The 128,878-nt window shown below is 45.2% G+C and overlaps 2 protein-coding genes across 5 annotated transcripts; both read right to left on the minus strand.

Annotated features, from left to right (window-relative positions):
* Nucleotides 1–14,398: 14,398 nt before the first annotated feature.
* On the minus strand, nt 14,399–80,165 carry RPS6KA1 (ribosomal protein S6 kinase A1). Of its 4 annotated transcripts, none has more exons than XM_054011935.1 (23): nt 79,982–80,165; nt 69,561–69,605; nt 36,794–36,847; nt 30,439–30,555; nt 27,556–27,637; nt 27,162–27,242; nt 25,993–26,072; nt 25,315–25,421; nt 24,305–24,342; nt 24,038–24,180; nt 23,398–23,468; nt 22,878–22,966; nt 22,576–22,640; nt 21,052–21,154; nt 20,585–20,712; nt 19,511–19,633; nt 18,910–18,999; nt 17,964–18,122; nt 17,563–17,724; nt 16,708–16,784; nt 16,416–16,533; nt 15,887–16,024; nt 14,399–15,483 (listed from the first exon to the last, which is right to left on the minus strand). In XM_054011935.1, exons 1-23 carry the CDS (start codon nt 80,042–80,044, stop codon nt 15,361–15,363), a joined length of 2,256 nt encoding a protein of 751 aa, XP_053867910.1. In that variant the 5' UTR covers nt 80,045–80,165; the 3' UTR covers nt 14,399–15,360. The 4 variants fall into 4 exon arrangements, with proteins under 4 accessions (XP_053867910.1, XP_053867909.1, XP_053867912.1 ...); XM_054011934.1 differs by having other exon boundaries at nt 19,511–19,636; XM_054011937.1 differs by lacking the exons at nt 69,561–69,605; nt 79,982–80,165 and adding an exon at nt 39,949–40,051 and having other exon boundaries at nt 19,511–19,636.
* Nucleotides 80,166–121,997: 41,832 nt separating this feature from the next.
* Nucleotides 121,998–126,764, minus strand: HMGN2 (high mobility group nucleosomal binding domain 2). The gene is made up of 6 exons (XM_054011916.1): nt 126,519–126,764; nt 125,183–125,227; nt 124,589–124,618; nt 124,197–124,247; nt 123,430–123,525; nt 121,998–122,904 (listed from the first exon to the last, which is right to left on the minus strand). The coding sequence occupies exons 1-6, from the start codon at nt 126,531–126,533 to the stop codon at nt 122,869–122,871; spliced, it is 273 nt and encodes a 90-aa protein (XP_053867891.1). The 5' UTR covers nt 126,534–126,764; the 3' UTR covers nt 121,998–122,868.
* Nucleotides 126,765–128,878: the final 2,114 nt, after the last annotated feature.

Here is a 128,878-nt window from a genome sequence, read left to right on the forward strand (position 1 = left end):
GGGATCGGCCGGACCTGCAGACGGGGCAGGTAAACAAACCGGCCCGGCCCACCAGGGGCTTTCCCTACACAAGTGGCGTCCCCAGTTTTGGAAACACTGTCAGAGAGAATGGTACTAACAGGGAATTGTGTCATACTCTACATCAAGTTCCAGCCATCCCATCTGCAGAGCCAGCTGAACTATCATTCCTCAACCATCATCATCATCAGCTATTTGGAGACACTTTACCTGGTCAGGCAGTCTGTGGAGAGCTGCATAGTGCCCTGTCTCCAGTTAGGATTCTATCTGAGGGGAGAATCAGGCCAATTAAATGAGGCAGCATTGAATCTCTAATTGACACAAATGAGACAGACAGTTGGAAGGGTTGGGGAGGGAAAGGGAGCAGGTGTCCTGGATGAGAGGGAGATGGAAATCTACTCTCATAGTGCTGCAGTCTCTTTATACTATAGATGTATGCTAGTTAGACACATTAAAACATATTGAAAAGTATCAAGGGCTTTCAACTGGAGATAAAAGTAATCAGTGAAGCTAATACATTTATGAGTGTTCTATGGCTGACTGGAAGATTACTAAAATAATCTTCCATCCCAGCATTTTCTTAGTTTCCTCTCTAATTTTTATGCATCCATATAAATAAAAACAACATTAAAATGTCTTTCCCCTCTGCACTTTGAAGTCAGGGAATTGCTGTTGAACAGTTACAGTTGAAAAAAGATTTGAGATGTGAATATCTTTGTTTCTTTTTCTTCATTTAACAGTAGCTGATTTAGAAACAATATTTTTTCTCCCCTTCTTTTGTTAGCAGAGGATATTTTTAGCTTAAATGCCTTTTAAACTTTAATTTCTAAATAAAATGTAATAGTTCTGTCAATTCATAGATCTCAAACTTCAAAGCACTTCAGAGAGGAAGTGACTTGCCAAAGGTTACAGAGAAAGTCAGCAAGAGAGCCAGTAATAGAAACTAGGTTGCTAGACTCCCAGTTGGTGCCTTGCTGTGAGTAGAGATTGCTGCCTCATCCTTAATGCTGCTTTTAAGGAAATAAACCCTCTCGCTAGCATTGTTGGAAAATAAAACACTTTGGGGTTGGTTGTGTTTCTGGAGCTTCTAAAAGGGCCTAGAAAAGCAAAGAATGTCTTAAGGTAAAAGTTCAATTTGGGCATAGAGTGAGCCAGCCAAATTCCACTTTGGTACACTAGTGTAAATGTTGAAGTAGCAACTGTGAAGTCAATAGTCACTGTTTTATACTGTTGTAACTGGGATGAGAACCTGAACCACTACGTGCATCTCCATTTGAAAAAAGGGCAGATTGGTGGGTTGTGGTGCAATTACACCAAGAAGATTTTTCTTTTCCACCCTCCAAAACTTCTGGAATCTCTTCCAGAATGTGTTGAACAAATTTCCTTCAACATTTTCCCTGCTGGGATCATTTCCTCCAGTACAGACAATTCTTTGCGGTATCCATGGGAATTGCTTTCGTAATTAGAAGTACACCCAGCACAGACCAGAGAGCGTTCAAGCCTGGGAGTTGGAACTAGGAGGCGGGTCTGATTAAATCTGCACTGCCACAAGGAGAGAAACCCAGTTATTGTTTAAACATCAGAAGAGCTCCTTGCCCCCTCCTTTAAATAGCATTTGGGAGTGGGGGAAAGAGAGAGAGAAGGGGGGGAGGGGACATTTTAATTTTATTTTACTTCATGAGTGAATTTTTTTTTATCTACCTTAAACTTTCATTGGACAGATAGAGTAGAAGCTTGGACCTTTAAATCAGTAATAAATCCAGTTCAGGATATCAAATATCCAGCAATGACAGCTACTACTGTTTAAACAAAGTAGCATTCAAAGTATTTCTTCAAAGTTGCAATAAAGATTAGGAACATCTAAGCAAAGGATGACTACAAGAGATAAGCCACAATTCTGCTCTTACTTGGACCCCTGCAAATCTGAACTGGCTCTAATGTTAACAGAGTTACATTGGTGTTCGTCCAGCCCGAATCTGATCTCACAGTGGTTTGTCATGTAACTCCCTTATAGGAGAACTGCTTGTGTGTGAGATTCTTACCTGGATTCAGGAGGAATTATTTGTATCCATCTAAGCATAGCCAGGAGAATATAGCCATTTTGGAGTCTAAAACTAGTCAACTTAACTTTACCTGGTTTTCTTGGTGCAAAATAAATAAACAGCTCAAAAATGGATCTACTGATGACTTAAGTCTACCAAATATTAGAAATATATACACAGTCCTGCACTATTATTAGTAAATATTTATATTATGGTAGCAAACACCTAAATCTGTTTACCCATCCCATCTCTGTGCTAACAAAGAATTACCTTAGCTGATTTCTTTCCATTATAATCAGAATGATTCAAGCCACAATTGCTTTCATTCATCCTAATATGTGTGGCTCAAAAGCTGTTTTCTGACTCTTTTCTTCTGTAGTAAACATTCAAGTAGATGACCAACCTGCTGTTTGCCTAATGAACGAACCTACCCTGGGGAAAAGAGAAATTTCTGTTACTTCTGATCTCTTATATTAAGCTGAAGAATTTCCACCTGTTGTAGGTTTGCAACACCATCTGCTGTTTAAAAGCAAGACAGCATTTGAGCTACACACCACACAAGCATTTGGGTTTGTTTAATAAGATATGAATGTGGAAGGGCTTTATGTAATTAGCACTCTCCCCCTCACTTCTTCTCTTTCAAGCTCTTGAGTATATTTCATCTTGGTCTTGTTTATAGCGAGTAGTGTTGTGCTTTCTCCATTGGGAAACCTAGAAGGCATGATGGCCAACTGGAGATGGTTAATAGAATCTGATGGCCACAGGCTTCAAAACAGGGATCTTAATCCACATCCAGGGTTTGGGTTTGTATTCTCAGATAATCTTTGGCCACCGTCAGAGGATGTGGATGGTTTGACTTTTCTTTTGCAGCCCTGTCTGCACCACCTTACCAGCATAGCAGATTTCTAAGTAGGACTGTTCTGTTCCTAAACAAACCAAGTCTAAAAGGACCTTGTTAAGAACTCATTCTTGGAGAAGAGTGATCTACTCCTTGGAGAACGATTGATTCATAAATGAACCCTCTTGCTCTTCAAATCAAGATGTTTCCCTGACCTCTGACACTGCCAGGGTAATGCAGAGTGAATACACTAACAGGTCCTCTGCTGTGAAGGTTTGATATTGACCTTGTAGTATAAACAAAAGGCCCCAGTCAGGATTGGGTGACAAACTTTCCTAGTCTCTACTGAGATTCTTTGACTCTTCACCCAAGAACCTTTCACTGACTTTTCCCCCCACTAGAAGCTAGTCTGACAAACAGGTATATTTTTGCAGTGTCATTCCGGGTGCTAACAGGTTGGTTCAATTTGTGAAGGACCTTTTGATGGAGGAGAGAGGCTGAGAAAGCCAGAAGGCTTGTGAGTGGAGGCAGTGCCAAGGAGCTGAACACCTTCCTTTGATTGGTGCATCGGACCTGAGCTGAAGGGATTTCTCCTTTAGTACATCTAGCCATCTCCTTACTTCTTGGAGCAGCTAGTCCTGTCTTCTGTAAAGATATTTGCTTAGAGGTGGGATGATTACAATTAGAGCTGTCAAGTGATTAAAAACATTAATCGCAATTGCACAATTAATCGCACTGTTGAACAATAATAGAATACCATTTATTTAAATATTTGTGGATGTTTTCCTCATTTTCAAATATATTGATTTCAATTACAACACAGAATACAAAGTGTACAGTGCTCACTTTATATTTATTTTTGATTACAAATATTTGCACTGTAAAAAACAAAAGAAATAGTATTTTCAATTCACCTAGTACAAGTACTGTAGCGCAATCTCTATCTTGAAAGTTTAACTTACAAATGTGGAATTATGTACAAAAAAATAACTTCATGCAAAAATAAAACATTGTAAAACTTTAGAGCCTACAAGTCCACTCAGTCCTACTTCAGCCAATTACTCCAACAAGTTTGTTTACATTTGCAGGAGAGAATGCTGCCCTCTTCTTGTTTACGATGTCACCTGAAAGTGAGAACAGGTGTTCGCATGGCACTGTTGTAACTGGCGTCGTAAGATATTTATGTGCCAGATGCACTAAAGATTCAGATGTCCCTTCATGCTTCAGCCACCATTCCAGAGGATATGCGTCCATGCTGATGACGGGTTCTGCTTGATAACGATCCAAAGCAGAGCGAACGATGCATGTTAATTTTCATCATCAGAGTCAGATGCCACCAGCAGAAGGTTGATTTTATTTTTTGGTTGTTCAGGTTCTGTAGTTTCCGCATCTGAGAGTTGCTCTTTTAAGACTTCTGAAAGCATGATCCACACCTCGTCCCTCTCAGATTTTGGATGGCAATTCAGATTCTTGAACCTTGGGTTGAGTGCTGTAACTATTTTTAGAAATCTCACATTGGCACCTTCTTTGCATTTTGTCTAATCTGCAATGAAAGTGTTCGTAAATCAAACAACATGTGCTGGGTCATCATCCAAGACTGCTATAACATGAAATATATGGCAGAATGCAGGTACAACAGAGCAGGGGACATACAATTCTCCCCCAAGGAGTTCAGACACAAATTTAATTAACACACTATTTTTTTTAATGAACATCATCAGTATGGAAGCATGTCCTCTGGAACGGTGGCTGAAGCATGAAGGGGCATACAAATGTTTAGCATATATGGCATGTAAATACCTTGCAACGCTGGCTACAAAAGTGCCATGTGAATGCCTGTTCTCACTTTCAGGTAACATTGTATATAAGAAGAGGGCAGCATTATCTCCCATAAATGTAAACAAACTTGTTTGTCTTAGCGATTGGCTGAACAAGAAGTAGGACTGAGTGGGCTTGTATGCGCTAAAGTTTTACATTGTTTTGTTTGGAGTGCAGTTATGTAACAAAAATATTTACATTTGTAAGTTACACTTTCAGTTAGAGATTGCACTACAGTACTTGTATGAGGTGAACTGAAAAATACTATTTCTTTTGTTTATAATTTTTACAGTGCAAATATTTGTAATAAAAATAATATAAAGTGATCACTGTACACTTTGTATTCTGTGTTATAATAGAAATCAATATATTTGAAAATGTAGAAAAACATCCAAAATATTTAATAAATTTCAATTGGTATTTTATTGTTTAACACTGCGATTAATCACGATAATTTTTTTTAATTGCAGTTAATTTTTTTGAGTTAATCACATGAGTTAACTGCAATTAAATCGACAGACCTACTTTTTTACATGACAATTTATTTTCAAATCACTTTTAGACCATTAGTAGAGGGAATCTCTTTGCAGAATGGAGTTAGCATTAATAGCTGTTGTTCCAATGTAATGAGAGGAGGAAGGCGACAAGTTAGCTAAGGTTAGCTAATCAAGACATCTTGGTATTTTAATAACCAGAGGCAAGAAATGGAAGCTCCAACTTTAGAAGGGCGAAGAAAGGTTTTATTCAGAGTTCACTGAAGCTAGAAATCATAGACCCATACAAATGTAGGAGTCATCTAGTTCCCACCCTCCCCCATGGAGAAATCTGTTAAAATTCTATTAAAATATTTGTTTTAAAAGGAAGAATCAAATTGCTGAATGTTACATCTAAGCAACACCGTAATCCACACACAAAATCAAACATATCCCTGAACTAAAAGCCACTCTATTCCCTGAAAAAGAGGGTAATAGACTGGATATTGTGGCCACTAGAGGATGCTGGTACACACAAGTCAGACAGTTGCTTACTCTTCTGATTTTATTTTGAAATACAAGTACCAGGTGAAAAAACTAGAAGGTTGTTGATAAATGTAAAATAGGTGAGAATGGTTTTGTGCAATTCACACTCTGTGACTGAGACTTGGAGGGGACACTCCAGTAAATCAAATTGTGGTAAATTTAGAACAACAACAACAAAAAATTGGAAAGTGTACAGCCTCTGAAATTCACTGAACTCAGGAGACTGCTGAAAAAATGATTTTAAAACTAATAATTTTGGCTGGATAATTATGAACATTAACTTTTGCCGGCATAGACAATTAAATACATTTCTAGTCTGGTTTCCAGTTGGACAAGGTGCAGTACCATATCCTTAAGAGGAAGGCATAAGGAATCCTATATATAGGGCAGTTATGAAATAATCTACCCCGTGGGGAAGTTTCTTCCCAATCGCAGACAGTTAGTGGCTGATTTATGCCATGAAATAGGAGGGTTTAATCTCTTTTCAAGGGCTTATCCTGGCTTTTGCTGCCAGAGCAAAGTGAGGTCTTATACTCGATGGCATCTGTTTGCCTGTAACGTGATAACTTTTGAACACTGCCTCCAGCAATTTCAAAATTTCAGGGTATGATCTACATGTGAATGAATGGGCAGAACCCTATTGATTTTGGTGAAATCTGGAAAACTGGCAGGTGGCAAATGAAGGACATATGGAGCTCCTAGTACCTGTTGTGTAGACCCAGCGACTTCAGCCACCTCTAATTGTCTCCAGATCAAAGATTATATCTGCCACCCTTCTTAGCTCTGCTGATCCTTCCAATAGTTTTAAGATGTTGATACCCTGAATAACTTATCTCCAAGAGAGAAAGAAAAGAAATGGAAGAGATGGGGGGAGGGGGAAGGGGGAAGGCAGAGCAACAGAGCCCCTGGTATAGGGGAAGGGGTGTTGCAGGGAGTCCTTGAAATAGAGGGGGATGGAAGACAGAGAGCTCGTGTGAAGAAAAACAAGGAGCCCCTGGTATGTGCAATGTGCTCAGCCAACAGCAGCAACAAATGGTGTGTCCTTGTAGTAACAGTAATGTTACCTGTTGAAGTGTCTAATCCTTTTTTTTTTTAGGTTAAGGTTAATCATGTTAAATGACTAAGAAAGCAACCGCCCACCTCCCTCATAAGTAAGCATTTGTCATCCATCACTATCAGAGCGCTTTACTAAAGGAAGGAAAGTAGCGCCAGCTCATATTTAAGGAGAGAGAAACTTGGCTGCAGTGGTTAAGTGACTTTTCCAAGGCCTCACGAAGCCAATGGCAGTCTGGAAGAAAACTCCTATCCCCCAGCTCCAAACCACTGGCTTTCTGCCTTTTCTGTGAAAGAGCAGGTGCCTAACCCCTGCCAGAGGCAGGATGCTGGACTAGATCGACCAACACCCTGATCCAGTACGATAGGTCTCATGTAAAAAAAAAAAAAAAAGCCCACTACCATTCTTTCCAGTTTAGTTGTTTATGGATTTGCACAATACGCTGCACAGGGTCATTCCAGCTGGACCCCGATATAAGAGACAAGAGGCTGCAACTTCTAAAGCTCTCCTCCTTCACACACTGACAACAGAAGCAAATTTTAAACACCACTGGGTTGCAACTAAGCATATAAAATCATAGAGCAAGAAGTCTCCAGGGAGACATTTCCTCATGTGTGAAGAAATTAAATGCACCATTTGATCATCTAGGAGATCAGCCCCAATCTCTCGTGGCATTGACACCCACGGAAGGATAGGTACAAGTGCAGTCACAGATCCTTGTAGGAACCTACAGCTGGATCTTCTACAAGTAAGCTCAGAACTCACCATGCTGAACTTAAGGGAGCCAGTAGAGACTTACATTTTCACCAGGAACCGTGTAATAAAGTGAAAAATCACTTCAACCTTTCTCAAAAATCCAGGCTGAACTAGCACCTGGCAGCAAAACTCTCTCTGGGGTTAGAAGGCTACTGGAGACTACCCCGCAGAAAAGAAAAGAAACCCTGAAATGTTTGTGCATGAATGGAGAACAATCAGTGGAATTTTATTGAGCACCGGAATAAAAGATGCTGCTGCAGAGATTTGATACATGAGTAAGTCTGAATTAGAACTAAAAATGAAACTAATTTGGAGTTATGGAGGAATCATTCACACTGCTTTTGGTAAAGATAATTAAGGCTTGATCAGCCTGTCCAATGTAAACTAAATGAAGGTTACTTACCTATAACCAAGATTCTTCGAGACAGACTATATATTTTCACTCTTGGGATACGCACCAACCAGTTCAGCCTTCTATTAGCAATGCCTAATCAGTTGCTCACTCATCCCTTTCTTCCCCAACCCTCAGGGTTGGAGCACATCCTGAAGGCACAGCTATAAAAGGGGGGCACAAAAGCGGTTGCTGCCTCAGTTCCTTCCCCGCTAATGCAGAGCCACGAGTAGAATGGACTCCACTGAAGAGGGGAAGGAGGATGAGGCGGGTGAATATGCAAAGTCCATTTTGAAGAACCTTGGTTACAGGTAAGTAACCTTTGTTTCTTCTTCAAGTGTCCTCTCCGTATTCCCACTCTTGGGATAGGTTAGTCAGAAGTACGTAAGGAGATTGGATGGCAGGTAAGGAGTCCTAACTGAGCAAAGACTGCTGAACCAATCTGCCAAACAGAGCAGCTGTCTTTGCTGCAGTATCTAACCCATAACAGTCAGGAAAAGTCTGACAGGCACTCTTTGTAGCAAAATGGGATTCCCTTTCCAGTTACCCACATATGAGAAACAATCTGTGTGATAATCTCAAATCCTTAGTTCTGTTTAAGCAGAATGATAACACGCTTTCAGCATCCAAACAATGTAATTTTGCGTCACCCCTTTTTGAATGCTGTTTGGGAAAAAATACACTGGCAGACTAACAGGTTGGTTAACATGAAATTTCAAAATTACATTTGGTATAAACGGTGAGTGAGGATGAAGAACTATTTTGTCTGTATGAAAAACTATAGATGGGGGGGGGGCAGCCATCAAGGCATGAAATTCACTAACCCTCCTTGCAGATATTATTATTATTATTATGATAAAAGTAGCCTTAATTGAAAGGTAAAACAGAAAACAATTAGATAATGGTTCAAATGGAGGTGATACACATTGTAAATGCACCAAGTTTAACTTCCAGGCAGGAACTGCATTGTTCAGCTGGAGGATACAGATTTACACCTTTCATAGATCTCTTAACAGGCTGATGGGAGGATACTGATTTACCATCTATAGTGTATGAACAGTTGCTATTGTGGCTAAATATGCCCTCCGTGACATCACAAATTTTTGTTCTTCAATAACAAGTACTCTAAAATGGATTGTACAAAAGCTAACAAAGCTACAATCCTTATAAACACCACCTAGAGAAAATCTTTTCCATTTCAACTCCTAACATTGTCTTCTTGGAGTTAGTAATACATGTTGTACATCCTCAGAGAAAGATTTCTCTATTTCCGGCAAAGACCTATTTCCCAGGCTCTAGGCGTAGTGAAGATGGATCTTGGTCATACATCCTCCTCTGCTGCTGTCAGAACAGGTCCGGTGGCAGTGGCAATACTTTGATGTTTCTCTTTGACAGAAGGAGTACGTCAGTGTACCACTGCTATCTCAACCATGCAGAAGCAATCAGAATCAGCCTGTCTGACCTTCCTTATATCCTTTAGTATTAAGGGACGAAGGTGGGAAGGCATACATCATATCCATACCCCATTGAGGAAGAAAGCGTCCATCAAAGTGTATAGGTCCCCCCCCCCCCCCGCCCTTGAATAAGAAAAAAAAAAAAAGAGGACATTTTGTGTTGAAGATTGTGGCAAAGAGATCTATATTTGGCGTGTCCAAGAGAGCAAAAATTTCTTTGAAGGATCATTTTCATAGATTCATAGATTCTAGGACTGGAAGGGACCTCAAGAGGTCATACATTTGTGCATTTGGTCTGCTGATTGAGGGATCCTGCTTTATGAAGAGCTATTGCATAAACTTGGTGAGTAAAACACCACTCCCAGAGTCTCATCGCCTCCTTGCAAAGCTAGGAAAAGCATGCTTCTTGTTTGTTTGTATAGTACATGGGTCGGCAACCTTTCAGAAGTGGTGTGCCAAGTCTTCATTTATTCACTCTAATTTAAGGCTTCACGTGCCAGTAATACATTTTAACATTTTTAGAAGGTCTCTTTCTATAATATAACTAAACTATTGTTGTATGTAAAGTAAATACGGTTTTAAAATGTTTAAGAAGCTTCATTTAAAATTAAATTAAAATGCAGAGCCCCCCGGACCGGTGGCCAGGACCCAGGGCAGTGTGAGTGCCACTGAAAATCAGCTTGTGTGCCACCTTTGGCACGCATGCCACAGGTTGCCTACTCCGATATAGTATATTGTTGTCAGATTGTCTGTTGCCACCTGCACCACCCATTCCTTGACTTGAGGTAGGAAAGATTTTAGTGCTAACCATATTGCTCTTAACTCCAGGATGTTGCTACACAGATGACACTCATGCTGATTCCACAATCTTTGTTACCAGATGTGCACCCCAGCTTGATCATGATCTGAAAGATCCAATGAGTCTCCTGAGTAAGAGACAATGCCAGGCCCAGAAAGATGCTTGGTCTTGTCTTTCTTCTTCTAAGAACTGAAGGCCTCAGTTCCATAGGGATTCAGACATAGTTCAAGAGTTGTCCATATGCCTTTCCTTCAACAACAGAACCCTTTTTGGAATAGAGTCAGATGTGTTTGTAATCAGATATCTCTTATCTCGACTTTGGTGTCAATGCTGAAGACTTTGACGAGGACGGCTTCTTGGAACCCAAAGGTTTCTGAGTCAAACCAGCTCTTTTGTTTTCCTTGTCTGGAGTCTTATAGCTCTTGGTTCTAGATTTTTTGCCAACAATGATTCATGTAAAAGGAGGGTCTGAAGTCTGTTCTGCCTCTCCTTCCTAGCTCTAAGTGTAAATGTCCCAGAGTGAGTGCATCGAGAAAGAGTGTCCCTCCCTAAACATCTTAAGCATGAGGCTGGAAAAACTGCAAGACACGATGCACATCACTTGAATCTGTGCTTCTTGCTCTTTAGATCTGCCATTCTCTTAACAGCGAAACCTAACACTATACTAATCTAATTATTTACAGACAGAAGCAAGGCACTTATGTAAATCAATAAGGATCTTGAATCCTGAAGGCACTCATCTGTCTGTGGTAGCTGTTGGAAAGAACTGAGGTGGCCACACCTGCTGTGCCGCCTTTATAACCACGCCCTCAGAACATGTTCAGATACTGAGAGTTGGGGGAAGAGAGGGGCATACAAGCAATGGATCAGTCACTACTAGTAGAAGGCTTCATTATTCAAGAACAATGGTCAGCACATGTCCCAAGAGTGGGAATATGCAGAGGAAACTCGAAGAAGAATCTAAGTTTCAAGGGGTATGGATATACAAAAAGTACTTTGGAATCAAGTTAGCAAGGCAGTTAAATAAATTCTGGGTTATTGTTGAGGAATTGCATATGCAAGTTAGGCAATGCATAGTAGGGTATCCTCAGCCACCTTAAGTGATACTCCTTGCACATACTGAATGCCCACTGCTGTATGAAGAAGAACAGGAGTACTTGTGGCACCTTAGAGACTAACAAATTTATTAGAGCATAAGCTTTCGTGGACTACAGCCCACTTCTTCGGATGCATATCCGAAGTGGGCTGTAGTCCACGAAAGCTTATGCTCTAATAAATTTGTTAGTCTCTAAGGTGCCACAAGTACTCCTGTTCTTCTTTTTGCGGATACAGACTAACACGGCTGCTACTCTGAAACCTGTCATTGCTGTATGTACCATTATCCCAAAATTGGTGGATTACCACTGCTTTTCAACTGTCAGGCCAGTAGTATTGACTCAAGTACTGTTGTGACAATTGGGCATACAAATTTTCCCTAATTGTAAGCTCAATTGTAAGACGTTTATAAGATGGTAGGATAACTTTAACAAGTGTTGATGGAAAGTAGGTCAAGTTGTTTTCATTAATGAATATTATAAACAGGTGCAAAAGAAACAGACAGGGACTAAATTACTGCAAACAAGAGAGGCCATGTTGATATAACTCCAGGCCAATGCTGAAATCATGCTGGGTTAAAACAAGATGTGGGGCTGGAAATTAATGAATGAAAAGTGGGGTGTTGGATATTAGGCTTATTTGATGGACAAAATGAGGGGATGGGCTATTCTACCCACCATTTCCTTTGTAGATCCTTATAGAAAGATTTTGGGGCAGAATACAGAACAACAGATGGAGGAAAGTGAAATGAGCTTCTCCATCATGCTGTCACTCCCCCCATCTTCTGGGACCCTGGACCTTCATCATCCTAATCCTGAGAGATGAGCTGTCCTGACCAGACCAGGCCAGAGAGCGGGACCCAGCTAACATTGCCAGCCCCACTAGGTCCAGCTAGATCTCAACCACCAGCTAGGAGAAAATGGGATTGGACTTCAAGAACCGCTCCAGCTCACCTGAGCTAACTTCCTCTCTTTTTTTCCCCAAAAGGATAGTTATTACCATCTTTAATAAATCTAAGAGACTGTCAGACAAAGGAGGTTTTCCTTCTAAATTTCTCTCCAGCTAAAGGGAAAAGGAATGGGAACAAGAAATGTTGTTAAAATGAAAACCTTACGTAATACTTCACATTTCAAATGCACTGTTTTTCCTTTTCTGTATCTTTCCATGTCTAAAGGTGGCTGATGTCTCTGTATACCAAACCCTGAACCTTGTTTCATGCTATTTAAATGTTGGACAGGGACTGGGTTATGTTAACACCTTTAGCCCCCATAGTCCATCTAAATTAATACAACAGCATCCCTGTGGAGAGGATTCTGTGAGGGCTTCGGTGCCCATCCTGCTTAAATAACTATTGTATCAGAGTACACATGTGATGACTTGCATGAAATTATGATTGTTAGACCACCATTCAAGCAGGACAAATATTGGTTTCTAGACCCTCCATGTTGTTCTGAGTCTCACTGCAAGTGGTCAACATAAGCAGCATTTCAAACACGTTCAAGCTGGTTAGAATGGAAAGTTTCAACCCCAAAGTTGGCTGAGAAGTATCTTCTTCATTCCAAGAACATTTATGTTTCAATCTCTTGTTTTCAATAAATTGATACCATCTACACCTAACAGTTTGGGCAACATACCAAAAATTCAAGGTGAGCGGCCCCATGCGCCAAACAGTTGATCTGATTCCTAACTCTGTACACATTTGTACTGATACAGTCACTGACACACAGAGGAGGAGGAGTAACATAAGGCAGCCTTGTTGGCATGGATACAAGAGACACCACACCAGGGTGTGCCAGACCTGAGACAAACCAGAAGGGAAAAGAATTTTTAAAGAAGCTGTTACATGCAAAGGACTCCAAACCACCCCCCACTAAACTATGGATCAAGGCCAAGTTCAGACCTGCAAGCAGGCACAACTCCATTGACCTCACTGCTTGAGTCTTCTCATGTCCCTGAGGAAAGTCAGTTTTGTTTACACAGGGAAATTGACCGGCTTAGCTGGAGCAGAATGACTATTTCACTGTAGTCATGCCATTGTGAAACAGCCCCATGCTTTGGAAGTTGGAAGCAGAGTAATTATTTTGGAGTAAGAGTCACTCAGCTTAACTACTCTGCTTCCAACTTCCAAAGTATGGGGGAGTTAAAATCACATAGCAATAGCAGAATAATTATTTTGCTATAACTATGCTGGTCAATTTCCCCAGGTAGACCTACCCTAATAGATGTACCTGTGTTGCTGGGAATAGCAAGTGAACAGCTCAAGAGCAAGGCTTCAGAACAGACGGTAAGTGTGAGGGGCTAGTCAGAGTAACTGAAAGGGGAAAGGTACTTGTGCTGTTGGATTGCTGCAAGGAAAAGGAAAATTAAATTGGAGGGCCCCCATTAGAGAGTCCACTGGGGCAAACCAAGGAAAGTTGGCACTTCTCTGTTCTCATAAGCAGTGAACACAGCTGAGATTGACACACTGAAGAGAGTTGCTCAGTTCAGTCCTGGAAGCCATCCTTGTTACATCCTTGTACAGTTATTTCAAGATTTCCCCAGCTTCTCTCACTGAAGATCCACACCCATCCACCCACAAAAGGGAGGGAGGCACCCAGAATATACAAGGCAGCTAGGAATCCATGTCTCAATACCACAATATCTAAGGGTTCAGAAGGACTCAAAAAGTTCAGATGAACAGGGCTAGAAGTAGTCTCTGAGGGCTGGTTTCTATTAAGATTGTGATATTTAGTTCCTGTAAATCTTATTTAAATCTTATTTACAGGAACTTATATTAAATCTTATTTACAGGAACTCTACAGGCCAGATTCTGCCACCCTTAATGTTGATTAGTGCCTTATTCTACAATTAATCTTGATTATTTCAGTTGCAGAGTGAGTTCTAAACTTGAATGAAGATGGCATAATATAGCTGTTAGCAGCACTGAGTTCCCCGATCACAGACACCTGGGGAGAAGAGATGCACTTATACACACAGCTTTTCATCTGTAGATGTCAAAACGCTTTACAAAAGGCAGGTAAGTACCATCATCCCCATTTTAAAGAGAGGAGCAGTGACTAGCTTAGCTTATTCTGTAGCTAAAGGGAGGGGTGAGCATTCAGTCAGTAAAATAACTTCAACTGAATGACATGTTTATTATAAAGTTCAGACAGAAACCCTGAGTTACCAGCCATATAACAAAATTAAATTAAAAAAGAAAAAGATTTTGCTTTGCATCATGGATTCCTGGATGGTGCTAAGTGAAACAGGACTAAAAAAAGAAAGAAACCAAAGCCAACCCAGAAAGACTTGACTTCACAACGGAGAATATTTCTTCCCTATCAGCATCTGTTCATCCGACAGAATCCCGAATGAATGCTGGGGGAAAGAGGAGGAATGGTCCAGACCCTGCAGGTATCTGGGACAGTTTAACCAAGTAGGTGCTTAAAATGGCTTATGCACTCGTACAGCAGCCATGTGGCTTCTGAGGGAAACCAAAACGTACAGGATGAAATTTAAGAACTGGTTTTACAAGCTGTACACAAAAAGGGGCAACTTCTCTAACAAGTGGTTCTGGAAAGAACAGCTGCTAGTTTGACATTGGGGAGGGTACAGAAAGTTTGAGGGGAAGAAAAAAAAAAAAAAAAAGGTCGGACTTCCAGCTGCACCAGCCCTGAACCCCAAATCAGTTGTGAAAGGTGATGTGTCTACAATCAAGGTCTGGCCCTTCACAGGAAAAGACAAATCAGATCTGCTCTTTAGTGACATCATTACACGGATTATACATTCTAGTTCTCATATACACAAATGGATCCCTTTAAAAATTGTATCAATTTACACTTTAAAAAAAAAAAAAAAAAAAAGGTTTTACAGTGAACTTCTATCAGGACAGGCGAGTCCACGAAGAGAAGAGCTAGTCTTTCAGAAGGAAAAAGGCACTTGGCCTTGCTGTGGTTTGGAGGAAGACAGTCTGCAAATGGGCGTCCTTTCACGCGTTGTTTTCCTGCCCGTTTCCCTGCTTCCCATCTTCAGCAGCTTGTGCAATGTCGCGAGTGTCAGCACTGCACAGCGGTGCCATGAGCTGCCCAGGTTTCCCACTACAGCGAGGTGGAGGGGAGCTTCTTCACCCGCCTCTGTGCCAGAATGGATGACTCAATGGGCTTCAGCTGGGGACTTGGCTTGGAGCTGTTTATTGCAGAGTATGTTGCAACCATGGCTCCCTGGGAGAAAAGAATGAAAAAACAAACAAAAAAAAAAGTCACTGGACTGTCATGGGACTGCATCCACCCAGAATAGCTGGGAGGCAGAAATATCTTTGTACCCTACTGAAAATTACTGGCCAGCATATAAGAAATTGGCTTCTTTTTAGAAGAGAGAGTTATCAGAAGTCTTTCTTTGGCCTGCAGGAGTTAGTTTCTGCCTTGTACTTACTAACCATTCCCCTCCCACTGCAATTTCCCCCGGATTATCCCTTTGCCCTGGCAGCAGATGTCCTGTCGTGATCACCCTACCCCCCCCCCCCCCCGCACCTTGAGACTGCTCTACCCACTACCCAGAGGTGATGATGGAGCAAAAGGGCACCGCTGAATGCACCACAGGCCAGGCACAGCCCCACATGCGTACCTTTACAAGCTGTACATCCTGGTGACTCAGCTGGCTTTGGGGTAACCTATCCTTCTGGGTTATCCAGGGATGCTGCAGGACTTGTTTGGCTGTCAGGCGCTGGTGAGGATCAATATGGAGCATCTTTGTTACCAGATCCTGGAGCAAGCATTCAGAGAATTAGACTTCAGAAAGGTGATGCAAACCCATCTGAGAGAGGTTCATCTCATTCAGACTTAGAAGTTCACTATCCTGGGGAATAGCAGCTATCAGCCTGGGCACAGAGGATGGGGCTGAGCGTCAATGGCCATGGATGGGCCACTATAGACTGGTATTGCATACCAGCACTAATTGCAAAATGGTGAAGCACCCTACATAGAGACTGCTGCCCAAGTTTTGGAGGAAAATGTGTATGTGAAATGGGAGCTACTGAACCCACAGGTGGGGGAGGAAAAAGTGAAAGCAGTAGAGAGGTTTATTTTAACAGGCTGCACAGCAGCTGTCTATACTTGACCTGAGCTACAGACTTAATTCAAGTACCAGACCCTACCTTGGCTACCTCAGAAACTGTGTCCCAATTTCCTCCTTTTAGAGTGAACTTCCCTACGCCTATTCGGCTCAGGATGTCCTCTGGAGTGTCACTGGGCCCATTTGCAAAAGGAGTGTATCTGAAAAACAGAAAATGTGCAGGTTCCTCTTCTAACAGAACAGAACTGAAATCTGAGTGAATGATAGTCAATAAGGGCAACATGGCCTCTGCAGCAGGGCACACCGACTAGCAATATACCCAGACAGCCATCGGTGCTAAACGCATCCCCACCATAAGAGCAGCAGATACCTACCCTGCCAGCATTGTATAGAGGAGTATCCCTAAACTCCAGATGTCACATCCCTCATCGTAGCCTTGACGTTTTAGTACCTGTACAGAATAAGCCAAGGGAAAGATGTCAGTTTTCCTAAGAGTTCCTGCTCTGTCAGACAACGAGCATTGGTTTGACCCCTTTGCCTGCATGCCGGACTTTTCTACAGCTCTGTCAGAGTCATGGACTGAAGGTTGGGACTCAATTTGGCTTTGGTTTCATGGATGAAGAGGAAACATCCCAGGCATGTCAAAATAGCCATGGAAAAGAATCACACTCTGCATATTAGTTCTACAGAGAAGCCAGTTCTCTGACACCTAGATATACTCATTGAATTAGGTGGCCAGTACACCGGCTTTTCAGCCCCCTAAAAGAGGGGCTTGTTTGCAAGCCAGTGACCCACCCTGTCCTGAGAATGGAGGGTCACTTTTTCTAAAGCCCCGCCAACAGAGCAAGTCTGTTAAGGAACCCAGAGAAGGGGTCAGATTGCAGGAGCGAGAAGTAAATCAGGGGATAACTTCCGGACTAGGAAAGGGAGCCGACAGAATCATTTGGTTTTGAATTGTGCCACCACTTCATGAGGAGGCAATAGATAGAGGGTAGGAAAGAAAAGAAGCAGAAGGTATGAAACCTAGTCCCAAAACTTGCCTCCGTTAGTTCAATACTGGGAGAGTATTTCCGCTTTTGCCCGCTCCCCAAAGTGGGCCTGCTGGCAGAGTGTGCCAGAGCTAGCCCTGGCCAACATTTCAGCTGGTAACTAATGTTGGCAGAAAACCACAGCCTGATGGAGGACAGCAAGAGCTACAGAGGGAGAGTTTCAGGTCACGAGCGGCTTACCTCAGGGGCCACGAAGTTCGCAGTGTAGCAAGGGGTCATGAGAAGGCCATTCTCAGCTCTCAACTGTTTGGCAAAGCCAAAGTCACAAATGCGAATGCTCTCTGGGTTTCCAGACTCATCCACATAGAGAATGTTGCTGGGTTTCAAGTCTCTATGAACTACCTGTGAAGTAAACAACAGCAGGTGCTGCTGTCACACTCCTCTAGCAGCTGCACTCAAGGCTGCAGGTGAAGCGAATGGCACAGACTTAGATTTCATGCCTGGCCTCCCTCAAGACTGAAACATATCCTAAGAGGCAGCTACTTCCTGGAGAAGGGGCAGGATAGTAGCCCTGTGCCTGCCTGCTTCCCACTTGATTGATTGTGAGGGGACCAGTCAGCATCTCAGCCTCCCATACTCACCCCTTGAGAATGCAGATACTCCACAGTTTTACAGATTGTGTGCAGCACAGAACTGGCCTCCCGCTCAGAGAAACACTTCTGTCTGAGGATCCTGTCCAGCAGCTCCCCTCCTCTCATCAGCTCAGTCACGAGGAAAACATGCTTCCCGTCGTCATACACCTGCCAAAGCAGATATGCAGGGTTTAGTCCCTAAAACAATAATGATCTCTCTCTCTTTCTCACGCACACGTCCGTCCGTCCATCCTAGGGGCAGAGTTGCCTACAGCCACGCACCCTATGGCCGTATTAAAGTCATTTCCTGCATGTGTTATGTGCGGTTTAGTCTCATGCAGATCTAGTTGGAGGGGACTTTCACAAGCTCTGTAAAAAGCTGAAGCAGAGCCAAGTTTTGATTCACACGTGGTGGGACTCCTCTACCCCAGCCTTTGTTACCAGGCAGTGCTGGGGGAACAGACTGGTTTAATGCTCTGTGCACTCTGCCTGGGATCAGGTAAGGAATGGAGCATGGACCAAAGAAGTGCTTCTCACTGCTGAAAGACCTTCTGGCACCACAGACGCTGGGTGCTCAGTCCCATAAGATTCCTGTGTACTAATAAATTCAGTGATACTTCAAGGGAAAAGTAGCTGTGTTATGGCGAACTATGTTATAGCTTTAGAGAGACAGCCGCTCTAAGCTAGGACTTGTAGCAAACAGGTGGTATCAGAAACCACAATGCACATCCAACGGGATGCTTCCAAAGCAGCCTTTTAGTAGTTCTATCACAAGCTCTACAGAAGTCCTCCATCTCCCCCAGCACGTTGCTGGGGAGCTCTGACACCTCCTCAGACCTGCCACCATTCTACTGGGCGGGTTCTCAGGAGCAACAGCGTCGGCCTCAGAAGGTAGGCCTGTGCTTTCAGAGACAACATCTCTGCTTAGGTGCAAGTTAAACACGGTTACACTCACATCTTTCAGGGTGATGATATTTGGGTGCTGCCCGTAGCGCAGGAGGATCTCCATCTCCTCAGAAGGGTCTCGTTTACACTTATCAATGATCTGCAGGAGAGCATAAGTAAGTGTTAACCAGGACTGGGGTCCTTCTGCCAGGCAGGTAGGACAGAGCTATGTGCACAGAGAAACAGGTGGAGCACTGCACAATTTATCCGGGGTTGAGATTCTAAACTTATTTCCACTCCCCACTTCCTGCTGTCTTGGTTTTCCAGAACAACTCATTTTACTGCCAGTTATACATCCCCATGATCACATGGCGCGCCACGTCAGCCTTTGTTCAGGCTGAGAAGCACTCGATGGAATCCCTAAAGCCCAGCACAGCAAGTGCAATGACTGAAAAGTAATGTGTGGTACCGAACTTCCCTCTCCCCAAAAGAGAATGTCGCTTCCCCAGCACCCCCAGCCCAGAAATCCAGCCTGGCTTCTTGCAGGATAGCGCAGAGTTGCAGGGACAACGACACTTAGCTCCGTTTTATTTTCAGAGGCTGTTACTAGAGAAAAAAGGAAACCTGAGTGTGGGAGTGCACATGAGAGAGAGAGATGGCAGACTGCAAACCTTGACGGCATATTCCATGTTGGTGGATTTATGAATGCAGCGTTTACACACTGAATAGGAGCCCACACCGATCGTCTCCCTCACTACGTAGCCTTCATTAAACTGGAGACTCTTGCCGTGCAGCTGCTACCGTGGGATGAATCGAGAAATGAAACAAGAAAAAAAACAGAGTTAGTTTAGGGAAATACCACAGTATCTGTACACCAACAAAATGGAGGACGGATTGACTGATTGCTACCCGCTGTATCACACAGCTTCTTATTCTCCCTGTCAGGGAGGGGGAGGGAAGGGCAAATGCCAGTCACATTTCTAGAGTGACTTTCAGCCCAGAGCTACCACCCGCTGAAGTGCAGCCACTTGGCACAGAGCTGGGGCCATGCCCTGGTGTTCTTGGCTGAACAGTTCACTGGCCAGGGGAAGTTCTGGAAAGAGTCACAGGATCTTCAGCATCCAAGCAAAGCCGAAAGGACTTTGGTCTTTAAGGCTGTAATTTTCAAAGATCCCTAAGGGAGCGAGGCATCTAAATCCTATTTATTGTCAATGAAATCTGGGCACATAACTGCCTTAGCCCCTTTGAAAATCATAGGCCATTTCATCCGAAAGCCCCACACATTGCAAGCTGCATCGACTCAACTGACTTGCTGCTGCAGGATGAAGGACTGAGCTGGCCCCAGCAGGATATGAACCCTCTGGTCCTATGCGTAAACATGCATGATTGGGTCAAACCGTCCAGGATCTTTAATCTTGTAGCATGGTGAAGTCGGATTTCTCCACAGGAGGTTATGTGGCCATTTTACCTTGGCCCATTATAGGCTGTGTCTCTTCTCCCCTGCCCTTCCCTCCTGTTCACCTCCACGGCCTGGCTAAGCCATTGAACAAATTCACACACTTCTCTGGAATCCACCAGGGAACTGGTCAGGGAGTTTGCAAGAGGAAATCCACCGGAAAAAGCCTTGCCCTCAGGCTTTCGCCAGGCTGCACTTATCAGCCCTCATGGTCTGGCCGACATGCGCTAGGCTTCTGGAATTATCATTGCAGTTTAAGAAAGGTCTTTCCTCGGTCCGGTCCCCTTACCTGTACCACAGAATGCAGAGGTGCCTGGGTAGGTTTGACCATGCCATCCTCCATCAATCCAGTTGCCACAAAACTGAACCCTCGGAAGAGCTGATGGGCCCCCGCACTCGGGGGAATTCCAGGGGAATCTGGAATAAGTCAGGAAAAAGAGTGGTCCTGCAGCAGCCTGCCAGTAGCTGACAATTTACCCCTCACGTACTAAGGGTTATGGTTACTCCCTATTCTAGACAGTAGCCACACCGCATGCTGAATAGACCATTTACCCAAGAGAGCCCCCTGCAGAGTTACTTCTGCACCATCCCTTGTCGAGAGCAGTAACCCTCTGAAGTCAGTGTTCCTCATTTTACAGTGATAGGCCTAGTCCTGCTGGAATAGGAGTCAGTGTAATACACCTCACCCCAGTACCATGTGTTGATATAGCCAGAGCATCCTGTACCAATTTCCTATTTGCTGGGGTGCACACAAACCTTTTGGCGTACGAGAGGTGAACTCTGTGTCAAAATAAAAGGTGTCATCTGGTCGGGCCACGGCAGGTTTGAAAGGTGGTTTGATCTCCCTGCGATATAGCTTCTGCAAAACACAACGCCAAGGATGCCATTCAACAAACCATCCCCCACAGGTAGCTGTCCCAATTGGCAGACATTCCCAAACGCTCCTAAGGGGATGGATTTACCAGGAAAGAGAAGCCATGAGGAGGAAACTTTACAAGCCAGAAATTGCTTGGTAGCATAGTGTAGAACTACAGCTCAGTCAGAGTTAGACTCTCATTGGAAGGCCCTTCCATGGAGCTGTTGATTCACTTCTGTGGCAGAAGCTTGCAGTATTTCTCCTCCCTAGGCAGCTGCTACCGAGAGCCAAAATAACTTTGTACCTCCAGGGTGCTAAAAAGCCAACTATCCAGGAACTAGTTTATGCCACCAGGGTCTGCTGTGTCTTCTCTGCTCACTCTGGCATCAGATGCTGGGCCTGAAAGCTACATCTAGGAAGAGCTAGAGGAATTCCTGGCAGGGAGTTTTTTCCTCCCCACAGCCTTTCTGAATTGCTACTTGAAGATACACCTCTACCCCGATATAACGCTGCCCTCAGGAGCCAAAAAATCTTACTGCGCTATAGGTGAAACTGCATTATATCGAACTTGCTTTGATCTGCCGGAGTGCGCAGCCCGCAGCCCCCCCCAAGCACTGCTTTACCGCGTTATATCCAAATTCATGTTATGTCGGGGTGGAGGTGTAGCTTGAGAGGAACCCTATGCCAGCATCACGGGAGGTCTGTTCTAAAACCTTTATAGGTCTTCTATAACCTCCATCACTACAGTATCAGAATGCCTCAAGCACTAACTGGCCAGCCCTCAGAAGACCTCGGCAAGGTACCGGAGTACAGATAGGGAACAGAGCTGCCAAGAGATTGTGTGACTCGCTCAGAAGTTACACAGGAAGCCTGTGGTAAAGCAAAAAATTGAACCCATATTTCCTGAGTTCCAGTCTTAGTCACCAAACCATCCTGGCCCAATCACTTCAGCCAGATATTGTTCTATTAGGACAATTTCTGTCTTTCAAACTGTAGATCCATTCCTTCCAAAAAGATTCCTGTCCCTCAAGTATATTTTCCAATACGTCCGAGGCCATCCCTCTCCTGCTAAATCCCAGATTAGCTTCCACGTCCTTCCACTGCAAGAGATGGTTGATGGTCTCATTTTGATGTGAATTCACACATGTAGGGTATTTGATATGACAAATGTGATTTTTGTTCAGTTTCCTACTTCAGCCGTCCAGGTGACTCCCGTTCCTTTTGTGTAAACACTGTTTTGGGGAAGGACTCTGACAGCTGATGAACAACAGGACGCAGCCTTTTGACTGCCGGTCACTCTATAAGCATCTGTTTTACTGCAGAGCTAAGACAGTCGAGTGACTCATGCCTCTCCCCTTCATTGGTATGCAAGTTTGAGAGCATGTAGAATCCAATATCTGAGCAAAGAAAGGTTCAATACTCACATTCCAGTCAATGGTGGAGTAAAAAGGGTGACGCTTTATCTCTTCTGCCCCATCTGTACCAGAACCTGGAAGACAGACACCACTCTGGATTTAGCGCTACTGTATATACCCACTCCACTGCTAATGACATAAGCAAGGCTATAATCCACTGTGCAATGTGACCGGGTATTACTGGGAGTCAAGCTGTGCTGAGATGTGTGGGAGAACCTAGCCAAAATCCAATGTATCTGACCCACTTGGACAAAGGAGCCAAGATGTTGCACCTGGAGCTCCCAGAAACAATGTAACACCGGATGTCTTACCTAATCTGTTGGCTGGATTCCTTTTGAAAAGAGCTCGCAGGAGACTCTGTGCTTCGGAGCTCAGGAACTGAGGCATGCCCAGCTTTGCTCTAGAAAGAAAAAAAAAAAAATTGTGCAATTAACTCTGAGTAAGTAAAACGAGCAAACAGGCACTGACTACAGCTCATCTGCCACCTAGCTTCCCACGTCTTTCCTTGCAGCATGTGAGATGGAGTCAGTTTTTCGCTCAGCATTTTAACACTGTGCCCTCCGTAAGTCTGTTTATAGAAATCCTCGCAAATTAATGCCATTAAACTGTTATAACCCCCAGGATGCAAAATTCCTGACGTCCTAGCGTAGGGTGACCAGATACCAAGTATGAAAAATCAGGATGGAGGTGAGAAGTAATAGGAGCCTATATAAGACAAAGCCCTGAATATCGGGACTGTCCCTATACAATTAGGACATCTAGTCACCCTGTCCTAGAAGCAGAGCAGCGAGCTTCGCCCCTGCAGAGACACTGAAGAATAACTCCTCTTACTTGAGAATGAACGTCATTGTCTCCTTACGGTCTTTTCCCTGGAACGGCAGGGAGCCAGTGAGCATCTCAAACTAGAAAGAAGAGCAAGAGAGAAGGTTAAATGATTGAGCGAGAGTTTCTAGGGGCAGCAGATCCTAATATGGTTTAGGCAGAGAGCCCTATAACACTGAACCTTGATATGGCTAATGGTAATTTATACAGTCTTTCAAAGAACACCTTAGAGCAGAAAGGCCATGGATTGAATGACCACCAGGTGGCAGCTCTAGATCCAAACAAGGAACACTAGCATCACTTCCAGTCTGAAATGAAAGCATCTTAACAGGAAACTTAAGCTGTCTTAATGAGACAAAATGTAACGGTCGTGAGAGACTGTCAGAAACCATCTAAATTCTACGTTCAACAGCTATGAATGTAACTGATCCCTGTGACATTCGTTACACTTCACTACTGATTGCTTTGGTCAGAGTAACTTATATGGGAGCTTGAAAACATTGGAGTGACTATTAGATCTTTCCCAGTTCAATAGTTCTCTGTTAGAGATGCATTATAATGCACAGAGATATTGCATCATCTCTCCAGAGCTACCATTTAAAGAGCCACCATAAAATTAGGCTTCAAACATGCTAGTTAGATACCATACCATTAATACACCATATGACCACCAGTCAGCGCTGTGGGTGTGGCCCTGACGATTCACAACTTCTGGTGCCATATATTCCACTGTCCCACAGAAGGAATACGCTTTCTTCTCATGGTCAATGGCTTCTTTACTCAAACCAAAATCTACACAAAAGAGAAAAACCATGAACATATGTCCACTTTCTACAAACAGAGCACAGGCATGGAAGAATGTCTGTATCTCAAGTTGCAAGTCTGCTGTAGTGCAAAATTTTTGGAGTCACCTTACCTGTGAGTTTGATGTGGCCTTCTTCATCCAAGAGGATGCTATGAGAGGGAGAAGAGAGACAGGCGTGTAAACATCAATGATTATTACCGTAACATAGAGATGCTAACAAGTGAACCAGCACTTATTTCTGCTCCTGAGAGACTAGTTAAAAAGCTTTCAGAACCCCAGAAACAGATCTTAGCACCACCACTTTCAGCCCCGATGGTTTAGCCCTTTCATCAAGATGTACGATGCAAAGAGAATGGCCCCATTTTCCTCCAGCCACTTACACTCTCCCTCCTAACAGCGATGCTTTGTGCAAGGACTCCATTATTTGCAACACTGTAGCACCTTGGAGCCCCAGTCCTGGATCAGGAACCCACTGTGCTAGGCATTGTACAAACACAGAACAAAAAGACATCCCTGCCCCGAAGAGCTTACAATTTAAGTATAAAGACAAGAGACAACAGGTGGACAGACCGAGGACTACAAGGAATCAATGAGACAACTCTGGTCAGCATGACAGGCAGCAGCCCCAGCACACCCGCAACTTAACTGTTAAGTTTTTTGTAAGCATTACAGCAGAGGAGATTTGAAGAACCCCTACTTTTCCTTTGATGGCTCTACGGGGTGGGTAGTGGCGGGGAGGGTTTGATGCCCGAGGCTTTATATAGTCTCTTTGGAGTATCCCTATTGTTTGCCAAGCAAGCCAGCATTTTCGTCAGCTAGAATACAGAATCTGAGTCCTTGGGTCAGCACGAAAAAGCTCAGGACAGGGCAAGCGTGCTGCCCAGTGTTCCCAGCCCGACTGCCTAGGAAGGGAAGGAGAAAGCTGGAGCATTTTTCTCCTCTCTTTCCCCACAAGAGTTTTAGGCTACTGCTACTCATTACTCCAGCCTACGTGCATTTCTCAGCTTAACAGGAGGACGCTTTGGCATTTAAAGACTACAGACATGAGACTGAGGTGCAGGAGAGGCGGCCCAGTGCTGTGTCATTAAATCGGAGGCAGCGTAAGGTTCTGCTATACATACTTCTCTGGTTTGAGGTCTCGGTATAGGATTCCCAGGCTGTGTAAATGATCAAGCCCCAGAGCCAGCTCAGCTAGGTAGAACTTCACATCTTCCTCAGTGAACATTACCTGAGGCACAGAGGAGAGACAGACACCTGGGTGATAAGAAATCAGCCTCCCAAGAACATACCATGAAGTTGTTCCCCATCACAAACATCCCCTCCCCAACATACCCAGCCACTCACCCCTTCAGACTTGTATTTCCTGCTAGCCTGAGATTAAACAGCACAATTAGAGGTTGCTAAACAGTGAGCTGATGTTAATTTAGGATTTTAATTTACATCAGCTATTGTTCTCCAATTATCTTTACCTGTCACTTCAATTTGCAGATTAACTTCCCCATCCCTAGCCTCCTTCCTTGCCCCCTCCTCGATAGGAGCAAATCAGGTTGATTAAGCCGCTACATTGCAGCAGGACAGAGAAAGGGAGTCACTGGTTCCCATCTCTGTCACTTTACACAGCAGTAGCTAGTCAGGGCTCACCTCATCTATGTAGCCACTGTTTTCTGTTCTGATGAGTTGGAGAACAGTGCTCCAAATACCAGTTGTCCTCTACAATAGGCACTCACTATTGCCTACGCTGGTAGAGCTGAACATGCCCGCACCATGAACAGCACAGCAAGATCCCAAGGCATGCTCACCTCTTTGGAAAGCCGAGTGAAGAGATCTCCTCCTCTCAGGAAATCCAAGATGAGATAGAGCTTGCCCTCTGTCTGGAATGCTGAAACATAGGCCAGAGCAGGAATCAGTGCCCTTCTACCCGGACTGCTTGGCAATGTCAGATACCCCTCAAAGCTGGGCGGCTTTAGGTTTCCAGATGCCCCACATTCCCACTAGGCTTAATACAGATATAGCTAGTGACTGGGTGTCAAAATGAGATCACCTGCAAAGTCAGCACTGGGATGGGAGATCACCAAGAACACTTAGGCGCTGCAGGAATTGGCATTGGTGATTGAGTAGGTGGCATTCTTCCCTTGAAATCAGTGCCTAATCAATGCATGCTGCTGGGAGGCAGTGACTTACTGGAAGAGCTGTTTTTGCAGAGAAGAAATAAGAGGTGCCGACCACTGTAGTGCATAAATCTCCTACGATATCTTTCCTGGGAGTAGGAGTTTTAACCCAGGGGACAAATTCTAGCACATGTAGTTATTCTGCCTTCTTAAATCCCCCCTGCTGTTTTGGTAACTGAAGCACCAGCTGCCTCTGGAGCCACCCACAATGGAGAGCTCAGAATTCTGAACTTAGGAGGGAGGGTGTGGAATGGAAGGGAGGGGAGATCGGGTCCAAGGGGCTGTGTGGAAAAGACAAAACTAAGCTTTAAAAAAGGGAACAAATTCAGGTGCATCTGCTACACCTGCTCTTCTGTGCTTAGATAGAACTGTACTGAACACACAAAGCCCAAGGGTTTAAAATTCATCCTCTTCTCCTGTGTTATTCTATTTTCCTATTCAATAACCAGGCAGGGCATGGGACCAAGATCCCATCAGAGGAAGAGTTCATTTTTAGGGGGATTGTGCTTAGAAAGACAACAGGACAATCTAGGCAGTAAGGGGAACAGGGGCTACTTGACAGATGAAGGCTCCTCCCATATTACTGCTATTGGCATAACCCTTCCAGACAGTATTTGAGAAAAATACACATTCAACAAGAATCTGTTGCTGGACACCTAGGGAACAGCTCCCCCAGGCAATGCACTGCACTTGCAGTAGCGCATAGTGGGTAGTGCTCATGGACAGTTAGAAACTATTCAGGGCTGTTGCCATCCACTGGCTCTGCCATTCCTCTGGCCTGAAGCTAGCTGTGTACTCACCATAGTGCAGTTTCACCACAAAGGGATGGTTCACATCAGCTAAGATGTCCCTTTCCATTTTTGTCCGTACGCGATCGCGCACTGTGGAGAGAGATGCACAGTTCAGACACTTCGGAACAGGACAATGACCCCGACACCAGCTACAGGGCTCTGCCTGCAGCCTCATGGCTTCACTAGCTCTCGCCAAACTGTGCCTAGCTCGACATTTCCCCATTCCCAGCTCTGAAGAGACTTTCCTTCGTGGAGCAGCATTGATTACTCTCTCCCACCTCAGTCAGTCAGTGGTGGGGAGATATGGGTGCATCACTACAGAATGGTGCAGTTTTCCCAGCACGACTTCTCATTCCATTTTGGGGATGCAGATGTGGATCAGCACATGGAAAGCCCTTCTCACCTTTCAAGGTTGCTTTCTTCAGGACCTTCATGGCATAGAGATGGCCATTGTCTGGTGGGGTGATTTTTCTTACTAAAAAGACCTGCATACACAGGAGGAGAGATCAACTTGTGACTAAAGTCATCTGGATAGAATTTTACTGCATACTAGCAAATAAACCCCCATGCGACTCCAGAACAGCAGCAAACTGCAGGGTCAGCAAGTTCAACGCTTTGAGCTCCACAAGCAAAAGCCGACAGGTTTCCAGAGTCTCCTGGGGAAGGTATTTTGATGCTTCGCCTTCCTGCTCCCCATCTCCAAAGCAGGCTTGCCCTTAGAGCATTCCTGCCTCTGCTCACCACACCGTTTTTCCTCCAATCGTCACAACTGAAAGCAAAGCCTATTAAGAAAAAAAAAAAAGCCTCTCCCCAATACCAAGGAACCAGTCACCACCCTTGGTACCGTGTCAGACTAGATCAGACTCAGGGAGTACCCAAGTGCCCCACTGTACTAGGAGACTTCCTTCTGACATGTGGCTTTGGCAGCAAGACTGACTCCCAGGCATTCATGATTAATGCCATCCCTGGCAGCTTCCCCTCCTTTCCAAGTCCTCATATACAACAGTGGCTGGATCCAGGCAGGGAAATGGGGCCTCATTATCAGAGAGTGGCCACTTCTCTTGGCAGCATGAGAAATGGAGCTCAGAATCCTAGTCAGATCCTCAGTGACCCATGGAGATATCTGTATGCAGCAGATTGTTTTTAGAGATGGATTATTCATGGGTTGAAAGAGAAGAGAGTTTAGGTGCCACTTCCCTCCCCCTCCATAAAGGGTAAAAAAGAACATGTGTACAAGTGAGTGGAAGCCTTGGATAGTCACCCATATACAGAGTAATCTGAGAGAGGAGGGTGGGGAGAGTAACAGAGAATCCCTAAATTCTCTTTATCCAGCCACATGGCTAGAGAGCCAATTGGAGAGCAGCTGGATGTTGCTTTTACATGGAATACCTACATTTTATGGCTGTCGATTAATCGCAGTTAACACACGCAATTAACTCAAAAACATTAATCAAGATTAATCGCAGTTTTAATCGCACTGTTAAACAATAGAATACCAATTGAAATTTATTAAATATTATGGATGCTTTTCTACATTTTCATATATGCTGTATTCTGCGTTGTGGTTGAAATCAAAGTGTATATTATTTTTTATTACAAATATTTGCACTATAAAAATGATAAACAAAAGAAATAGGATTTTTCAATTCACCTAAGTACTGTAGTGCAATCTCTTTGTCGTGAAAGTGCAACTTACAAATGTAGATTTTTGTTTTGCTACATAACTGCACTCCAAAAACAAACAATGTAAAACTTCAGAGCCTACAAGTTCACTCAGTCCTACTTCTTGTTCAGCCAATCGCTAAGACAAACAAGTTTGTTTACATTTACAGGAGATAATGCTGCCCTCTTCTTATATACAATGTCACCAGAAAGTGAGAACAGGCATTTGCATGGCACTTTTCTGGCTGGCATTGCAAGGTATTTACGTACCAGAAGCTAAACATTCATATGGCCCTTCATGCTTCAGCCACCATTCCAGAGGACATGCTTCCATACTGATGATGCTCATTAAAAAAAAATAATGCGTTAATTAAATTTGTGACTGAACTCCCTGGGGGAAAACTGTATGTCCCCTGCTCTGTTTTACCTGCACTCTGCCATATATTTCATGTTATAGCAGTCTTGGATGATGACCCAGCACATGTTGTTAATTTTAAGAACACTTTCACTGCAGATTTCACAAAACACAAAGAAGGTACCAATGTGAGATTTCTAAAAATAGCTACAGCACTCAACCCAAGGTTTAAGAATCTGAAGTGCCTTTCAAAATCTGAGAGGGACGAGGTATGGAGCATGCTTTCAGAAGTCTTAGAGCAACACTCCGATGCGGAAACTAAATAACTCAAAAAAAGAAAATCAACCTTCTGCTGGTGGCATCTGACTCAGATAATGAAAATGAACGTGCTTTGATCCGCACTGATGTGGAATGTTACAGAGCAGAATCTGTCATCAGCATGGACGCATGTCCCCTGGACTGGTGGCTGAAGAACGAAGGGAAATATGAATCTTTAGCACATCTGGCACGTAAATATCTTGCGACACCGGCTATAACAGTGCCATGCGAACGCCTGTTCTCACTTTCAGGTGACATTGTAAACAAGAAGCAGGCAGCATTATCTCCTGCAAATGTAAATGAACTTGTTTGTCTGAGCAATTGATGGAACAAGAAGCAGGACTGAGTGGACTTGCAGGTTCTAAAATTTTACATTGTTTTTATTTTGACTGCAGTTTTTTTGTACATAATTCTACGTTTGTAAGTTCAATTTTCATGATAAAGCAATTGCATACAGTACTTGTATTAGGTGAACTGAAAAATACTATTTTTTTTATAGTGCAAATACTTGTAATCAAAAATAACTATAAAGTGAGCACTGTACACTTTGTATTCTGTATTGTAATTGAAATCAATATATTTGAAAAATGTAGAAAATATGCAAAAATATTTAAATAAATGGTATTTTATTATTGTTTAACAGTGCGATTAATCCCGATTAATTTTTTTAATCGCTTGACTCTCTCAAGTCAAGATCTCTCCTTCCACCCTCTTCATTGTCAGAGCTCTCATTAGAGCTTATTGCAGCACTATACGCACAAGGACTGCAAGAGTGGACCTCTTGGAGCAGACTGCACCTGCAGCAGCATCCGGTCTCAGAAGAAACTCAGTCAAATTGTTATTCCGGCTGTGAGCTCGTGGGAATCGTGTAGCCAGTTGCTCTTCTCCCATCATCCTGGCCCCAAAATAGATTTAATTGGCATATAAAGATACAGTAGGAAGCAAACTCACTTTGCCAAAAGAGCCTTGGCCCAGAACTTTGAGAAGTTCAAACTGCGAAGGATCACCCTTCTCAGAGCCCTCCTTCACATGGTGTGTGATGTTAATTTCTTTCACGATACCTTCATCCTGAAATAAAAAACACATGGATGAGGAAGACTAACTTCCAGAGCAGAGGAAAAGCCTCATCTGTTCAAGTACGACTACAAGCTCTTGGGAACCAGAACTGATCCCACAACACAAGCATCTCCTGCTTGCAACTTCCAGGGCAAAATCACTAGAAGGACTTGCAAATAGCATAGCACCTTGCAAATATTTCACTCTCTTATCAAACGCCACACTCCTTTGCTTCTAGCCAAAGAACAGAGTTCAGTTTCTTTGAACTGCATTTCATAAGAGTTTTGAAAGCAATTTTTTTAAAGCAAGAGTGGCAATAATGTGTATACTACTAAAAATCCCAACACGCGGCATTGTTGTCATACAACAAGGACGTGGCTGGCAAGTCAGACACACAAAACCCCATCTGTTCAGCAATCTGAGTAGCTCTGTCACAGGAGTCTTAGTGCATCTTGAGCACATAAGGACGCTTTTTTACAGCCTCAGCTCTTCTGGGAGATAGAGAAGCCAAGGTCTGTATGTGATACATGGTTTGTTTAAATACATTCTTTTACCGAGCTCGAGAGCAGACATGATCAGAGAATAATGAAAGGTGGAGGGAAGGTAATTCACTACCTTCCATCTACCTTTTTTTTGAAAAGGCAGAACACAGGGCAACAAAGGACATTAAAAAGACAACATTTAACATGTCCCTCCCCACCTCACAAACAAAATGTCCGGTGGAACTCCCTGCCACAAGACTGAGGCCAAGAGTTTAGCTCAATTGAAAAAGCCCTAGACATTTACACAAATCGGAACATCTCCAAAGATTAAAAGAGGGGCATAAGCGTTCATGCTTCAAAGCAGCCAGTCATTAACTACCTCGAGAACAGGAAGGAGTTTTCCTTATAGTCAAATGACTTCATAATTGTCATTTTTTAAAATTAAACAAAGCACCCAATACTAGATCCAGGAAAAATTTGACTAAAAACATATTTTTTGGGGACCAAAAAAAAAAAAAAAAATGCAGATTTGGCAACACCAAAATATTTTATGATGATTTTTCAGAATTGTTCCAGTCAAAGAAGCCTTTAAAAATGTCAAAACCTGCCCTCCAAAACATTGTTTTGACATTTTCTAAAAAAAAAATTTCAATTTTATTTTGAAATGACTTTCAAAATTTCCATTAAATTTTACCGTAAAAAATGCTTTAAATTTCTCAAAATCTAAACAAAAAATATTGTTTGACTCCCCATTTTTTAAAATTTGTTTTTGATTTTTCAGAATTGCCAGTGAACCAGAAAATCTGTATTTGCATGGTTCCACCTGAGATTCGCCAGCATATGGAAACTCAACAAGCTGGACGTCTGGTCTGGGAATTACGTTCCGGAGCACACTGAAGACCCAATCTACAGCAGGGCTCAGAGACACTGGGTTTAAAAGTGGTCCTGACTTCCTAATGCTTTTTAGTTGACTGTTAACATCTTGACTAAGTCAGGTTTAGAAACAACAATTCTACCCTATGTAAAAACCCAGTTTTGTACAGTTTAGTCCCTACAGGTTTTAAATAGAACAGTATTTAAATCGAGTTTAACCACCACCCAAGAGGATGGAGCTGCCGTGTACTTTGGGCACTAGCTTCCTTTCTTTACCAGAACTGCCTCCACCCTCTCTGAAAAGGTTCTCCGGAAGCGGGGAGATGCATACAAGGATGTGGTTGCCTACCTGAAGTTGTGCACCCTTTTCTTTCTAGCTCATGAGCTTTGTTTTCTCTAGACTAGGAAGTGCCTTTGTTTTCATATTATTTGGCAGCTCTGTTCTCTCAAAACTGATAGTAAATACTGAATTCTGGTACCAACTGAAGCCTTTACCCACACAACAGGTCCAGCAAGAGCAGCAGCAGGACTAACTTCCCCAACATTCTCCTGCCTGTCTTATCCCTGTTCTGGAGGGACCAAACTAGAGGCAAGAAAGGTATTGTCTCCATAATGCAGTCCTAAGCTTCTATGCAGAGACTGTCCATAAGATGGTCAACAGAGTTTGTGGTTTTTACATTGCTGGCAGCTGTCCACTAGGGACTGAATCACCAACTCCTTTACCATGTCAATGAAAAACCATTCTCTAGGAACAGCTTTCCATCATTGTCAACCTGGTTTGGACTGAAGTGAGCAAGGGGCCCCATGACATTGTATCCCCCAGTTGCGAAAGCATGACACCCAACCAACCTGAGAAAGGACCCGGAAACACCAAGCTATTTGGGGAATGTCATGAAAGGTACTGGAGAAACTCCTAGACTGCAGGCTATAAGCCTCAGCATTAGGACTGAACACACACTGTTCTGACAAGTCAGACTGTAGAGTGTTTCATTTCCAGCACACTATTTTTATGGCCAGAGTCACTTTTCTGGACCTCAGCAGTACAATTTGCTGTTCATAATCAAAGGAAAAAGATATGGCCAACAGCGTTCCCATTAACACAAAAGAACGAAGAAATAGCCAGAACTCAGGACAGCTTAATGACCCAGTTCAACATCAAGGAAGTAGTATTAAAGTTAGGCTCAACTGTAGAATAGAGAAACAAAAACGGGGGTTTCATGAAAACAGCAAGGAGAAAAAAAATATTGACACTGATTGGGTTAGGTTAAGTTTAATACCAAGTTATATTGTGTGCCTAGTAGATCCATTTTAAATGAATATTTCCTTTACACACAGACATTTATGCTCCTCTATATTCCTTCATTATAACTGAGGGACTCAGTATGGTAGGAACAATTCCATGTACACCCAATAGCTGCTGTTCCAAGTTCTTCCAATGGAGGTATAGTACAATTGTGCGAATGATCTGAACTTCAGTACATTTAGCCAACAATAAGCCCCAATTTGACTAGTTCTAGATGGGTTTTCACCGCTATACTTGTGCTCTCAAGGCTGTCAGGCAGTGAAAGATTTGCATATATAGCCTGGCAACTAAAGCTGCTCAGTGAATATACGAACTAGGAAAAAAATTGGCATTTGAAAGGAGACCGAAATTGATCACATTTTGAGATGAAGCTTTAGAGCTCAGCTAACAGCTCCCCCATAAAAAAGGGTGTTTTTAAAATGTTTTTGCCTGTCTAGTCCATTAACCTATAAAACTACTGCAAGAAAGACAACATCATGACTGTTTAGAGCGTTAGTCAGAAGATCAGATTCCATAACTTGTTCAGTTGCAAACCAGACAAGCAGCAGGTATAGTAAGCAAGTCACAACACTGGCCAGCAGGAACAATCGCAGCAGCCAGATGAGGAGAAGTGCATCACCACCACACTGATCAGTAACGTTAACCGGCTTGATACCTGGGAGAAGGAACTTTCCTTCTCCAATGCGATTAAGCCAAAGTTACCCTGCAGGAAAGGAAAGAGGGAAGACCCAGAAGGCTGCATCCACAGATTGCAGCGACTGTTAATCCAACCAACATCAGTCCAGTTGAACTGAGCAGTTACAAACACAAGCTGAAGCCAGAGAGTCCTCCAGCAAGCTAGCTGCAGTACTAACCGAGCTGGAGAGCTGGCCAGGGGCAGGCAGTTGCAGGCTGCAGGGTTTCGCTCGGTGTTTCCTGTGCAGCCACAGTGTGAGAAAGGCACAGATGCGAGGAAGCTTGGGGTCCCTCTCCATGGTCCATCCCGTTGAGCATGGCACATCCCCAGTTACCAGGGGCTCTAGGGGAGCATGGCAGGCTGCTGGAATACACACTGCTTCATGGAGGACTTGAGACAGGCTTCGGTTTTAGAGAGTCACAGACTGGAGGAGCTGGAGGTGGTTAAAGCCCCACTGGCAGATGAGCAGTGAAGGCAGCAGTCTCTGACTCTCACAGCTAAGCAGGTTAACACTCCCACTCCCCACCACTTGCAGCTGGTTTTTACACCTCACAGCTCCTTCTCAGAGCTGACTCCTCTCTATTCAGAGAAGACTCACTCTCTCTGCGCTAGACCCTACAGGGTTTACTCTAGGTAGTCTGAGTTTATGTGGGAATTCCCACAAAGGGGGAATATTTTGAGGAGTTATTTACATTTTGAACAAGAGATAAAAGCCCCACATTCAGAAGAGCCTGAATAGTGATACTGCCTAGAAGATCTGCAAACGCATATTTGCCCCTCTGATTGGGAACGGAGAAGAGGCTTTAGTATCAGATCGATCCTGGGGGTAACTCCCCTAGGACATATAACCACACTGAATTCTGTGATAAATTTGGTCCTTAGATTTCCACATGTACAACTCTTGCACAGCCAAGAGGATGCCTTCTATCATAGGGGAGGTGGCTTTGCCTAATCCCTTCCTGGAATCCTATCCATGATATTTATAAGGCACCAATGGAGACTATAAGTAACCAACTAGCCATGGTTCTGCAGAGGCCATGCCGTGGCTCAAGGAGCTGCAAACGGACAGAATAGAGGTTAACAGAGTGTTGTAGCAGACAGAATAGCCCTTTCGTCCCATCATTGTCCAAATTCACTTACAGGATGGGAGCGATTGTTCTGATTTAAAAAAAAAAAAAAAACAACCCACCAGCCTCCTTTCCCTCACCCTCTTCTCCATGTTCCTTTTTCATAGCCCCATATGCTGGGCTAAGTGGGCATCTGCTCCCCAAGTGAGCACAGAGTTATCCCCTCCAGTTATATTTCTCTGTTCCAAGCTTTTTTTAAAATAAATATATAGATTTATAGTTATATATTTTTTGCTTTAAAACTAGCCTAGCTTGCAATAAGACATGAGCCTGTCTCCGTTCACTTCTGGAAATACCCCCAGAGGGTGTTTGGAGCTGGGATTTTAGTTTGAGCCTATGACTACTTCTGACCTTTCTCTCCTCACCACGTACAAACCACACTCTTTGGTAACTGATAATGAAAAGTAGGAAATGACGATTAATTATGTTGCGTTAACACCAGTCAGGGATGAGGGCCCCATTGTGCTACACACTGTACAAGTGAGTCAGACCAAGCTAGGCTCTGCTCCAAAGACACAACAGGTAGAGGAGTCAGGGGTGTGGGACAGCAGGTTTAGTAGGAAAGAGCCTGAGCAACGGGCAATAGCAAATCCTTGCTACAACCCAGAAGCTGTCAGGAGTAAAGTCTAGGTGCCTGATTCTGATTCACACTACTTTATTCTGCTGGAGTCACAGTGTGAGCAGCAATCAAGGCCAGAGTTTGCATTCAACATCTGTAAAATGAAGTTAATGACACTGGCCTCCTTCGTAAAGAGCTCTGAGGTTTACTAGATCAACGAGCTAGGTAATTATAAAGAGAGAGTGTCAAGAATGATTAAGGGTTGCATTGGGTCAGTTATTTCTGGTGAACACAGAAGTCATCGCTCCACTCAAGAACTGAATGTGAACAGGTTTCAGAGTAGCAGCTGTGTTAGTCTATATCCGCAAAAAGAACAGGAGTACTTGGGGCACCTTAGAGGCTAACAAATTTATTTGAGCATAAGCTTTCGTGGGCTACAGCCTAATTCATGCATCCGATGAAGTGGGCTGTAGCCCACGAAAGCTTATGCTCAAATACATTTGTTAGTCTCTAAGGTGCCACAAGTACTCCTGTTTTTTTGGAATGTGAACAGTTACTGCTAAACTAGGGTGACCAGGTGTCCTGATTTTATAGGGACAGTCCCAATATTTGGGCCTTTGTCTCATATATAGGCACCTATTACCCCCAACCCCCGTCCCGATTTTTCACACTTGCTGTCTGGTCACCCTATGCTAATCTGTTAGCATGGATACAAATGCAATCCTCTTCCCTGCCAGGGTAGCTAGCTTATTGGAGAAGAATACATGACACAGAGGCAGAGTGCCTTAACCACACAAAATGGCGTCTTGCGCCCCAAAGACAATGGAAGAGTACAACAGTTGATGACTACAACATGGGGTGGGCTGGGGGAGGGCGAAGACATGATCACAAGGTCACATGAGTGACTCATGTCTGTCTGCCTTCGGTATTAGCAACTCTGTGATTTGCCTAGTAGACATGTGCCATAAAAGACCTTTCAGAGAGTTACTTGTGCACGTTGCTAACACCTGCTTGTGTCTCTGATTTTGCTGAAGTTCACAAGTACAGTTCAGACAGTGTTAATGATGTGCAAAGCCAGCACAGGCATTGGAGGAGAGAATGATGCACAACTCAAATATTAACTCAAATCCTATACCGTAATAAACGGTCAGAGAATCTTGTCATACGACAAAGTGTGAATTAAAAGACACAAATCTCCTCAAGCCATGTGTTTGCAACAGGCTCTCTTACCTTATCTGCTGAGTCTACAACGTCTTTCTCTATCCAAGATATGTCCGATTTTGCCTGTGGAACAGAAAAGGAGTGTCAGCACAAAGGGTCTGTGATGCTCAGTTAACATTTTCCTTGTGTATTCGTTTAATAGAAGCAGGCAAGCTATTTACAAAGGCACAAGACAGAGCCAATTCAGAGCTGTGTTGGTACTGCCAGGAAAGAAGGGTCCAATAGGTTTCAGAATTCTTTACACACTTGTCCTGTGGCACCTTTAAGACGAACAGATCTGTTAGTCTTAAAGGTGCCACAGGACTCTCTCTTGCTTTTTACAGACTAACACGGCTACCCTTCTGATACTTTACAGACTTGTTTGCACAGCTGGTGGGAGAGGGGAGTGAGAACGTCAGAAGTGAATCCTGCGTGCCTCCAAAGGTCACAGGATCACTGCGGCTATGGAGAAAAAGTTTAGTTCCTAGGTCTTCACAGGGTGACTGGCCTCTTTAAAGGAAAATGGGGCCAGCCTCACCCAGGCCATAGTTAGTCCCCCTCTTAGGCGGGGGGGCGGCTAATTATGGCACAGGCAGGGCTGGTTCTACTTTCCCTTAAAGGGGCTGGTTGCCCAGGGGCAGGGCCAAATTCTGCTCTCAGTCACACCTGGTGTAACTCCACAGCAGCTCTCTGCTTTGGTAGAGGTACATCGATTTGACATTCAGGATAACAGCAGAAATTGGGATCTGGATTCTTGCTCAGCTCTTCCCAGCTGAGAAATGGGTTTTCATCTGAGTGGGAATCAGTGCTCCTAAACCAGCTAATAGGAAAACAGACAAGTAAAAAGTGCATCACATCTTGCAGGGAGAGAGTAGGTCTAGCTCCTATCTCATGGTCTGTTTCCAGCCCAGCTATTGGATTTCATCTCAAAGGGTGACATGAGAAGTATTCATCCAATTGCCTTTTAACCTGATGCTTGCCTAGTTCTAGACAGTCTTCTTTTGTTGAGAGAGAGAGAGAGAGAGAGAGAGAGAGAGAGAGGAAAAAAACTGTTTGAGGAAGGTTTAACCATGCCCTGGTTCAAAAGCTGTTCCTTCTGCTCTGCCCCTACAGAAACACTGGCAGACAGATTTCAGTTGAAGAGCCTGATTTTTGGAAGGTTAGAGATTAGACCCCAAAGCCTGTTGTATCGCCAAGAGGTTAAACTCATGTACATATAGATTCACTATCGCAGCTGGGTGCTTTTTTTTTTGAACTGAAGTTTAAATAAAAATACAAAAAAAAAAAAAAAAATCCCACAGATGTGATGCATTTCCTTCTGTGGGGCTCAATTCTCAAGATGCAGATTAGGTGAAGCCTACTGTAGCATGGTCACATAATGTGTTTTTTAAAGAGACACTCGGCTGCGTACTTCTGCTTTCTCTGGATGCGGTTAGGTAGTGTCACGGGGTGGGAGTGGGGTGGGGGAGCTTGTGGCCCAGCATTTTGGATAATCGGAGTTACAGTTCCAAGGTCCTCTGACCACAGGTCGAAAGGAGAAACCTCCCCAACTCTGCCCCCATAAACAGGATTACTGTCCAGAAACCTGAAAGTAAGTAATGGCTGCGAAGGGGCCATAAGCCTTGGGGGAGCTTCACCAAAATTTGAATAAGGGAGACATTCTAAGCCTGGGAAGAAGCTGAATACAGGGCGCGGGGGCCTTGTTTTCACATCTCCCTCACATGACCCCATTACTACAGCTGCTTGGCACAGCAGCAGGAAGGCTGAACTCCCTAGCTCCTCTTGCCACCCATGCCGTTGCCGCCACGCTATTTTCCACACACTAGCGCTCACCGAGCCAGCACAAGTAGATCTCCTGGAAGTGGGATGGACACGTCCAGCCTGAAGCGCAGACGTACCCGCAGTGAAGAGACTGACCGGCCCGCCCTCTGCCATGAGGGCGCAAATTCTACACCCCGGCCAAGAGTTGCCGTTCACAGCTGAAGAAAAACAATCGCCGCCAGAGCCTTTCACTAACGTCCATCAGGTGCTTCAAAGCCTCACAACAGCCACTCACGGACCAACACTGTCCCCCAGTTACAAATAAGGAAAGATGCAGAGGTTAAAGTCACGCACGTCAGTGATGGAACAGCTCTTGTACACTCTTCTCACGATACCCTAATCGTTTGCTCTGACCTCGTTCCTTGAGCAACGTGTTCAATTGGGCACACTTTGCTAGAGTGGAGCCCCTGCAAACTATTCACACTAGCTCACATAAGGGGCAGGTTGCATTGTCATGGGCCTGCAGCAGAATTAGGGTTGCCAACCCTCCAGGATTGCCCTGGAGTCTTCAGGAATTAAAGATTAATCATTAATTAAAGATTATGTCAAGTGATGAAATCTCCAGGAATAGGTCCAACCAAAATTGGCAACCCTAAGCGGAATATTTTGCAGCCCTCTACAAATTCAGGAGAAGTCATTTACAGAGATCCCCTGTGTGAGTTGGAGATTAGGATCTGCTGCTGCTCACGCAATACTCCTCCTCACCCACTCAGTCAGGTTTGAAACCAGGAAGTTACTGCAAGTCTGAGAGGAGGAGACTGAGTTTCTTTTGAACTGAACCATGTTGGGGCTGCTTTAGTACTAAGCAGATCCCTTAGTCAAGCCTAGAACAGTTTGTAATGCAAGGATATAATTTGTTGTCTCTTCCCACAGATACAGGTCAAAATGCACTCTCCTGACCTCTCTCTCTCTCCTCTTCTTGTTTCTAAAACTCTTTATATAAAAAGTGGCAAAAGACCACGTGTGTGTTTTATAACCTTGATAATTGATATATTTGAGTCTGAACGTTGGAAACAGGCGGCGAGAACTAGAGGCTATTTAGCGTTATGTTTTCTGCATCCTGCTTTCATGCATCACGGACCATAATCTGAGGCATCTTTTTGTTCCACCGTTGCTTCAATCATGCTCACGTGCCAAGCCAGTCCCAAACTCTGCCAGTACAGAGAAGAGAGTCTCCTCAGGAGAGGACGCCATGGCCTTTATCACCAGAAAGGCCCTTTCAAAAGAGACTACATAAGACAGTAAATTAAATGCAGCCTGGCCAGCTCTAGAGTCTTGCAAGTCTCTGACTTCCGGCCTTTGATCCTGTGAAATAGAAAACACGATACTGAAAAGAGAACTGATAAAGAGACCACTACACTTGCCTCCTGGATCCTTGGTTTGGTGCGAAAGAGCAGCCTCAGCATCTCCAAAGCTCCAGACGGCTACTCTCCCATAGTTTGCAAGGGAGCTTCTGATCTAGCGCTCTCCCCAGCACGGACACCAGCACAAGAACCCCCAGTAGTATCTATGTCACTTGGATGTATTTTGGGAGTTTCAGCATAAAAGGAAACTGTGGTTTGCTATGGGGAAATTGTGCAGTGAGCACTCACTGCACAACACCAGCAGCCAAATGAAAGCATTAGTCAAGGCACATGACCCCTAATGGGATGCTGATTTGTGAAGCCCGATTCAGAGAATCCAAATGATGTGCTGCTCATGTGCATGTAGGTCTTATTTACACAGTGGATTGTATCTCCGTTGGACAGGGTGGGGGTGTGACAGTGTTCAGGATACCCGTGACCGAATCACCTATTTACACCTCTCGCCCGCAGCCTCTAGCAAGGAGGAGGTTTGCCTGTGGTAGCTGGGTGTCAGCTCCCTAACATCACCAGCCTGTCAGCCACTCAAGCACTCCCCTCCGGGCTCTGTCAGCCTGGCTTTACCTCGCAGGTGAACAAAAGGAGCACCTCAGTCCCTGAGTCTCCTTGAAGCGTTTGCCTGTGATACCCAGCCCCGGATGCTGGATACTCACAGGAATCTCAGATCCTCTGCCCTCAAAGAAGCCGGCTACCCCAGTTTACCACTCCTGTGTAAGTACAGTGCTTGTGAGCACTTACAACAAAACAAAAAGAAGGTTTAGGAAAGAATAGAGACTCCATTAGAAACCAGAGAGTAATGGAAACAAAATAGTTACAATCCAAAACAAAATCCTAATACTAGGGCTGTCAACCAATTAAAAAAAATTAATCACGATTAATTGCACTATTAAACAATAATAAAATACCATTTGTTTAAATATTTTTGGATGTTTTCTACATTTTCTAATATATTGATTTCAATTACAATACAGAACACAAAGTGTACAGTGCTCACTTTATATTTATTTTTGATTACAAGTATTTGCACTGTAAAAAAAAATTGTATTTTTCAATTCACCTAATATAAGTACTGTCGTGCAATCTCTTTATCATGAAAATTGAGCTTACAAATTTGTAATTATGTACAAAAAAATAACTGCATTCAAAAATAAAACAAATGTAAAACTTTAGAGCCTACAAGTCCACTCAGTCCTACTTCAGCCAATCGTTTGCACAAACAAGTTTGTTTACATTTGCAGGAAATAATGCTGTCCTTTTCTTGTTTACAATGTCGCCTGACAGTGAGAACAGGTGTTCTCATGGAACTGTTGTAGCCAGCGTTGCAAGATATTTACGTGCCAGATGCGCTAAAGATTCATATGTCCCTTCATGCTTCAACCACCATTCCAGGGGACATGCGTCCATGCTGATGAAGGGTTCTGCTCGATAACAATCCAAAGCAGTGCAGACCGACGCCGGTTCATTTTCGTTATCTGAGTCAGATGCCACCAGCAGAAGGTTGATTTTCTTTTTTGGTGGTTCGGATTCCGTAGTTTCCGCATTGGAGTGTTGCTCTTTTATGACTTCTGAAAGCATGCTCCATACCTCGTCCCTCTCAGATTTTGGAAAGCACTTCAGATTCTTAAACCTTGGGTTGAGTGCTGTAGCTATTTTTAGAAATCTCACATTGGTACCTTCTTTGCGTTTTATGAAATCTGCAGTGAAAGTGTTCTTAAAATTAACAACATGTGCTGGGTCATCATCCGAGACTGCTATAACATGAAATATATGGCAGAATGCAGGTAAAACAGAGCAGGGGACATACAATTCTCCCCCAAGGAGTTCAGTCACAAATGTAATTAATGCATTTTTTTTTTTTTTTTAAAAAGTGTCATCAGCATGGAAGCATGTCCTCTGGAAAGGTGGCTGAAGCATAAAGGGACATACAAATGTTTAGCATATCTGGCATGTAAATACCTTGCAATGTCGGCTACAAAAGTGCCATGCAAACACCTGTTCTCACTTTCTGGTGACTTTGTAAATAAGAAGAGGGCAGCATTATCTCCTGTAAATGTAAACAAACTTATTTGTCTTAGCGATTGGCTGAACAAGAAGTAGGACTGAGTGGACTCGTAGGCTTTGAAGTTTTACATTGTTTTGTTTATGTGTGCAGTTATGTAACAAAAAAAAACAAATCTACATGTGTAAGTTGCCCTTTCACAACACAGATTGCACCACAGTACTTGTATGAGGTGAATTGAAAAATACTATTTCTTTTGTTTATCATTTTTACAGTGCAAATATTTGTAATCAAAAATAATATACACTTTGATTTCAATGACAACTCAGAAAACAACATATATGAAAATGTAGAAAAGCATCCAAAATATTTAATAAATTTCAATTGGTATTCTATTGTTTAACAGTGCGATTAAAACTGTGATTAATCACGATTAATTTTTTTAATCGCAATTAAAATTTTTTTTTGAGTTAATTGCATGAGTTAACTGCAGATGATCTACAGCCCTACATAAAACACAAACTAGGGCCTACACTCTATTAATAGTTGCCTTTCTTATCTAATAAAGTAGGTTTTCCTCCCCAAAGTTCAGTCTGTTGTGTTGCTGGCTGGCTTCACAGGAACCAGGATCCACACTTTCATGGAACACCTCTCGCTCCAGAAGGTGTCTCCTCAGTGAATGGATCCAGAGCGGGTCTCTCTACTCTCTCATACACTGAACCAGGCTTGTGTCTTTATTCACAAACAGCGCAATCCCGTCTGCTATAATGTTCCTTTTTACCTCCAAGTGGTTTCGGTTGTTTGGCATGGTCTTTGATAGTTTTCCATTGACTCTTCAGGAATAGGGCCAGGGTAGACAATTGAACCTTGCATTATGTCACCGGCTAACCAGGGAAGAGTGACAATTCCCTCCCACCTTAATGGGCTCATCACCGAGACATGTGATTCCCTAGTGACTAACTTTTACTCCAAGACCATAAAACATAATTCTCAATATAGTTAAATTATTCCTTAAATATTACCCATGCACACATCTCACAATGATTATGAGTATTGATAAGTTACAAGATTTCAGTAGAGACCTCACATACTACCCCTCATGGATAAATACCGTGAAAGTGGTGTATTAGGTGTACTGAGTTTGTCAGGTCTGGGACAGGAGTTGCTTGTAAAGAACAGGGAACCCTTTGAGAGAATATTTTTCTGAACTTAGTATGGTCCTCGGAAAGGAACAAGAGTGCAGGCAGCCCACGCCTCTCAGGATCAGGCCCTCTGGGCACCAGTAAGTGGGTCTGTTAAAAGGTGAATGGGGTGAGAGTGCAAGTTTTTCTTATCACAGAAGGCATTTTCACAATCCTGCAGATCTCTCTCTTCACATACTTATGGGCCAAATTACACACTATGATATTGCAGGTTATTATGGATCATATGCATTTATGAGAGGTGACCATTTGTGCATGACTTGTATCACATGCTCACTTCTAGCTCCCAAGTGTGGGGGCCTTCTGTATTTCAGATGTGCAAACACACTGACAGGAGACTATCCGGGGTAGGAAGTTACACAGCAGTTTTGCTAATGTCAGTGCAATGCATCTCACAAATGATACCATCAGCAGCCCTGCGGCTTGCTCACGCCACACTCCGATAAACAAAACTTTGTAAGACAGAGCTCTCTTGAGGGGGATCGGTTCCATTTAGCCCTCTTTCCAAAAGCAGACAGCATAGGGTGACCAGATGAGATGAAGAAAATATCGGGACACCAGGAGGGTGGGGGTGGGGAAGCCGAGTGCTGTCAGCTGAGCCAAAAAAAAAAACCAAACAAACCAACCAACCAAACGAGTGATCCCGACAGCTCAAAATCAGGACGTCTGGTCACCCTAAGACAGCACCAGCTTGACTTCTAGTGAGGGACACCCAACTCCATGGTGGTTAAGACACCTAGTGCCAAGAACAAATTGGACTCGGGCCAAAGTCCATGTCTGAGCACCCAAATCTCACCAGTGGGAAGGCAGCTCTTGAGGGGTTGCTGTGAGGGCCCAAAGGTAGATTATAGGTACCCGGTTTGAAGAGGTCTGATGAAACAGTCAGTTTTCTACCTTGTGCATTAGCTATTAATCCCTTTCACACACAAGGCTAGCAAGTGGGCATTTTGCTTCTCCCTTCTACCAAGGCAGCAGAGAGGTTGCTGGCATCTCAATTCAAGGACAATTGCATGCATTATTTCCTTGGTAACAGACAGAGGAGACAAGCATGGCTGCCCTTCTCCCTTTTCTTGTAGATGGCAGTTTCTGAATTTTGGACCGGGATTTCACAGTTTGCACTAGCAAGAAACAAGCCTAATTGTTCTAAACCTAATGACTGGTCAGAAATATTAACTCTGATCAAGTGTTCCTGTCCAGATAGAACTGGTAGCAAGAGAGGATAAGTGTTGCCTGAAAGTGCAACATGCATTTCCCACTGCTTTAATTTGATTAAATAATGGGAGCCTGCTTTTAAGTGAAGGCAGATGTTAATTACCACCAACATTTAGCAATTCAAGTCTAATTCTACAAGTACTATTTAAGGCACATCAAACTGTGAGACTGAAGTTAGAACACAGGGCCCAGAACTATCCATAACTAGGGGAACCTGCTGTCATTGCCCTCCCCGCAGCCCAGGAGTACTAGTAAAGTAGTAGTAGTAGTAGTAGTAGTAGTAAAGACGACAGTCCAAAGCACCCAGTTTAAAGTTACTGCAAATTAGATTTCATCAGCGGATAATGATTCTAACGTCAGCTCCGTAAATTGTTGAAAAAGAGAGACACCATGCTTGCTCTAATTTTAATCAGAATAACTGGAACTGCCTTTGTCTGCTGTTGAGATCTGCTTATATCCTGTAGAGTGCTGGCAACAGAGCGTCAGTTACAGCAAGAGAGGGAGGAAGGATCAATGTTTCATAAACAGGAAATTGATAGTGTGAAAAAGCTGCTGTTTGACGAGAGACAGCGGCTGTCATTTCAGCATGCTCTGAAAGCGGGATTCTTGCCCCTCACCAGAGAAGACACATCCATCAGTGGGTTATGCCGCAAGCCAGACAGTGCACAACTGAAGGTTTGCAGTAGCGGTTGGGGAAAAAAATTGTAACATGTGCAACCTGGGCACTGAGTATAGACAGTGTCTTTATTCAGGGGCCGCAGTTTTTAAGAAGAGCCTTAGATGTTCAGCGTTTTCACTAGGAGCAACAGGAACTCAAGTGCATTCAGGCCTAGGACTCTGGAGCATTTCTGGCACTAGGAAGGAGTTTGAAACAGTTCCCAGTAAGAGTAAAGACAGAATTATGCTCATGTGATATACTTCAGATCAGTAGGTGGCAAGAGGAAGTGACCAGCAAGCAATGCTTCCTGAAGAGTTGTTTTAAATAAAGCTGAGGTTGATTGGGCTTCTAATAAACCTCTGCATGTTTCCTACAGGAAAGAACAAGTATGCTGCTGTGAAGATACAGGGCAGACCAACCCACGTTTTACTCCTCTTAGCCCCATCTAGCAATTTCAGAGCATGAATCCACACTTAAGATAGATAAACCATGCACTCATTATAGCCTGCATGTGATTTGTGGGAACAGTTTCAATTTATGATCAAGGGAATTAAAAAAAAAAAATTAAGAGTGGAAGATGGCCATGTGCACTGATCAACTGACACCCAGTCTGCAGGATCAGGCTAGAGAATTATTTAAAATCAGAAGAGAACTGGACTAAAGGAAGAGAACTTTTGCAACAAGGGGTGTTAGCTCTTGATAGAGAAACCATTAGTGAGGCAAGAGGAAGTAGCAATTCTAAGTACTGCCCACAGCAACAGCAGGTTTTACTTTTTTGAAATTTGGGGAACAGGGAAGAGAGTTCAAAGCAAGGTCAGTAGTAGAGCCATGGAAACTGCAGGCAGGCACCACAAGACTAACATCTGCACAGAACTCTGCCACGCCAGTCCTGGGCCTCCTAGCAGAAGGGCACTCTATAGGAGAAGCAAGGAGTCTGCTTAATCCTGGTTTTCATGCATGCCCTCCACAGAGGAAGGAATTAGGGCATTAATTCACTGCTGGGCTGGGCTGTCCATACAGCCCGAGCCCCACAGTCACAGAAATCCTATTGTGGACAAGGGAATTGTTTTCACACATTAACTGGCCAAAATAAGTCCTATGCTCCCCTCTAGTGTTTACCTGAGTCTGTTAACACTGTAGTTTTCACACAACTTTTTCGGCCACACTAGAATTTTACCATGTGTTGTCACATGATTAAAAACGACACCTGTTTCTCCTAGTGTGGATCACTCCAAGTGGAGGGGACTCTTCCTGCCTCACATAGTGGGCAGTTATGCGGTAGCTTCTATTGTGCTTTAGTTCAGATATTGGCTCTTTAAGAGAGTATTTCTGATTAAGCAAAGAATAAACAGATGAAGTCATCTAGGCAGAAAAACTCTCCCAGGTTCTTTATAGATTGAAAAAAAGAATTCAGTTGCATAGAATGTTAAAAAGAAAGTCCAACTGAATACAAAAGTAGATTAGAACTTCTTATTGTGAAGGGAAAAGAAATAAATGTCTCTCAACATGCATGTGTTTGGTCACTACAGTTCTATACCTATAGAACACCCCATCTACAAAGCTCAAAGGTTTTACTTATTCCCTAGACGGTATTTATAAGAGCCTGCAGTATCTGGATTTGCCACTCAAATGTTATCCTAAACTGTATGCTGTATGATTAACAATCTCCTTCAGAACACCATCTTCACCGCCATGGACGTCACTTACACCAACATCTCTCATGACGACTGCATTGCTGCTTGTCTCAAATATTTACAAGACAATGGGCAACCCTCAGATATCCACCCCAAACACAAATTGCCAAACTCATTAAATTTCATCCTCACCCATACCAATTTTATAGTCAACAACAAACACTTTGTCAAAACCACAGGACCAACTTTGGGTACTAGGATGGCTCCCCAATATGCCAACTTCTTCATGGGCCCCCTTGAACATAAGAACGGCCATACTGGTTCAGACCATTGGTCCATCTAGCCCAGTGTCCTGTCTGCCAACAGTGGCCAATGCCAGGTGCTTCAGAGGGAATGAACAGAACAGGGAATCATCAAGTGATCCATCCCCTGTGCCCATTCCCAGCTTCTGGCAAACAGAGGCTAGGGACACCATCCCTGCCCAGCCTGGCTAATATCCATCAATGGACCTATCCTCCATGAATTATCTAGTTCTTTTTGTGAACCCTCTTATAGTCTTGGCCTTCACAACATCCTCTGGCAAAGAGTTCCACAAGTTGACTGTGCGTTGTGTGAAAAAATACTTCCTTTTGTTTGTTTTAAACCTGCTGTCTATTAATTTCATTTGGTGACCCCTAGTTCTTGTGTTAGGAGAAGGAGTGAATAACACTTCCTTATTTACTTTCTCCACACCAGTCATGATTTTATAGACCTCTATCATATCCCCCCTCAGAAGAATTTCTGGACAAATGCACCATGAAATTAGAGTGACCAGACGTCCCGATTTTATCGGGACTGTCCCGATATTTACTTTCAGAGTAACAGCCGTGTTAGTCTGTATCCGCAAAAAGAAGAACAGGAGTACTTGTGGCACCTTAGAGACTAACAAATTTATTAGAGCATAAGCTTTCGTGGACTACAGCCCACTTCTTCTATATGCATCCGAAGAAGTGGGCTGTAGTCCACGAAAGCTTATGCTCTAATAAATTTGTTAGTCTCTAAGGTGCCACAAGTACTCCTGTTCTTCTTTTTGCCGATATTTACTTGTTTGTCCCGCGAATTGTCCCGATATATTGCCCCCTGGCGCACAGGTGGAGGGGGCTGGTGCCCCCCCCGCCCCAACTCTGCCCCATTGGATCACTCCCCAAATCCCCACCCTAGCCCCGCCTCTTCCCCAAGCACGCCGCATTCCTCCTCCTCACCCCTCCCTCCCAGGCTTGCGCTAATCAGCTGTATGGCGGTGCAAGCAGGACACGGCACCCAGCTCAGGGGAGGTGGAGGAGGAGTGAAGGTGAGCTGGTGATGGTGGTGGTGGGGGGGGAGGGGCGCCTCCGACGGCTTTCTCTTTTTTTTTTTTTGCTCTGCCGCCACCCCTCCCTCTCCCCCGCATCCCGATATTTCACATCTCTCATCTGGTCACCCTACATGAAATCAGTGATATACATCAATGATATTTCCATCCTCTGGACAGATGGCTTAAACTCCCTCAAAGATTTCCACTACAACTTCATCAACCATCACCATTAAAAACTCTCTGGAACACTCCCACACTAGCATCAACTTCCTGGACACCACGATCAACGTCAACAATTGAACCACAGAGACAATCATATACAAGAAACACACGGATCACCACACCTACCTTTATAGATCCAGTAACCACCCCAAATACACCAAGAAATCTGGTATCTACAGTTAGGCACTCAGATACCACAGAATACTCTCAGAGGAGAAAGTCTGGGATATACACCTTAGCACACTTAAAAACGCCTTCACCAAACAAGGACACTCCACCAAAGAAGTAGATCGCATCATGGAACAGGCCACCCAAATGCCCCGAGAGAGCCTGCTTCAATACAGAAATTAAACCGCCCTCTAACTGCACACCTCTAGTTGTTACCTACTACTCCTCCCTGGAATCCATATGGGCTATCAAACAACTACAACCCATACTTGATGGGGACCCCATCCTGAAATAAATCTTTCCTGAGCCCCCATTTCTGGCCTTCAAACAACCCCCCAACCTCATCATCAGAAGCAAGCTCCCCACAGACCAGGACCCACCAACTCAAAGTGGCACCAGATCCTGCCAGAACAGATGCAAAACCTGCAGACATATCTCCACTGCTACCATGATCAATACGCGCCACAGCACATCTTTCAAGATCCATGGATCCTACACACACATATCACAACATGTGGTGTACCTCATCCAGTGCACTAAATGTCTCAACAACAATTATGTGCGCAAAACCAAACAAATCACTAAGCTCTGGAATGAACTCACACTGGAAAATGATGAAAAACAAAAACATCTTGTGTTGATATTCACCGCTTCTTGTCAACTGTTGGGAATGGGCCTCCTCCACCCTATTTGAATTGGCCTCGTTAGCAACCCCCAACTTGGTAAGGCAACTCCCATCTTTTCATGTGCTTACTGTATTTTCCACTCCATGCATCTGATGAAGTACTTCTTGTTCTTTTTGCTGAACAGAGACACTGGATTTATGGCTTATTACAACAATCTGTAACCTATCAACCCCCTCTTTTTGTCCTATGACTGCAGAGGTGTTAATGAGCCACTCTACCTTGAATGGTCCCTAACAATATGTACTAACTAGTTATGCTAAACAATCTGTTCCACCTTACATTTTGCTGTCACCTTGAAGAACTTTTCCCAGACCTAAAGAGCAGCTCTGTGTAGCTCGAAAGCTTGTCTCTCTCACCAACAAAAGTTGGTCCAATAAACGATATTAGCTCACCCACCTTGTCCCTCTAATATGATTTCAGCATCACAGCAGCAATGTCTGTTCTAATTTAAGTTCTTGCTACAGCTCCATCCCCTTTAATAACCAGGGATGCAGCACTCCAGAGGTTCTTTAAACCAGAGTGTACAGTTCAGCAGGCACACCCCTCCATGAGCCAGAACAAGCTCCTGGGGCCGGGGAAGGCGTTGCATGCATGCGGGGTGGTTTTGGAGATAACACTAGCAAACAATGTCAATAAACTGTGTGTATAAGGAGCAGTGCTGGAGCACTGGCAACCAGAACTTCCTGACAGATGGATAATAAAGAGGGTGTGGATTCTTTGGGATTAACTCAGGTAAAGCACCAATGTTTGCAAGTACAGTAGGGAAGGATTTGTTTACAGTGGGAATACTACTGCAGCAGATTTGACATCTTCCTTTTCACTTGGCCTCTGCCCCCCTCCCCTTTTTAAAAAAAGAGTGGGAATATTCGGATGGCAGAATCAGAAGAAAAATATGCATGAATCTTATAGCAAAATCTACATGCAACAGCAAGACGCTCTCTTTCCTTAAGGGGGGGGGGGGGGCACATCTCAATCTCATTTACACCAACAGAGCCAATGAATGAGAGTTCATTTACCAGTTTGGGGGGAGGGATAGCTCAGTGGTTTGAGCACTGGCCTGCTAAACCCAGAGTTGTGAATTCAATCCTTGAGGGGGCCATTTAGGGATTTAGTTGGGGATTGGGTCCTGCTTTGAGCAGGGGGTTGGACTAGACGACCTCCTGAGGTCCCCTCCAACCCTGATAGTCTATGATTTACTCTGGATTTATACCAGGTCAGAATCTGGTTTACTGTCATCTTTCCACAAGTTTTTAGAGACAGGCTTCTTAGGCTATGACTTCACGGCAAACAAGTGATGTGACAATTTTATAGTAATTAAAATGCGATGTACATGTGATCTGTATGAAAACCTCTTATTGGGCCAAAAGCATCCCTGATGTCACTCCATTGAATTCAGTTGAATTGTAGCAGTGATGAACTTGACATCCCAGAAAAGGACAAAGTTACTCTACAGTTGTACTATTAACAAAAATGGTGTTAGTTTGCAAGTGGCTGGAAGCAGCAATGATTAGATGGAAACAGCCCTGTTCTACACAGTCCATGTCAAAAAGCATGCCCTGAAGTTTCCGCTTGACGTCAGTATGTCAAGTTAATCCCCTGGTAACATCACAGGACTCGGTGGAATTGTGCACCAGAGGTCCTTTTGGCCCAATACATTAGGGCTTTCAGACAGTGTTCCTCAGGGAAGTATTTCTCCCCACAAAACAAAACAAAAAAAGGCCCTGGCATGAATAGCAAAAATTAAAGAGGAAACCAGACTTCATTCCCCTGGAAGGACTTTTCTGCCAGTGCCATTCGAATGACCTTCTGCCAGAGCAGCTAGAATGACCTTGTGTCTCTCTGATCAGGGCTGCAAGTGAAGCCTAGGAAAGCAGGCCAAACTACATCCCAATTTCAGCCCCTGTGCCCGGTGCTGGGGCAGTCCTCCCCCTACCCACTGAGCTGGTTCGCCAGTGGAAAGTTGGCTATTTTTGTGACTGTGAAAATGCCCAATATCTCACTACATGAATAGCTGATTGTACTTTCTGAAAGTTCACGCACTTCCTGTAACAGTTCTAAGTCCAGAGGCTACAAACAGATGCCAATAGCCTCTTTAGCGACAGGCAGAGAAGCCCTTGCAGTGGAACACAGTCTGAAGTCTGTCCTGGGATAGAACTGAGAGATACTAATATTAGCAGTTATAGGGACAAATACATACCTGGTGTAAGTTGGTGAAACGCTACTGAAGTTAACTGACTGATATCCCCCTTCACCAGGTAAGAATTTGACCCTAATGTTACACAGGCCAATATGAATTGTTCATTCCAGCAGGTGGCACTCTTAAAGTAGATTTAAAGTAAACAGAAATGCTTCCGTATCTGATAAACAAACCAGCCAAGAGAACCCATTTTATGATGGGCTCAGAGCTAGATTCAGCATCTTTGGAAATAGTTTTCTTAAATCCCCTCTTCAGCAAATCAATACTGTCTAAGTAACAGCTTTAGCCAGAGGCTAAAGGGAACAGAATATAGCCCAGCTTGACATCACAGGACAGAATTTCCAAGTCAAGACAAGTTCCTTACACATTTAGAACAGCCCTTCTGGCCTGGCCAGATGCACCATGTGGCTACTACACAAGAATACTAGAATGTCCAGTTTTAACAGGGGACATTATCTCTTGATACTGATCCAATTTTCATTATCCATGAGTTCTAGGCGTCACTTGGAAATGTCATGTTGATACAGAATTAGCAAGGATCCTTCTATTTGAGTCAAGGACACATGGACTAGATAAAGCAGCTTATTTTATTGCCAGGCCTCGGCTCCTCAGAAAGGAAGACGACTTTGGCATTTGAGCCTGCACATTTCTAGTGACTCTCCATCCTTTCAAGGCACTGAAAGCCGCACCTGTCCGAGATCAGCTGACAGCAAGTTGTGTCTGAAGATACACGATCAAAGAGTCTTTGTAAATTGTGTGTTAACAGCTCACTTGTGCTACACCAGACTGTCTCCAGAGCAGTAAATAGAAGAGCAACAGCCATGCTAAGCAGGGCTTTGCATCTAGTGAAACGAGGTACCACAGTGGAAAATATCCCAAAACGCTTTTCACGTAAGAGTCTGTGGATGCGGAAGTACCTAGTACGCAACTTTTAAAGAACAAGAAGTCTCTAGAGAAAGTGCAAAGGAAACTGCTTGTCTTATCTGACATTTCTGCAAATTCTGTTAAAGGCAAGAAGGTAGGGATGTCTCCAGTTTTACCCCCACATAAAATGCACAGCAATCTTGGATGCTTGATAAAGCAAATCTAGTTCCTGTAGTTGAGAAACATTAAGAAATTCGAAAAAACCTGTACATCAATGCTATGTTCACTCTAGACATTACGTAGTTCTTGTTATTTTTACACTCTCGGTAGAGGAATGACAGACTCCTTTTCACTGCCTAAGAAGATCTAACACTAGTTCCACAAATAGAGCTGATACTTGTTTGCAATATTAAGTGAAGTGCCTCTGGAGTGGCTGTGGGATGTGGAATTTATTTGCCATCATGAGGATGTGGGAATTCCATACTCCTCCCACAACAACACAGAAGACACATTTTTCCTTGTAGGACACTCAAGGCCTCTGTGATCCCGACAAAGCTTTTTTTTTTTTTTTAAATGGGTTACATGTTTGAGGAGGGGGGTGTACAAAACAACAGCCATGCAGTGGCAGCCTTCCTCCCCCACCATCCTGCAATTTGGAGAGCTACCGCAGCAGGTGTATGAATAAATCATTGCAGGAAATTAAGCAAGGAAGCATTGTTTCCATCAGTTCAGATAATGGCATCTTACAATACAAATTACTGGTTTTTGGATTCTGTGAATCCTTAAAGCTGAGCTGTCTGATAGCAGAGCTGTACTAAGAGCAGATAAGTTGGCAGACACTTGCCTGGCTGTGACATGACAGAATGTCATTTCCTTTAATGCCTGTAAAAGCCATGTTGTGAAATCAAACTGATGCCAGGAGGAATTCCCTCCACTGCTTAGAGACTGAAGCTAGATATGTTCACCTGGACTGGGTGCTTAATCAGGACTTTGGGTGGGGATAGGAGAAGAAAAGGTGGCTCTCTCTACACCTGTGATCTTTGAATAGTGATAGGGGCTGGCGTTTTGCCCAGTGCACCAAGAATGGTGTCATTTCCATTTAAGAGTTTCAGACCAACCCACCCCCCCCCTTCTCCCTGCCAGGGTGAAGGGAACTGGGACTTGCTTTCCAGCACTTCCTTTGCACAGCAAACTCTACCAGTTGCACCCAAGAGGGTGTGAATTCTCTGTACATTCAGCAGTGCTGTTCTAGAGGGTTGGACTGCTCCGCTGGAGGCCCAGCATATTCATTCAGCCCCCACTTGCTGTTTAGCACAGAAAGCCCTGCTGGTGCGACGACATGAGCATTACAAAGTGTGAAAGGAGGGAGTAATCGAAAATACGCAGTAACTGGGCCAACCTGTGCTAAAGCATTTCAGCTGATGCATCACGTCTCTCCTCAGCCCAGTGAATCACCGACACCACTAAATCACAAAGCCTTTTTAACAGAGTCCTTTTATGCGCCTCTAACTGCTGATTTGCTATTCCTGACTCCACGTCCAAAGCTACAGCACTGGCATTTCCAGTGGAGAACTGCAGAGGAACCAGCCAGAGCTTCTAGCTGATAGGAAGAGCCACCAGAGCAAGAACTGCTGCACTGGGAGGAGGGGGTGAAATAAGGGCTAGTTGGTGCTAACCATCCCTCCGGAACCGCCCCCAGACCCAGAACTGTGCAGGGGAAAACGCAGCCCAACAGAGGGCACTTGGGGAAAGGATTAAAGAGGGGACAAGCAGGAGACTCCAGCTGGTCATGGAAGACATGGCTGGCCTAAGTAGGGAATTCGAACATTCAGAGAACTTCCCACAGTTTTGACTGGACTCTCTGCCATGCGCTGACTGGCTGTTTGCGCCAACCCTGTCCCTCCCTCCGTCTGTTCACCCTTGCCTCATGCCACACCCTACTCCATCTTACTCTCTTCTCCCTGGCCCTGCCCCTCACCTCTTCTCTGTTCTTCCCAATTAGCTGATCTCCTCCTAACTAACCCCCCTGCTCCCCAGCCTCCACAGTAAGGGAATTAACATGGCTGCCAATATCTTCACATTGTTCACTCTGCTTGAGGGTGCTATACCCCTTCCCCCACCTCGCGTATTTAGACTGTATCGTTGGGCAGGGACTGCTACTCAAATAGCACCTTGTACAACGGAGCCTCATTCGTGGTTGGTCCTTAGCACTACCGTAATTAACATGACTGATTAATAAGTTATGTGACAGAGCTCTCTTCAGATACCATTCCCTCTACAGAACAGGAATCCTTCTCCATTAGCCAGAGCTGCAGTGAGCCGGAGTTTTGATGAGACCAATTTAAAAAAACAAAACAAAAAAACCCCACCACCACCACACTGATACCTTCTTCAAAACAAAATATCTGCCCATCATTCCTCTGGGGAAGGGTGTGAATATTGCAACACCTGCCATTAGCATCCAAACTAGAAGAGTGGCTGAAGGCAGGACCACTCAAATTTCAATGGCAGGTTTGTATGGCAGTTTGAGTTAGACCCATACAAGCAAAGATTTCATGGTACTGTACTGCTGAAGAAAATCCTTTTGCCTTTGAGTATCATTATGGCAAGAAGCGGGGGGTTGTTTTTTTTTAAAAATCCTAATCAGTTGACAGTGTGGTCTCCAATTCTCATGCTGCAGAAAGACTAATGGTTTGTACTAGAAACAAGGAGGAAGTGGCTAGCCACCTTTCTAAGCCAGATAGCCTTTGATAAACAACTTCAGAGCCATCGCATACTAGTGTAGCAAGAAGATCTATTAATACAAAGTTCAAGATTGTTTGAACACCACCCTGTTTACACAGCACAAGCAGTTCCAGCCTGGCATTTCCTTCTGAGGGTTTGCTACAGTGGAGCAGCACAGAAGAGCCACCATTGTTTGTGCCAGATTTACCTGTGTTGCCTCTGACAGCCAGCAGAACAGTGAGGAGGGGGGGGGAAATGATTCTATAGTTTCACCTGAAGCTATAGAAGAATTTTACTCTTCTGTAAAATTACATTTAGCCCCCACATAAAGTTGACACTTGTAAAGCTGTTAAAAAAAACCCACAAACTTCACTGAGATCATGAATATCTACATGGGGAAAACCTTGGATTTAAGTTTAAACCAGCCTTAAAGCTAAATTACCTTCTGTCAAGTTAAGCGGGCAGGGCTCAAAGCTAAGATTTTAAATCGGTTAAACATTATAAACTCTCTCTAGCTTCACAAAATAATGAATTACAAAGTCCTAGCGTCATGAGATCTGTAGTTCTCGGAGTTCCAGGACTTGGAACTGCCATTTGTCTCACACAGCTTACAAGTGCTTTGCATGATGGTGGTAAAGAATCACAGATGTAGAACAGTATTATCCCTGAAGATCTCTGCTTCACCACAGAGCTTCTGTTTGGAACATTCCCCAGCCCTTCCCTCTCCGGTACAGATGAAGCAACAGAACATCTCCTCACACGGAGGGTGAGGATAGGAGTAGCAGCTTATTTAGCCCTGCTGGGAGAAATGCAGGCAGAGTTCTTGTCAGTTTTTGTTGTGTTTCCTTCCTAGTCTGCATGCTACTATAAATTACTCTCTAGGATCACAGTCAGTTCCCCTTTGAAAATGCGATCACAGTCTGTCCTCAGTGCCAGCAAAGCGTATCAGGTCAAGAGAACACAGCAGATGAAGGGCTGAAAGGAGGGGCCTTGCTTTATAGCTCTCTTCGGAGTCTTGCTATGAAGGGAGACAGAGAGAGACGGATGGCTTGTGAGCTGGAACATATCCCAGGTTTGTGCCAATGGATAGCTAGCAGAGTAAGGGAATTTCTTTGGAACACAAAGCGCCAGAGGCGGTTTTTATCTGAAGTCATAATTAAAAAGGGGAGCGATTTCAGAATCAGCAATGCCACGCTAGTCCTGCAAGCAAAATTGGTACAAACGCAAGCCTCGCGGGCTGCTGCTAACTTCACTGCATTCCTCATGTGCAAGTCCTGTAAACTGACCCCTATTCAATTATTCATTAAAGTCTGCAGCTCATCCGAGGCCAGGCTTCTCGAACAGGGAGATATATTTTTTTTTAAATAGCTTTGAGAAACTTGCCATTAAGCAGAGGCCAACCCTTGCAGAGGATGACAGCAAGAGCACTGGCAGGAATACAGCCAGGCGCCCGTCAGGCACTACAGTTGCATTAAATTTAAGACCACTTGATTAGTTGGCTGACAAGCAGGGAACAGCCAGTTTAAATGGTAGGCTTTAACTGTGACAGGCTGAAAAAGCAGTGACTGATTAGGAGTCAGAGCACCAACCAGTTCTTGGGCTGGAGAGGCGAAGGCTGATTGCCAGTAACAGGGCAGTCAAGGAGGTGAGTGTTAGTAGACTACTCCAGTACAGATTACACCCAGCCACTGCAGATGCCTTCTGCAGTTCATTCAGGTTGGCCCATCTTGGAGCAACCTTTGCCATCAGTCTGTTCCCCGTGCCCCAGATCAGCAGCAGACCTTTTCAATTCTTAGAGAAAGCTGCTGCAGCTGTGTCAACAGATTGAGTCTCTGTTTCAAGGGGGAGCCTTTAGATTTATTTATTTTTAAAACCCTCATTTTCAGAGGCCAAGACGAAAGCAGCTATTCAGGATTGGCAAGAATCACACTGCTGGGCATTCCTTGTCAGCAGGACTTATGCTTAGGCTGAATTAAAAACCACTTACAATGACAGCATGTTCAGTAGACAAGTCTGGGCTTCACTGGCTCAGGTACAGCAGGCCCCTGCCACCTGGGCACCTCTGTATTAGGGATTCAGGCCACACCTGTGTTTTTGCCGGATTTTTCAAGTCATGGCCGACTCGGTGAATTGAGTACCAGTCTGGAATAGGCAGCTGATCCTTTTCTCTGATGACTAAAAACAGGTGTTTTCTTAATACCCCTAACCTGTATTTTGAAGGAACCCGGCCTAGTGCAACTACAGACCAGTTTTCAGGGGCAACCCCTATTTGGTGTTCCTGCCATGCAACCACTCTGCGCGAGAGGCCAGCCATCTCCAGATAGATAAGCGGCATCAAGCTTGGATTCAGGAGACAAGTGACCATCAAGGGATAGGTGGAGCAGACTGATTTAAGAAGCGTCCTTGGCACTGGTTCAGATGTGCCCTCATGGGGCCCAGGGCATGAAGACGTACCCAGGCGGTAATGGAGATGACCATTAACACAGGCAGCTCCTTGCTTCGCGATCAGAGGCTACAAGAGGAACCCGCTTGTGGTTGACCTTGCAGAGCATGAAGCTGGTCCCAGGAGAGACTAGTGCCTGGGAGAAAAAGGCCCACACAGCACCCGGTTGCTGGATTCAAAGCTGAGACAGCACACAGCTCATGGTCAGGATCTCTCTGTCTTTTGTCTGCATCAACCAGTCACCCAGGTATGGGTGGACAAAGAGACAGCGTTGTTTATAGCACTAGAGACAACCCCCTTTGCCAGGAGCTGTGTCACTCCTTCGATCAGATGGGGATCACAGCTACCAAAGGGCTTGTAGTTTATAAAGTTGAAAGAATTGCTGGGACACAGTTTAGAGAGATCTAGGTCATAAAGACAAACTGAAACTTCACCGGTAAGAGCAGCCTGTCACCCCTGCCCCTTGTCGAAAGGGAGGAGCCATAAGATACTGCCACATGTCCTTCTAATGTAGGCGAGTGTCTAGGGGTTACTGAAACTTATGGGCCACACCATACCCTGAGATATACCTATGCAGTCCCACTGACATCAGTGGGGCATCTTGTGCCACAGGCAAAGGTGAGGGCAGGGAGTGGTCACAGGCCCTTATCGCCATCCACCCATTTCCACCTTGTTCTCCCTCTCATCTATGGGTCTAATCTCTCGTCTTTCTGCTCCACTGAGACGAGTAAGTGAGCCAGAGCAGCATTCCCTTCCCACGGTGTTCTCTCCCCTCCTCTCTAGGCAACTCCCCATTCCCTCCCTTGGGTAAACCAACTTGCGTTCCTGGTCCCCGCAGGATGGACTGCAGCATGTGCCCCACCGGACAGCTCGCCTGGACCACCTAGACAACAGGAATTGAGCCCAGCCCTTCTCACTTATCAGATTGGGGAAAGAGGGTCATAATTATCCATCTAAATCTCATTTCAAGGAGCTACAGAGCAGAGCTGGATAGTACCAAGCACAAAGGTTTACACTTGAAATAAAGCTGCTGGCTTTATCACAAGAGGTGCTGCTTCCCCAGAACCCTGTGGTGAACTGATTTTACTGTAGGTGACGATGCAGTCAGTTAAATGCCTCCTTTGTAACATAGGTCACTGAACTTGCATCAGGCCCCAAATGCCACTCCACCTCTCGGGGCTGACTAGAGCCGTTCTGGCGAGGTGGCAGTAGTGATGCAGGTAAATTAGAAAGCTTTGTGGTATCAGAGAAGAGAGATTTGTGGGGGTGCTGCAATTGTAGACAGAGGATGAATGGGACCTGCAGCTGGGAAAGGGAACACGTAGGCCGAGGGCAGTAACAGTCTGATTGGGATTACGCCACATAAGCAGATGGCATTCCCACCCTGCTCCAAACACACACACTGGGCCAAACAGCTCTTTCCTGGGGCTTGGTTTTATGAAGGTGGTGAGGCAAAGTTCCGCCTAAGCTTTCCCCAAGATTAGCTTTTCCTGGGAATTTTCCCTGCAGGATACCACTGCCTTAGACACCGCTTTTTAATGCTCCTACAACCCTGCATCTCTGTGCCAGGTCCACTTCTTCTACCCCACCACATGCCATCTACTCAGGGCCGGTGCAAGGAAGTTTCGTGCCTTAGGCGAAACTTCCACCTTGCGCCCCCCTCCCCTCCCCAACCCTACGGCAGCTCCCAGTCCCCCTCTCTGCCCTGAGGTGCCCCCGTGGCAGCTTCCCCCCCCCCCCCGGAGCTCCCCCCCCCCGGGGAGCCGTGCGGTAGCTCCCCACCCCAGCTCACCCCTGCTCTGCCTCCTCCCTGAGCACGCCACCCCCACTCTAATTCTCCTCCCCTCCCAGGCTTGCGGCGCCAAACAGCTGATTGGTGCCGCAAGCCTGGGAGGCGGGAGAAGTGGAATGGCGACCGCACGCTCAGGAAGGGGGAGTAGGAATGAGGGTAAAAAAATGGGAGGCACCTCTTTTTGGCACCCCCAAAACTAGGCAACCGCCTAGTTTGCCTAAATGGTAGCACCGGCCCTGCATCTACTGCTCAAAACTATCCAAGAACAAGATTCAGATCAAGCACGGAATCAGGTGTGGCACTGATATGCATACCACAGGAGTGCGGAGGCTAGGAGATTTCAAAGGTCTCCTTTATGGTGTTGAACTAGAACTGCGAAAGGTGTTTACTCATTCACTTCCCGCCCCGTTTTTATGAGGGACTATCATTATAACCACGGGATATGCAGATCACCGGCTCAGCAGTGGGTATTAGTTTTACTGTCACGGAGGAAGAGTGGGCACAGCTTCTGCTCTGTAAGTCAACTCTGTTCATTGTGAAATGATTTCACTGATTGGGTCTCGTCGTCAAGAGCAAGGCATTATGCATTAATTCTTTAAGAGTATGCAATCTGCCCTTGAGCTAATTAATCAGCGTTTGAATGTATATTCCATCAAAGAAGTTCCATTTTTCCTGTTGCATTCGTTACTTTCTATTCCCGTTAACCAGCTGTGGAATCAGCAGCCTAGCAAGGCACCTCATTACTCTGCTCTTTAGATTTTAGAACTACCAGTTTAGCTGAGAAGGGAACAGGATTTACGACCCACGAGGCTAATGCAGACACTGCCGGTCAATCTAATTCAGTGGCTCTCAACCTTTCCAGACTACTGCACCCCTTTCAGGAGTCTGATTTGTCTTGTGTACCCCCAAGTTTCACCTCCCTTAAAAACTACTTGCTTACAAAATCAGACGTGTCACAGTCACACGATTACTGACAAATTGCGGACTCTCTCATTCGGTTTGTATGAACTTTCAGTTTTTACTCACTTCGTTAGTGCTTTTTATGTAGCCTGTTGTAAAGCTAGGCAAATATCTAGAGGAGCTGATGTGCTCCGTGGAAGACCTATGCACACCCCAGGTCTATTTAATAAGCCAATAGGGCCGCAAAAGCAGGACAACTTTTCTGAGCAAGCTCCCAAGTTCCCTTCTGACATCAGACTGCTTCTATGCAAGGCAGCCAGTGAGTCTTTGTGAGCAGAGATGTTACAAACTCCCTCCTGGTTTAGGCTGGATCAGAGCCTGAGTATCTGCTGTGCAACATACTCCAGTACCAATACAGAGCCAGTTTGGATTAACCCTTTGTCTGCTTCCCAGAGACCATCACTGGAAAGAGTTCTCTCAATGGATGGGGCGGTCGGAGCGGGGTAACGCATGGGGGGAGGAGGAATGGAGATTACTTACCTGTAACTGGAGGTTCTTTGAGATGTGTGGTCCCCAGCTATGTTCCGCACATGGGATGTGCATGTGTCCCATGCACCCGAGTCCAGAATTTCTTGCAAACAGCATCCGTTGGCCCACATATATGCCACAGCTCTCCCTCTCCAGTTTCTCATTCTTATTGAAGTGTAACAAATCCACAGCAGAGAGGATGGAGCAAGGGTAGTGGAATACAGATCAGGACCACACATCTCAAAGAACCTCCAATTACAGGTAAGAACCTCCATTTCTTCTTCAAGTGATGGTCCCTCTGTGTATTCCACACATGGGAGATTAGTAAGCAGTAGTCAAACAGGTCGGTGCGAGGACGTAGAAGAGAACTGACTGTAGTAGTGTTGTCCCCACAGCCATAGGCAGGGCCGCCCGGGGGGGGGGGGGGGGGGGGGGGGGGGCAAGTGGGGCAATTTGCCCCGGGCCCTGCAGAGGCCCCCACGAGAGTTTTTCGGGGCCCCTGGAGCCGGGTCCTTCACTCGCTCCGGGGGCCCCCGAAAACTCACGGGGCCCGGGCCCCTGGAGCTTCTTCCGCGTTGGGTCTTCGGCGGCAAGGGGTCCTTCCGCCCCGGGACCCGCTGCCGAAGACCCAAGACCCCCTGAATCCCCCAGGGCTGGAGCACCCACGGAAAAAAATTAGCGGGTGCTTAGCTGCCTCCTTCCCCCAGTGCCTCCCGCCGGCTGGAAGCCCGGCTGATCAAGTCCTCCCCATTGCCCGCAGAGCCTCCTGCACACCGTGGAACAGCTGTTCAGCGGCATGCAGGAGATGCTGGAAGGGGGAGGGAGAGGGAGGAGCGGAAATGGGGTGCGCTCAGGGGAGGGGGTGAGAAGAAGCAGGGAGAGCACAGGGCCTTGGGGGAAGGGGTGGAGTGGGGGTGCAGCTGGGAGCGGGAAAGGGCGGGGTGGAGTGGGGCCAGGCCTGGGGCAGAGGGGAGGGTTGAGCACCCCCCAGGTAGAGAGGAAGTTGGTGCCTATGTCCACAGCTGAGAACTGTATCAAGGCATAATGTCTTGTAAATGTCTGCAAAGAGCTCCAAGTAGCTTCCCTACGTATCTCTAGTATAGGCATGGGCATCTCAGAGATGCAGCTGAAGTAGCTTGCCCCCTGGTGAAATGAGCCCTTACTCTTTCTGGGTGGGGGATGCCAGCTGGTTGGTACCAAAAGATAATACAACTCGAGATATTTAGTTTAGGTGTCTAACATCTTTTGTTCTTTGCAGTTAAAAGGCCAAAGCCCTCCGGATCTTCTCTCCTCTTCCAAGGCACATGGTTTAAGAAAAAATACAGGTAGATAGATGACCTTACTCATATGAAACTCAGAAACTACCTTGGGTCTGAATATGGGATGGGGACTTAGAGAGACTTTTTCTTTATAGAAGGCAGCATATGGTGGGCCTGCCCTACATGCTCCCAGTTCACTGACTCTTCTGGCCTTGTGTGATGGCTCCTGATCATAAAAGGCTGAGGAGGGGGTCTTGCCTTATATCCCCTATGACACTTCCTCATGGGGACAGGGGTATAAATGCCCAGTGAGCAAAGCGTTGTTCAAGTCTTTGAGGGAGTGGACAGACCCACCCTATTCCACAAGAAAATGGATGATAGTATCAAAGAGCAGAACTTGGAAAGATGCAAAGATGCATCTCCTCATGACAATGGGCATAGTCATCCCCCTTGATGCAGCATCTGCCATGTTCCATGGCATGGAGTGAAGTTTTGACCACCAATTTGCCATCATCCACTAAGGCTTGGAAGCCGGCTCTATCCTTCTCAATGAGCTTGTCCTTAAACTCTAGAAATCTAGCATAATTGATAAATCATATTAGCCAAGTGGGCCTGATAAAAAAGATCCTGAACTGGAGGGAGGAGGAAGAGAGACCTTTCTTCCCAGGAGGTTGAATCTCTTGTGCCCCTTATCAGAGGGAGTAGCCTCCGAGTGCTGTTGCTTGAACTATTCTGTAGCCATCTGTGCCACCTAGGAGTTTGGTGGAGGGTGAGAGAACAAGAACTCTCCCACCTTGGATAGGACAAAGTACCGCTTCGCAGCTCTCTGAGGGGTGAGAGCACACGAAGCAGGGGTGGGTCAAACTGCCTTTGCTGGATCCATGATGGCCTGGTGGATGAGAAAGGCCACTCTACTGGGACTGGAGGGCTGCAAAATGTCTACTAAGCTGTGCTGTAGCTCCTGGATTTCCTCCAGTGGGATCTGTAGCTCTGCCACTACCCTGTGCATGAACTCTTGGCATTGTTTAAAGTCACTGGGTGGAGACGGAGAAGACGAAGTGACTGCCTGGTGACGATGACGAGATTGCTCCTGGAACTGGCTCATCTTCCTCCTCCAAATACTCCCATGGGGCAGGTTGCATATATCTGGGCAATGGCAAGTAGGACTTGCACCGATCCTGGGTGTCTGGGGTAGGGCTCCCACAGTCCCCAATATTGACAATAAGATGGATCCACCACCGCAGGGGGACTGCATGGCAGAGGATACCACCTGTTCCTTGGCCAATTCTGTTTGGCTGGCGGTCGGAACCCTGATCTTCTAGATCTTCTGTCTGGGGCTTCCTCTCCTCTCCGCTGCAGCGACTCCTGCAGAGCTTTCAACTCAGCAGAAGAGAAGTCCGGATCCCTGATCACTGGTGAAACCAACTATAACCAATGGTTGAGCTTCAAGGCTGGTGGGTGGAATGGGGGAACGACTGTCTCCTTGCGACAGGCTCCTCCTCTGGTGTTACAACATCACAGAATATAGATTGACCTGATTGGAGCAGTGAATGTGGATAGGGGAGAGCAAAGAGGTCTTCCAGGAAGATATAGGTCTCCAACCATCCTGGAGTAACAGGAGAATCCACTGGCGAAGCCGGAGGCTCTCTGGTCACTGTGGCTGTCAGCTCCCTCTAGGGCCATGTCACTATTAATACTGCTTTGGTTCCCAAACTGGATGGAAGCACCAGGAGCGGTCTATCCCGCATCTTCATCCTGGAACTGGTGTCAGAACCGTCAGATCCGTATCCTTGGGCGCCTCCTTCGCTTTTTAAGAAAATTTAGTCAGGCCTAAAACCTTAGCATCTGCACGCACTGGCTCTCCCAACTTCGACGGGGTCGAAGGAGGGATCCCTTCTTTTCAGGACAGTCTTAGACATAGATGACTTGTCCTAATGTCTGTCAGAGTGCCCCTTACTTTCCTGTGAACCCTTCTCTTTAGGCTTAAGAGACTTAACTCTGCTCCCAGGCTCGTGCTCGGTGGCATGCTGCCTGCTTGTTGAGGCTGATGTACCAGGGGAAGGGGGTGTTTCCTGGTCTGGATCCAACTGGGGCTTCATTGCCTTCTCCATGAGGTGTTTTTTGAGTCTCAGTTCTCAGCCCTCATGAGTTGTCGGGGTGGAAGAGCAGATGATGGATGCTGCACTTGGCAGAAATGTGAGCTTCACCCAGGCAGTAGGTGCAGCAGCGACGTTTGTCGCTCACAGAAAAGGAGCAAAGGCAGGAAGCAGTTTTTGAACCCCACGACCCTGGGCATAATCCCAGACTTCTCTGGGGAAAAATCCCCAGGTGGGTTTAAAAAAAAAAAAAAAAAAAAAAAAAAAAAAAAGCGCTAAGCCATGCTATGCTATAAAAAACTAACTAGATAAAAGTCTTACAGGAATGACGCAGTAGAAAGGAGCCGAGGACAGCAAAGATTCTGACTCAGACCATGCGGTGGTAAGAAGGAACTGGACAGGCATGGGCCTGCACTGCCTTTTATGCCCTGGAAGCACAAGGAGAGCTATGATGCATGTGGAGGCCAATGGACACTGCTCGTAAGACGTTCTGGACTCAGGCACACACATGGGTGGTGGATATAATAGGCCAGGGAAGGTGCCAACCTGCCGCCAGACAACTGGGCCGCGGTAGGCCCCCCCACTTCCCCAAAACCCCCACTGCCTCCTCCACTCCACCCTCCACCCCCAAGGTCCCCGCTGCTCCCTGCGTCACTCCTCCTCGGGACAGGGGAGTGAGGAGCAACGCGGGGAGCCAGTGGCCTGGGGAGTGAGGAGGCTCGGCTGGGCGCTACTGGGGCCAGTGGCTTGGCGGCCGGGGGGACCTTCAGGGGTGGGAGGAGCTGGCGCTCGGGGAGGCTGCCGGTGGCTCTCAGCCCAGCCTGACTGTGGTGGGGGGGGAGGGCCGTCAGGGATGGGGGCATTCGGGGGAGGGGAGTTTTGGGGCTCCAACGTGTGGGGGTCAGAGCCTTGGGCAGAAGAGGCAGGGCCGGTGGGCTAGCCTCCCCAAAGCGGGGGTTCACCTGCTGCCCATGGGCGCATGTGGAATACACGTAGGGACCATCACTCGAAGAAGAACCATAGTCCCAGTCCATGTTGTGTCAAAGGAAATGAAGCTAAAGGAAAAACAGAGGCCTCTCAAACGGCTTTGAAAATAAATGTTAACAGGCTGGTAGGGGGTGGCCTAGATGTAAGCGTTACTGACCTTATTCCATAAGCAATAAAAGGTCTGTGCCACTGATACAGAACAAGAAAGAAAAAGGCTCCTTCATTCAGTAACCCATAGGAGTCCTAGACAATTTATATAACTCCTTTGCCTGGGCAGTGTCTCTGATGTCCATCCTAAAGGCCAATAACGAATGCAGTGGGGCTTAGCAGGAATAGCAACACCAACAGTTGAAGCTTTTACCCACATAATTTCCTTTTTCTAAAGCCTGCTTGGTTTAGGGTTGGATCTAGGTATTGTGGATCTGAACTAATGTTGTCTGACAATTAGACTGCAAGCTTCTTGGAGCCAGGGCAGTTCAAGTCTGTACAGTGCTGGGCATGCCAACAGCACGCTGGTAAGCATGACTCTGCTTTGGGCTCATGCTCATTTATACTGTATGGGGTTTATCTTCTGCCTGTGGGTTCCTTACAAGGAGGATCTGAAAGCTGGACTATTAGTTCAGATTTCTTTGCTTCTCCTGAAGAGAGTCGTGCTGCCTTTCCCCGAGACTATTGCTGAGTGCGAAGCAAGTCTGAACTCAGGAGTCAACAGACGTCACTCCTCCCACCCCCAGCGTCTGTGGCAGGCGCTGCCAAGGTGCTCACAGAGCAGGAGTGAGGAAGGATGCTTGCACAGACTTGTGACAGCAAGACTTTAATGGAGTCCCACCTTCAAGAACACGAGAAGAGTCATAATATGGTTCACTTGAGAACATAGGGCTCAATGCCAAGGACAGTGGAGTTACAATTACACTCATACAGTGCATCATTCCAACTGCATCGATCGGCGACCCACTGGAAGAGACTGACTCACACCAGAGTGTGTCGAGGCTGGTCCCAATAAGGCTGTCAAATGTACTCTCAAAATGCACATTACCCTACAACATCCACAATACCACTGTTGTACGTAGCAGCAGGTCTTTGCATAATGCTTTCATACAAGTATCACAAGAAACTTTGCAAGCAGTAACCCGCCCATGAATTATCCCCATTTTACAGATGGGGAACTAAGGCACAGTGACTTGCCCAAGATCACACAGCAAGTCAGTGCCAGAGCTGAGAATAGAACCCAGGAGCTCTGACTCCTAGCCTTGTCCACTAGCTTTTACTGTGCTTCATGTCTGAGAGCGAAGAGGGATCACATGCAATATCACACCACCAGAACAGTCCCTTATGGGAGTGGGAGGAAAACTACCTACTGGTAGCATAAGATTTATACAGAATCCAGTGAGGTCCCAATCTGGTTCTTTTAGATGGACATCAGCGGGTTCCTAGAGAGTGTACCTTCACTTATTGCACAACAAAAAGTACACATTTTGGCTACATAGAGTTTGTGGGGACAGAGGGAGTGGCAGGCTGCACTACATGTGGGTGCTGAGTAATCCTTGTTATCTGCTGATCTCACCGACGAAGGCTATTTTTAGGTGAGATTGCAGAATTAGGCTATGTCTTAGTAGCACCTGTCAGAATAATTTATGTAGCTAGGGGTGTGGAAAAAAACCCCAAAAACCAACCAACCAAAAAACCCACACCCCTGAGCAACATAAGTTACCCTGTTTAATTATGTCGGTGGGAGAGCTCTCTCCCGTCGGCATAGAGCGGCGACAGCGGAGACCCGTCCAGTGGCACAGCTGCGTCAGTACAGCTGTGCTACTGTGAGGTGTCTGGTGTAGACGAGGCCTTGGTTGTAAGAGGGTAGTGAATAAAACCCCCAAATAAAGTGTTTACTCTTACCACTATTCCAAACACAGCCACAGCAGATCAGAAAGGCAAGCAACAGATGCAGAGGAATTTTTCTTAACCTAATTTTTCTTACTGACTGTAAAGGTGCAACCACCAGTTCTACAAATGCAGCAAGCAACTGCTGACAATCTGACCTCAAACTAACAGGTTCAGTGATCTGAAAACATGAAGCAAGATACCCTTGGAGATTTTTCTGCTGATATCCAGGCCTAGCACCCTGCCAGAATTGGTTGATCTGGTTACAGGGTATTTCAGAGTTAGCCGTGCCATTTCAGAGGAAAGGGGTTTCAGTAGGGACTTCCTTTGCATGCGCTTCTGCTTGAAAACATCAGTTCTACTTTTTACAAGATAAATAAGGTGTTATTATCCCAAACAGATCTTTCACAAATTAAGTTACTGAAGCCCTGGATTGGGACGGGAAGGTTTTTGTTAGCAATGTGTAGTCGTTTATCGTCAGTGTGACTGACACGGAGGCCATGGCAAATTCAGAAAGGCACAAAGAATAGTCACCCAGTGGCTTAACAAGACAGTAGCCTTCAGGACTCCTGGGCTCCCTTCCCAGCTGCCACCAACTTGCTGTGAGCCCTTGGGCAAGTCACTTAACTTCACTCTGCCTCAGAGTCCCCCACTTGTAAAGTGGTAACCATCTCTTAGCCTCATGAAGTGGGGGCTGACTTAATGATTAAGGTGCTTGCAGACCCTCTTGCAGACTGGAACAGAAGTCCCAAGCCTCACTTTCTATAGAGCGGAGTCTAAAGCAGGATCAGCTGGGTTGTCTTCCCATGTAAGATCACCATACTAAAAGAAATCCCAGATTTTTAAAGACTACTTGAAGTAGCAAGAGCTGCTGTCCTTCAGCAGCATTTACAGGAGAAGAGCTCAGTAACGTGCTTGGAGATGAAAGAGGCAAGTCCCACAATGAGCCTCAGCAAGCCAGTGGGAATCCAGTCAGAGGAGACAACACCTTTGTCAGGGAAGGACTCTAGCAACGCAAAGAACCAAGGGTCGGCTGTATTCTCAACACAGAGGGGTGCACATTATCACTGATCCTGAGAGGCCTGCTCCTGTGTCAGCATCAGGTTCTACATGCTACTTTTATGCCTCTAAGATGACACCCCTAAGATCAGACTGGCAAGTTGAAGAACAGAGATCCAAACCAGTCAGGAATAGGTCAAGATACAAATGTGAATACGTGAAGGACTATACCCAGATGTATAGACACTCTTTTCTCAACCTATGTAATATGTCATTTTTTAACATTAGCTTTATTAAAAGCCAAGGCACAAGTGTGGAAAAGAGAATTGGCTTACAAGAATTGGTTCTTTCGGCATCAACCCCTAGAGAGGCAAGACAACCGCTATTCCATTTAAACTTCTTTAAATGGCACAAAATTACATCTAAGGAAGTGGGAAACTCACTTACTGGAACACAATCAAAATCAACTTCCAGGGCCAGCAGAAAGGAAAGAAAAATCCATAGAGCTGCAGGCTAAAATGCGGTGTCAGACTGAAAACTCCTCCAAGGATACACATCAGATATAGAGGGTGACTCCTGATTAGGAGAGAACGTGTCGAATGAACTCTGATGGACAATCCATTCATCATGTCTTGTGATAGGAGTTGCATATTCCACAATGCCTCTCTCCGCAGCCATAATATTAGCATATTGGAAAACTACATTTTAAATACTCATCTACCCATACTGAAGGGCTTATGGGACCCTGAATGCAATCAGACAGCCATTCTTCTCCACTTCTTAGCATGAGCAACCTTGTGCAGCAGGCAGAGAAACAAGGCAGCAGCACTCGTGCAATTTAGGGTTAGACTAACAGCAAGTTGCAAGATGTCCCTGTTGGCTAAGAGGCAGAACATCAGTTTGAATCGCCGTTCTCCTACTGGATGCTAATTCATCTCAGGGAAAACACATCCCTGAAATCAAATTCCTCAACACTATTCAGCTCACATTTAGACTAGAAAGGGCATTAGGCCTATAGAGCAGAAGGATGAGCCCCTGGTTAGCCTGAGAGGAGGTAAAATTCCCTCCTCTGTCCCTGACTTCTTGTGTGACCTTGGCAAGTCCCAGCTGGTCTGTGCCTCAGTTTCCCATCTGTACAATGGGGAAAATAGCACCTACCTTAGCCCTGCCCTGCAAGGAATGTAGAAATCACTAGTGTGTTGCAAGGATAAATAAATTAAAGACTGTGACGCACCCAGGTACAATGGTAATGGGGGCCATATACCGAAGAGATAAAGACTAGGTGTAGGGGGAAATACTTTGCACTTGGAGAACCTGAAGACAGTTGCACTGACGGTCAAGTCTCACAATATGCTTGTGGATTTCTATTAACCTTTCCAGTGATGGGGAAATGGAAGCAGAAAGGTAAAAAGACTTGCCTAAGGTCACAGGGCAAGTCAGTATCAGAGCCACCAACCAATCCCAGGAGTCCGGACTGCTAGTCCTCTGCTCTAACCACTGAGCCCATCTCCATTGGGAGGAGAGTGATTGAGAAGATTCAAGATGCTGGTTTGGTGAAATTGTACATGCAAGTCTAGGGGAAAGTGAGAAGGCAAGGACAGGGCATGACAGGGGCATTCAACCCTTCCCCTGCCTCCCACCCTTCCTCCCTCCCTCTACCCCGCCATCCCCAGTTAGCAACAGAGTAGCAGATTTTAAACCATCACCTCTCCACGCCCCATAAAATGAAGGCTTACTCAGTTGGCTCTGGAAGAAAACCACACATAGCAGTGTAACGTACAGCTCAGATGAATGTTTCCAACTTGAAGATGCTACATTTGTTTTTGTTTTTTACCTTTGATGGATGTCTCCCGCCTTCTTCTGGTGCAACCTGCCCATTCTGCAAAATGCAAAGAAGAATCCATTGTTAGCAAATGCCAGGCACTATGAAAATGCCATTTTGGAGAGGGACAGTTAAGTTTACCTGAATAGACTTTTATACTAGGCTAGAAGGTGCTGAAAGCTCCATAAATTGTGTGGGCCAGATTGATAAGATACAGCACAATTGTGTCCTTTACACATCAGATATACATGACAAGTGGAGCTGGTCAAAAAAACCTGACATGTTAACCTAAAAAGACCTGTGTAAACAGCACCATTTTGGAACTCGGCCAAGTGAGTGTGATTTATGCACGCTTGCTGTTCTGTGAACATTGGCTGGAGAGGCAGAGCTGCATCAGCCTTACACTCTTGTATTAGCAGGAAAAGCTACACGCTGAGATGGACGCGTATGTTACACTTTTGCCTCACGAATCCCAGATCGGAAGTTACAGTTTTACTGCTGATACCCATTTTAAAATGGGCTTATACTGGATATCATTTACATCACTGCTGACAGCGCCCCAGGAACTTCTGCACCAACTGCTTGGCTTGTGGCTGCATTTGGCCCTTTCCACTCAATAAATACTATCCTGCTAGCCAAACGTCTATTGCTGGAATCTGCAGTGAGGTCATGATAGGGGACTTATGCCTATAATAACAAAGCACTGGTCACGCAGCCTGTTGCCTTCTTGGGAATGAAAGCGGTGTCAAATTCAGCAAGATGGCAGCCCTGGAGGAGCAAGACGACTTGGGGGTGAAGATGGGTGGGAGATATATGCTTAGACACAGATATCTGATATTTAGCAGAGTGGCAAGAACACTCCGTAAAAATCCTTCCCCTGTAAAGCTAATTTATCTGTGTTTTTATTAATAAATTTAGCTGAGAAGTGAAAGAATCTGAGAAATGTACTTGCCTCATCTCTGTTTATGCTCTTTTTTTTTTGCATCTCAACTTGAGCAACGAAAGGCAATGAAATTAAAACAACGAGGAGTCCGGTGGCATCTTAAAGACTAGTAGATTTATTTGGGCATAAGCTTTCATGGGTAAAAAACCCACGTCACCCTCATGTTCTAAGCGTTGTAATGTGAGTTTTAAACATTGTGGAGTTGGAGGGGCTTAAATCAACTTTTGTTAGGATTAAGTGTTTTTGTTTTTCCGAGATCGGTCTCAAGCTTTCATAACACTTAACAAGAAGTGATGTTTTGGCCCTGTTTAATTCATGCCCTTTTAAAACAAGGCAGAGAAAACTTGCATTTATTGACCCCTGGTATGACAGCTTTTGGAGTGTGACACTAACCAAGTCTCACTTTAACACTACAGGGATTCAGTTTCTACCATATCTTACTGGGGCTCCACATTTGTCATGAAATACACACACACACACACACACACACACACACACAATTAAATATAGTTTTGAACTTCATGCCTACCAGCTGGTGGCTAACTCATGATAAAGAGTTTAGCACAGGGAGGAGTTGGCAGACTCAGCTCTTCACATACAAGTCTAGTCTTCAAAGATAAGCGCAGGGAAAACAGCTTGTAGTCTCCAAGTTGTAGGTGATCTCCCTTTCTATGAGAGCTATGCCCCGAGCAATGTGTGAATTTAGAGCCACTCCAATTCACAGCATGGCCATGTCAGTTACAGAAGAGAGCAAATCCCTTCCCGCTAGACTGACATTAGCCCTGCAATATTTACACCTATAGGGCCCAATTCTGATCTCACACCAGTGTAGTTCCAGTTGCTTCCAGTTTACCCTAGGGAGAAATCAGTCTCAACCAGTTGCTTCTCTAAAGTGTGGACTTAAACACATGCTTAAAAAGCTATTGACTTCAATGGGGAAAAAATCAAGCACGTACCTAAGAGCTGCTGGGAACAGTGATTACTCAATTGGGGTTCGTGGAAATGACTTTGGCACCCTTGCCACATTCCTTGGCCGGAGCAGCTCAGGTAAGCAACATAAGAGAACACAAGAGTTGCCATACGGGTCAGACCATGCTCCATCTTGCCCACTATCCTGCGTGGGACAGTGGCCCGTACCAGGGCTTCAGGGAGTGGACAGACCAGGGCAATTACAGAGTGATCCACCCATCTTCCACTCCTGGTTTCTGGCAGCTGGAAGCTTAGGGTTGCCCTGAGCATGGGGTTGTCTCCCTGACCATCTTGGCTAATAGCCAAGGAGGGACCTATCCGCCATGAATGTATCTAATTCTTTTTTGAACCCAGTTATACTTTTGACCATTATAACACCCCATGGTAATGAGTTCCATGGGTTAGTTGTGCATTGTGTGAAAAAGTACTACTAGTTTGAATTAAACCTGCTGCTTGTTAATTTCATCGGGTGACCCCTGGTTTTTGTATTGTGTGAAATGCACCTCAATCTGGCCTATGCAGTCCAGTCTGGTAAAACTGGTTCCCCCAGGCTGCAGCCAGCTCAGTTGTCCTAGACTGCTTCCTTTTGAATAGAAAACCATCCAGATTAATGACTCCCGGCTGCTTTACGCACAAGGATTTCTCTTGGCACCTCCTGGAATCCCAGTTCAAGATGGAGGTAAAACACAACATGACAGCCCAGCACCATTTACAGTCAAAATGGCATTCACAGATGGAGTTTGTAGTTTGATACAGATACATGCAGGCATATACTCTTCAGTCACATCCACCAGTTATTCATGCAGCACCCAAAAAGGCGTTGTTAGATGTGGTTTAAGGACTTAGGGCCAGATTTTCAAAGGTATCAGAGCTGCTTGTTCTAACTCAGCCACTTAGAAAGGCCCAAACCAAGTTTTGTTTCCTCTTATACACTTGCGCAGTTTAAAGAATCAGAAGTATTTTCAACCATAAGTGGCCAGAGAAAAACAACAGTACCACTACGGAACCAAACTAGCAGAAGAACTAACTGTTTCCAAGAGATTACAGATGTATTGTTTAGGAGAAGCTGTCAGTGGCTTTAGCCTACAAAGAATATTTAAGAAATTAAGTAAGATCTTTTCCTTGCATAGAGGAGAGTGCTTCCTTGCTATCACTAGCGTAGAAGGGTGCTCGTGTTTATTGGCTCAGCTGTTTCTGATAGACAATTCATAAGTCACTGTTCATTAAAATTCCAGTTTTGTAAGGGTTGTTTATGTATTTAAAAAATAAGCCTGACAAGAGGTGGAATGCCCATTTTAAGTTGAGGAAGTTCACATTTAATTAGCAGCCACTCCGTTACTAAAAGCACATGCCAGGAGAGTGAACCGAGCTTCACATGAGCCAAACTCTGCTTTCATTTGCACCCAGGCAACCCACAGTAACTGAAAATAGACTTTGGCCAACCTGAAACTCAGACGCCCTTAAATAGCCTCAGGAGGAGACACAAGGAGGTGAAGTGCAGTGGTTCTCAACAAGGGATATGTGTACCCTTGGGGGTACACAGGGATCTTCCAGGGGGTACATCAACTCATCTAGATACCTGCCTACTTTTACAACAGGCTACATAAAAAGCACTAGCCAAGTCAGGACAAACTACAATTTCATACAGACAATGAAATGTTTATACTGCTCTATACAGTGAAATGTAAGTACAATATTTATATTCCAATTAATGTATTTGATAATTATACGGTAACAATGAGAAAGTCAGCCATTGTTCAGTAAAAATGTGCTGTGACACTTCTGTATTTTTATGTCTGATTGTGTAAGCAAGTAGTTAGGTGAGGTGAAACTTCGGGTACGCAAGACAAATCAGACTCCCGAAAGGGGTACAGTAGCCTGGAAATGTTGAGAGCCACTGACATAGGGCACATGCGCTGCCCCCACAAGTACTGGTATACAAAGCTCTCCACAAGCTCACCTAAGTGGAACACACATCCACAATCACTCCGAGAAGAACATCTAAAAGGAGGAAAGCAAGAGAGTGTGGGTAAGGCATGTGACACCTGGGTTTGATACTCGGCTCTGCCACAGAGTTCCTTGGGCTTTGCGATCTTTGGATGGAAGGGACTATTGAAGCACAAGGTTTCAAAACACCGAGTGAGCTGTAACTGATAGAACCGTTAACTGAAAGGGAGTATTGTCTATCCCAGTAGCATCTCCCCCTTTCACCCGATTGCCTCTTCCTAAGCATTTGGCACGTACCCTTAAGTACTACATTTCTGACTTCCTCCTGTCAAACAGCACGGGTTCTGCAGAAAGCTATTTGTGATGGACTATAATCCTGCCTGGGAGCGGTAGGGATGCTGGGAGAAATCAAAACAAAGCTCACATTCCAGGGGGTGCTTTGCACGCACACATGTGCTTCAACGGGGAACCAAATTCATCCAACAAATGAGTCACTTTTCAAAGTGCTGTACAACTTAGCTTTGCTGGAAGAAGCCTGCACATTTTGAGCCAAGACTCTTTCCCCCCCTCCCCCCAAAAAAACTCTTTACCACCTCATTTGGTGGTTTCCATTTAGATCTCTGTGACCCATCTGGAGTTATGTACATATCTCTGTCCTGACACGTAGAGTAGTCATCTCCCCAGGTAACATGCTGCAATTTATTGCTTTATAAATACACCTAAACAAATGTATGGGTTTTTCACTTTTTGTATTGTAAGAAGCCTCTTTCAAGACTCCATCCTACATACAATATACGTACACAGCTAACTAGCTATATGTGTGGCACAACCAAAGACAATCTAGGTAGCAAATTGTCTCTTGTTTCCAAACATAAGGCTACATGACTGCCCCACCCCTAGGGTGACTCAGAAGAGAGCAATGCTGGTGAGAGTGTCATAGGTACTGACCAGGCAATGCCTGCTGCAAGAATTCCATTGTATGAAACTTGGCTCTTGAACTCTGAGTGTTGTGTATTAACAGGGGACTGACACTGACTGGCCAGGAAGAGCAGTTCAAGCTACAGAAACTGCAGCTCACAGGCATCTCTGCTGGGAGTCAGCAGTCTGTCCACCCAACTTTTCCAGCAAGCGTTGCTCTGTGTCTGAGGAAAGTGCAGATTAAGACGGCAATCTGACATACCACCTGTAGTGTTGACTTTAGTTGTCACTTGCTCCAGAAATAACCTAGTGCATCACTTTCAGAAACAAGCTTTGCAACTTGTAGCCCCTTTCATACATAGACTTTAACACCATAGGGATGTCTGTTCAATACAATCGTCTATTAAGAAAGCAAATGTATATGGTTACAGAGTAGAAGCCGCGTTAGTCTGTATCCGCAAAAAGAACAGGAGTACTTGTGGCACCTTGCATCCGAGGAAGTGGGCTGTAGCCCACGAAAGCTTATGCTCTAATAAATTTGTTAGTCTCTAAGGTGCCACAAGTACTCCTGTTCTTTTTGTATATGGTTACATAACTCTCACCTAAGGCTGCACTTGGAGATGTTTATCTTAGGACATCTTGCTTTTTAAATCCCTTTAATTCCACATAATCCTTATTGCAGCCAGAAAGCAATTGCCAGAACTGAATACGGTAGCCATGGCTGCTCTGAATCAGAGAAGCAGGAAGAACTCCTCCCCTTTGGGTCATGAAAAATATGAAGCTCATTCTCTTATTGCCATTAAGACAATCAAGACATTTATTTCCTAACTAGAGTGTTCAGCAAAAGTAGAGCCTTGGACTACTGATAGATCTGTTTAGACACCCTGGTGCTATTTCTAAAGCTTTAAATTTCAACTGGTCACTATACAGATGGCCATAAAATATAACTAGACTAGGCAGAACTGGATTTTTTAAAAATAATTTCAATGGATAATATTGATTCTTTTAAAGCATTTTTTCAGTTATTGATTTAAATTTGTACAGTTGCATAAAATAGGGGGGGGAGTCAGATGATAATTTGATGACAGTAAATGTTGAAATTCAAAAAGCAAAAGCTTTATAAGCATTAACTCACAAATTGTCAATATCACGTCAAAATATACCGAGTAAATATCCTTAAATCATACTAAGTTCTCAAGAAGAATTTCTTACTTTGCCTAGTATAGTAATCTATATTTACAGCTATTGATGGAAATATTTTTTCATCCGTTTATGTTTGTATGGTGAAGTTAATGTTTATCGACATTTACCTATAAAAATCTAATCCTTCCATGCCTAAACATAACTAGAATATTACATATCCAGAAAGAAGCTTCCCCACTCACTTCCATGAATGGTGAAACATTAAGTGCTGATGTACAAAATCCCAACAGACTGTCTAATGAGAATCAAACCCTTCCTTCAAAAATCTTTGGTACTTTGATATGCAAACTGTTTTGTTGCTAATTTTCTTTTAAATGGAATTTGAGAGTCTTTGCTGATTGTGGTTCCAGAAAGCAAAACTCCACAAAATAAAAAAAGACACCCTACACAAAACTGCATAGCCCAGGCGACAGACTGATGAATTGACTGTGTGACACTGGAGAAACGTATTAATACAGATTGAGATCATATAGCTTCCTTGTTTATCTTCTGATCACTGCATAGAGTTCAGCTAAGATGTTCACAAGAGACAAGTTAGCCATGGAGAACTTTTGCTCAGTAGAGAGAGGACATGTATTTATAATGGGCAAAATAACTCCAGTTTGAAGTGACGGTCAGTTAGGGTGCTGTATGTTTGCTTAATGAAACAAGAGTTTAGCGAAAAGCATTGCCTAGAAGTTGCTTGTCATTACTATGACAATTAAGTCACTCAGATTCATTTTCTACTGCTTGCACTTTACTTCACACACATTTCCTCATTATGTAAGCAATATTCTGATCAAAGCAGAAGAGGAACTGAAATATTTGTGAGGCTGAGTTAGGTGCCCAGGACTTAAGTGTTTCCCTACTTGCCTCCTGCAGTGCATTGGTCTCGCACTTGCTCCAATGCACACCCCACAAAGCAGCTCCACCTTCTTCACTTGAGCTTGCTGAGACTAATAGAACAAACTACGACCAGTCTCAAAAAAAAAAAAGGATTACTAATGCTCCTGGAGCATAAAAAAAACAATAGGTTTGATTCCTCCATGAACACTCCGATAACACCTCTGCTCCATGACTCAGAAAGCAAAGGTTTGCGGAAGCCCATTTAAAACCTTTGTGGCAAGAATCCCAGAGTAATTTACGTAACTGACGTTCCAGAAACGTCTCATTTCATAGCTAAGTTACCCTTCACAAGAAGGGTCAGCAGACCCTCACCCCCCTTTAATAACCTTTGAAGCCATGAGTCAGATTCGGTCTTTCAATCCTTCTCTACATTATACAGCTATATAGATATTCTGCCAGGTTAGGGAGACTGTATTGGCATCTAGCACAGAAGATGGCAGCCAGACTTAAAGGTGAAACAAAACTCCACCAACACTATCCATTTTATTACACGGGATCCAGTGCCCATGCACACAACTCCGCAATTAGTTGGGATATTAGCTTTAGGAGTTGGGTTCTACATACAAGACACAATCACCCCAGAAGTTAAGGGACTAATTTTTAAAGGTGCTAAGAACCTGCTGGTCCCACTGATTTTATTTGGAATGCTGGATGCTCACACTCCAAAGGGGGGAGGGAAGGGGTGTATGTGTTTGGGGGGCCGGGGGGTGATGACAGAAAAACAAACAAACAGGCCTTGAGACTTAAATTAGGCTACTAATGAGGGAGTAGGTGAGCACACATTAGTTTTTCTCATTCTTCCGTTGTTAGAAACAAACTTCATAGATAGGACTGATTTCCAAACATACTGGACACACGACCTCCACCACAAACAAAAAACCCCAAGACATCAGTTTCACATCAGCAGTATAACTCAAGTAATGTTGACACCGTCAGCAGCCAGGCATGCAACACACAAGTGCAGTCTGTCCACAGGATTAGGCAGTAAATCCCCATCCTGCCAGCAGCATTGCGTGTCATTGACACTGGCATTCATTTTTGCTCCTGTTAGAGTTTGCATTTAGTAATCAGGTATTATGAGGTCTTCCGATTCAAAAAAAAAAAAAAAAAAGCAGACTCAAAGCACCGTGGTACTACGGCACTGTCATCTTCCAGATCTCAGTTACCTCACCACAAAAGTCAGCCCTGAAAGCACAGCATGATAGCAGGCCTCTTGATCAAATCATTGTGGAACAAGTAACTCCCTCCTCTCCCACCCCTGTACGCGCACATGCGCTTTGATGACTCAAAACTTTACAACAGATGCTATTAGTTCACTTCAAGATGAATCCTTGGTCTATCCATGCACCCCAGATGTTCTAAGCCCACCGTAGATGGAGACCCTTAGCACTGCTGCTAACGGGCATGGTGAAGTATTGACCCAAATTCTCTTTTGCAGGGCTTGGCTGGCAAAGAGAAGGGACAGCTGTGACCAATGACATTCTCTCAACAGAACATTTGTTGTTATGGTCATTGCTCAGAGGTTTCTAGTCAAGTTTCTTTCTCTATCATGAAAGACCTATCAAGAGGCTAAGTGTTAGGGACTGGTCAGTTTTAGCAGGAGAACCTCAGCTTGTGCACCCCGGTGAGGTGGTGGGTAGGCAGAGAAAAAGACAAGCTGTAGAATAAAGGTGCTGGGTCTAGTTATCATTAGTAGGAGCTCAGTTTCATAGCACACAGCTATAGGTGATTCTTTAATATTCAGTTTAGATGCTCCCCAAACTTGCACCTTTCCTTTTAAAAATTTGTAGCATAAGCCTGCAACAATGCATGTTTATGGCACATGCAGTATCCTGTCCATCTAAACAAAGATTGAGTTACTGGGGGTGGGGGTGAGGGAAGAGAGAGATTTAAGCAGGAAGGAAAGAAAAATGTGTATGCGAGAAAGAAGTGTGTATACGAGATAGAACACCTGGGCATTTTAAATGTATGCCCATCCTAGCAAACTGGATTAGAGAAGTGTCAGTGTGCATGCTTTGAAGGGGAAGCAGTATAGTACTCTGATGGGGACATTTCGACTTGGGACTTTGAAGCTGGAACTGCGTTTTCATCTATGTTTGGAACAATCCTAGCACACTTGCGGCACTACTGCAATCTAAATAACAAGGGATTCAGAGATAAGGTGAGAGTTCCGGACTTCATTCTGTACTTCAGAGCATTTGTTAGGTTTAATTAGGCCCTTAAATGTTGGATAGACTGCAAGCTAGATACTCTCCATCCCTTAAAAAAAAAAAAGATTATCTAGGGTCAAATATAGCTTAAGGAGCGGTTAATACGCTGATCTGACAGTTCATTACAATGCACTCAGTCTAGCAAGTATACTGGTGGATGGTTTTCCTACAAATCCTCAGGAAATTTGATTAGTTGTACATGTGTAACTTATGTATTACACACATGAGAGATACAGGGAAGAGACACTTTGGGGGGAAGTTAATTCCTCTCCAATATTGAGAAAGTAATACAGGCAAGACACTTCCAAAATGTGATTTAAAAGATGACAGTTGTACGGTTTGTTGTTTTTATTTGATACTTGGAGAACTCCCCCCTCCCCCCTTGGCCCAGAGACTTGGTACAAAAGATTGCTTGAGGACTGATACTATTCAGCACTATGTTTTAGCCCAGGACTGGTTTGTACAGCCCAGCTGTACACCCACAAGGGGTCACCCCTGAGGGGCTCAGCAGCCTAAATATTGCAGTGCAATAGGCCAAATCAATGCAGCAGATTATGAATGGCAGCCTCAGGGCAGCACACAAAACCCACAGGATTACTGGGAATCTGCTTCTTTGCTTAAATAAAATAAATAACTAACTCCTGGCTGTTAGAACCACTGAAACCTGCTTGCAGACATGTTGATTGGATCAGGTGAGAAGTCCCTTCCTTCCCCCCTCCCCAAAAATGAATTTCTCAATTCCTTTAGCGCAGGGTTGGGGCAGAGAAGTGATCCGGAGCAGAGATCCTGGGTGCAGAATCCCTAATTGCATTCATCTGATCAATTTGGGGATTTTTATGTCTTTAATTAATAGACAAGTCTACAGCGAGGCTTAGCTGCCATACTCCTCATCTGGGTGAGGTGGAAGAGGAGACCTGGGCACTTCCTTTGTTCAAAGGGAAACTTTGTGTGTGTTCGTATGTGGACACACACACACACACACACACACAGAGGCTCTTTCTCCTCAGCGCTGACCTCAGGGCTTTCAATGGGAGAGAAAAACATCCCTCCCACCAAACCTCTGGGATCTCGCCCAGCCTGGCCCTCCTGCCCTGGCTCAGACCCAGACCGACCGTGGTGCAGGCAGGCTCCCTTCAGCCCCTTCCCCGCAGTGCAGGCAGGGGTCCCGCTCCCCTTTCTGCCACGCAGGGGCTCCAATGGCTTCCCCGGACCCCACCGTCCACTAGGGTGGGGGCTACCTCCCCCCCACCCGGCCCCCCAGCACCCTACTGCAAGATGGGTACGGGGGGGGGGCTGTATGCCCCTCCCCACAAATTCCCCGCCCGCATTCCATGCCCTGCCGTGCGCCCCCTCCTCACCTCCGTGTCCAGCTGCACCAGCTCCATGTTGGGCCATGGATCTCCCAGCTGGGCGAGCGGCATCCTGGCGGCTTCTGGCCCCGGGAGCTGCAGGCAGGCGAGCGGGGCTGGCGCCTTCCCCTGGCGCTGCAGGTGGGTCAGGCGAGACCGCGCTGGGGCTCCAGCCCGAGCTCCGAACCGCCGGCACTCGGAGCGCCGCTCGCTGCCCCCATTGGGCACCGGCCTCTAGCGCCGGCCCCCTCCGCCCCATTGGCTGAGTGTCTCCGCGGGGAGGGCGGGAGGTTCCGCCCGGGCCCGGGGCGCTGTATTCCCGCTGCTCCCGTGGGGAGTCGGGGCGCAGTCCCCGGACAGGGCGAGCCTGCTCCGAGAGGCCAACGCCCTGCCCAAGAGGGGTGCACTCAATCCGCAGCCCTCACAGATGCCTCCTAGTGCTAGGGCAGGACCCCAGAGCCTCATCCTTAAGGGTACAAATTCTCGCTTCTTTCTAGGTGCTCCCCGAATCCCACTTCTATACCCTTGCTTCGGGTGCAACCAAAGTCTCATTCTTCCAAGGGGCACCTCAAAATCTGCCCCCCCCCCGTGAAAATGTTCACCCTTCCCAGGTGCCCCTCAAACGGCAGCATGGCCCAGAGACCCTCCACTTAGCTGCCTTCACAATACCCCACAATACAGAACAGCAGGGTTCGATGAATGGCAAATTGGCAACCACGTGTCTCAAAGGAGGCTGGTGTCAGTGCAAAGCAGTTCAATTACTTTGTGTCATGCTGCTGCATCAGGAGTGGCTAAAAAAATCCAATTCCTGAGCAAAGAACACAACCTGACCCACCTCGTCTCTCCAATTCTCCAGCGACAGTCCTTGCCCCAGATAATGCAGGCGTAAAGCTCTGGGCCAGAAGATGAAGCCAGAGCAAGTCTACACTTGAGGTCTGTTGTGCTTTCCTCTCTCTCAACCATCTCTCTTCAACCTCTTTAACTCCTGATGCACCACAGCCCTCCATAGCCTCTTTCTAGCTGCATCTTCCCAGCTTGTGGGGTTGATGCTGAAAGTTTTTCAAGTCCCTCTTGTGAACATCCTTGAACCTGAACCCAGATTGGCCCAGTGGCCTTGAAGCATCCATACAGTACACACTTTGGGATGTGGCCTTTGTCCACCTGGTGTGCAAATGAGTCTAACAGAGACATCTGAGTGTTTGAGAATAGCAATTGAACTCGGTAATTTTGTTTTCTCAAGTACTTTGGTGGCAAGAACATTGGATTCCCACTTGATTTTTAGAAGACAGTGATGACAGTGAGTATGAAAGGTATTTAGCCTTCTCTCATGCCTGCTGTAGCTGGTCCAGGTCTCACCACAATACAGCAGTGTGCTCAAAATGTGTGTCTGATAGATCCATATCTTGGTGTGCAGTGTCGGCCGAATGTGGTTGCTGCGCTCCGATAAAAGAATTACATTTTTCATCTAGAGATAAGTTATCCGATACCATCCAGGAGAGCCAAACCAGTGGTAGTAAGGCTGGGAAATGTAAAGAGCAAATGTCTACTGTCGACAAAGGCTACGTGGTTTACCCAAGGCCACCCAGCGAGTGAGTGTCAGAGTTAGGATTTGCATGTAGGCTCCCACTACCAAAGTCAGTCCACTAGACTAAGCTGCTTTGTTTACCAAGTTACAAAAAAGAGACTGAATAGTCCCTTTTTCATTTCCCCTTGACTTGCTTGATCAGAAGCTCCTCAAGGAGAAAACCAAGGGAGACTGTTTTCCTATCTGAATTATTTTGAAATTATATCTGTTTTTAATCAGGGCTGGGCTAAACAATTTTCTGTTGTGGAGCCTGAGAACGAGTGATAAGAGGAGATAAAGTCAGAGTGATTAACTACTGGAATTTACTAAGGGATGTGGTAGATTCTCCCTCACCTGAAGTCTTTACATCAAGACTGGATGTTTTAAAAACAAAAACATCCTTGATCACAAGATTAAGGGCTTGATGCAGGAATTCCTGGTTAAAAATCTATGGTCCGTGTTATATAGGAGGTATCATCGGTCTAGATGATCATAATGGTGTCTTCTGGCCTTAAGATCTATGAATTTACAGACTTAGATATGGGAGGAAAAGGAGAAATCAAGGTCAAGGAATAAAGTTATTGAGAGTGGAGGCAAACAAAGGTCTAAATCAAAGAAGGAGATGGAGGATATATGAATATGCTTACCCAGAAAAATTGCTTCTGTTGTCTTTCAAGAATTAAGCAGAAGGAAGTGGAGATGAAGCCTCAAGATTTCTTGGCCAAAATAGGCAGAGGGAGGACAGATCGAATCAACCTGTCAGAAGATATGTATAGTTGAAGACATAAAACAGACCAGTATCTCAACATATGGTAACATATCTTTAAAGACAAAGCTCAGTGCATAGGCATTTACATGCATTGTTTGAAAAGTAACACTGGTCAGTGACAGGATCTTTCCTAATATATTCAAAAATAACTGAGCACATACAGAAGGTACCATATTCAAAGGAGTCCCTGGATTCCTTACACCATAAAACCAGTCGTGGTTTTGGGTGGTTTTAAATACTGTTTAAGTACCGTTATGTGTACATATTTCTACTGGCAAGGGAGATTTTCAAAGGCACAAAAGGCAGCTAGATGGTCACTCCCACTGCCCAATTGGAGTGAGGTGCCCAACTGCCATGTGTGCCATGGAAAATCCCCCCCTAAGTGTTAAGCTGAGTTGTATGCTGCCTTCACTGTATATAGAACACTGGAAAATATCCCCACAAGAAGGGCATAGTGAGGTTAAATTAATGGGAGGCAGTACAGGCTAGTGATTAGAGCAGGAGACGGCCAGGCCAACAATCTGGGTTCTGTTTTCTGAGTCTGACATTAACTCACTGCTCAACCTTGTGCAAATCCCATTCTTCAGTTTCTCCATAAACGAGGGACATTGATACATATCCAGCTTTGTAGGGTTTATAGAGAGAGACTCAGATGACAGGTGCTTTAGGAATGTGAAGTATTAATTATAAATTGCTATTCTTATCTGCTATCCCGCCCCGTAGAAAAATGTAACGCTCTGCTCCTTCTGTCCACCTTCTGCAAAAAAACATTTGTGTATTTCATTATAAAACTATTTATTAAATAAACAATTTTTAAAAAGATAGGTACAGCCAAGGGTCGAACATCATAATGTGGGAGCTAAAAGTATTTTCCTATCGTTTGTTAAGAACCAGCAATGTACAAAGCACAAAAATATAGTTTCTGCCCCAAGGAGCTAACAATCTAAGGTCCCGATCCTGCATTCTCATTGGCCTGGGCAATTGATTCAAGGGGATCAGAATTAGGTCAGCACCGATCACTTTTGAAAATCCCACTTTTAATCCCCAGTGAGGTGGGTCCATATTATCATCTGTTTTACAGAAACTGAAGCAGAGAATTCCCCAAGATCATAGAGGGACGTAGTGTCAGAGACAAGCTTAAGATTTCCTGGCCCCCAGTCCTGTGCTTAGACCACACCTCAGTACTGTAAATCCACAAGCCTGAGATGAAAGTCTTGTGGAGTACAAAACAGCCAGAATAGTACTAGTGAATTCTTGTTATGGACAATTAGGCCCCATATCAATTACTGTGAGAGCAAGTTGAGATGAGTTTTGTCTAGGATAATTTCATCTAACTCCACAGCTTTCTAGGAGTGCTCCTTGTTGCTTGATATGCATAGGGCAGCATGGCTAGGATCATCCTCCAGCTGGTGCATAATTAAACGTGCTTTAAATAGCAATATTAAAGAGATAGTATCAATGCTGGAAGACCTAACATCGGACTTATTTTCCTTTCATTTGTTTGCAAAGTCCATGTAACTTTTAGTACTTCTTTATGTTCTTGAATTGTATCAGACTGACTTACATGATGAATGCAGACAGAAGCATGCATGGCATGGGGCTTTCTAGCAGGAGAGAAAAGTGGCTGTTTCCAACCCTTTAAGATCAAATCTAGGCCCCATGAAGCTGACCTTTGGCAATTCCACCATGGTGGCACTGGCCTTGATTCCTCCACACTTTAGGAATCATCCAGCCCTGGTATTAAACTGAAGTGATATATTTAAGCCATTAAGGGCAGAGAGGGCATTTCCCACCAGCTGGCATGCAGAACTCCTATTGACTTCAAAGAGGAGATCTGCCTGGAAGTCTTGCAAGAGCAGGTCTTTAACAATCATGTGGAGTAACTGAGGATATAACCTTGACCCAGCTGGCCATTAACTGCTGTGAATTTTCTGACCCAGAAATCATTATTGCTATTGTAAAGAGTGAGAATATGTTAAAAATAAAGTAGTTTCCTTTTGTTGTGTTAAAAAGTTGGCATGCACATGGCCCTGGATGGGGTGCTCTGTTTACAGCACTGGTATTTTTCTAGCACTGAATAGTGGTGCAGTAATCAGGAAGAATGCAAGACAATTTTCAAGATTATTGTGGGAGGTTAATGGCCACTATCCAGAGGGATTCTATTTGAAACACAGAGCAAAGCGTGTTGGAATTCAAGTAGAGAGATAGGGAGAGAATTCACTACTGACTCCATCCCCCAATGACTCTACTGAGATGCTGAAATTTGCTCATATTTCACAGCAGAAAGATTTGCAAGTTGACCGCATGCTTGACAAAAGACAGGAAATATTGAGCTTTATGGAAATGAAGATTTCTTTAATTTGAAGGGAACAGAAAGATCCACACCCAGGGATGCCGAAGAGTCTAGACAAAGTACCAAATCACACAATTCACAGTTTCACAGTAAAACTGTAAATTCAAGATTTTTTTTTTACTGAAAAATACACTGCATGAGTATTAGCACGATAGTGCTTGTGCTCTGTTTATTGTTTCATTTACACAAAGACTTCAAAGAACTTTGCAAAGGTGGATATATAGTATCCCCAAATTAGATTAGATAACTCTCATAGCAATTCAGTGGCGGAGCTCGGCATAGAATGCAAGAATCCTGAACCCAAGTCTGCTGCTGTAACCAATAGACCACACTGCCTCCTGCAGCAGACAACCCTGAAAGATACAGGAGATTGGTAACAGAATATGGAGCCTCATTATTAGGTTGCCAGGTGAGCCCAGGGCAAAGGTGACAAAGTGTTTTCTTGATAGGTGAAATGAGGTAGTGGTCTCAGCTCAATTAGTATTTCCCAGTTAAAAGGCTACCAAAGCAGGTGGCTCCAATGTTGGCACCCAAGAGAGCACGATGGCTAAATGAAGCTAAACAACCTTCTTCCTTTCCAAGTATTCTCTTCAGGTAAGTGCGGAGGTCTTTGTTTGGGGGCAGTGTTATGGCTTTGATGGAGACACAGAGGTCTCCAAAGCTCTCAAATGGCCCCTTTCACGGTTCACTGAAATACACTGAATTTGCATTGCTGTTTGTTTTCTCCAGTTTCAAAATTCAAATCCTCTTCATTTACAGCAGGAGACATTTTAGCATCTGAAGCTGGCTGACTTTTGGTTTATAAATGTGTTCCCATTCAGAGTGATTGTGATGTATGTGAAAGTAACCTCCACTGAAACAACAACCAACCAACTTTCCCAAGCTTGGCCACTGGTACAGTTCTCCCCTTCGCATTAAAAACTGTTTGATTTGCTGGCCCCTTTGTGATCCCTGTATAAGAATGCACAGACCATAGCTACTCAGCCTAGCTGCCTAGGAATAGTGATCCCCTGAGTCACCTTATCTGTCCGCTTCTCCTTTCTGGAGCCAAGATGCAACAGGAACATCTTTTTAACTGTGTGTTGTACTAGATGATTGTATTGTAAGTTAGGCGGTGTACAGATAATGTGTACCTCTTTATTCTCCTGTATATTTCTAAGTACTCCTGTTCTTTTTAATTGTATCCCTGTCTTCCTATATAATGTTTATCAGGCAGTCTCAGATCATTTTACAAACTTCAGGCCAGATCCCACCAAACTTCACTCACACAAATAAATGTAATGGGATTGCAAGCACAAATTTGCAGGATGAGTCCCATTACCAAGGTTATTATTTACTGAGCAAGCTCAGTGTGGTTTGCACTCTACATGCATTCAGACATTGTTAATTAAGCCTTACAACAACCCTGTGCAGTAGGTATTTATGTATTTTTGTTTTTAAAATGCACTAATCTGAAATGATCTTCTAGTATATTGCTGTTATTCCTGTTGTGCAGATGGGGAAACTGAGGAACATGTCACGGAGCAAATCAGTGGAAGAGCCAGGATTAGAACTCAGGAGTGCCGTCATCCTCTCATAAGAGCAGAACGTAAGACCGGCCATACTGGGTCAGACCAAAGGTCCATCTAGCCCAGTATCCTGTCTTCCGACAAGTGGCCAATACCAGGTGATTCAGAGGGAATGAACAGAACAGGGAATCATCAAATGATTCATCCCCTGTCGCCCATTCCCAGCATCTGGCAAATAGCCATTGATGGATCTATCCTCCAAAATTATCTAGTTCTTTTTTTAACCCTGTTATAGTCTTGGCCTTCACAACATCCTCTGGCAAAGAGTTCCACAGGTTGACTGTGCGTTGTGCGAAGAAATGCTTCCTTTTGTTTGTTTTAAACCTGCTGCCTATTAATTTCATTTGGTGACTCCTAGTTCTTGTGTCACGAGAAGGAGTAAATAACACCTCCTTATTTACTTTCTCCACCCCAGTCATGATTTTATAGACCTCAATCATAACCCCCCTTAGTCATCTCTTTTCCAAACTGAAAAGTCCCAGTCTCCCCTCCTTTTACCACCATAATGGGATAACATCCTGTTTTGATCCCAGAGACATTTTTCCTTTGCGTGGTGCAAGTGTCACTTTTAGACATAAAACAGGCGCTCTGTAAATGAGAAACTTTGGCTGGCGTGTTTAATGACCGATTACTTTTTCCTTTTGTGGCGGATTTCTTTCTGTTATTGTACTCACCGCTGTGTGTGATTACAGCTGCCTGAAATGCCACTGCTTTCCGAGGCAGGTCCAGGCAGCAGCCGGAATGCGGAAAACACATCACTACAGATTATGGTACAGTGAGTTCCTTAGGGAACGCGATCAGTTCTCTAACTCTGATTCCCCTGGAAGAGAGTGTTCAATGTGTAGTGAGGGCCTATTAACAGGACAAATACCTGCATCTTCTGTAAACACAAACATGTGCCTCACTCTCCCAACTGATGTTGCTCATGTGGCCAGGTCTTGCAAGAATTACGTCGTCTCATCTACTCAAACCAACTTTCTTATGGCACCATTTACTGTATTTTCCTTTGAAGAAGGTTCCTGGTTCTGTGAAGTGATTGTGGGATCACTGACCCCATCCAGTCCACTGCTTCCACATTAATTATTATTAGAAGTATCACAATAGCACTAGGAGCTCTAGTCATGGACCAGAGTTTTAGACCTGAGCCCCAGAAATCTGAAGGAGGATTGTTTGGCATGGGCACATGCAGCCTAAGGTGGGTTTTGCTAAAAGAGCATGCATTGGTTAAACTGATGCCTAGGAGAGCCTCTTTTTATTTGGGAATTTGCCACCTGTGTCTCCAGAGCACCAAGTTGGAGACAATAGGTGTCCTGAGCAAAGGGACCCATTGGGGTTGGGAACACATCCTGGGAGGACATGGGAACCAATCAGGCACCAGCCATCTGGGCAGCAAGGCCATATCTGCTGGTTGTCATGGATACAATCTTTCCGTCAGTCTTCCCCGATATCAGTTACCTTCCGTTTCCTGGATGCAAAGAAATGAGCCGTTCGTCTAGTTTAATTTCCATGCAGAGCAGAACACTTGACATCCAAACAAAAAGAAAAAATATTTTGTTCAAAGCTCAGTCATCTCTTCCTAGCACAAACTGAACCAGGAGCTGAAGCTGACTTGCTTTTTGGTATTTCAACTATGTGAGCCTGCTAATGCTCCGACTAATTCCAGTTTGGTGCTGCTGTTACCTTCAAATATCTCATAGGACCTCAGAGGAGTTGTTTTCACTGCCTGTTCATATTTTTCTCTTGTTTAGCATTTTGGATCCAGGATAAGCCACTGTGGAGTCTCCTTATTGCCTGATTACTGCACAGACATGCAGCTTAATTTACTTCAACTGCTCATTAGAAAGTTCAAGCTAATAACATCAGCTTACAAGAAACTGGCTCAGCCTTTCAGATCCTAGCTGCTTTCAGCTCCCTGTGTGGACGAGACAATGGTGGGTCAAATGTGGCTTCAACGTTTTATAGAAGAGAAGCCCATACAAAACCTAAAACCAATTCCAATGGAAACAGCCGGTGGGGATAGCGACTTATTCACAGTGTATAGTTTATCTAATGAAGTTGGCAAATTTTGTTGAATCATTGGCACTCAGAGGTGTTCATCATACAGTCAGCTCTCACTGCAGCACCATGCCAGCCAGTGAGAATGTGAAAGGGAAAATGACTAGAAACTGTAAACAAAGGCCTAGTCTTCACTTACCGGCTGGTCCGGAGGCACGCCATCGATGTTCTGGGATCGATTCCGGAAGTGCTCACAATTGACGCCGGTACTCCAGCTCGCCGAGAGGAGTACGCGGCGTCGACGGGGGGAGACTTCCGGCCGCGTCTGGACCGCGGTAAGTCCGGAGTAAGGTACTTCGAATTCAGCTACGTTATTAACGTAGCTGAATTTGCGTACCTTAGTCCGAAGTCCGGACTAAGTGTAGACCAGCCCAAAGAGTGAAACTGACAGATGTGCTTTCATTGTCCCCAGCTGTGGAGAATGCAGAGTAAACAGTACAAATCCAGGTGCCTGGGTCATGAGGCAGGTCTGCCAGGGCTATGGGGGGGACCTGGCAACGTAAAACAAAAGCACACTCCAGCAGAAGCACAATCTGAGTTAGCTGAAAATCTCAAATGAGCTATTAACCGTACAGTGCCTACAACGCACAACTGGGCAGTTCTCATCCCACTGTGTAGAGGGCACTGGTGTGCATTACATCCATTCATTCCAAATTAAACAATTTTACACTTTGGGAAATGCCACCCACCTCAACAGGTGGGAAACTTGAGAAGGCCTGCAGCGACTGGGGAAGAGAACACGTGCTGGGGGGGATGCAGGGGGGCCTCTCTGGCTCCTGAGCTACTCACTGGCCAGCTTGTGGAAGATGGCAGCTGATTAGTCCCTCATCCTCCTCTTTCATTTTAATTTAAACCCTAGCCCAGGTCATGTGGAGCTACTTTTTGCAATGTTTCAACAGACGCAGAGAAGTTAAGTCAGTTGTTCAAAGTCATGCAGTGAATCAGTTTCACAGCTGAGAAGAAAACCTAAAAGTCCTGACTCCGAGATTCTTGGCTCTAACCCCTAAGCCACACAAACCAAATAAACTACCCAGACTCACTGGAAATCCATGCCCTTAGCAGCTAGTCTTTCTCTCTGACTTTCCGCTGTCTCCAAGAGGTGGCATTTTCACATAAGTGGCACTTCATTGCTTCTTGGCTGTTGGTGCTGCTACACAGCAGGGACTAAGCCAGTAGTGAAAAGCCATGTCACAACAATAAATGGAGTGGATTAATTAATAACTTAATAATTTGGCAGCTAATGAGATCTCAGAGCAAACATATTCCCTGATCAACAGAGCTTTGATTCTGCTCCCAACTGACTCCCATTAGCCACTCTTTCTGTGAGCCTACTCCTCAAATCCCAGAAGTGATCCTACTTGAGAAATTATTTGGGATGAGCTGCTCCCCCCCCTACCCCCACGGATCCCCCCCAAATCACAGAACGGTATTATAGTGTGTGGGACTTGAGTCCTTTTACATACTTTATGAGCCCTCTAGTGGAACTAACTGTATTCTGTATTTTAGAAGCTGCCTGAAACTGTTCAGAGCTGCACTATGTATGCAGCTACTAGGTCCGTGTATAGTTAGCAAATGCAATTATTTGGGACCCAACTGTGCCCTGTGGCTTTTTCATATTTTGTTGTACGAAGAGTAAAAGATGTAACAGGTTTAAATATGCTGGGAAATGCATTTACTTGGCCAAAGGTAAAGTAATGCCTCACAAGCTTCAAAACAACAACAACACAAAACCACCTGAGTTCGTGGCACTCTTGCATATTTGGCAATGCTGCAGCTCAAAGGAGCATGTGTCACCACAAAGGTAAAGTGGCTGCAACATTATAAAGCTTGTACTGTGTTGCTTCTCTGCATATTTCATAATCTTTTTCCCCAGAGGGAATGGACCAAAGTATGAAGAAGTCTACAAAGGGACTTGGCAAGTGTTTGTTTTTTTTAATTGGACGTGTGCCCTTTTTTCCTCCCTCTTCTTTATGTTAGATAAACAAAGACCTGAGTGGGGGTTGGAAGTTTTTTGGTCTCTCAGCAGCTCCCTCCCCGCAAAAGGAATTTTTTCCCCCTATTTCTTTTTTACATTAGAAATCTCAGGAACATCCAGTCTGGCCTTCCCTGGGTCTGTCAGACTGATGTTTATTCTGGCTCTTGCACCTTGACCACAGGCAGGGGGAGGGCATCGAAGCTTTTACAAAAAATGTCCTAACGCAGTCATTCACTAGATATCAAAATGAAATAGGTATTAACAAACCCAAGTGGTTTTACACTGTGTGACTAAAAATCCCTTCCCCGCTCAGCTTCCGCTCATAGCTCTTGGCATTTCACTAGTTCTCCAGGCACCATAGACTCTTCCAGGACAGGTTCTGGTCTCCCATGTTTAAGAAGGATGAATTCAAACTGGGACAGGTACAGAGAAGGGCTACTAGGATGATCCGAGGAATGGAAAACCTGTCTTATGAAAGGAGACTCAAAGGCCTGGTCTACACTACGGGTTTAGGTCGACTTTACCAGCGTTAAACCGAATTAAGCCTGGACACGTCCACACAACGAAGCCCTTTCTTTCGACTTAAAGGGTCCTTTAAACCGGTTTCTTTACACCACCTCCGACGAGGGGATTAGCGATAAAACCGGCCTTTGCAGGTCGGAATTGGGGTAGTGTGGACGGAATTCGACGTTATTGGCCTCCGGGAGCTATCCCACAGTGCTTCATTGTGACCGCTCTGGACAGCACTCTCAACTCAGATGCACTGACCAGGTAGACAGGAAAAGACCCGCGAATGTTTGAATTTCATTTCCTGTTTGCTCAGCGTGGAGAGCACAGGTGACCACGCAGAGCTCATCAGCACAGGTAACCGTGATGGAGTCCCAGGATCGCAAAAGAGCTCCAGCATGGACAGAACAGGAGGTACGAGATCTGCTCACCATATGGGGAGATGAAGCAGTGATAGCTGAACTCCGTAGCAGTAAAAGAAATGGAAAAGTATTAGAAAAGATCTCGAAGGCCATGAAGGACCGAGGCCATAACAGGGACACACAGCAGTGCCGCATGAAAATTAAGGAGCTACGGCAAGCTTACCACAAAGCCAGAGAAGCAAACGGAAGGTCCGGGGCAGAGCCGCAAACTTGCCGCTACTACGCGGAGCTGCATGCGATCCTAGGGGGTGCAGCCACCACTACCCCAACCGTGTGCTATGACTCTCTCACTGGAGAAACACACAGGGAAGACGGTTCGGGGAACGAGGAAGATGAGGATGGAGGTACTGTAGGTAGCTCACAGCAGCAAGGAAGCGGAGAAACCGGTTTCCCCAACAGCCAGGATATGTTTGTGACCCTGGACCTGGAACCAGTAACCCCCGAACTCACCCAAGACCCTCAGGGCACACAGGAGACCTCTGGTGAGTGTACCTTTGTAAATATTTGTAAACATTACACAAAAAAAAGCAAGCGTGTTTAATGATTAATTTGCCCTGGCAATCGCGGCCAGTACATCTACTGGAAAAGTCTGTTAACGTGTATGGGGATGGAGCGGAAATCCTCCAGGGACATCTCCAGAAAGCTCTCCTTTATGTACTCCCAAAGCGTTTGCAAAAGGTTTCTGGGGAGGGCTGCCTTATCCCGTCCGCCATGGTAGGACACTTTACCACGCCAGGCCAGTAGCACGTAGTCTGGAATCATTGCATAACAAAGCATGGCAGCGTATGGTCCCGGTGTTTGCTGGCATGCAGACAACATCCATTCCTTATCTCTCTTTGTTATCCTCAGGAGAGTGATATCATTCACGGTCACCTGGTTGAAATGGGGTGATTTTATTAAGGGGACATTCAGAGGCGCCCGTTCCTGCTCTTCTGAACAGAAATGTTCCCCGCTGTTAACCACGCGGTGGAGGGGAGGGGTGAAGTGATCATCCCAGAGAATCGTGTGTGTGTGTGGGGGTGGTTTACTTGTGTTTGTGCCGCATGTTAACTGGGAAACTGCAGCCCCTTCTTTTACATTGAAAACCCATTTTAAATGGACAACCCAATTCATCCTTGATATGGGAAATGCGCTGCTGTTTGCAACCTTTCCCGCATGTTAAGAAGGTTAAAAAAGCCAAAACACTGTGGCCTACCATGGCTGCCTGCAAGCCGAAATATGCGACCTTGTAATGAAAGAGTGTACCCATTGTTCTCTAAAATGTGTCTTTTTTAACCACCTCTCCCTTCTCCTCCACCAGCTGCAAATGTTTCTCCTTCGCAGAGGCTAGTGAACATTAGAAAGAGAAAACGTAGGACGAGGGACGATATGTTCACGGAGCTGCAGATGTCCTCCCACGCTGATAGAGCACAGCAGAATGCGTGGAGGCAGTCAATGTCGGAGATGAGAAAAACCCAATATGAACAAGAGGAGAGGTGGCGGGCTGAATGGCGGGATGAAAAGAGCAAGCGGCGGGCTGAAGATGATAGGTGGGGTCAGCTTGCAGACAGACGGCAAGAGGCAATGCTCCGTCTGCTGGAGCATCAAACTGATATGCTCGAGCGTATGGTTGAGCTGCAGGAAAGGCAGCAGGAGCAGAGAGCGCCGCTACAGCCCCTGTGTAACCAACAGCCCTCCTCCCCAAGTTCCATAGCCTCCTCACCCAGACGCCCAAGAACACGGTGGGGGGGCCTCCGTCCACCCAGTCACTCCACCCCAGATGATCGCCCAAGCATCAGAAGGCTGGCCTTCAATAAGAGTTAAAGTTTTAAAATGCAGTGTGTCCTTTTCCATCCCTCCTCCCCCACCCATCCCAGGCTACCTTGGCAATTATCCCCCTACTTCTGTGAGGAACTAATAAAGAATGCATGAATGTGAAAAAACAATGACTTTATTGCCTCTGCAAGCGGTGCTCGAATTGGGGAGGGGAGGGTGGGGTGGGGTGGTTGGTTTACAGGGAAGTAGAGTGAACCGGGTCGGGGGGGGGGGTTTGGAGGGTTCATCAAGGAGAAACAAACAGAAGTTTCACACAGTAGCCTGGCTAGTCACAAAACTCGTTTTCAAAGCTTCTCTGATGCGCACCGCGCCCTTCTGTGCTCCTCTAACCGCCCTGGTGTCTGGCTGTGCGTAATCAGCGGCCAGGCGAGTTGCCTCAACCTCCCACCCCGCCATAAATGTCTCCCCCTTACTCTCACAGATATTGTGGAGCGCACAGCAAGCAGCAATAACAATGGGGATATTCTTTTCGCTGAGGTCTGAGCGAGTCAGTAAGCTGCGCCAGCGCGCTTTTAAACGTCCAAATGCACATTCCACCACCATTCGGCACTTGCTCAGCCTGTAGTTGAACAGGTCCTGACTCCTGTCCAGGCTGCCTGTGTACGGCTTCATGAGCCATGGCATTAAGGGGTAGGCTGGGTCCCCAAGGATCACGATAGGCATTTCAACATCCCCAACGGTTACTTTCTGGTCCGGGAAGAAAGTCCCTTCCTCCAGCTTTCGAAACAGAGCAGAGTTCCTGAAGACACGAGCATCATGTACCTTTCCTGGCCATCCCACGTTGATGTTGGTGAAACGTCCCTTGTGATCCACCAGGGCTTGCAGCAGCATTGAAAAGTACCCCTTGCGGTTTACGTAGTCGGTGGCTTGGTGCTCCGGTGACAAGATAGGGATATGGGTTCCGTCTATGGCCCCGCCACAGTTTGGGAATCCCATTTCAGCAAAACCATCCACTATTGACTGCACGTTGCCCAGAGTCACTACCCTTGATATCACCAGGTCTTTCATTGCCCTGGCAAATTGGATCACAGCAGCCCCCACCGTAGATTTGCCCACTCCAAATTGATTCCCGACTGACCGGTAGCTGTCTGGCGTTGCAAGCTTCCACAGGGCTATCGCCACTCGCTTCTCAACTGTGAGGGCTGCTCTCATCTTGGTATCCTGGCGTTTCAGGGCAGGGGAAAGCAAGTCACAAAGTTCCATGAAAGTGCCCTTACGCATGCGAAAGTTTCGCAGCCACTGGGAATCGTCCCATACCTGCAGCATGATGCGGTCCCACCAGTCTGTGCTTGTTTCCCGGGCCCAGAATCGGCGTTCCATGGCATGAACCTGCCCCAGTGACACCATGATTTCCACATTGCTGGGGCCTGTGCCTTGTGAGAGGTCTATGTCCATGTCAATTTCCTCATCACTCTCTTCGCCGCGCTGCAATCGCCTCCTCGGGTGGTCCGGGTTTCACCTTGGCATGTCCTGGCTCTGCATATACTCCAGGACAATGCGCGTGGTGTTCATAGTGCTCATAATTGCCGCGGTGATCTGAGCGGGCTCCATGATCCCAGTGCTAGCTATGGCGCCTGGTCAGAAAAAAGGCGCGAAACTAGTATCTGATGGACCAGGAGAAGGAGGGAGGGTGGGAGGGAGGGAGGGCCGAGTGACGACATGGCGTACAGGTACAGGAACAGGGAATTAAAATCAAGAAAGGTGGCTGTGCATCAGGGAGAAACACAAACAACTGTCACACAGAATGGTCCCTCCAAAGATTAAACTGAAAACCCTGGGCTTAGCAGGCCGTTGATTTCACGGAGGAAGGGGAAGCAAATGAATACAGAACAAATCTATTTTTTACATCTTAAGCTGGCAGCCGACGGTGCAGCATGAGTGATAGCCTCTCCAGTACGATGATGACGGTTACCAGTCATAATATACCATCGTCTGCCAAAAGGCAAGGGGCTGCTGCTGTGTAGCAATGCAGCCCCACGTCTGCCAGCCCCACGTCTGCCAGCACCCAGCATCGCCCTCGGCCTCTTCTGGGTGCTTAGCAGACAATACTGGGCAATTGGCAGAAAATAGTATATTACGACTGGTAGCCATCATCATCGAAACAGTAGCATGTCTGCCCAGGTGGCCATGATTGACAGCCACTCCAGTACGACGATGATGGATACCAGTCATAATATACCATCTCCTGGCAAGGGGCTGGTGCAATGCAGCCCTACGGCTGCCAGCCCCATGGCTATTACTCATGCTACACCGTCTACCGCCAAAAGGCAGTTAGCAGCTGCTGCTGTGTAGCAATGCAGTCCCACGTCTGCCGGCACCCAGAGGACATATGGTGACGGTGAGCTCAGCTGAGCTGAGCGGGCTCCATGCTTGCCGTGGTATGTTGTCTGCACAGGTAACCCAGGTAAAAAGGCGCAAATCTATTGTTTGCCGTTGCTGTGACGAGGGGGGAGGGGCCTGACGACATGTACCCAGAACCGCCCGCGACACTGTTTTGCATCATCCGGGCATTGGGATCTCAACCCAGAATTCAAAGAAAAGGCACGAAAGTAGTATCTGACAGACTAGGGGAGGGAAGGAGGGAGGGCGGGCCGAGTGACGACATGGCGTACAGGTACAGGGAATTAAAATCAAGAACGGTGGCTGTGCATCAGGGAGAAACACAAACAACTGTCACACAGAATGGTCCCCCCAAAGATTAAACTGAAAACCCTGGGTTTAGCAGGCCGTTGATTTGACGGAGGGAGGGGGAGCAAATGAATACAGAGCAAATCTATTTTTTACATCTTAAGACGACGGTGCAGCGTGACTGATAGCCCTCGGCATCTTTCTGGGTGCTTGGCAGCAAATACTGGGCGCTTGGCAGTTAGTGTATGACGATGGTCTTCAGGCCTATTGCACGATCGGCTGCTCGGGGAAGACTCTGCTAATGTGCGATGACCCAACTTGTAACAGGACGGTTAACAGTCGTAATACACCATCTACTGCCAAAAGGCAAGTCCCACGGCTGCCAGCACCCAGATCGCCGATGAAGGCTACCAGTCTACTGCACCGTCTACCGCCAAAAGGCAGTTAGCAGCTGCTGCTGTGTAGCAATGCAGTCCCACGTCTGCCGGCATCCAGAGGACATATGGTGACGGTGAGCTCAGCTGAGCTGAGCGGGCTCCATGCTTGCCGTGGTATGTTGTCTGCACAGGTAACCCAGGTAAAAAGGCGCGAATCTATTGTCTGCCGTTGCTGTGACGGGGGGGGGAGGGGGGGAGGGGCCTGACGACATGTACCCAGAACTGCCCGTGACACTGTTTTTGCATCATCCGGGCATTGGGATCTCAACCCAGAATTCCAAGGGGCGGCGGAGACTGCGGGAACTGTGGGATAGCTGTGGGATAGCTACCCATAGTGCAATGCTCCGGAAGTCGACGCTAGCCTCGTACTGTGGACGCGGTCCGCCGACTAGAGCACCTAGAGCATTTTATGTGGGGACACACACAATTGGCTGTATACAACCGGTTTCAATAAAACCGGCTTCTATAAATTCGAACTAATTTCATAGTGTAGACATACCCAAAGAGCTTAGCTTGTTTAGCCTAACCAAAAGAAGGCTGAGGGGTGATATGATTGCTCCCTATAAATACATCAGAGGGATAAATAACAGGGAGGGAGAGGAATTATTTAAGCTCAGTACCAATGTGGACACAAGAACAAATGGATATAAACTGGCCATCAGGAAGTTTAGACTTGAAATTAGACGAAGGTTTCTAACCATCAGACGAGTGAAGTTCTGGAACAGCCTTCCAAGGGGAGCAGTGGGGGCAAAAGACATATCTGGCTTCAAGACTAAGCTTGATAAGTTTATGGAGGGGATGGTATGATGGGACAGCCTAATTTTGGCAATTAATTGATCTTTGACTATTAGCAGTAAATATGCCCAATGGTCCGTGATGGGATGTTAGATGGAGTGGGATCTGAGTTATTTACAGATAATTCTTTCCTGGGTGTCTGGCTGGTGAATCTTGCCCACATGCTCAGGGTTTAGCTGATCCCCATATTTGGGGTCGGGAAGGAATTTTTCTCCAGGGCAGATTGGCAGAGGCTCTGGAGGGTTTTCGCCTTCCTCTGCAGCATGAGGCATGGGTCACTTGCTGGAGGATTCTCTGCACCTTGAAGTCTTTAAACCATGATTTGAGGACTTCAATAGCTCAGACATAGGTCAGGGATTTGTTACAGGAGTGGGTGGGTGAGATTCTGTGGCCTGCGTTGTGCAGGAGGTCAGACTAGATGATCATAATGGTCCCTTCTGACCTTAACATCTATGACTCTGAGATCTGAATTTCTAAGATTAAAAAAAAAATAAAAATCCTGCTTGTTTTCTAACAAAAGTTTTTAGGCCTCCTGCTCCATCATAATGAAGTTGAAAAGGGAATTGCCCATTTTTCCCCCTTTGCAGTTAACTTTGCATTTGAGCCTGTGCTCCCCCTCTCCATCGCTACAAGATGAGGACAATGATAATCAATTGCAAGGTTTTAATGCTGGTGAATTTAGCCAACAGACAATTTCTAATCTGCTATATATTTTTCATGTTAGAAAAATGAAAATGTGCCCTGAGGGACTCATATTCAAACATTTGTAAAATAAACACAGCATTTATAAAAAAGATACAAGTGCAGAGAAATATCAAGGGTGCATGTGTGTTTTTTAATGAAAATAATGCATTGCACTTAGGTAGCACCTTTCATCTAATGATTTCAAAGTGCTTCATAAAGGTAGATATCGTTATGCCATTTAGAAGATGGGGAAACTGAGGTGTAGAAGTAAAACTACTTACCCACGGTCACAAAGCTCACAGCCAGTCAGTGGCAGACTCGAGACTAAAATCCGTGTCTCCTGATTCCCAGTCCTGTGCTCATATGGCAATGTACATCTGGCCACTTTGTTTTATGTCAGTTTGCAAAATATGAACTTCATGCATTTTGGCCCCTGGTGGATTAGATAAAATCTTTATTGCATCTACTTTATATTGCAGCATAATATTATAAAGCCTGTGTCCATGGAAGTCAATGTGAGTTTTGCCAGGTGCTTGGGGTGGCCACTTCGGAGAGGGGCGGCACATCTAGCTGTTCGGCGGCAATTCGGCAGACGGTCCCTCACTCCTGCTCGGAGCAAAGGACCTCCTGCCGAATTGCCACCGCAGATCGCGATCGTGAGTTTTTTGTTGTTGTTTTGTTTGGCTGCTTGGGGCGGCCAAAACCCTGGAGCCGATCCTGTCAGTGAGAGCAGGGATAGCAGGGCTTGCAAGGCAGGTAAATAAAGGTTTCTTTTTGCCTACTTTCCAACAGGAGCTCAATGAGACACTTGCTCACAAATTAGCTTTTGAAGGCCCTGGCCGAAGTGTGGTGTTGATTTGTCTCTTTCAAAGTCTACACAGAATCATTTCCGCCCCCCCTACCCATCCTTGCATGCCACTAACTAACATGCAAGATAAACATCCCACAGCAGCAGACCAGAATAAGATATAGTGGAAATGAGGTCAGTGTGTTGGAAACAGATAATAAATAATGTTACATCAGATAATATTTAACTCAAAAATCCTATCCACTCAAACAGCAAGAATTCCAGAGTACGGTAAGAATCCTTTAAAAGGCCATAAGATCCACTGGATATTGACAGCAATAATACATTAGCAGCTGGCTGAGGGCAATGGTAATAGGTCACAAGAAAACTGGTTACTCACCTTCTCGTAACTGACAGGTTTCAGAGTAGTAGCCGTGCTAGTCTGTATCCGCAAAAAGAACAGGAGTACAGATGCCCGATGAAGTGGGCTGTAACCCACGAAAGCTTATGCTCAAATAAATTTGTTAGTCTCTAAGGTGCCACAAGTACTCCTGTTCTTCTCGTAACTGTTGTTCTTCGAGATGTGTTGTTCATGTCCATTCCAATCAGGTGTGTGCACATGCACATGCACAGTAGCTGGAAGATTTTCCCCCTAGCAGCATTCGTGGGGTCGACCTGGGCTCCCCCTGGAGTCACGCCTTCATAGCGCCCAATAAAGGGCCCTGCCGACCCGCCACCCACTCAGTTCCTTCTTGCTGGCTACTCCGACAGTGGGGAAGGAGGGTGGGTATTGGAATGGACATGAACAACAAATCTCGAAGAATAGCAGTTACGAGAAGATGAGTAATCGTTTTTTCTTCTTTGAGTGCTTGTTCATGTCACTTCCAATCAGGTGACTCACAAGTCCAAGTTCAGGAGGTGGGGTCAGAGTTGTTTACTGGTTGGAGCACTGCTCATCCGAAGGCCGCATTGTTTCTGGCCTGCTTGGTAATCACATAGTGCATGGCGAAAGTGTGTATGGAGGACCACATTGTTGCCCTGCAGATTTCCTGAGTGGGAACCTGAGCCAGGAACGCTGCTGATGAGGCTTGCGCCCTGATGGAGTGCACAGTGATTGGAGGTGCAGGAACCCCTGCCAGGTTGTAGCCACTCACGAATGCAGGACATGATCCATGACGAAATGCGTTGCGATGACACAGGCAGACCTTTCATTCTTTCCTCCACTGCCATGAATAACTGGACCGATTTTCTGAATGGCTGCATTCTCTCAATGTAGAAGGCTAGCGCCCTACGGACATCCAGTGAGTGAAGTCTCTGCTCCCTGTCACTGGAATGCGGCTTAGGGTACAATACCAGGAGGAAGATGTTCTGGCTGCTGTGAAACTGCAACACAACCTTTGGGAGGAAAGCAGGGTGAGGTCTGAGCTGAAACTCGTCCTTATAGAACACGGTGTAAGGAGGCTCTGATGTTAGGGCTTTAAGTTCAGACACCCTCCTGGCTGAGGTTTCGCTACCAGGAACGCCACCTTGTAAGAGAGGTAGAGCAGGAAGCATGATGCCAAGGGTTCAAAGGGGGGTGGTGCCATGAGCCTAGAAAGGACCAGGTTGAGCTCCCAAGCTGGGACAGGCTGCCAGACGTAAGGGTATAGCCTGTCGAGACCTTTAAGAAACCGGCTGACAATCGGGTTAGCAAACACAGAGCGTCCCTCCGTGCTCAGGTGAAAGGCCGAGATGGCAGCTGAGTGAACCCTTATTGATGACATTGAAAACCCCTACTGCTTCAGATAGAGGAGGTAGTCCAGAATAAGCAGCACTAAGGCTAGCGTTGTGAACGAATGGTGCTGTGCCAACTAGATTGAAAATCTCTTCCACTTGGCAAGGTAGGTGGCTCTCGTAGAGGGCTTCCTGTGGCCCTTGATCAGCCAATTGTCGAGGTACGGAAACATTTGTACCTGGTGCCTGCACAGGAACGCGGTGACAACTGCCATGCACTTGGTGAAGACTCGAGGTGCTGCTGACAGGCCGAACGGAAGGACTGTAAATTGGTAGTGGTTATTGTTCATCACAAACCTGAGGTACTCCCTGTGTGGCTGAGTGATCGCAATATGAAAGTAAGTGTCCTTAAAGTCAGGGGCGGCATACCAGTCTACTGGATCCAGTGAGGGGATGATGGAGGCCAATGAGACCATGCAGAACTTGAGTTTCTTCACGAACTTGTTGAGTTCTCGCAGGTCCAGGATGGGCCTGAGGCTGCCTTTGGCTTTTGGTATTAGGAAATACCAGGAATAAAAGCCCTTGCCCCTGTTCTCCTGAGGCACCTCCTCCACTGCCCCTCGTGATAGGAGCAACAGAGCCTCCTAGATAAGGAGTTGCTTGTGAGAAGAGTCCCTGAAGAGGGACAGAGAAGGGGGCGGAAGGGTGGGAGGGCACAGAATTGGATGAAGTATCCCCTCTCTACCGTGTGGAGCACCCAGCGGTCCGAGGTGATACGGGACCATGCACAGTAGAAAGAGGATAGTTGGGACGAGAAGGTAAGGCGGGATGGATCCAGTCTTTAGTGTGGTACACCGTCCTCGACCATGCCTTCAAAAGGTCGGTATGGGCCCTGAAGACGGCTTGGGTTGTCCCGAGCCCCAGCTAGAAGGTTGATGCGGCCTTCTCCTGCCTGTCCTGTTCCTCCTTCTGGACCCATCCTGGTGGTGCTGGTGACCAAACCGCTGAGGAGGCTGCAGATGGAAGTGTCTCCGCTGTGTTGATGGTGTGTAGAGGCCCAGGGACCTGAGGGTGGCTCTGGAGTCCTTTAGGCTGTTTAGCCTCTTGTCCGTTTTCTCCGAAAAAAGAGTCTCACCCTCAAAAGGCAGGTCTTGTATGGTCTGCTGGGACCTCATAGGGGAGATCAGAAACCTGGAGCCATGAGCCCCTTCTCATGGCTACTCCTGTGGCCATAACCCCGGTGGCAGCATCTGCCCCATCAAGTGCTACCTGCAGGGATGACCTGGAGATCAGTCTCCCCTCCTTGACCAAAGCCAAAAATTCGGCACGGGAGTCTGAGGGGAGCAACTCCACGAAGTTAGCCATTGCCGAGCAGGTATTATAGGAGTATCTGCTGACGATGGCCTGCTGGTTAGATATTCTGAGCTGTAGTCCCCCCGTTGAGTACATCTTTCGCCCGAATAGGTCTAGTTTTTTAGCATCCCTATTCTTGGGGGAAGGGCCCTGAAAGCCTGGCCTCTCCCACTGGTTAGTAGCATCTGCCACCAGAGAGTCAGGCTGGGGGTGGGAATATAAATGTTCATAACCCCTGGAGGGCACAAAGTACCGGCATTCGTTACGCTTGGCGGTGGGTGGGAGCGAGGCCGGGGTCTGCCACAGGGTCTTAGTCATGTCTGTAATTGTCTTTATAAACAGTAAGGCAATACGGGAAGGGAAAGAGGGGGCCAGGATGTCAACCATAGGGTCTGCATCATCTACCACTTCCTCCGCCTTAATGCCCAGACCCTGGGCGACCCCGCGCAGCAACTGCTGCAACATCTTGGAGTCTTCCAGAACTGGGGTTACAGAAGTGCCTGCCAGCGCCTCATCTGATGAAGAGGCAGAGGAGGCCACCAGAGGAGGTGGTTGCTCTCTACCATTCCCACCCGAGGGATCTCATGACTCGGGGGGACTGTGGTTGGTTGGCCCAGTCCCAGTGGCACGAGGCATTCGTGGGTATTGGTGCTGATGTCGGGTCCCACGCCGGTGCTGGTGTAGACGCCTGGTGTAGCATCTGCGCCGGGGTCTTCATCGAAGGCGCAGCCAGCACCGTAGCAGCAATCTGAGCCGCCGACGCCTCCAGTGCCAAATGTGTTGTCAAGGGCGGCGCCGCGGTCGGTGCCAATGTTGGTGACGGTGCCGCGGCCGATGGCATTGATGCCAGAGGTAATGGCTTGGTCGCTGGTCGTGGCGGAACAAATGTTGCAGACGCCACTGATGCAGCTCTCGGGCAGGATCCTTGGCTCCGACACTGGCCTTGATGGAAAGCTCACCGAATCCAAAAGGGCCACTGAGCTGGTTCTGCCATTGTGCGGGCCACTGCATTGGGCGGGACTCCTTATGTTGCCTTGAACTGGACCTTCTGCTTCTACTATAGTCAGAGTGGTACAAGTCCAACTCTGACTCTGATGTTTCAGAATAGGAGGACCAGGGCGGCGCTGCACCTCTCGACATAGAGCATCGGGAGCCTGGGGACTGACTGCACTCCGTGGATGGAGGTGCTGACGTTGGGGGGTGCCGAGGTGACGGGGATTGGCGTGACATCATTGCCGGCTTTCCCTTTGACTGAATGGGGTGCCAGGATGGAGCCTGTGGTGCACCGTGAGTCTCAGCAGGTCCTGCACTGCCTCCAAATGCTCTGGGGTGGACTGGAGTGGTAGGTGCTTTGAGGGGTTCGGCGAGCGCGACGGGCCCGGACTAGACTGCCTCACTTGGGCAGGAGTCAACGTAGCCCCACTCTGAGCATCGGAGCTGTGGCCTGACTGAGGTGCCACTGATGGCTGGTCCCTGGATCTTTCCAAGGGGGATCGGCCTCTTTCCGGTCTCCTCTTCTTCTGCGCTGGTGATTGGGACCGGTGCTGAAGGCTGGAGTGCCCCTGGGAGGGCTCTATGACGGTGCTGAGCCTCCTTGGCAGTGTCTTTCTTCGAAACCAGATCTCTCGAAAGATGGCGCCGGAGTGCTCCATGCCGAAGAAGACATACTGGGAGCGGGATCTCTGGCGCCTGGGTCTGACTGAGGTCGGAGAGCTGCCTCCATGAGGAGGATTTTAAGCTGCTGCTCCCTCTCTTTAAGAGTTCTTGGTTGGAATTCCCAACAGATCTTGCGGTGTTCTTTTTGGTGACTCTCGCCCAGACACCATAAACAGGAGGTGTGGGGGTCACTTTTAGGCATGTACTTCATGCAGTCCTAGCAAGTCCTGGGGATCGTGGCATGCCCCGGTGACGAATAAGGGGGGGAGAAAAACAAGGCGGGGGAACCACCCATAACTGAAACTTATAAGTGAACGAACTACGCTATACTAACCAACTAGAACTATCTACAGCGAAAACCAAAAGTACTGTTAAGCCGCTTGCCAAAGCAAGAGCAAGGGGAAGTTCCAGCTACCGTCACTGGTGGTAAGAAGGAACTGAGGTGGTGGCAGGTCGGTAGGGCCCTTTATTGGGCGCCCAGGCCAACCCCACGGATGCTGATAGGGGAAAAATCTTCCGGCAACTGTGCACATGCACGCGCGCGCACACACCTGATTGGAATTGACATGAACAAGCACTCGAAGAAGAACCTTTCACCACTGTGTGCCTGTACAAAGGTATCCAAGGTCAGCAGTGATTGGAAATAGTTATCTGACAGCCATTCAATGGCCCCTGTGAAATCAGGGGGTGGATCTTAGTTTCTAATGGACAAGTTCTGCTCGCAAAACCACCACTTTTGGCACTCCGACTTTGTCTACCCTGGAACTTCGTCGGCAACATTTTTGTTGTTCAGTGGTGTTAAAAAACCATACTCCTGAATGACAAAAGCTTTACTGTTGAAAAGCGCCAGTGTGAACAATGCTTTGTTGGCAGGAGCGCTCTCCTACCAAAGCTACCATCACTCGGGGGGGGGTGGGGGTGTAAGCTTTTTGTCGGCATGAGAGCTTTCTCCTGCCAACAAACAGCAGCTACACTGCACACGGCTGTAGCGGCAGAGCCGTGTCACTAAAATCTGCGTGGTGTAGACAAAGCCTAATTAACCAATGGCAATCTCAGCAGAGGCAAAGGTGGGCATGGAAATAGGCATGCTTGGGCACTGCCACGTATATAAGGCAGGCACTATACTAGGACTTTAGAAATTCACTTAATAAAAAAGGTTAGTAATGGAAAGTGAACCCCAGGCAGGGTAAATCTCCAGTTTGAGACACATTGGTGGAATGGAGCAGTGGAAACTTGGATAAGTGAACCAAGATGGTCTCAGTCTTGCAGTCCGCACCGTCATCCACTTCAACAGCTTGGGATCTGCCTTTGTGCGGGATGGGGATTGTATCGAGAAGAGTTGCAACAGGAATGCAGAACCAGAGTGTTTTCTGTGTGTGAGGATTGCTGATGGGGGATGTGCCCAGACCCAGTGGGCGTGACTGCACAGAAGCCCAGGGCAAAGAAGTATCTGTTCTGCCTGCATGTGTATCCAGTTGTGTAATGAAGTGAGCTACCTGTTCAGTGATCAGTTTGCAATTGCTCCATATCTGGGCTGGAATCCAATGCCTTAGGGAATAAATCATCCCACTGTTCACTGCTCCGGTGCACACAGGCAGAGTGCGCACAAACCTGGTGCTGAGCATAAACATTGTTTGGTAAGGAACTTGATGACGTTGGGGCTTTTTACCTTCAAGATCTGGGTCCAGGCAACCCCTGTTGTTAGCAGGGCATTATGTAAGCCAGATCTATTTCAGTGCGTCATAACAGAAGCATTCATGTCATGGCCCCTGCGAATTCTGCTGCACGTCTTGTCACTAACAACTTCAAATGAAGCATAGACTGAACAGGGACACTGGATTTACAGCTTATTACAACGATCTGTAACCCACTAACCCTTTTTGTGCTATGCCTGCAGAGGCATTAATGGGCCACTCTACCTTGAATAGTCCATTACAATATGTGCTAACTATTTATGCTAAACAATCTGTTCCACCTTGCATTTAGAGTACCTTTCCCAGACCTGAAGAGCTCTGTGTGGTTCAAAAGCTTGTCTCTCTCACCAACAAAAGTTGGTCCAATAAAAGATATTACTTCACCCATCTTGTCTCTATTTATTTTTCATTTAATTTTAACAGTTTATAAATTCACTGCAGTCTTGAAGACCTTCTAGGAGCCGAAATCCTAAAACAGCTTTCAGGAAATGGTCTGTTTTGAAGTAGGCCATGCGGGATTGGCACATAGTTTAATTTTAATTGTAAGTGCCTGGGGGCAGAACTGCATTTTCTATTACACTTTGACTTTGCTTGGGGAAGAAGCTAGTTTTCAGGATGTCCAAAGCAGATTGGTGCATACACACACAAAAGTGGGTATATTTTCTGACAGACACTGAGTTTTAAATAGGCTTGGCAAAATTCCTTTTTATAAAATGTTCAATGAATAATATAAATGGTCATTTTTAAGCTTTTTAAAATACTTTTATTTATTTCAATTTTCACAGCTGTAGGAAATTATGGGGGGGTCAGACAATAGTTATTTAATGATGGTAGACATTGAGATTAAAAAAATTAAAGCTGTATAACCGTTAAAACACAAATTGTCAACATTACATGTCAAAATATACAAAGTAAATATCCTTAAATCAAACTCTAGTAAGTTCTCAAGCAGCATTTTTCTTACTTTGCCTATCTATACATTTTGATTATTGATGGAAATATTTTTTCATTGGTTTGTGTGCGTATGGTGAAATCAACATTTACTAATAAAAATCTAAGCCTTCCAAGTATCAGAAAACTTGATTCAATCAGAATGTAATGTGCCTTATGAACTGGGACAACATCCTAGATCCTGCAGTGCATTTATAGTGTGAAAGAAACTGGAGAGAAAGCAAACGCACACAAAATATTTGGGATGGGATGGTTGAGTAGAAAAGTGAGGGAACACAATAATAAATGGAGGAAGCTTGCAGTGAAGTGAGGTTTAGATAATGGGATTTATACTATAACCTCAATTTCATGATTTAGCAGTACTGACAAAATAATTTTACATTAATAAAAGTGGGATAATATTAGGCTTGCGGATACCAATTTAAATTTGGCTCTGAAATAAGGAATCCCCTGCTAATTGAGGACAGATAAGGACGATAAGGGTTCTCAGGTTGGACCCAGATCTCTAGGATACCTCTGATAGCAGCTGTAACAACTCTTCAAGAAGGTTGATACAGTCTTCAGGTTCTAGCTTAGGCCTTGGGAGACCAGGATTCAATTACTTACTCCACCACAGACTTCCTGTGTGAATTTACAAACCCGAACGAAGGTCTTGCACTTCCCTACTTCACATGTGTGTTGTGAGGATAAATTAAGATTATGAGGTGCTCAGATCTTGTGGCAATGAGAGCCATATAAGTACCTTAGATAGAGAGACCACCAGGCTTTTAAGGGAGCCTCATGTTGCTTAAGTGACCAGTTGCATGATTCTGCTCTTTTCAGGCTGGAAGAACATCAGCACAATGGGGAATATTAGAGCATTCCAGAAAATTCCCTTTCTCCATCCTAAAAGAACACACACATTAGTTTTTGTTATTAAAATGGTTTGGAAACACCTGCTTGTTGACAGGCACAGACTATGTTACAGGTTGTCAGTGTCCCAGCTTGTGACACATACAGTAGTTCCAAGTACAGTATTGATTTTATGTTTGCTGGTGGTGCCACCACATGGTGAAGTGGGGAATCGTCTCTTAATCATAATACAACCCTGACTCCTGTGGGACTGTCCTGAGCTTGCCAAACACAGTGCTACCTGGCAGTATGCTTCAAACCTGACTTGCAGGGATGCCCACACTTTTAGGGGTGAGTGGTGTTCATTGAGTCCCTATGGCCCATTCAATTCTGGGCCTCTGTGAAGAGGCTAAACAAGTGACAGGGACACTTGTGCATTAAGAACCAGGCTGAGACCCAACAAAATCATTTCACATAGGCCACTGAACAGCAAATACAATTTAAAAATCTTTGGTATTATCTCCACTTTAGAGAGGAAAAAATTGAGGTAGAGATTAAATTAATTGCTGAAGGACACAAAGGCAGTTGGTGCTAGGGCTGGGTTTACAAGCCATGGCTTAACATCCTTATGCTTAGATCACATTCATCTGCACCAGCATTAAGCACCAAGAGATGCCATGTTTTTAGAATAATGGCCTCTCCTACATGCCTATCTCTTACTGTCTGTATTAGTGGAACTATACTAGCAATTCTTGCCTAGAGATAACTGCTGTCTTGTCTCATCTGTGACCATTGTGCTGTATCCCTCTTGTACAAGAGGGATACAGCACAGTGAAAATAACTAGAAGAATTTAGAACTGAAAACTGTTGCTCCAGGGAAAATTTCAGTTCGAAACCCAAAGATAAACTGAGTAAGATCAGTTGAATAATGGAAGATGCTGTAACAGTAGGTGACAAAATCATCATTTAGAAGGGGAAACCAGCCCTAAAGTCTGGTTTTGAAGGACTAGTCCAGATGGCGAAAAGTCTTCCTGAACTCCGACTTAGTAGAAGTTAGAGAAGGAAAAGACCTATTAGGTTACATTGATGCCATCCCCCAGCCATTGCAAGATTGTTTCTTATGCTGTTTTCTAGTGCTTTCTCCAGTCTAATTTTAAGCATCCAAAATAATAAGGTTTCTACTAAAAAGCAACAGAGGGTCCTGTGGCACCTTTGAGACTAACAGAAGTACTGGGAGCATAAGCTTTCGTGGGTAAGAACCTCACTTCTTCAGATGCCAGGTTTCTACTATTTCCCTTGGGGAGACTATTCCATTTGAACAGATCTCACCAACAGGAAGTTTTTTGTCCTATTCAGCCTAATTTTTCTTCCTTATTCCATCATGTTGCTCCCAGTTATACCACTTTTGAGCACCCTAGATAATTCCTCATAGCCAGAAGTCAATAAAAGACAGCACCAGGCTCTCTTACTACCTTGCCCCTGAGTTCAGGCAAGAGACCTTCCACACTCATACTTACTAAAGTTTTTTTCCATATAAGCCCAGATCCACACAGGGGCTTAGGCACCCAAGTCTCAGTTTTAGGCACCACTGAGATCCACAAAACCCCTACTTGGCTGCTGCCTAACGCTCTAGGTGCCTAAATTCATTTGGAGCCTAAATTTCTGCTGTAAAAGTTCCATAGGCCCCTAAGTTTCTGCCTCTGGGCAAGTACACTGCTGCCTCCCTCTAGGCATCTGGTCACTTAAGCCCTAGTGCAGGGTAGTCAACAGGCAGACTCTGGGCCAAATCTGAACCGCCAGAGGCTTTTGACGGACTGTGAAACTGCTGGGGGGCTGTGGGCAGTTAGTTCTGGGGTGGGAGAGGTCTAGTGCAAGTAGAGGAGTGACTGGCTGTGTCCTGGCGGGCTTGGGGGAGCTGGTGCCCGAGGCTGATTTATAATGGGGGGGCGGGGGAGGGAAAAGTGTCCCCTCCTGCCCTCCCTAAATGGAACCATGCTGGGTGCACTGGGGCCTCAACCCCTGCTGGGCAAGCCGAGCAGGACTCCATTTAGGGAGGGCAGGACACTTGTCCCCCCATGAGTTGAGTCACCCTCAGGTGCCTGCCGTGGCTCCTGCTATGAGCCCCATGGGGGTGGGGCTCCATTTAGGGAGGGTGGGGAGGCACCTGCCACCCTGAGTTATGTGTCAGCCCTGGGCACCAGCTCCCCAAAACCCACCACCATGCAGCCAGTCACTCCTCTACCTACATTAGCTGCCTCACCCTCACCTACTCTCCAGAGTTTCATGGTCCGGTCAAAAGCCTCTGGCAGTCTGGATTTGGCCCATGGTTTGCCTATTGACTACTCCTGCAATAGGCCCTGGGTATATTACACAGCATTTTAGGTGTTTGTTGAACAGGGGCACTTGCGGTGTGAAAAATGTTTCTCTGCAGTCCGGACCTTGACTGTACCTTGATCAAGAAGTTTGGACCTTGAGAAAAAATAATTGACTATCTCTGCCCTAGTGCGATCCACAAACCAGGTGAAGATAGGCATTTCTTCACCTACATTTCTGTCTTATAGGCTTGCTTAGAGCACATCTAACTCCATACAAAACAGTGACCACTGGACTATAGGATATTCTGATGTAGGTCTCCCTCAGTCTCTCTGTTGAAGCCATTCCACTTTAACTCTTATTAAATATTAAATTATTAAATATTAATTGCACCAAGAGAGAATCACTTTATAGTTCAGTAGTGAGAGCACTCAGCTCCTTGCCAGGCAGAGGGGGAAACTGAACTGTCGCGGTAAGTATCAATGAGGCAATGCAAGTGCCAGTTAATGCAACCTAACTCTGTGGGGCAGGACTATCCACCCCTAGAGGCAGGAGCCGTTACATCTTTTGGATAGTTCAATTCTTCTCCTTTCTGCCACCAATGCAGCCACCACATATAGGGGGACTACCTGTGCTATATCTGAAGGGGAGTTATTTGGTTGCCCAAGTAATGCATTCTGAATCTGTACAGAATGCTTTGTCCCGTATTTCATCAAATATTTGTATATTGTGATACTGTACAACTGAAACATTACAAAAGATGCTGGCCCTTTAAAAATAAACCGTCCCATATTTTTCATGCAGTAGTCAGTTTCCTTTAAACATAGGTGGTCCCTAATGTAATGTAATCATTTTAAAAAGGATTATGAGTGTTACCTGTCTACCCCCCTTATTCCATATAACATATAAAACTGGTGATTCAAGAGCCCATGGCATTTTGCATGATTAACTTTAACAGCAGTCCTAGACAAATCCAAATTAGGGTAAATGCATTCTGTTTAACTAAATTCCACTGCATTCTCAATTCTGTATAGTATTCTGAACTTCTGCCTTAAACTGGCATATTCCACCCAGAGCTGGCTGCAATTCCACAGTAGCCAAAGTGATTTTTGTATGTGTTATTTGTAAAGTGTTTTGGGATCTTTGAGGGGGGAAAAGATATTATAAATATGATTTCCCCAGTATAAATTTTTTTGGAGAAAATGCATTAAAGACTATTTAAACATGTAGAGTGGACTGCTTATTGGTTTTTCATTTTCCATTAACTTTCTTCAATTATTAGCATATCACATGGCATACATCCTTGTGCAAAGCACTCAATGGATATATCTGTGTTTTGATAGAGATCAAGCCAGTAGAAAACTATAGGAAAACCAGGAAAAAAATCGCAGACAATTTTCCTGATGTTTTGCAGGGACTTTGTTTTATAGTGTTACAACAGATGGGGACAGTCACTCACAAATGTCACACTGCTAATCATACCAGGAGATCCACAAATTGATGTCCAGTAGCCTTCTGACAAAGTTAATTGCGTTAATCGGTAACATCTAACAGGAGCACCATGTGAAGGTTTTCATCTTAGGTTCAGAAGAAGCTCTTTCTAAACATCCAAGAAAGACCCTCAACTTCACCGCTATCATCGCCATATACTATACAAGAAATAAACAAGGAACTTATGACCACTAAAAGTGGTAAAGCTGCTAGAAAGGATGACATTTGTCTTGAATTCCTCAAGAATTTGGGAACAAACGGACAAGCATGGTTGAGAGACCTATTTACTGCTATACATTCAATGGGAAAGATCCCCAAAAGCTGGTATGAGGTGAGAAGTCATTATACTCTTCAAATGATAATACCAGCTATTGCCCAATAGCACTCCTTTCACTGGCCGATCTCAACCATATCTTTGAGGTTATCCTGCTGAAGGGCTGGTTTCAGACCAGGCCATAGTTGCTGTGACCAGGTTCTCACAATTACTATTCATATTGAGACTCGCTTCCAGGGGAATCTAAAAACCACCACAGCACTGATACATTTATCTGTCACTTACAATATGGTATGGAGATATGGGGTACTGCTCAAGGCATTTATGGGCATCTAGTGCTGTAGCACTATGCAACTTCTGGCCACAATGTGGTGCAACAGGAGATACCGCACTCTTCTGAATGGGCAGGTCATCAAAAAACACACTCTTGGTGACAGTCTACATCAAGGATCCATGCTAACTCCTTTACTGTTCAACATCAACTTTAGTAACTGACCTGCCACAATTTTGCATAAGTTTGTTTATGCAGATAACATCGCTCTTGCGGAACCAGGCAAAAGTCTCATCACCCTCTCCACTGATCTCAAGATAATGGCACAATATTTCAATCCTGGAAGCTCCATCCCAACAGCCTTTCACCTAAACAACAAAGCCATCTAGAAACACTTAATGTCACCCTTTGCAGTCAGCAGGTCTGAAATGAGTCCTATCCAAAGAACTTGGGCAGAAGAGATTGACTTTTAAAGCCCATCTGGAAAAGATATGTGAAAAGGTAAAAGTAAGAACGAGCCATGTCTGAAAACTCCTGGGGTGCTGATGTGCACACACTTCAAACAGCAATTCTAGCATTGGCATACTCCACTGCTGAATACTGCACACCAGTCTGGGTGGGCAGCCCATGTGCCAAATCTCTAGCTTAATGCCATGATGAGAATTGTAATTGGAACATTAAAATCAACGCCTGCACAAGGTTGCCCACTCTGGCACATGTACCCCCACCAAAATCCAGAGACACACATGCAGCTTGTGAGTAGAGTTGAACCGTGGCCAACCTCAACTTGCCAATTCATGAGGACCTCCAGAACATTCCAAAGACACCTGAAATCTCATAAACCTTTCTGGGATTGGGCTAATATTATTAAAATGTCCTCATTCAATCCTGAGGCAGAATGGAAAGAATTTTGGGATAATTCTGAGGTTGTTTGTTCCAAACACACACCTGATTGCCAACCCCACAGAAGAATTTCTAGGCTACAATCCACTCTGAAACCAGTGGTCTGCACTGAACCATTTAACATTGCATGGCAGATGCTATCATCTCTTAAACTTTGGAAGATCAGAGACAATGCACAATGTGACTGCTGTAGACTACTCTTGGGGGAATTCTTTGCCAAAAAAATTAAAATTTTGTGCTCAATATTTTAAAATTCTGCAAAATTCTGCATATTTTATTTCTCAAAATAACACAGTATAATCATGCCAACTTCAATTATTTTGGTAATTTATTTCAAAATACCTGTCAGCAAATATGTCTGTAACAATACAGACCATAAAAAAGGATTCAGGAAATGTTTTTGTGACAAACAGATTCCTTACTAGGCATATTAATACAGAACTTTGAGAAATTCATTTAAACTATGATTCAGAAACGTATTTCTCGCACCCCTAAGAAGCAGTGCAAAGGCTTGGGGGTGTGAGGGGTAATGGAGGAGCTGAGGGAGATGGAAGGAGCCTGGAAGTGAATCTAGAGGGTTGTTGGGGATGTGTGTGGGGATTGTTAGGGAGCCTCCCCCATGCAAACCCTGGCTGACTCTGAGCCTCCCCCATTCAGTCAGGCACATCTGTCCCTGTGTGTCTCTGCACCCTCCACCCCCATGTGACCCTGGAGTCCCTCTCCCATTCAGCCCCTGGCTCAATACTGTCATTCCACTAGCTCCTGAGCGGGTGCCCTAGGTCTGACCCCCACTAGCCCTTCTGAACCCAGTCTGTGAGCCCCCAGCAGCCCCATGTGCCCCACTTGGCCGCCTACCCTGGCTAAAGGGGCAGGCTGCTAGCCATTACTACCAGACAGCTGGCTGTTCTGGCGCCACAGCGGCCTCTGATGGACAAAAGGCAGAACTGCAGCACTTCATGTGTAGAATGTATTTTTTGTGGGGGGAAAAATTCAGCTCCGGACATGAATTCTCTGTGTGTGCAATGGTGCAGAATTCCCCCAGTAGTAAACACCAGTCACAGTTTTATGGACCACACTGTAAAGCAGTGTCTGCTTGCCAGCAGCATCTCAAACTTACATCAAGCCACTCCCAAAGCTTCCCACTGGCTCTCTAATCTGGACTTATTTGAGACTGGATTTATTGCTTTTTTCACCTCTCTTGCCATATGAAAGAAGTCACTGACATTTTGGATCACAGTTATATCTATCTATCTATATCGATCACACAGCTGTAATGCTAATTGTTTAAGATTTCAGAAGCAGGTACAGATCTGTCGCATCTTACCCTGGGGTTACGTTCCGCAGTCAGCGCGTAAAGCGAAAATTGCGTATAGTCAAAATTACATTGAGTGTAATGGTGGGCGGAATCGCCCTCACTACAGGTACGGTATTAAAATTGTTATTTTTCTCTTTTTTTTTGCCGACCGCGTAAAGCTGAAATCGCACATGTTAAATGCGCATAAGATGCGACAGACCTGTACTCGCAAACAAAAATCAACTCAGCAGCTAGAAGCCATTCTAAATATCATTAACAAAAATTAACAAGAAAGCTTGAAGATAGAACACAAGCCCAAAGTTTTTGCAAGGAGTCTTCTATACTTTTTTTTCTTAAACCACACTCTCCACTCCATTATCCAAGTCATTAACAAAAATATTAATACCAGACCCAGGACTCACCCTCTAAGTTTTCCCAGTTTGACAGCAAAGCAGTAACTACTCTTTGAGTATGATCTTTCAACCAGTGGTACACCTACCTTTAGTAATTTAACCCATATCACATTTCCCTAGTTTGCTTATGAGAATGTCAAGTGGGACTGTGTCAAAAGCCTTAGTAAAAATCAAGATAGATCACATCTACTGCTTCCCCTCATCACTACAACAGTAACCCTGTCAATGAAGAAAATTAGATTGGTATGCCAAGATTTGTTCTTGAGAAATTCATGGCTTGCTATTCCTTATAAATCTATTATCCTCCAGGTGCATCAAAACCATTAATTTACCTGAAGAGAGAGAGTGAGGGTTTCTTGAAAGACAGCCTCGACATTCATGTTACATTTTTATTTGGTAATTATTCTTTTATTTCAGGGGTTCTTAAACTTTTCCATAGCATGGAGAACTTTCTAATATAGAGACTGTCTCAAGGATCAACTCCTGTCATTTATAATTGTGTGGACTACCTTCCCTTCCTTCCCATTTGCAATCATATGTGGCAATCACAATTATTTACATGGAACCATAGGAAATGATTTAATGCATTTTTAGCTTGTAATGAATTTTAGCATTTGGAAAAAAGGTAGAGTACTTATTTCAATCACCAAGAATCCATGGATCATTGTGGGAACTTCTGAACTTTTATTATTCAATTTACAAAACTGATTAACTGGACAACCTCTAAGCACACAGACTTTAATAAAAAACACATGAATAATATCTTAGTAAACAGATTTCCATCCCCAATTAAGTTAACATCCTTTATGCCAGGAATGGGCAAACTTTTTGGCCTGAGGGCTGCATCTGGGTATGGAAATTGTATGGCGGGCTATGAATGCCCAGTGGGGGAGGGGGACTCTATGGGCTGTAGCATGGGGGGGGCTCTATAAGAGATGTTACCGAGGTGGGAGAAGGAACTCATGGAGTGTGGTGGTGAGGGGTTTGCAGGGGGGATACCGGGGACTCCTAAGGGCCTGAGGCAGTGACACCAAGGCGGTCGTACCAGGCACTGCCATGGGCAGAGGCACCCTAGCTGGGACGGGTGTGGCCCCTGGGTAGTTTCGAGGCTCTCGAGGGCTGGTCCATAGGAGACTGGGAAGGCATTGGGCACACTGCTGCATCGGGGGTTCTGATCCCGGAAACAGCATGGTGAAGTCGTGCCTATGCAGCATGACTCTACGTGCCAGAAGATGCTGCTCATCAAGAGAATTGGGAGTCGGGGGCTGAGGAGCGCCGGGCAGGTGGAGTGGGGCAAGCCCCCAACCCCACTCCCCAGTGGGAGCTCGAGATCCAGATAAAAATGTCTGACGGGCCTGAAGCGGCCCACAGGCCGTAGTTTGCTCACCCCTGCTGTATGCAGTCCAATTCCCCTGTATGAATATATGAGCTTTACACCAAGACCCAACTGTAATGGGGAAAAGGAATTCCAATGTCAAGGACCCTCCACTACGAATGCCCTAGTATCCAGAGCGCAGATGTTCAAATCTCCCAGCTATCTCAATTCCTGCAACACCATTAAGTGGGGAAGAGAGACAGTCAGGGTCTCAGATAGCGAGGATGTGGATCATTTAGGAAATTATAACAACTACTCACTAGCACTCAGTAAGAAGGACGACAGGGCAGAGAAGACTCCTAATCTCCTTCCAATCTAGGCAGTGACAAAGTACAAGGAATAAACAGCAAGCAAAGTCTAACCTGCAATGAAGGGGAACACAAAAATAAGAGCTTTGCAGCTGGAATCCATTTGAGTATCTGGTCCCTTCCAAATTCAGTCATGCTAAGGGGACCTAGTTATGCATTTGGCCTGACACAGATATAGTAAAGCAGCATTGTCTTGCAGTACAGCTGGGACCCAATTGGGTATGTCTACATAGCAAAAAAACCCAAAACCACACAGCAGGAGGTCTCACAGCCCTGGCCTACAAACTTGGGTTCACACTAGGGTGCTACAAATAGCCTGTGTAAACATTCAGGCTGGGGCTCAAGCCCAGGGAGAGGGGTAGGGGCTCTGAGTCGCTGCCGTGGGCTTTTTCTTTCCCCCCCGCTGTGTAGACATACCCATGGAGTCTGCCACCACAGTTAAATTTGCAATGTATTAATATTTAAGTTATCAAAATTAAACTTTTATATTAGCCACCAATTAAAAGGGATTAGAGAAATCACTTTCCTGCTTGTCTAGAGCAGAGGTTCCCAAACTTTTCTTACTACAGACCCCCTTCCAGATCTACCAGCTGCTGCGTACTCCAACCCTTCTCATCACTGATATTTTGTGTGCTTAATAGAACCTACATTTAGCCATCCATCCATATTTCACTGTTATGTACAGATACAGTTATAGTGCGATATATACAACCAAAATAACCCTCCTAAGTTCTGAGCTCAATTAGACTGGACAGTTGCTGGGCAACTGAACTGGTGATTGGAGGTGAGAGCTTGGTACATCAGTGTCTGTGTATTTGAGTTCTCACTGGTACATCTTAAATAAACTATCATATTTTATCAAATTCCTAGAGCTTTAAAGCCTATTAGGAAAATGCAATAAAATAAATAAAATCTACCATTACACAATTTCTTCCACATACCCCTCACAGTTTGGGAACTCCTGGTCTAGAGGAAACATTCTACAAGATAAGGTAGACATAGCAGAAGTATACCTGTTTACATACTTTTTAGATTGGAAAAGGCTATATAGTACACTGTCAAAGGTGTAAGTGTTGTTTAAGGAGCAAATACTTAGGCTTCATAGTTTTACCCTCATTTCTTTTTACGGAGATATAGCAACTCTGACCATGAAGAAATATCAGTTTTTCTCAGAAGGCCTAAGAAGTATTATGCACCTGGCTTAGCATTTGAGTAGACAGACATTACATTGAAAAAAGTCCCTTCTGCAGTCAGAGCATCTGTGACTGGTTCTACTGAAAGCCTGCTCCAACTCTCCTTTGCTGGAAGGGAAAGTATAACAGGCTTTTATCAAGGGAGGAAGAGGCATTTCTACAAATATTTCAGGCTCTTTCTGTATTTTCTAGCATGTATCCCAGTTAATATTTATAACAGCTCCAGTAAAATGAGAGCTAGCTGTTATGGTAAAACTAACCTAAAAACCAGTAAAGACGTAGACTAGAACCAAATCAGAATTGGACAGCATGAACTGGATAGTGTGTGAATGTGAAATTCTATTTTGCTCATAGATCGTATAGTAAAGAAGAACAGGGAATGTAATACATTGGCAAACTGCAGTTCATTATTTGAGTGCTACCTAAAGCACATGGATGCATTTCTCTTACCATACACTATGTATAGCTGGTGTATACAGCCTTGTCTTTCCTTTTATTACTTAGACTATACAATTGTGTTAAATATATAGTAACAATGAGCAGTAACAGTTGACTAGAAGTAATTCACCCCTGCACTTTTCTAGTCCAAGTGACATCAAAAGGTAATACACCAGGTAGTTTGACTCCTACATCTCTCTCTCAACACTAAATGCCTGAGATAATAAAGTTGCTATACCTTTCAAAAAAGCAAGGATTTCAAATAAAATATTAAGCTAGAATTTTCCTCTGGCCCTCCTAAGACACCCAATCTCTGTAGACGCACCTTCTTGAGGCAGGAATCTTCCGCATAACGTCACTGCTCAAATATGACTATACAATATTACAGTACACAAACACGCCTCAGGAAAGTTTACAAAACACTGACTTTGCTCCACTAAAGTTACTGATGCAGACAGTAACTGAATGAAATACTAAGGGAAGACTAGGTTTAAGCTGACTTGGAGCACTTTAACTAATTAAGCGGCACAATGCAAACAAACCCTTGTCTGATTTTAACCTTTTAAAATGCTACATTTACAATAACCACAGGAATTGTTAAGGGGACAGAGAGGCAGATATACCACTTAAAATTACATACATTCATTGTTTAAAAGATTTAAACTAGGGCTGTCAAGCGATTAAAAAAATTAATCGCAATTAATCGCACTGTTAAACAATAATAGATTGCCATTTACTTAAATATTTTTGGATGTTTTCTACATTTTCAAATATATTGATTTCAATTATAATACAGAATACAAAGTATACAGTACTCACTTTATATTTATTTTTATTACAAATATTTGCACTGTAAAAAACAAAAGAAATAGTATTTTTCAATTCACCTAAAACAAGTACTGTAGTGCAATCTCCTTATCATGAAAGTTGAACTTACAAATGTAGAATTATGTACAAAAATAAAAATATAAAACTTTAGAGACTACAAGTCCATTCAGTCCTATTTTTTGTTCAGCCAATCACTCAAACAAGTTTGTTTACATTTGCAGGAGATAATGCTGCCTACTTCTTGTTCACAATGTTACCTGAAAGTGAGAACAGGTGTTTGCATGGCACTTTTGTAGCTGGTGTCACAAGGTATTTACATGCCAGATGCGCTAAAGATTAATATGTCCCTTCATGCTTCAACCACCATTCCAGAGGACATGCGTCCATGCTGATGACAGGTTCTGCTAGATAACAATCCAAAGCAGAGCAGACCAATGAATGTTTATTTTCATCATCTGATTCAGATACTACCAGCAGGTTTTCTTTTTTGGTTTGAGTTCTGTAGTTTCCACATCGGAGTGTTGCTCTTTTAAGACTTCTGAAAGCATGCTCCATACCTCATCCATCTCAGATTTCGGAAGGCACTTCAGATTCATATATCTTGGGTCAAGTGCTATAGTTATCTTTAGAAATCTCACATTGGTACTTTCTTTGCATTTTGTCAAATCTGGAACAAAAGTGTTCTTAAAATGAACATGTGCTGAGTCATCATCTGAGACATGAAATATATGGCAGAATGTGGGTAAAATAGAGCCAGAGACACAATTCTCCCGCACGGAGTTCAGTCAGAAATTTAATTAATGCATTATTTTTTTAACGAGCGTCATCAGCATGGAAGCATGTGCTCTGGAATGGTGGCCAAAGCATTAAGGGGCATACAAATGTTTAGCATATCTGGCCTGTAAATACCTTGCAATGCTGGCTACAAAAGTGTCATGCGAACGCCTGTTCTTACTTTCTGGTGACATTGTAAATAAGAAGTGGTCAGCATTATCTCCCATAAATGTAAACAAACTTATTTGTCTTCGCGATTGTCTGAATGAGAAGTAGGACTTAGTAGACTTGTAGGATCTAAAGTTTTGCATTGTTTTATTTGAGTGCAGTTATGTAACAAAAAAATAATCTACACTTGTAAATTGCACTTTCACAATAGATTGCACTACAGTACATATGAGATGAATTGAAAAATACTATTTTATCATTTTTACAGTGCAAATATTTGTAATAAAAATATAGTGAGCAGTGTAGACTTTGTATTTTGTGTTGTAATTGAAACCAATATTTGTAGATATTGTAGAAAAACATCCAGAAACATGTAATAAGTGTCAATTGGAATTCTACTGATTAACAGAGCCATTAAAACTGCAATTAATTTTTTTAAGTTAATCAAGTGAGTTAACTGCAATTAATCGACAACCCTAATTTAAAGTTGAATGTATCCTTTAAGTGTGACTCTATTTGAGAAATGACTAAACAGAAGTGACACTCTCTTACTCAACAAATCTGCTTTCTGTGCATATTCAGTTCCTAACTTGGCAAAGTAAGCTTTTGATCTAGTTATCTCTGCAGCCAACAAAATTCAGCTGACAAGTCTTTTGCGGAGCCCATTACAACATGCTAGTAGTGTTTTCACTGTAAAAATCTAGGTTAAAATATTAGTTCGCCCTATTCTAATTCAAGCACTCATTGTATGTTAGACCATGACATTGAGGGGAATTGTTAGTTTAGTATGTTCTTACACAGGCCCAAAAATGCAGCCTGAAGCCACATGTGACCAAAAAAACCCCTGTAGTGGAACTACCCCCTCTATGTACCAGCCCAGAATGCAATCTGGGGCCAGATATGACCCAAACAACCATGCAGTAGAGCTAGCAGATGTACTTGTACTGTAAGGACAAGGTGACTAAATACAGCTTTTGTTTTGTGAACAGACTACCCTATGAGAGTATATATGAGGGCTGTCAAGCAATTAATTGCAATTGAGCACATGATTACAAAAATTAATCACACTGTTAAACAATAGAATACCATTTATTTTAAATACTTTTGGATGTTTACTACATTTTCAAATATATTAATTTCAATTACAACACAAAATACAAAGTGTACAGTGCTCACTATACACCTCTACCCCAATATAACGTGGTCCTCCGGACCCAAAAAAATCTTACCACGCTATAGGTGAGACTATTATATTGAACTTGCTGTGGGCCCCCTGCTCCTTGTCCCCTGACTACCTCCTCCAGAGACCCCTCTCCCTAATCACCACCCCCTACTCAATCCCCCTGCTCCATCCCCTATCCACACCCCCTCACAGGCACTCACCGACAGCAGTGGGAAGCGGAGCAGCCTGGCCCCAGCCCGCTCCACTCCGCCAGCTCCCTGCGGTGGCGCTCCACTTCCTGTGGCCGGTGAGTGTAGGGAGGTTGGGGAAAGGACGCCCCCCGTACTCACCTGCAGCGGGAAACAGAGCGCTGCGGCAGGGAGCTGGCGGAGTAGAGAGGCTGGGCTGCCCCGCTTCCAGCGAGTGCAGGAAGGTTGGGGAAAGGATGCCCCCCATACTAACCTGCGGCAGGAAGCGGAGCACCGCGGCCCCAGCCCACTCCGCTTTCCTTGCCCAGGCCCCAGCCATGCCGCTGAGGAGGGGAACAGGATTGGGGAAAAGTCCCACACTCACTGGCAGTGGCGGAAGCAGAGGAGCCTGGCCCCAGCCCGCTCCTCTGCCAGCTCCCAGCCACAGCGCTCTGCTTCCTGCCCCAGGTGAGTACGGGGGGCGTCCTTTCCCCATCCTCCCCGCACTCACTGGTGGCGGACACACTGATCCGCCGGAGCGCTGCTTTACCATGACCTATGTGAACCTGTGTTGTATCAGGCTGGAGGTGTATTTATTACAAATATTCACTGTAAAAAAAATTATTTTTCAATTCACCTCATACAAGTACTGTAGGGCAATCTCTTTATCATGAAAGTTGAACTTACAAATATAGAATTATGTACCCAAAAATTGCATTCAAAAATAAAATGTAAAATTTTCAAGCCTACAAGTACACTCTGTCCTACTTCTTGGTCAGCCAACCACCCAGACAAACAAAGTTAGTTACAACTTCCAGGAGATAATGGTGCCTGCTTGTTTACAATGTAACCTGAAAGTGAGAACATTCGCATGGCACTGTTGTAGCTGGTGTTGCAAGAGCTTTGTGCCAGATGTGCTAAAGATTCGTGTCCCTTCATGCTTCCACCACCATTCCAGAGGACATGCTTCCATGCTGGTGATGGGTACTGCTTGATAACAATCCAAAGCAGTGTGGACTGATGCATGTTTGTTTTCATCATCTGTCAGATGCCACGAGCAGGCTGATTTTCTTTTTTGGTGGCTTAGGTTCTGTAGTTTCCGCATCAGAGATTATTGCTCTTTTAAGACTTCTAAAAGTATGCTCCACACCTCATCCCTCTCAGATTTTGGAAGGCACTTCAGATTCATAGATCTTGGGTCAAGGGCTGTAGCTATTTTTAGAAACCCCACAGTGGTACCTTCTTTGCGTTTTGTCAAATCTGCTGTGAAAGTGTTCTTAAAATGAACACCATGTACTGAGTCATCATCTGAGACTGCTATAACATGAAATATATGGCAGAACACAGGTAAAATAGAGCCAGAGACATACAATTCTCCCACAAGGAGTTCAGTTAGAAATTTAATTAACACTTTTTTTAACGAGTGTCATCAGCATGGAAGCACGTGCTCTGGAATGGTGTCCAAAGCATGAAGGGGATATGAATGTTAAGCATATCTGGCATGTAAATACCTTGCAATGCTGGCTATAAAAGCGTCATGCGAATGCCTGTTCTCACCTTCTGGTGAGAAATAAGCAGGCAGCAGTATCTCCTGTCAATGTAAACAAACTTGTCTGTCTTAGCGAGTGGCAAAAGCAGTAATAGGACCTGTAGGCTTACACGGTTTTGTTTTTGAGTGCAGCTATGTAACCAAAATAGTCTGCATTTGTAAGTTAGACTTTCACAAAAAAGAGATTTCTCTTCAGTACTTGTTTGAGGTGAATTGAAAGATACTATTTCTTATGTTAAACTATAAATTTGTAATAAAAATAATATAAAGTGAGCACTGTGCATTTCGTATTCTGTGTTGTAATTGAAATTAATATTGAAAATGTAGAATAATTTTAAATTGGTATTCTATTGTTATAAGTGCAATTGCACTTTTTTTTAATCATGATTAATTGGAGTTATCACATGAGTTAACTGTAATTGACAGCCCTAACAGATTGATTGACATATATCACTTTCCCACCTTTGACATGGCAACATGTCTGAAGGAGAAAGGCCAGAGAAAGCAGAAAAAGTATTAAGAACAGTCCAAGCCAAACCGTATCCAGCTTTATTAAAGGTACTTTTCATAAACAATCATGGTAATTCAGGCAGGACATGGGCTACAATCTGCAACATTTTACAACAACTTCAAACTCCCCTCCCTCCATGGACTATCAAAACGTAAAAGTTACTATATAAAACCATTGAAGAATCTTCATTTCATACTTGGACAGGGAAAAGTTTAGAGTGAGGGTGGACACTTTCACATTTAGCATGTTGTTTAACAACTTTTCACAAGCCTACCCTGACTTTTAGAGGAAAACAAAATTAAAACTGCAGAGTTTTTAATTTGAAGATCCACAATATAAAAGGCTCCTTTTAGAGCCTGCACATCCCAATTTTGACACTGAAGTCTGGATTGCCTGACAGTGACAATGCATTAGATTTTAGAGTGATAAGTCCCAAAATGGCTTTTGTCATATTTAAAGGAGTGATAAGCTATATGCAAATGACTACGGGAATGAGAAAAAAGAGGGCATTACAAACCAGTTTTAAAATTGGCAAGCAGGCATGTTGGGACCTTCAATGTTCACTCCAATGCATTTCACAAACCTAAACTTATATGCAGCATCAGGGAATCCCTCCTCTTCATGTCCAGGAAGAGCCCTCTCCTAATAAAACAAAAAAACCAAGGGGACATACTTTTTTTTTTTTTTTTTTAAAACTGGGTTCTGAGAGAGACATTTTTGCCCCTGTTGCTCCCCAAAAAACACAACAACGAAGCATTCTGTGTGCTAACAACATAGCTTAAAAAAAAGTAAAACAAAATTCTGCATTGTTATAAAACTTGATAAAAAATAGTATTTCAAACTGTACAGTCACCAGAAGTACACAGTTATCAAAAATTCACACAATTCACTTGGCATCACCAGCACCTTCAGCTTTCTGTGCCTGAAAGAAAAAGGAGAACTAGTCAGTGCACTGTGCAGATTTACACTCACTTCTCACTTTGCACAAAGCAATTCATAACAGAATCTGGGAAGAAACAAATTATAGCCCACCCCAACCATTGAGGATCTCAAAAAACTGTGCTTTGTTACAGTTATCAGCTCACAATATTCATCAAGTGGCATGGAGAATTAGAGGAGCCTTAGAAGCAAGCCTGAAGTTATTTTAATGCTATTGGTGCATAGAAAAGTAACAGTGCATGACGTAAGTGACAATTTAGCGCTGCTGCTTTCAACTAGCACCAAACAACTTTCGTTTTAAGTACACATCATTTGAGAATGGTTGGAACAAACCAGCCCAGAGCAAACCCTTAAATGTAAGTGTGTACATGGCTTATGCCATAAACAAGTAGCCTAATAAAATCAAGTATCAATACCTCTTTTTACAGCACAGGCCTAGACCTGCCTTTACCTAATAACATGGAAAACCTCCGAGTTCATTAAAGTAACTGAGGCTACTAGACTATACCTGGTCTGTTTTGGCATCTCCATTTTCTGCAGGGTTGTTTCCATCCTTGCCAGCATCAGCTTTCCCCTTCTTTCCCTTGGGTAATTTTTCACCCTTCTGCCAAGTGGTGGGAAGATATTAATATTGTTAGAAGTACAAGCATCTTCTCAATACCCGACTATGTACCTGCAAAAGCCCCATAACTGGCATGATGGCGAAACTGTACACTATTTGGAATTTAGATGCAAGTAGGGGAATAGAGCAGTGGTTCTCAAACCTTTGTACTGGTGACCCCTTTCACATAGCAAGCCTCTGAGTGCGACCCCCCCTAAAATATATTTAAAAGTGTTTTTAATTTATAACACCATTATAAATGGAGGCAAAGTGAGGTTTGGGGGTGGAGGCTGACAGCTCATGACCCCTCAGGTAATAACCTGGCAACCCCCTGAAAGGTCCCAACCCCCAGTTTGAGAACCCCTGGAATAGAGTAACACACAAGCATTTAGTTTTCAGAGAACTAAATGTACAGCTTTAATGAGAGTACTGCCCTTAAAGTACTTGATCAGATCTCACACAAATATTCTAAGTAATGAAAGTGACATCAACCCTTCCAAGGATATTTAAGTAGACAAGCAATGTTTTTATTTAATGCATTGACATCGGAGCATTTAAGCCATGATTACCTGTTACCACCAGGCCATGTCTCAAACTAAATAGACCACAAATATACTTTGCATAGGACATTCATGATATTTTACATTAATTCGCTTCCCATGGTATCAACTTACCTTTGGAGCTACCTTTTTAGGTTTAGGCTCTGGCTTCGGAGGAGCAGGTTTCTAGAAGTGAGAAAAACAACTGAAGTGTAGAACCCACAAAATGACAAGCACTTTAAACTCTTGCATTTTTTTCCGATGCCTTGCTTTACAGCAAAAGAAACTTGGGCTGTTTGCCCATGTGTGTGTGTTTCTGTCTCAGCTACCACCTCATTCCTCTAACTTGTAATATAGCACAATAGTCACAACAGGCAACCTTCTCCCAAGTGACCTACTAATGAGCATTCTAGAATAACACCTGATGTTACCTCCAGCAGATCTTCTGTGTTTAATATTCAAGCCCAATATTTTAAAAAGTAGTGTTTATCATGCAACACATGTCATCCCAATAAGAAAATACTTACAGCAGATAACCTTGCTGATCTCCGTTGTGGCTATCAAAAAGAAAAAAGGAAGAAAACAAATTAATGTAACTATCAGAATAGCTGAAAAGTATAAATTAATTATATAATTTAAAGACCTCAAAATAAGTTTGATTCAAGAGTGTAAAAGAGATTAACACTAGAACATTTGACCTGCTTTCTTCACACTACCATGATGAACAGAACACATTGCTTAGATCAGTGGTTCTCAAACTTCTATACTTTTACACAACAAGCCTTAGTGCGACCCCCTTCCCTCCTTATAAATTAACACATTTCCTGCTTGAGGTGAAGTGGGGTTTGGAGTGGAGGCTAACAGCTTGCAACCGCCCCATGTAATAACCTCACTACCCCAGTTTGAGAGCCCCTGGCTTAGATGATGGGCAATATGGGGATACAACTATTAGCTAGGTTGACAAAGGCTAAGATAAAAAGACTTACAATCAAAGTCTTTCAAAGGTTAGTATAAATGAAGAATGATTTGCTCCTTACAATTCACCAAGATGAAATCAAAACTATAATTTTGAAATTCAAACATTTAATGTATAAACTTCCTCAGAAGATAAATCTTCTTACCTCATCCTTAACTTTGGCCTTATCGCCCTTGGAATCTCCTTCAGCCTACAATGAAAAGTACTAGTTACACCAAGAAATTAACAGTACTGAACTAAAAGGGCTGAATGAAAGATAAAACTATCGGTCCCAAGACAGTGTGTTAGGATGCAATTTTTGTCTGTTAGGTTCAGGTAGTTAGATCAAGCAAATACATTTATTTGAACTCTCACTAGGAGGTGGAAAAATATGGCCTGAACTATACTTACTGTTTCACCTGAGTCTCAAGTCCCAGGAGTGCTCCCCATCCTCTCTCAAGCTTGTATGTTTCACTTATTCCACCTAGCTATTGGATTGTTAGCCCTATACACTGTGTGGTGTGGCTACATGCTATTTAAGATCAATGTTGACACCTGGCATCCCTAGACTCGCTAAACCGAGCTGGAACAGCAGTAACTGCCATGCCATAAGAAACCTGGGCAGAGATGAGAGAGCCGCACAATGCAGCTGGACTCAGTGGCAGCACATCTCCTAGAGTCTGCAGAGAGGTGGTACCTCACTTGCCCCGGAGTGTAATGGGAGCCTCACTATTATAAAGGAGAACTTAAAAGCACTCACTGACTCTCTCCCTCCACTCTACCCGCCAGAGTTGAGGGAAGGGGATGTGTAGGGGTGACCGCCCTCTCCTCATCCGCCTCCAGGTTAGGCGGCTACCCCCCGCCCCGGAGGTGGCGAATTATCTCCCCTAGGCTCAGCGCCTGGGCTGCCCCAAGGAGACGCTACTCCCACTGAAGGACCCAACCAGAGCCCTGGTTTTGGCGGCAACTCGGCCCCAGAACCAGAGCGCGGCCGCTTCCCGCCCTTTCCCGCGCGCTCTCGCCTACTTGAGGGAGGGGGCGAGCCCGCACATCCTCCCCCCTCCCTCCCCGCGCGCTCCCTAGCTCCGCGCGGGCACGTGCATCCAGCCGCCCTCCCGCCAAAACCAACCGGATCGAGCCGGCTCCACTCGGCCGCCCATTAATCCCACCAGGCCCAGCCGCCACCCTGTCCATTCGAGCTCCCGCTCCCCCCTTCCCCGACTCAGGCTGCTTCGGCCAAGGCCATTAACCGCGCGCGACGGGTAACGGTCACGAAGTGACTCGCGCTGCCCCGCCCCTCCCCCGCGACCGTTGGGGCCTCGCCCGCGCGCCGCCTCATAACCGTTACCGCCCCAAAGGGGGGGGAGGAGGGGAGAATGAGCGGTTAGTCCCGCCCCCCTCAGCAACGGCGGGGTGGGGGGAGGGAGAGCAGTTTGGGCCTAGGGCCTTAGCCTCGCAAACGGGAGCGGGTGAAGTGGCTGTCCTTCCGCCGCGCCACGTACCTTTCTCTTGGGCATGTCTCCGGGCGGTGCGTGAGGAGCTCGGCTGGGCGGAGTGAGAGGGTCTCGCTAGGGCCGGGCGGTGTGGGCAGGGGAGGCTCGCGTAGGTCGGACGGTAGGGCAGGCGTTGGCGTTAGGTTCCCTGGTCTCTCTCCCGACCCCACTAATTTGAATCGGGTGTTTATAAAGTTTTATATAGAGCCGGACGCGGCCCAACCGGTTCCAGCCGGATCCCCACCGCCCCGCCCGCCCATTGGCCAGCACGGGTCACGTGGGGGAAGGGCCAAACTGGGCGGGGGAGGAGAAAGCGAAAAGAGGAGGTGGCGCGCGCAGCTCTGCCCTCTTCTCCCGTCCCCGCCATGCCAACGCTCGCGCTGCGCCCGCCTCGCGCCTTCCAGCTGCTCCGTGCAAAGCGGCTGCTACAGCCCCCCTTCTCCCCGCCGAACAAGCCGGGGCCTGGCTGTTCACACCCCCAAGGCACCTAGGAGGGAGGGGGGGCTGCAAAACCCGCTTTCTGCCCCAATGGCGGACAGCGCGTAGCTAATACCTGTCAAATATCGGGGGGGGGGGGGGAGAGGGAAGCTTCACTATTCCCGCCCTCCAAATCAAGGGGGGGGGAGGAGTGGGCTGTACATAATTATACTGGGGGGGGCGCTGTGCATCGCCCCACGCCGGTGTAAGGAGGCTCCCGCAGGGCACTAGGGGGTAAGATGGAGGGTAGAGCTAAGGTAGCCTAAGGCGATCGCACCCTGGGGGAAAGGAGAGACCCCTGCGAACCTGCCAGGGCCCAGCCCGGGGGCTGCGGGAATCCTCCCCCAGCTGGGGCCGAGAGGGTGCAGACAGGCCCCTGCAACAGCTGCTCAGCTGCGGGCGGGCGGATCGCGGCCACTGGGCCCAGCGGCCTCCCTCCGCCTAGGCTTGGCGCTGCCGCCGGCGGGGAGGCAGGTGGGAAGGAGCTCCGCGTGGGCGGGCAGCCTCCCCTGCAGCGCACATGCAAGGTGCGGGCTTTCCTACCTCGAGCCAGCCCCCCACGCCCCCGCCTCGTTGTCTGCTGGGGGCTAGTGGGCAGGTTAAGGAGCTGTCCCTTCAGCACCCGCCGGCCCTCCTAGCGTATCCCCCCACACCAGGCACAATCGTGCAGGCCGGCGGGACCACCCTGAGGACGTGGGGACTCCCTGCCCCAGCGCCCGCTGCTCCTCTAGACCCGCCAGCCCCCAGCAAGCCACGTGCGACGGGGGGTTGCTAGCGCCTCGCCCGGGGAACAAAGCTCCGCTCGCGCGGGGGGAGCGCCCAGCCAGCCAAAGCCCACGCGCACAAAGGCAGAGCGCGCGCCCCAGGTTCACACCACACCCGCAGGGATCGCTCCTGAGTTTTAAACGCCGGCCCACCCAGCCCAGGCTTCAAGGGGAAAATGAATCTAAGAAGTTATTTTTTTGAATTGCACAATGAAATCACTCAAAATGGCAACTAAAACGTGGAGAGAGAAATAGCCAAGTCAATGACCAGAGGAAGGAGCAGGCCTTAATCAATGAAGGGCAGGGATTCAGTTAAAGCAAGAGGGTGGAACTGGGTGCTTTAAGACATGCTTTTGGCAATAGTGAAACAGATCAACACTAGGCTGATAACAGAAACTGATTCGAAGCTTCTCTACACGGAGGATAAAATAAATCTCCCCTGCCCTCAACCTGTAAAAATTCCAGGTTTTCCAACAGAAATGGGGGAAACTAATCTTTTAGTGTTTGAAAAGCCCAGAAAAATTAGATTAGGGACTATTAAACAACTCAAAAAAGGTGAAAGTTTGAGTGCTGGTAACCATTATGGATTGTAAATGACTTGTAGAGTCTGCCCCTTTCCCCAGGAAGACAGTTAGAGAAAGAGACCCCATAGTCTATTTCTCCATGTACATTTGCTACACTTTATGTCTGATTGTTAGGTACACAAGTTTTACCTGTGTCAAACTTGTCCTTTTAGCTATATCTTCTCTAGAAGAATAGCACCCCACAGCTTTCTGGGTTGTAACAGGGCTCTTCAACTACACAGCAAGCCTTCCCAGAAAACTTTCCAGTGATAATTATCCATATTATATCTATCTTCCCTCAAGGCTTTTACACCATTCTAAATTACAGAAATTGAACTTTCTTCGTGTAGCTTTAACTCGAAAACTTCAGTGGAAAGACCTATTCCTAAAAAGGTATATATGTACAAACTCTGCGTGCTGTTTTTCACAACCTTTTTCCACCAATTCCTTATTTAAAAAAAATAATAAAAAAAAAAAAACATACCACTGCAGGTCAGGCTGTCCTGGTTTTCATCTTACACCTGAAAATATAATTTTATTTGACCAAAACCAGGTTATTGCACAG

This window comes from Malaclemys terrapin, chromosome 22 (assembly GCF_027887155.1).
Source record: "Malaclemys terrapin pileata isolate rMalTer1 chromosome 22, rMalTer1.hap1, whole genome shotgun sequence".
NCBI lineage: Eukaryota > Metazoa > Chordata > Testudines > Emydidae > Malaclemys > Malaclemys terrapin.

Bases quoted from the DNA above. Each gene is read 5' to 3' on its own strand.
- RPS6KA1 (XM_054011934.1), bottom strand. From the start codon at position 80,044: ATGCCGCTCGCCCAGCTGGGAGATCCATGGCCCAACATGGAGCTGGTG. The intron at 26,073-27,161 runs GTGAGTACACAG...CCTATGTTTCAG, and splicing joins TGTGGTGAAACTGCACTATG to CATTCCAGACAGAGGGCAAG. The intron at 16,025-16,415 runs GTAGGGTCTGGT...TGCTTGCTCCAG, and splicing joins CAGTTTCTGAGGTAGCCAAG to GATCTGGTAACAAAGATGCT.
- HMGN2 (XM_054011916.1), bottom strand. The intron at 124,248-124,588 runs GTAAGTATTTTC...TCTCACTTCTAG, and splicing joins GATCAGCAAGGTTATCTGCT to AAACCTGCTCCTCCGAAGCC. The intron at 123,526-124,196 runs GTAAGTTGATAC...ACCACTTGGCAG, and splicing joins CTAAAAAGGTAGCTCCAAAG to AAGGGTGAAAAATTACCCAA.